This window comes from Triturus cristatus, chromosome 12 (assembly GCF_964204655.1).
Source record: "Triturus cristatus chromosome 12, aTriCri1.1, whole genome shotgun sequence".
Classification (NCBI taxonomy): Eukaryota; Metazoa; Chordata; class Amphibia; order Caudata; family Salamandridae; genus Triturus; species Triturus cristatus.
In genome coordinates, this window is record NC_140595.1 from 28,826,075 (window position 1) to 28,970,253 (window position 144,179).

The 144,179-nt window shown below is 47.4% G+C and overlaps 2 protein-coding genes and 1 long non-coding RNA gene across 8 annotated transcripts; 2 read left to right on the top strand and 1 right to left on the bottom strand.

Annotated features, from left to right (window-relative positions):
* The first annotated feature begins 1,818 nt into the window (after positions 1-1,818).
* On the top strand, positions 1,819-53,594 carry CERS1 (ceramide synthase 1). The gene is made up of 7 exons (XM_085640051.1): positions 1,819-2,820; positions 20,424-20,583; positions 28,717-28,897; positions 39,850-40,011; positions 41,443-41,590; positions 49,115-49,260; positions 52,707-53,594. The coding sequence occupies exons 1-7, from the start codon at positions 2,527-2,529 to the stop codon at positions 52,747-52,749; spliced, it is 1,134 nt and encodes a 377-aa protein (XP_085496177.1). The 5' UTR covers positions 1,819-2,526; the 3' UTR covers positions 52,750-53,594.
* A 1,884-nt stretch (positions 53,595-55,478) lies between these two features.
* LOC146772293 (uncharacterized) lies at positions 55,479-65,504 on the bottom strand. 6 transcript variants are annotated; one of them, XR_014972102.1, is made up of 7 exons: positions 65,368-65,504; positions 65,163-65,241; positions 64,651-64,791; positions 63,580-63,749; positions 57,398-57,587; positions 56,448-56,530; positions 55,479-55,582 (listed from the first exon to the last, which is right to left on the bottom strand). It is a non-coding gene; the product is annotated as an uncharacterized LOC146772293 (long non-coding RNA). The 6 variants fall into 6 exon arrangements; XR_014972100.1 differs by having other exon boundaries at positions 64,651-64,802; positions 65,368-65,503; XR_014972098.1 differs by lacking the exon at positions 64,651-64,791 and having other exon boundaries at positions 65,368-65,503.
* Positions 65,505-90,665: 25,161 nt separating this feature from the next.
* GDF1 (growth differentiation factor 1) lies at positions 90,666-95,722 on the top strand. The gene is made up of 2 exons (XM_085638031.1): positions 90,666-92,005; positions 94,772-95,722. Exons 1-2 carry the CDS (start codon positions 91,732-91,734, stop codon positions 95,587-95,589), a joined length of 1,092 nt encoding a protein of 363 aa, XP_085494157.1. The 5' UTR covers positions 90,666-91,731; the 3' UTR covers positions 95,590-95,722.
* Positions 95,723-144,179: the final 48,457 nt, after the last annotated feature.

Genomic DNA, 144,179 nt, shown 5'->3' on the forward strand with positions numbered 1-144,179 from the left:
ATGGAGTTTTTATTTCTTCACAGCTGTGTAGTGGACCTTATCTATGAATACCTGGTCACATAATACTTGTCGAAAGCATTTCCTGTTGACCTGCAAGTTTGTGGTATTTCCCGCAGACATGGATTTTTGGGTAATTCCTGTATGGTTGGGTATGTAGAGTATTTTGGGGGGTGTTGCCTTCGTTGGACTCCTATTCACCTTTGAGACGAGCAAAATGCCTTTGCATTAGGGTGCGCTGCCTGTCTTATTGCACCAGTGCTGCAGCTGCCTCTGTTCATGAGGCTGCAGTGCCTGCCTCTGTGCTTCAGGGCCCAGCAGGATAGAGTGCCTGGCTGTGTGCAGCATGCCTCGTGCTTCTTTGCATCCGGCTGCACCACATGCCTCGGTGCATCCGGCTGCACCACATGCCTCGGTGCATCCGGCTGTACCACATGCCTCGGTGCATCCGGCTGCACCACATGCCTCGGTGCATCAGGCTGCACTCGAGTGCAGTGTTTGTCTCTCTGCAACAGTGTGTAGCGCCTGATTCTGTGCAGCAGCATGCTCTTCCTGTCTGTCTGTGCAGCAGCATGCACTTCCTGCGTGTATCAGGCTGCAGTTGGGTGCACCTCGTGCCTCTTTGCATCAGGCTGCACCTCCTGTCTGTCTGTGCAGCAGCAGCATGCACTTCCTGGGTGGGTGTGCATCAGGCTGCAGTAGGGTGTACCTCCTGCCTCTGTGCAGCAGCATGCACCTCCTGTATGTCTGTGCAGCAGAGCATGCACTTCCTGCATGTATCAGACTGCAGCATTGTACACCTCCTGTCTGTGCAGCAGCATGCACCTCCTGCCGCTGTGCAGCAGCATGCACTTCCTGCGTGTGCGTGCACCTCAGTCTCCTGCCTCTGTGCAGTAGCATGCACCTCCTGCCTCTGTGCAGCAGCATGCACCTCCTGTATGTCCGTGCATCAGGGTGCACCTTAGTCTCCTGCCGCTGTGCAGCAGAGTGCGGCAGCATGCACCTCCTGCCTCTGTGTAGCAGCATGCACTTCCTGCGTGTGCATGCATCAGGGTGCACCTCAGTCTCCTGCCTCTGTGCAGCAGCATGCACCTCCTGCCTCTGTGCAGCACCATGCACTTCCTGCATGTGCGTGCATCAGTGTGCACCTTAGTCTCCTGTCGCTGTGCAGCAGAGTGCTGCACCATGCACCTCCTACCTCTGTGTAGCAGCATGCACTTCCTGCGTGTGCATACATCAGGATGCAGGCAGCGGGGTGCACCTTAATCTCCTGCCTCTGTGCAGCAGCATGTACCGCCTGTCTGTGCAGCATGCACTTCCTGCGTGTGTGTGCACCAGGCTGTAGGCAGCGGGGTGTACCTCCCCATGCACTTCCTGCGTGTGCATACATCAGGATGCAGGCAGCGGGGTGCACCTTAATCTCCTGCCTCTGTGCAGCAGCATGTACCGCCTGTCTGTGCAGCATGCACTTCCTGCGTGTGCATGTATCAGGCCGCAGCATTGTGCACCTCCTGTCTGTGCAGCAGCATGCACCCACTGTCTGTCTGCGCAGCATGCACTTCCTGCGTGTGTGTGCACCAGGCTGCAGGCAGCGGGGTGCACCTCCCGCCGCCCCCCCAACCGCCGCCTGCCCTCTCTCTGACAGCTCTTGTCCCTCACACGTGCTCCCATCCTGCCTGCCTGCCTCCCTCCCCCCTCCGCAATGAATGGCTCGTCCGCAGCGAGGGGGGGCTGCTTAGTCTCCGCCCCTCCCTCCTCGTGTGCTTCGACTGCACAGTCAGGGGTGGGGGTGTTATTTCCTCCTCTTGAAGGAAGGCAGCTGCTTCCTCTCTCTCCTCCCTCCTAAGATTGTCTTCCGTCAGCCTCCGGTTGCCCTTTCCCCTGCCCGGCAAGGCAGGCCCTGTGACGGCGGCAGATACCACTGGGACAGAATGGGGGTCGCCGCCGCCGCATGCCTTCTCTGCCCTCCCCCTCCTCCCAGACCCTGACACTGCGGCTGATCGGGGATCCCCTCAGCCCCGTCTGCTGTACTCACCCAGGATCCAGAGACTGTCCTCGGATTAGGAGCTCCCACACCCTTTTCTCTCTGTTCCCCCCCCCCCACCACCACCTTGAGGTTGACCCCCCTGTGGTGCCCCTGGATGTACCTCTCTTTCCCTTCTGGGGTCTGCAGCCACACGGTCCTGTAAGGGACTCCCCCACCCCACCTCTTCAGCCCTGCACATTCATACTCATACTGCCCAGAGATGTCTCTCTAGGGGTGAAGTCTCTCTCTGGGTCCTTAACAACCCCCTCCCTGACAGATCACCCCCATTAGTCTGCAAAGCCCCGTGGGGCTGGGAGCTCCATCATCAGCCCAAGGTCTACGGATGCTGAAATCTGCTGCGACGTCCCCTCCTGCCGCAAGAGCATCCCTGGAAGAAAGCAGCAGCGGCCTGAATCCCAAGACGCCGATTTGACAACCGCAGGAGTAAGACACCCCCCATCCCGACAAACCCAAAACACCTGGTCCACCTCACTGCGGGGTCCATGGAGGAGCAGGTGCGAAGGACAATGGCGCCAGGGTCTGGATTCTTGGACCTACAGGAGGTGCACGGGTCCAGTGTGGCGGTGGAGGCCATGCCGGGTTACCTGGAGGTCTTGGACAAGGGTGGGTCGACCTTTTTGCGGGCTGTTGAAAGGTGCAAGGGGTGTGGCTGGGAACTTGCTTGGAGGACCCTACAGAAGGAGGCCTGCTTCAACCCGATGGAGGTCCTGCTGCTCGTGTTCTGTGCCGTTGGTTTGACGATCCTGCGCGAGGTCGCCGCACGATGGCTCTTTCTGGTGAGTTAACGCACTACTATCATTGTAGGGGCAAAGCCAGTGGCATGGCAGAGGGAGACCTCACCACTGAGCCTTGGGCATCGGGAGTGTCATGTTACCTTCCGCGGACCAAGGAAGTGCGAGATGTGTGACTCGTGTTGTTGTAGTTGGGTCCATGGGATTTCCATGCCAATCCCTCCCATCCCAAAGGACCACTATGGCACCATCTTTGGCTCTCAATGGAAATGCTGGGGTCACCTGGTTAGGGACATGCTAATAAAACCTGTGTGCGGAGAGTTTTGGTAAACAACAGATAACTCTCTCTTTGACTACGCTAAGAGTCCCCTCACTTTTGCCATTCTATGCGTCCAGAAGATAGGATAGTCCGTCACCATGTGGACTTAGATGGTGACCTTCAGCAGACTTGGAGTGCAGCGTCTACTGGGATGGGGCCTCAATGAGCCATACGTTGTTCAGAGTGATGAGTGCAGCCTCATCATCTCAAAAATGGATCTGCTTGTTATACTCTGTTTAGCTTTCTTCTCTTCTGTAATGTTGTCCAGTATTCAGGTTCAATTCCTGTAAGTCACTAGGAATGTGCAGCCCTTCACTGGCCTTGATGGCTGAAGCGGGACAGAGATAAATACTTGTAATGCCCAGTTGGGGGCTTGCTGTCAGGAAGACCACAAAAATCCCAAAACACTAAAAGGAGACGGGGTTCAACATGCAGACGCCATAGTAGTTGTCAGTCTGCTAATTCTTAAAATACTCCAGCCCGCTTATCAATCTCTTGCGACCACCAGGCATCGTTTCACCAAAGCTCTAAGATAGGCAATGAGGATTTGTGATGATTTGTGGAGACAGGAGATTTGGCTAACAAAATGTTGGAAGGGGAAGACATTTCTTGAAGATTTTGTGAGTTTACAGTACATAACATATGAGTGGAGTTAGGATATTGAAAGAGAGACGGGCGAGTATCACACAAAACATGATGAACTGAAAATAAAAAAAATAATGAAGTCTAGGGAAAGAGACAGGCGGGTTAGAGTTCTTAAATTTACAGTGGCCCTTGAGATGTGAAAGTGGGAAAGCAAAGAGTTCCAGAGTTGTGTGTTGAAGGGGGGGATCTACATGTCGTTCCCATTTTTAGGCACATATTATATCTTCACTCTATATTTTTGTCAATACCTGTCCTAGAGAAAGCCAGAATGTACCTTTTCAAAACTGGAACATTGTCCATACTTCCTAACTTTACTGTCCACATTGGACAAGTATGCACAAAGAAAAATGTTCAGGTTTTTGTGTCGATCGAGAAGCTGTGCACACGTCAGTGCCTGTTTCTGCTGTTTGCAATAATTTCCCTTAAGTGATCGCTGTTCCCTTTATCACGGCCTTATCGATAGTGATCTAACCATTTATTCAGCAAACTCTTCTATAGCAAGTCTTTATTTACATTAAACTAGTGTGTACAGGTGGGGGCAGCATGGGTTGTTAACTGGTTTGTGCTAAACATGATCATCGTGAACTTATGGGAGAGCCGCCAACATGATGGGACATTAGGAATCTTTACAAGCCGCATCGGACTGGCCGAGGCATCATGCATTTATCGCTCATTGAGCCACCTCGCCCAAGGAGCCCACTGGCCATGACATATGGCAGGGGCTCGTTGATGGATCTGGCCCTATGCTCAGCCTCCTTACTCTGAGAGATCACGGGCCTCAAACTCTGGATCTGCCAGGCAGCTCTTAGAGGATGGCTTGGCCAGCCAGGCCTTGTGCTCAGCACCATCTCTCGGCAAGCAAAAAGGGAACGGCATTCCGCTGTTGTGAGCCAGCACGCGTACTTCGTAACCCACCCACCAACACCGTTGGCTCTGCCTTTTCTACATCGAGATGCCATCGCACATCGCAAGAATTAGATATTGAAACAAGGTTCCTTTTCGCAACCAGTCGTGATATAGGTCAATGGCTTTCATTATTACGGTTTATCCATGTTCTCCACCCAGTCCCCATGATCCAGAAGCAAAGTGTGAATGTTATCTGCAGGTTCTGCATGCCGGCCATGGCCTGCAGCCACAGCCAGACAACTTTTTTCAGAGTTGGAGCATTTTCAACCGTTTTATGAGCCCATCAGGCTGAATCTTTTCACGGTCCTTGAACGGGGGTCCTTGAACGGGGGTTCATGAATCTGCAAGATTGCGAACGAGTCAGGTTTATTGAAAATTTTAAATTATGATGTGCAAAAACAGTCCTGAGATCCCATTGCATTATCAAGAGGATTTACTTTACACCCTCCGCCCGCGTAATAATCTTTGACCGGTCTGCACCAGATTTAGAGCGAAAACTAGGTGAATGAGTTAAATCGCTCCCATTAACCAGACAGCATTTTCAGAACATCGAAAGACTCTAAAAAAAATCCTCTGTTGATGGAATGTGTTGGCCACGACACACTACATATTAACCACTAAAGCCTCCCAGTTATGGTTGCCTTCAACCATAAAACCCTGTACTCAGTTCATGGTGTCTGACCTCCCAAGTGAAATCACACTGATGCCATCGCCTAGCATAAGAACCGCCCATTGCACTCTCAGCAACTAGATATCCTGGCACACAAAACACACAGAAGGATGCTACGGATCCGCTCACAAGCGATAGACCCTGTTACAGACAGAAGATGCAATTGTGTCACCGCAGTCAACATTTAGATGACCCCACAGAGACTCTACAGAGAAGAAGGTTGCTGTAATATCTGTAGAACCAATCTCAATAGATAGTAAGTTAATTAGGAACAGGTTAAAAATCTGCAGTACTGTTAAGAGGTGCAGAGCAGAAATGATGTTGCTTGTTTGGTGATTAGGTGATAACCATAGATTACCATAAATATTTTTTTAAAGTGTTTTTGACTAATTTTCTGGCGTTTGTAATGGTATACTGCTATTTACTTGCCACAAGAACTGCTGGGCACAGCCCTCATCTGTGTCCAGTTTATACCAAGGGCAGGATGGGGATGAAAGCCAGGCCCTGTGCCTACTCCGATGGTCTATGTACCAGCTGGACAGAGCCCTCAGCTGTGTGCAGGTTATACCAAGAGCAGGCTGTGGATGAAAGCCAGGCCCTGTTCCTACACCATCGGTCTACGTAGCTCGTGCGCACAGCCTTCAGCCGTGCCACTCAGCAGGCTCCGAGCACATGCCCTGGGCTCACTCCCTCTTTGCTCCAGAGCCCCCTGACCACAGTCCGTCCTTTAGCCGTTCCCTGTGACCACTTTGGTTAGTACCAATGCTGTTCCACCGACTGTATCCAGCACTCCTTAAAAAATACTTTTGTTTGCATTTTCCCCGTTTTTCATGGCTTCTATGCGTGATTTGTTACCCCACTGCCCTCATCACCATGGCCCAGTAATTGCCACCGCTGCGCAAACACCTGGTTGTGCAGGTACACTGTTCCACAATGATACTTGTATGCAGTGTTGCTGACTGCAACGGCACTGACGTCTGCGATGCTGGCCATGCAGTAATTCTGTGTGCACAGTAATGGAAATGCAACTTCGGGGGTCACCCATGCAACTTTTCCTACCTTGACCCATCGTCTCAAAACGTTGAATGATCAAGCTTATGTGCAGGCATTCACTGGGAATTTCTGTGCAAGACAGCCAAAGCCACTAGCAATCAAAGCAGCTTTTCTTATGGACTAACCAGCCATTCTGGAAGTAGAGAGTCTGTGTCATCGCCTCTCTGATTTGTATTTAGGTAAGAAGACGCTGGCACATATACACCTATTCGAAGAGATTGATGCGCACACGCGAGCACACTTGTGTCATTGGCCGCGAAGGCTGCTCCGGTCCATGTGACCAGGTGATGAAGCTCTTCCTCAAAGATATAAGTTAATTTCTTGAGCTCTCTGAGCTTCACTTTTTTCTTTATTGGGGAGTTTTATGGATGGCATAGAAAGTTGATCGGCACTAGCTCCAGAGAGACTCCGGCAGAGTGCCCCCACCCTTGAGGGCTCACATCTAAAGTCCCAAGAAGTATAATTCATATTCAATGAATCTGTGGATATGTCATTTTTAGCATGGACAGCAGAAATTATATTTTCCTTCACACACAGCTGTACACACAAACCTATTAGGTTACGGTCTCTCACCACTGTGCAGTTGTTGTCCTGGCACAGCCAGTACTACTGCACTAGAGAGTGAACAAAATAAATCGCTAAGATAAGTTGTATTTAGATGTGTTTTAAGTCTTTCTGAAAGAGAAGTAAGTTGGGTTGAGTCTGAGAACCTCTGGTAGACAGTCCCATAGGCGCGGTGCCTGGCAGAAGGACTGGTTCGACATCTTGAATATTTATGTTTTTGGAATTTCAAAGAGCAAGCAAGCTTTGTCTTAGGTGGCCATTAGTTCTCCTGTGAAGTCTAGTTTGTTCCTCACATAGTTGGGAATCCCAGGATGAAGGGATATATAAATGATACACAGAAACTGTGTGTCCCTGACTGAGTGTGTGTTCACCGAGATTGGAATCTAGCCCTGAACTTGTAACCATTGATAATGTGTGCCTCGGTTATCGCATTTGATAAAACCGGAAACCAAGGTGTTCGAAATGTACTGGTGCTACAATTATCATTTGTTTTGAGTTTACTAACAAGAATTGGGCACAACATATGAATTTGGGGACTTAAAAGCACCAAAATCTGCATGCCCAGCTATTTCCCAGGCATTTTCCTTCTGGCAAATTTCAGCAGGTTTGACTTGCCAACATTTACCTGGGGAACGTTGTATGTGGGAGGGTGTTTGCTGCAGAATTTGGAATTCCGGTGTATGCAGAAACAGAAGCTACCTCACATACCAGAACTCTCTCATCCAGTGTCGTCTAAAGCCCCCGGGTACAGTGGATGATTTAAACTTCCTTCTGTTTGTGTGATTCGCTGAGATGTGTGGACCAAAGATAATTTTGGGTCAAATAATGAAGCCAACTCATTTGTTAAACAGAACACTGGTGTGGGCCAGGATCTGCCATTGCGCTTATGCACCAGGGCCCAGAGCACCACGTGCATCCCCTGCTGTGGTTCACGAAGTGTCAAGGTACTTTTGTACCTGGACCACTAGAGCATTGTGTGCATCCCCTCCTGTGGTTCAGGATGTGCTGTTGCACCAGGTCCCTAGAGCACCACGTGCATCCCCTGCTGTGGTTCACGAAGTGTCAAGGTACTTTTGTACCTGGACCACTAGAGCATTGTGTGCATCCCCTCCTGTGGTTCAGGATGTGCTGTTGCACCAGGTCCCTAGAGCACCACGTGCATCCCCTGCTGTGGTTCAGGAAGCACCACTGCACTCATCTATTGGAGCCAGACCCTTCTGTAATGCAGAAAGCACCCCTGCACAGCTTGCAACTCCCTCTCTCAAGATCACTGTGCCCAGCTCCTGCTGTGGTGCAGTGCACTTCACTGCACTGATGTACCAGCGCCTCCCTGGATCACTGTGACCAGCACTGGAATGATGCAGGCAGCATCACTGCACTAAAGTAATCGGAACCCACTTTACAGTGGTGCCAACCTCTGCCGTGGTGCAGGAGCACGTCACGGCTTACTCGACTGTGGTGCAGGAACCCCCAGTGCACCCAGGGTGCTTGCTGTGGTGCTGGAAATCTCTGGGCACGTGTGTGGCTGCCACCCCCTCCATCATTGTGCCCTGTCCCTTCTGTGGTGCATGAATCCTTTGCTGCACCTCAGGGCTCCACCTGGTCTGAGTGGTCCCTCCCTGCACAGGGAGGTAGCGCGCCCCCAGCAGTGGCGGGCTAGAGATTTCACAATAGGCCATTGCTAAAGCGAAGCGGCAGGGGCTGGACAGGGTCGGCCTCATGTTAAGACAACATATTCTTCATCAAACAGAGAGAGAAGACCTGTCAGAGTGGTCTTCAAAGATCTCCTCAAACTAGACCGTCTCTGGTCAAAGTCTCCATGCTCAAATTCCATACGCGGATTGCTTGGTGCGCAGAGTTGGAGCCACCGGCCCCGATTGGTGAATTATTTTGTACATAATGATGTACACGCCAGAGAAGGAGCCACTTGATGGCTGTTTGACTGGCGGCCATGCTGGTGGACCGTCTCACAGCTCTAAGTTGGCCCAATGGCGTTGGTCACCTTGGACCTCCAAAGCCCTGGGGTTGGAGGCTTCAACCACCCCAAGCCTCCCCATGTCCACGACCATGCACTGCGGCCTGCCTGGATCCGGGCTGCTAGTACTACCGGGTGACTTCTAGTAGTCGCATTCAGCTCCCTCTACAGCACAACTTCAAGTGCTGTACCCAGTAAGGAAGCCCGTGTCTATGAAGCTGGCTTCTCTGGGTCCAATGGTCCTCTTGTCGCAGCAAAACAACAGCGGCGGCAGCAGCGGTGGCAGCAGCGGCAGCAGCAGCAGGGGGGCTGGCAGTCAAAGTACCCAACACACTCCAGTGAGGCCTCGTCTGTGGTTCTGTGTTCTACTTTTGGGAACTGTTCTACAGTCCTGTATACACTTCTTAACGCTACATATAGTATCATGTCTTGTTCTGGAGGACACCTCTGCTTGGTATGGTCAGCTCAGCCCAGGAGGCCTCATCTCAAGGATTGTCTCTGTAAGTGCCGGCCTCGTCTGCAGATTGTCTCCTGGTCTGAAGGCCTCATCCAGAGTTTAATACCCACATTTGGAATCCTTATCTGGAATTTAGTGCTGTGATCTGGAGACCTCATTTGGAGTTTAGTGCTGTGATCTGGAGGTCTCATCTGGAGTTTAGTGCTGTGATCTGGAGGCCTCATCTGGAGTTTAGTGCTTTGATCTGGAGTTCTCATCTGGAGTTTAGTGCTTTGATCTGGAGTTCTCATCTGGAGTTTAGTGCTGTGATCTGGAGACCTCATTTGGAGTTTAGTGCTGTGATCTGGAGGTCTCATCTGGAGTTTAGTGCTGTGATCTGGAGTTCTCATCTGTGGTTTAGTGCTGTGATCTGGAGGCCTCATCTGGAGTTTAGTGCTTTGATCTGGAGTTCTCATCTGGAGTTTAGTGCTTTGATCTGGAGTTCTCATCTGTGGTTTAGTGCTGTGATTTGGTGGCCTCTTCTGGAGTTTAGTGTTGTGAACTAGAGGTCTCAACTAGAGTTTAGTGCTGTGATCTGGTCGCCTCATATGGAGTTTAGTGTTTTGATCTGGAAATCTCCTCCGGAATTAAGTGTTGTGATCTGTTGGCCTTTTCTGGAGTTTAGTGCTGTGATCTGGAGGCCTCAGCTGGAGTTTAGTGTCCGGATCTGGAGGCCTCATCTGGAGTTTAGTGTCCGGATCTGGGGGTCTCCTCCGGAGTTGTGTTGTGATCTGTTGGCTTTTTCTGGAGTTTAGTGTTGTGATCTGGAGGCCTCATCTGGAGTTTAGTGCTGGATCTGGAGGCCTCATCTGGAGTTTGGTGCTGTGATCTGGAGGCCTCATCTGGAGTTTAGTGCTGTGATCTGGAGGTCTCTTCCTGGGTGTAGTCTCCATATCCACAGGCCTCGTCTGCAGATTGTCTCTGGATCTAGAGGCCTCACCTGGAGTTTAGTGTCCGGATCTAGAGTCCTCACCTGGAGTTTAGTGTACGGATCTGGAGGTCTCTTCCTGGGTGTAGTCTCTGTATCCACAGGCCGCAACTGCAGCTTGTCTCTGGATCTAGAGGCCTCATCTGGAGTTTAGTGTCCGGATCTGGGGGTCTCCTCCGGAGTTGTGTTGTGATCTGTTGGCCTCATCTGGAGTTTAGTGCTGTGATCTGGAGGCCTCATCTGGGGTTGAGTTTCCGGATCTGGAGTTTAGTGCTGTGATCTGGAGGTCTCTTCCTGGGTGTAGTCTCTGTATCCACAGGCCTCGTCTGCAGCTTGTCTCTGGATCTAGAGGCCTCATCTGGAGTTTGGTGTCCGGATCTGGAGGTCTCCTATGGAGTGAAGTGTTGTGATCTGTTGGCTTTTTCTGGAGTTTAGTGCTGTGATCTGGAGGTCTCTTCCTGGGTGTAGTCTCCGTGTCCACAGGCCTCGTCTGCAGATTGTCTCTGGATCTGGAGGCCTCATCTGGAGTTTAGTGCCCGGATCTGGAGGTCTCTTCCTGGGTGTGGTCTCCGTATCCACAGGCCTCGCCTGCAGATTGTCTCTGGATCCAGAGGCCTCGTCTGCAGTTTAGTGCCCGGATCTGGAGGCCTCGTCTGGAGTTTAGTGCCCGGATCTGGAGGTCTCTTCCTGGGTGTGGTCTCCGTATCCACAGGCCTCGCCTGCAGATTGTCTCTGGATCCAGAGGCCTCGTCTGCAGTTTAGTGCCCGGATCTGGAGGCCTCTTCCTGGGTGTGGTCTCTGTATCCACAGGCCTCATCTGCAGATTGTGCCCGGATCTGGAGGCCTCCTCTGGAGTTTAGTGCCCGGATCTGGAGGCCTCGTCTGCAGATTGTCTGGAAGGCTCATCTGAAGTTTGAGGACATATTCTGGAGAGTCAGATGAAGTATCGTGACCCACTTCTAGAGGCCGCCATCTGGAGTACTCTTACAAAGACCTCACGCTAGAACCGTTTCTGTTTTAGAGGCACCTTTCCTCCGCACAGAGAAGAGGCACAGTCCCGGCTCCCTCAATATTTAACACCGTGCGCCAGCCTCGCTCTTTTCTGAAGTACAATTACTACGATTTTGTACCTGGCGATCGATCGATCAATCGATGAAGGAATGGATGGGTCGGTGCGTCTTGGGATGGATGGATGGATGGATGGATGGATGGATGGATGGATGGATGGAGGGATGGAGGGATGGAGGGATGGAGGGATGGAGGGATGGATGGATGGGAGATTGCAAGACAAACACACACAAAGACAGCTGGTCGCAGAAAGAACGTTGGTGTTTTGCAGGTGAAAAGGCTGGGAGATTGCAGGGGTTGGAGAAAGAAAAAGACAGATCGAGAGAGAGAAAATAAACCGGCAGATAGACAGAGTAAGATTGTCCGCAGATGCTGGGGTCGACAAGACACGGCTGGTTGGGAAAGAAGAGGTGGCATTGGCTGCAGAGTGGGGGCTGCAAAAGGGAAACAACTCGTGTAGGACACACACAGAAAGAAACCTTCATTAAAATGCAAACGAAATCTGAGTGTGATCTCTCCAGCCCTCGCTCCCGACACCCCTCCCGCCACGCGCCCCGCCCTTTCATTTCCCATTCTGGGCTACTCTTGTCAAACTACAGAACGGCACCAGCAAGCCAAGTGGCGGCCCCCACCTCCCCCCGTCCTCATTTCAGCGCCAGCCAAGCATCTTCCAAGCAGAGGTACAGTTGCCCTTAGCAACAACAGCATCGCCCTGCCATCGTCATGGCAACCCAGGCAGGCGGTCCAGGCCACGCCGTCCTCCGCGGAGGCGAACAATGCTCGGGTCGCCCTATGAATGAATTTCGTGCCCTTTGGCCTCTTGGACGGCACACAGCGATTATTCCTAAGTGGCCTGCGGGCTGTTAACACCCCCAAAAAGGCACATTACACACGAATTGTTTTCTGAATAAAGACCGCGGCCTCTCCTGAGTGTGGTGCGCTCTCTTTAAGCAATGACCAATCACAAATTGATGAAATAAACATAAAAGCACATTTTACATTGAATAATTCATTCAGCAGTCATTACTGTACGGACATCATTCTTTCCCGGCCCCAGGCTAATCTGCCCCGACATTCGTTGTCCGACAGTTCGCGCGCTTGGAAGCAGTGCACCCCAGTTTCCCAAACCATCGTGAGCAGGTCAGCGGACCCTGGTTAAGTCTAAACTTGAGGTAGTTTAAGCTTTGTAACCTGACTTTTTGTATTATAAATAAGTAAATAAAAGAGTACCATAGACATAAAAGGGCTTTGGGTCAGCCCTCTTCATCCATTGGTTTGTCCAACTGTCATTTACATATTGCTTCCACCAATCACAAAGCAGAATGCAGTGGATGAGCCCCCTTCAGCGGTTGGCTATATTGCACCGTGAGTGACAAGTTTTTGCCTGATCACACGTGCTTAAAAGAAATGTGTAGGAAAGTGCCTCTTTGTGACATGGTCCCACCCACTTTTTGCCACTGGTACTGATGTTTTTTGACTGAACTGTCGACTGCACGGAGTCCCTGCTAACCAGGCGCCAGTGCTCTGTCCCTAAAAACTGCAACATGTACACCAATTGGCATGGACTTTAGCAGCACTGTAGGTCCCTGGTAAATGGTACCACTGGTACCCTAGGGCATGGGCACCAAAGAGGGCCCCTAAGGGCTGCAGCATGTATTGTGCCACCCTAAGAGACTCACACCCAAATCCATCCAGACTGCCATTGCAGACTGCAAGAAATGGTGCCAACCATTTTGAAACAAGACATGGCTCACACCCCGTGTGCCATGCTCACAAACACTGCATGCAATATATGTTAGTCACCCCTACAGCAGGCCTTATAGCCCTAAGACAGGGTGTATTATATTACACATGAGGACAGATCTGCATGAGCAGATATGCCCCATATGCTGTCTAGTTCAATTAGTAGATGGCACAAGTGAACAGGGAAGCCGTCTGAAGTAAATGTACTGGGCACTGGTCATTACGAGTTCCCAAGCTACATGATGGCTTCACTGAAACCTATGGTGTTTGATACCAAACACCCTGACCTAATAAATAAGTACTGTTGCCAGTACTAGATTTATAGAGGGATTCACCCTGAGGGCAACTTCGAGGTGCCCCCTGAAAAATCTACCAGTATCTAGTGTTCTGGCTGACTGGTGTCATCCAGCCTGCCACCACAAACACGTTTCTGACATCCTGCAGGTGAGAGCTCACGCTCTCTGGGGTCAGAAACAATTCCTGCTCCAGAGGAAGGTGTTCACACCTCCTCCAGCAGGACGGCTAGTGATTTAGAATATCAAGGCCAGGGGCTTCAAAGTCCCTGCTGCCTTTGATGTGCGACCCTAGCTTCCCACAGATCTGGGAGATGCCAACCCCTGCCCTGAGTGTTCACCTTCAGGCTACTCATACCCCAAAGGTGGGCTACCCGAAGTGAACAGAAAAAGTGTTCCACCATCTTTTTTTTGGTGAAACTAGTAACTCTGGGTCAGGATTATGCCTACTCCTAACAGGAAGTGGGCATAAAGGGGGAGGTGGGCATAAAGGGGGAGGTTGGGCATAAAGGGGGAGGTTGGGCATAAAGGGGGAGGTTGGGCATAAAGGGGGAGGTAGCCCATTGGTTAATACCTTAAACTCCCCTTAATGCCGCCTAAATCCGGTATTTAGGTGGCCCCCTGATACCAGGAACTCTGATTCATCAACTGGGAACAGAACTAGGACCAAAACACCAAGGGCATTTGTCCCGGTACATAGTTCTGCTGACCACTGGGTCGATCGAAGAAGCAGAAGTCCAGGAGAAGGTTTTCAAGGCTCCCAGAGATCACCCATATCTTCTCAGTGAGTTTCGAGACACTAGACCCTGCAGGAGCCCTCCCAGAACCAGTACCCTGGTCCCAGAGCCCTTGCAGCAGCCAAGGCTTGTTTAGTGTCCAGTCCAGACACCAACACTTTGAAGACTGACCTACAGATGAGGGACATTAGTATCACTGACAGCGGCCCTGCTGTCCTGTTTTGTCTCCATCTCGACCCAAGAAGAGAGAGCCTCCAATGCAAGCAGCCCGCTGAACAACACACCTCTGCACCCGACCCCCACAGCCTGAGTCCCAGCCAGCCGACGGTGCTCCCTTGCTTCCGAGACCCTCAAGAGCCGAACCCCCCTTTGGGTTCTGCTGGACGTGTCCTTAAGTACCCGTTTGCAGCCTTTCTTTCTTACAAGTTTTCTTTATTGACTTCAACTGTAGCACTCAAGGCTACCGTCGCGACCAGCACCTCTGCACCCAGAAACACCAAACTGCTGGTGGTTCTATGGACCTTGGCTGCTAAGTACTTTAAAGTCCAAGAGATCAATCCTGATAAACGTTTGCAAGTGTACCTATGCAGTGAATGTTTCTCCCAATGGTTAACATTACCGCGTTCAACGCACATGCCTCATATCTGACTGCTCTGTATTCTACTGTATTTCGTAAAATGGCTAGATCATAAAGTAGTTATCTGATTTCAATAATATTGGTGTCTAAATTAATAGAAAAATCTATGCTATTTTTCTAAATTGGTCTCAAAGTTCTTCCTTGAGTGTGTGCCTTATTTATTTTAGTTTTCTATAGCGCAAACTAGACCCAAAGGTATCAGAGCGCTTTACATGTGCTCCAGTTACGTTAAAGATGGACACATTCATTTTTGTTAGGCACGGGGAGATTAGGTGATTTGCCCAGAATCACAGGGTGTTTGTTGAGTGTCCCTGCCAAGACTTGAACCCGGTTCCCAGCTTCGAGGTTGACCGCCCTAGCTAGGCGTTAGGCCACATGACTCTGTGTGCACAACAAATGCTCAACACTCCCCTCTGATAGGCCTAAACTGCTTGCCCACGCTGCCACACAGTAGAACACTTTCGGATTGTTAAAGCAAGACTCTCTAAGCCAATAAGGGTTGCCTGTACTTTCTGCAAAATGCACTTCATTTTGATACACAATACAGAAAGCCAGCTTCCTACAAAGAGCACTTCCATGGCAAGGCTGTTAGGCCAGTACCTTACTTCACCTACACGTTTTTCTTTTCATTCTTTACATCTTTTATTTTATTGTCATCCTTGTGTGTTTAAAGTATGTCTGCAGGTTACAGAAATTCAAAGCCAGTAGGACCTTTTCTTTGCACAAATTAGAGTCATAATTTTTACAGTAATGTGCATTCAAACAAAAAGTGTTTCTTTACCAGTTATAAGTACACTTTCCTCCCAGGAAGTACATTACAGTTCTATTAAAATTCTATAGGATGGCTAATTTATTTTAAAATGTAAAACCTATAGTCAACACCTCTGCCATTTTTAGATGACTGTGTTTTTATTAGTTTGTCTTCTTATTTTTTTTATATTTGGTATATGCAGCTGGCACAGCTTGTGGGGAAGTTGGATGAAACTCTTGAACCATAGCCATGCAGGCCCCCACGTGAGTTGGGTGACAGTAACAAGTTTACATTTGGCCTTGAACTGCGCTATCACACATGTGCAAACTCAGCGTGACACGCTTACTTAGCTCAGCTTGGACAGAAATAGCAGGGAATGTTTTTCCTTTTGCTGGGACTTCCCATCAGACTAGATGCTCATGTTACAAACTGGACCGAAACAGCAGCCTTCGCGAAATCCGTCCCGCACAGCTCCTTAAAGCAGCAGTGTTACCCAAGCATAGCCTAGAGCACTGACATAACAAGCCTCCCCCCCCACCCCTCAAAACAAGCATTGGCATAGCCAATAGGTCTCGCCTTTGGGACCTTATAAGTGCATAACTAAATACTTATAGGGTCCCAAAAGCAAGACCTATTGGCTATGCCAAGCGGCGAAAGTGATCGCGATCACGCTCAAACATCAAAGCGGCCATGCAGCCGCTAAAGTGAAAGTAATCTTGGTAAAGAGCAGCGCGCGCCCGCACACATGCACTGTAGCTCTAGGCTGGCCTGGTAGCACTTTTTGGAGCCCTCTCAATAAGTCTCGCCAGGGTAGCGCATGCGCTGGGTTAGGCGAGACCTAAAAAACACTGGCAACATTGTGTTGCTAAACTGAGCCAATTGTTTTAGGGCAGTACCAAAAATCGCCTCGCGAGGTGCCAGAGTGCAACAAACAAGTTTCAGAAATGCTTTGTTTCTGTGTGAAAGGGAGTGCCCCAACAGTAACATATCATTTTGACCAGGCACAAAGACCCTTGCCCATTTTCTTGCGCTGACAGGCACACAGCATTGCAAGCGTGAAGCACTAAGTACAGAACTTTCATTTTGTCACTGTCAGGGGAGGCTCAGAGTCGAGCACCCCTCAAGGTCAAAGAATATCTGCCTATGGAAGTAGTGTACCGATGCAGAGGAGCAGGCAAAGGCATACACCAGGGAAGAACAGACAGAAACAGAGTAAAGCACAGGAATAGGGTAGATAAGGCCAAGCAAGCTTAATGCGAAGAAACAGGGAACAGAGCCTATAATGGACAGACACACTGGGTCACCGCTAGGGTTTTACACTGGTAAGACTCGGAGCGTCCCACTGCAACAGGGAATGTCAATGTCTCTGTGCAGATTACTCTTACAGATAGACCCCCTGTAGAAACGAGGCAGCAGAAGCGATTCTGTATCCGGACCCTAGGGCACAAACAAAGATTGTACTGACATACACGGGACAAGCACTTATGGGTCCAGCAGGAGACAATGGCGATTCCTAAGAAAATGGAATTCACACTGACACAGTTAAAGGCCCTAGCACAAGAGAGGGCAGGAATGGCCTCCTGGAAATCAGGGGAGAACCACTGAACAGAGGAATACATTATACACAGGTGAGGACAAATTAGCATCCATACCAGACACAAGAGCCCTAGATAAGAACACAGGGTAAGCACTAAAAAGGGAACCTAAGAGCTGGTGGAAATAGTCAGGAGTAGGGCTTGCAAGGAAAACTGGAGAAGAACCGGGCTAGCCAAGCACAAGAAATCTAGGAACTCTAACAAGCAAGAGACTGGAACTTCAAGGGAACTAGAGACTGCAAGAGAAACACTGAGAAAGGGAACATAAACCAGGGGCAAAAAGTAGGACACTGGGGAGAAAATACAAGAGCTATGACAAACAAAGGAAATTAATTGCAGGAACCGAAGGAACAAACCAGGACAATTAGAAATGGACCAGTCCAGGGGCTGCATTTTACTATAGAAAGAAAGCAGACAAGAGAGTAAAGGAAAAGCAACGCAGGGCTGTTAGAAAGCTGAACAGGACACAGGCTCTGGCTGAAACAAGGCAGGAAAACAGGCAACAAGAGGTACACAGGGGTTCAAACGTCAATGCACAAACAAGGAGCTTTAGGCAATGGCAGCTTGTTAGCAGTTCCAGGCAGCAGTGGGCCCAGGGTTCTCACATGATTGGGCAGCACACGACTAGACAGAGGTGTGCGCAGTTCTCACCTCTCACATAATTGTGTGTCATTGAGCCCCAGATTCACATTTGTGTTACCTTTTCAAAGCAAACCCCAAAGAAAATGTTGTGTTGGTATTTACAAACCAACGCAAATTGTAACCAAAAGTAATATAAAGCTGTGAAATTCCTGGCCTCGCGTTACTTTTTACCAAGGGGGCTTTCCTTTGGTGGGCAAAGGCATTCCCATGCAACCACCTATGGGTTTTGATGCAAATTCCTATCTACAAAGAATTGTAGACGGCGATCTGCGCCCAAATCCTGCGCCTCGTTGAGACAGGCGTAAATGTTTTCATTTCTCCTCCTTGTACAGGAAGGAGTTCTCTTCCTGTGCAAAAACTGGGCTCACCACAATGCAGACACCCTCGCACTCTGGCGCATGGCAGCATTAAGTGCTCCAGCGCAGTTTGAGAGCAGAACAGCGCTACATCTATAGCTGTGGCTCTGTTCTGCTCTCTCCCCTTTACGCAACACAGCAACCTTACTTGCTGCGCTGCACTGCATCATTTTTTAGGTCTCGCCTGACCCAGCGCATGCGCTGGTCTGGCGAGACATTTTGTGAGGGCTCCAAAAAGTGCTACCAGGCCAGCCTAGAGCTACAGTGCATGTGTGCGGGCGCCTGCGTCACGTTTTACCGCGATTACTTTCACTTTCGCGGCCGCTTTGATGGCGATCACTTTCGCTGCCACACGGCCGCTTTGAGGTTCTCCGTGAGGCTTCAATAGATTGCAGCAGTTAAAACAAGCATTGGCATAGCCAATAGGTCTCGCTTTTGGGACCTTAAAAGTGTTTAGTTATGCAACTGTTGCATGGCTAAACACTTAAAAGGTCCGAAAGGCGAGACCTATTGGCTATGCCAATGCTTGTTATTAAATCTGGACCCTACTGCATTCCTGTGGGTTCCTCCTGACTAGCTCAAACCCAAGCAAGCACCATAACCTCTTCCCACCTAGAACGGTGGTAAAGTACATGAAGCTATCTCTTGTATACTTTGTTTTACTTCAAGCTTAAGAGCAGCTACATAATCGTAGTGACACGAGCCGTGCTTTCCGCATGTCTTTATGCATGACCCCAAAACTCTTCCACAAAGGGCACTCTCGTAACCCACAGACTCTCAACCAGCTTGCGTTGCCCCTCGTCTACGCAGTTCTGCACTATGATGTAAGTCAAGATAAGAGCACCACTATGTTCATGACCCGCTGCACCAGAACACTTCCCGTGTAGTCACCGATACAAGTCAACAGCTTACAAGCAGCATTTAGGACCAAACTCCTTAGCACTGATGACCCAAAGCTGCCTAGGGACCTCATGCCATGGTTGACACCTTCAGCGAGTCCTGGCTCTTTAATCGATAGCTCTTTTTCATGCCCATGCTCACAGTATTATTACCAAGACACAAAATACCAGAATGCAGTGAGCTGTCATCTAAACTAAACACTAGTTGGTTGTGTCACACTTGATATTGGCCCAGTGATGAAGACCTTTATTGCTAAACAGCAGCTCTGCCAGGCCAAGGTTTAAAAGAGGCTGAGAGGCTGGGTTGGGAAGATCCCCTAAGAGGCGCTTTGCTACTAGTTGTCGGCGTCTTCAAAGCTGCAGATAAATGAAAAATAAAATAACAAAAAGCGGTTTCCGGGTACACCTTTAGGGGCAAATCTACCCAACCCTCTGAAAAGTTTAGGGAGACTTTTTGGTGGATAGTCCAACATGAGGAGGGAAAAGGTGTGATTCGAGGTGGGATGGTAGATTAAAAATCAAATCCATCCATCCATCCATCCATCCCACAGGAGTGGAGGAGCTCAACCGTGTCAAGCCAGGTGGACCAAAAACAAGGCCTGTTTTGTAGTCACCTTGCTGGGTTGACGAGGAGCCTATCTGGGAGTCAAATCAGAGGTTACTGTCACCCAGGATACTCACCTGGGGATAGCTAGCCAATACAAGGCTAACTCCTTCGGCAAATGTTTCCGGAAGTGAGGCGGGAGCTTGAGGGGTTCTGTGAATAATCAGAGGACAGGTTTACCCAGAGGCCATTTTACAGTCCATCACCTCCGCAGAATACGCCACATATCTGCGGTAACCTCAGGATCCTCTTTTAAAGGAGTGCCATTCCTCCTCCTAGCCTGTTTTCCTGTCTTTATGTCCCATATTAAGGCTGCTGGGAGTGACATCAGCAATGCCTGGACCAGAGGGCGGCTTCTTCAAGGTCGCAGCCAGGATGCACACATCCGTCTTGCTGCGGTTAAGTAACAAAACAAGCTCTGCCTCGTGTTTGGAAAGGAATCTCATTGTAGTCAAGGCAGACCTCAGGCCAGGTTGAAGACTTAAAACACAATATTTGGTCTGAGTTGGTACCCTGGGGTCATTTATTGCTAGACGCGGTGTCTCCTCTTATTATGGGTATTATTGCATACCTTGCAGTGATTCACCCCGGAAACAAACGTTTGGGCCATCAGCTTGGTAGCGTCATGGTGGTCTGGGCAAGGTCTAGTATATTTTCCAGTAATTTATGTTGTCTGTCAGCTCTGACTGAGCACAATTAGAAATATTGTCTATGCAACTGAAGCGAGGCGCGCTGTGTTTTATGCTGTACTGTTCTGTGTCTTCCAGCCATTTGCACAGTGGTGCAACCTACAACCAAAAGATGCTGCTAAAGTTCCAGAGAGCGCCTGGAAACTCCTCTTCTACACAACGGCTTGGGGCTACTCTGTCCATCTCCTGTTCTTCAAAGAATACAACTTCTTCTGGGACCCACCTTCTACCTTTCATGGTATGACAGCATTAGATGGTGCTTAGTGTTGACACCCATCACTCTCACAGGCATGCAAAATTCAGATTTTTTTGCTTACATTTTGCACTTGAAAAACCATAGGACTGGGAACCACACTGCTGTGTAGCATGGCCAAGAAGATAAACAAAACAAAAGATGCAATGACCCTGGCCCACCATGTCATAGTGTAGGTGAGCACGCATGCTCAACATGCCTGTGTGAGCCTACAGTAGGATTAATTTTTTTAGTTACTTATTTGAGATGGATTGGTAAATAAAATCAAGCATTGGCAAAGCCAACAGGTCTTGCTTATGTTACAGCCATTGGCTTAGCCAATGTCTGTTAGCCATGTTATACAGCAGCATGGCTGCTGTTTAGTATGGCTAAAAATTAGTGGCATGGTGTAGAGTGGCATAAAGTGGCATACAATAGCGTGGAGTGACGTATAGTAGAGTCTTGCAAAGAGTGGAGTAGAGTATAATGAAGCAGCATAGAGTAGAGTGGTGTAGAGTAGAATGGAGTAGAGTGGCGGAGAGTAGAGTGATGTATACTAGAGTGGAGTAGAGTGGCTTAGAGTTGCATAGAGTAGGATAGAGTGGCGTACAGTGGTGTGAAGTGGCATAGTGTAGAGTGGCGTGGTGTGGTGTGGTACAGGGTGGAGTGGCGTAGAGTAGAGTGGTGTAGAGTTGAGTGGGATAGAGTAGAATGGAGTAGAGTGGTGTGGAGTGGTGTAGAGTTATGTCAACTACAGTAGAGAGGTGAGTGGCATAGAACGGTGTGGTGTGGCATAGTGTAGAGTGGTGTGGCATAGTGTAGAGTGGCGTGGTGTGGCATAGTGTAGAGTGGCATATAGTGCCATGTAGTGGCGTAGAGTGACAGAGTAGTACAGCTGTGGGTGTAAGTAACTAAAGGATCAATAGAGACGGCATATAGGGTGAGAGCAACATAAACAAGAAGCTGTATGCCTGTGTTAAAAGTACCGAAGAGCGTTGCATATCCATGAATAATACTGAAACGCTTATAAAATAAAAAGAAGAAGCAGGACGAGGAAGTACACATACTTGGTTCATGCTCCAGGGAGGAGCTAACATAAGAAAGGAAGAGAAGCCTATGCGGGCTAAGCAATGGAAAGATTGCAAATGAGAGTGAAAATAAACACAACCAATGGCATGCTGCAGGCGAGTTTTAAGCCCACCATATTGTAAACAATACATCTCGCAGCACAGCACATGTACTGTTTAGTTGAAATCTAAAAAGAAAAGTAGTGTAAAAGGGTTCTTTTAAAACGTAGCAAAAAAGAGCTTTTCTAAAGAGCAAGTTACTTACCTTTGGTAACGCATTATCTGGTAGAGACCGTTTCTAGATGCATATTCCTTACCTTTGAATTTCCCAGGCATCAGGCTGGATCTGCAAATTTCTTGCAGAGCAATACCCCTTGCGCGCATCTTCGGGTGGCTCCATTTGGCTGAGCGTGACATCGTTGGTAGCATCGGTTATGACGCTGCGGTACCTATATAGGCGCCACCCAGGCACGCGGATGTCAGTACTTTTTTTTCACTCCAGAAGCGCATAGCGACAAAGTAAATAACTAGCCCTACAGTATCATTCCGCAAAGCGGGGAGGCATGGGTGGGGCTGTAAAGAATCTGCAGCTAGATAGAGTCTCTACCAGATAATGCGTTACCGAAGGTAAGTAACTTGTTCATCTGATGGAGACGTCTAGCTGCAGATTGCTTACCTTTGAATTGGATACCAAAGCCATAAAACTCCGGCAGTGGGCTGCGGACCAATAATTTAAACTAGAAAGTCCTGCAGGACCGAGTGGGCAAAATGCCCATCTCTGCAGACCTGACCGTCCAGGCAGTAGTGTTTTGCAAACGTGTGCGAAGATGCCCACGCTGCTGCCTGACTGATGTCTAGGATTGGGCCAACCCGAGCCAAGGCCATAGTCACAGCCTTTCCCATGGTGAAATGGGCTCTTAATCTCTCAGAGGGCTGTTTCTTTGCCAAGGCATAACAAATCTTGATGCAGAGAACGACCCAGCGAGAGATGGTCCTTTTCCACACTGCCCTTCCCTTCTTTGCTCCCACGTATCCCACAAAGAGTTGATCGTCCACCTGGCGTGGAGATGCTCCTACTCCTTAGAGGAATGCGGGGGAGCCATGAAGGTGAGCTGCGTGATAGACTGACCCAGATGGAATGGGGTTACACCTTGGGTAAAAAGGAAGCCCGGGTGCAAAGCACCACTTTGTCTGGAAAATACATTAGATAGGGCTGCGAGCAAGATAACGCCTGCAACTCACTCACCCTCCGGGCTGATGTAATCGCCACTAAGAAGGCTGTTTTGATGGTCAGGACTAAATTAAGTACCCACTGTTGCATAAAAAAGGATGTGGGTGGGAACAAGTGAGCCAACCCTTTTAGAAATCTATGGACAATAGCAAACTTAAAGAGAGAGGGCTGGTGTGGCAGCCGCAAAAAAGCAGAAAGGTAACCCTTGAGATCTCCCAAGGCAGAGCCCTGCTGGGCAAGGGTCAGAATGAATAAAAGAACAGTGGAAAGAAAAGCAGAAAGAGGGTCGATAGGCCTTTCTATACAGTATAATACAAATATCTGTCAACGGCAGGCATATACCCTCTTAGTGAACAGCCGGCTGGCCACCAAAATAACGTTACAAACCTCGGGAGGAAGGTCAAAAGCTATCATCTGCCACCGCTCAATCTCCATGCATAGAGGTGCAGAGTTGACAGGTTTGGGTGGAGGACCCTCTTCTGCTGCTTCAACAGAAGAGCCTCCCGAAGGGGCAGCCTGATCGGAGGATCGATGCTCATTTTCCGGAGCTCTGGATACCAGACTCTCCTCGCCTAGTCCGGAGCCACAAGGATGACTTGGGCCCAGTCGCTCCGGATCTTCTTCAGAACCCTGGACAGGAGCTATATGTGCGGTAAAATGTACAGCAGGCCTGAGCTCCACTCGCGACAAAAAGCATCGCTGAGCGATAGCCTCCTTGGAAACTCCCGCAAGCAGTAATGCTCACACTGCACGTTCTCTTCGGAGGCGAACAAATTTAACCAAGTTTCTCTCCACTGATAAAAGAGACATTGCACCATCTCTGACTGGAGATGCCATTCCTGATCCGCTAGGCATTGACGGCTTAGTTTGTCCACCCTGGCGTTCTGAGAACCTGCCAGGTGTTGAACCACCAGTGTTATGCCCTGCTGTTGCAGCCATGTCCAGAGACCCAGGGCCTCTCGACAAAGGATCCACGACCCTAGCCAGCCCTGTTTGTTGTAGTACCACAAGGCGGTGGTGTTGTCTGTGAACACCTGCACTAGCTTCCCCTTGACAGAGGTAAGAAATGCTTTTAATGCCAATCAAATCGCTCAGAGCTCCAACAGATTTATGTGGAGCCCCGACTCCGCCGGATGCCAGTGTCCCCTGATCTCCACCTCTCCCAGATGGCCGCCCCACCTCAGAAGTGACGCATCTGTCACAATTGTGTGTTCTGGTTGGGGAAGGGAGAGGGGTCTGCCGTTGACCCAATCGCGGTTCATCAACCACCAGTGCAGATCTCTCACAGTTTCTTCCGAGATCTGGACCATGTCAGTGAGATTTCCTCAATGCTGTGCCCACTGGAACTTCAGGTCACACTGTGGAGCCTGCATACGCCACCGTGCATGGGTCACTAGCAGGATGCAGGAGGCCATGAGGCCCATCAGCATCAGAGTCATTCTCACCGAAACCCAGGATAAAGGCTGAAACATCGATATCATAGCCTGTATATCCTGTACTTGCCATTCCGGAGGATAGGCCCGAAACTGCACTGTGTCCAGAACAGCTCAGATGAAAGGGAGTGTCTGAGGAGTCAGGTGTGACTTTGGCATGTTTATAGAGAACCCCAGTGAATGCAGGAGGTCCGCCGTAGTCTAAAGGTGGGCAACGACTGGCTGGGGTGATGATGCTGTCACCAGACAGTCATCAAGGTAGGGGAAGACTGCAACCCCTAACCTGCACAGATGAGCTGCGACCACCGCCAGCACCTTAGTCAACACCAAGGGGCACTGGTAAGGCCGAACAGGAACACAGTAAACTGACAGTGCTCGTGGCCTCCCTCGAACCGCAGGTAACACCTGTGGCCCGGCAGGATGGGGATGTGAAAATACGCATCCCGCAGGTCCAACGCTACCATCCAGTCTTCTAGGTCTAGGGCAGACAAGACCTGAGCCAGAGTGAGCATCTTGGATTTCTCCTTCTTGAGAAAGAGTGACGGTCTGAAGATATAAAATCTGTCACAACCCTTTGTTCTTCAGAAAGTAGCAGGAATAACAATCACAGCCTACTTCTGAAACCAGGACCCTCTCTATAGCTCCTTTGGCCAAGACAGCTGTAACTTCCTCTTGGAGCAATTTTAAATGATCCTCCGTCAGCCGTTCCTGATTTGGCAGAATTGGAGGAGGAAAAGAAAGGAAAGGCAGAGAATAGTCCGCCTGAATTATCTGCAAGAACCACTCGTCCAATGTTATGGACCTCCAGCGAGTCCTACCCTGGGATCTCCGGTTCAGGAGGACGAGGCTGCTGGGCTCCAGTCTCGCTCCTTCACCGTCCTCGCAGCCAAGGCTTGGAACACCCTCCCTCTACACCTCCGACAGAGGGCTTCCTAAAGGATCTCAAGACCTGGCTCTTCAGTGAAACTCATTGAACCTCCTGGATCTGCGGACCCCACCCCCACCTCCTCTGCCCCCCCATGCAGGACCTTGAGACCCACTACGGGTGAGTGGGAAGATGCTGCGAGCCTGCAGTCCAGAGTGGCAGAGGGAACATGGCTGCTGTCAGAGGGGGTGTTGAGTATGCTCCTTTTTTAGGTCTCGCTGAGCCAGCGTATGCGCTGCTCTGCGAGACATTTAGTAGGTGGGTTTTCAAAGTGCTACCCCACGCTTTGGCTGGCCTAGCGCTTGCGTTCACGCAAACGTGCACACGCGCAGCCGCCATCTGTCTTTCAAGGGTCATTAAGCGTGTGGACGCTGCAGCTGCTTTCCCTTTTGCAGCCGCGCACCCACTCGCCCTGTCTGTGTCTAGACCGCCTCTCTCCATTTTACTTTTCGCGTGCTTGTTTTCTATTGCAGGGAAGGGTGGCGACGTGTGCCGCTTGGACTAAAACATGTGTAACACTGCCATCTGTCGGTCGGTGCGGTACATATCCTCAGAGTTCTCTTTGGTGTAGTAGGGGTGTCCGTTAAGCCCACTCTGGCACCTGTGCTGTTAGTGAACAGAGAGGCCAACAACTGAGTGAGCACGTGGCGTGGACTCCATTCTTACCTTCCTCAGCATAAGGCGCTGAGACAGGGGTGAGTTAAAGAACGCCAGAATGCAAACTTCAAGGTACACTACAGAAGCACAAATGTTCAGTCTAAAAATATCTAGCAATCAACTCGCGCAATTCAGTAAACCGAGTGTACATCTTACAGACACTGAAACCCCCAAATGTATTATAGCAGAATTTAGAAAACAAATCCATTGTGTCTACGTGTAGTGCTAAACTAAAATATCCACCATGAAAAAGTGAATGACGGGTGGTCCCCATTATCAGCAGGGATCACAGAGGGCGTCTGCCCATGGCCCAGTCACATTCACTCCCCACCAACACATCAACCTCCCAGAACGCAACGGGGACCTCACCCCTGCGCCCTGAGGCGTATGGACTGCCGATATTGATAGATACTATTTTGAACTTGCAGCTTTCACTTTCGCAGGCTGGTAATTGAATTATGGGTATAACACTTGCTAATTTTATAACGAAAAGTACAATTTTTAAATATGTTGTACTAACATGGCTCTAACATAAACGTTCAACTATTGAGGCCCATGTCTGCCCGCATTAGGTTTGGTTCAAATGGCGAGTGCTCCGTCTCATTTACGCTCGAGTGTGGAGTATGACAGGGTCGCATCCGGCGCATCCTGGCTCCTCTCCTATTTATCTTATATAGTAACACCTTGAATTCACATTTAGTGGACCATTGCCAGATGTTACCCATTTTTTTAAACATTTTTTATTGTTTTCCAAATCAGCAAGTCAACAAACATCTCACCCCCCCCCCCCACCCATCCAGGAAGCACCACACCCGTAGCAGCAACCCGACTCTCCAGGAGACGGATCAACCTGCCCACCCGGTCCCCTACCCCCCCCCCCCCCCCCTCCCCCACCCAGTGTCAGTGTGCCCCCGCCCCCTACCCCTCCGTCGATGCGCCCCCCCTCCCTCGACAATAAGATATAGGAGCCCAACCTCTCCCTGAGCAAGCAGAACCTTCCATCGTGCCTAGCCAAAGTGTGGGCGGCAAGGGCCCACCGCCTCACCCCTTCTACTCCCCGCTCCCCACTATTGCCAGATGTTACCCATGATTAACTCTAGACCTATTCCAGCCTAATGTCTTAAATTTTACGACTAGGCTTAATCTGGACACTATTTATTCCAAGTCCCAAATTATGAATTGTGTCCCCAAGAGCCTCAATATGCACAGATTTTACATCAAGGAAAATAAGCTTATGAAGCTGCGCCATTTTCCCTGGTCTTCAACTTCACTAATTCTTCACAGTCTTACCTCGCTTTAAGACGCCAAATATTTGCCCAATCCATGTTGGAACTTTATTCATTATGTAGGATGTAACCCTATCACTCCAGTTTTAGATATATACCAAGCACTGTACGTCCCAGTTGCTACATACGCAGCTTTAATATGAGGTTATGTTAACGCTTTGCCTCTACAGTGAAGAAATAATTACTTTCGTCATCAACTCCTATCTTTATCACCAAGCAGCCCGTATTTTCTATGTCACAATGAATTGGGACTTTTGTTTACAGCGGACTCCGTTAAGCTTGTTCCTTAGATGTTATGGTTCTCCATTTTGTCTAACCCATGTGCCACAGCCTGCGTTGTCAGGGACTGGTTAAACTGCACAAAGGGGGTGCAAATTCTGTGGCTGTTTTATATTAAACAGTCCCTGGGGGTTCTGAGCAGGCAGTGTCTTTATTTCAAACCTTGTTAAATTTGTAGATATTATGAACTTTGGATAAAGCACACATTTATCAATAGTAGACACATTGACAGGAAAGGCAAAGAACTAAACAAACCCAGGATAAGGCAATATGTTATCATACAGACCACGTTTGATACTCAAACATATTTATCACATATCTCTGGCCACTTGGAAAGGGCATTGTTATTTAGATCTAGTTCCTTCTAAATTTGCTTTCTTTTCTTCTGAGCAAATATGGTAGAGATAGCTTGGAACCAATGTCCTTGTGACAGTCAGCCCAAACAGACTTTCGTGCATTTTATCTCATTTTGTAAATATAATGAAAAAAACATCAAGAAATGTTTAATTCCTTACTTAAGTAGAACAATAAAACAAGCATTGGCATAGCTAATAGGTCTCGCCTTTGGGACCTTATAAGTATTTAATTATGCAGCACAATATCCTTGGTGCAACAACAACTGTTGCGTGGCTAAACACTTATAATGTCCCAAAGGCGAGACCTATTGGCTATGCCAATGCTTGTTTAAAAATGCATAAATCGTCATCAAAACAAAGAGTCTCATGACACAATTAATATGGCAGAGAAGGCCCTACAACGAATTTCTGAAAGTTATGTTTTTTACTTACGTTACCTGGAAACTAATAAGGAAGTTTTGCATCCATTAAACCTTACCCTTACACCTTTTCAAACTCTCTTCTTGGCCCCTAACTTTACCCCTGACCCTCTGCCTTTCATGTACCCTAACACCAACACTTTTTCTAATCATGCTTTTCCAGTTTTCGTAGTTACATAACCGTAACCCTACATCTCTTATGAAACCTAAATTTAACTCTTTCGAAAGCCATAAATCTAACTATAATCTTAACATTTTTCACCATCCCTAAACCTAACACAGCTCTAACCTTTGTAACAACCAAAATAACCTACAGGCATCAACAATAAAATTAGTTGCAATGACTTACATGAACTTTTCATTACCTTGGCTTTTTGCTATTGGGTTTTCTCTGTAGTGGATGCCTATTTGTGGCGGATCGAAAAAAAGGCCAGGAGTGGCCCACACGCCTCTTCCTCACCATCCTGATTTCTCCATTGGTTGCAGGTTGGGTGAGCGGCATGGAGGTGCCTTGGGACATCACCGTGGTCTACCTCCTGCAGGCCAGCTTCTACGCGCATTCCACTTATGCCACACTGTACATGGATGCCTGGCGGAAGGATTCAGTGGTAATGCTGGTCCACCATGTTGTGGCGGTGGTCCTCATCTGCGTTTCGTATGCCTTTCGGTGAGTATCTCTCTGGTCACGCGTGACACTCCCTTCCTTTCCAGTACCCTTTTTAATGGCTTGGCTACCAGTAATTCAAGAAAAATCCCAAAAAACAGAGTTGCTCCATGGAGTCATAATACACTGATTCCAGAATGGATTAATTGAGCAGTGGCTGTATTGAATTTCGGAATTTTTGGTGTAGATTGATGAAGATGATCCCAGGTTTTAGTCCCGGGGAGGCGTACACAGGCGTTCAGCCTGTTCACTTGTCTACAAAATGAGTGCCACTGAGTTGGTCATTGCAATAGCTGTTCTGCTATATAGTCAATACCATTCCTATTAGGGGGAAGGGCACGCTACAAAGGGGGGGGGGAAGGGCAAAGGGGGGGGGAGGGCAAAGGGGGGGAGGGCAAAGGGGGGGGAAGGGCAAAGGGGGGGAGAGCAAAGGGGGGGAGAGCAAAGGGGGGGAGGGCAAAGGGGGGGAAGGGCAAAGGGGATGGAATGGCAAAGGGGATGGAAGGGCAAAGGGGGGGGAAGGGCAAAGGGGGGGAAGGGCATAGGGGATGGAAAGGCAAAGGGGGGAAGGGCAAAGGATGTGGAAAGGCAAAGGGGGGGAAAGGCAAAGGGGGGAAAGGCAAAGGGGGGAAGGGCAAAGGATGTGGAAAGGCAAAGGGGGGGAAGGGCAAAGGGGGGGAAGGGCAAAGGGGGGGAAAGGCAAAGGGGGGGAAGGGCAAAGGGGGGGGAAGGGCAAAGGGGGGGGAAGGGCAAAGGGGGGGAAGGGCAAAGGGGGGGAAGGGCAAGGGGGGGAAGGGCAAGGGGGGAAGGGCAAGGGGGGAAGGGCAAGGGGGGAAGGGCAAGGGGGGGAAGGGCAAGGGGGGGGAAGGGCAAGGGGGGAAGGGCAAAGGGGGGGAAGGGCAAAGGGGATGGAAAGGCAAAGGGGGGGAAGGGCAAAGGAGGGGAAGGGCAAAGGGGGGAAGGGCAAAGGGGGGGGAAGGGCAAAGGGGGGGAAGGACAAAGAGGGGGAAGGGCAAAGGGGGGGAAGGGCAAAGGGGGGGGAAGGGCAAAGGGGGGGAAGGGCAAAGGGGGGGAAGGGCAAAGGGGGGGGAAGGCAAAGGGGGGGGAAGGGCAAAGGGGGCAAAGGGCAAAGGGGGCGAAGGGCAAAGGGGGGGAAGGGCAAAGGGGGGGGAAGGCAAAGGGGGGGGAAGGGCAAAGGGGGCAAAGGGCAAAGGGGGCAAAGGGCAAAGGGGGGGAAGGGCAAAGGGGGGAAGGGCAAAGGGGGGGAAGGGCAAAGGGGGGGGAAGGGCAAAGGGGGGAAGGGCAAAGGGGGGGAAGGGCAAAGGGTGGAAGGGCAAAGGGGGGGAGGGCAAAGGGGGGGAAGGGCAATGGGGGAAGGGCAAAGGGGGGAAGGGCAAAGGGGGGAAGGGCAAAGGGGGGAAGGGCAAAGGGGGGAAGGGCAAAGGGGGGAAGGGCAAAGGGGGGAAGGGCAAAGGGGGGGAAGGGCAAAGGGGGGAAGGGCAAAGGGGGGAAGGGCAAAGGGGGGAAGGGCAAAGGGGGGAAGGGCAAAGGGGGGAAGGGCAAAGGGGGGAAGGGCAAAGGGGGGGAAGGGCAAAGGGGGGGAAGGGCAAAGGGGGGGAAGGGCAAAGGGGGGGAAGGGCACGCTACAAGGGGGGGCACGCTACAAGGGGGGGCACGCTACAAGGGGGGGCACGCTACAAGGGGGGTGTAGGAAATGGGACCCCCGGCCGGCCAGGGCTTGCGCCACAGCCAGTCAGAGACCACCACTCCTATGAAAGGTCGACCCCTGCTCGCCCTCTAGGTAACGCGGCGCGGGCAGCCAGGCCTATCTCGGAGGACATGTGAAGCATTTGCGCACGCACCCAGCAACAACACCCCAGGCCCCCCACAAAGGAAACTCCACACAAGGTATTGTATAAAAATAGCCTCTGTATTATACACCACACATTAAATAAAGACACACACCTTACAAGGTGCCCACAGGCACGGGGAGAATTTACAAGGGATTATATATACAGGGGACAGGGCCACATGGACCACTGTCCGGAATCAGCACTTTGTAGAAATTAGCATTTAGAACATAGGAATAATATCACAGTAGCATAAAATAACATGTAGCCACAACCGGTAACTACTGGTATCGGAAAGCACCACCTACGCAACCCTAACCACCTTAGGAGAAATATTGCGCAGGGAATCAGGACCTCACTAGCACTACCTGTACTAGGAGAAAGCAAACAACCACCTAAGTATCACCATACCTGTAGGGGTAATAGAACGTTACACATGATGCATGAACACATTCAGAGGTGTAGAGCAAGGAACAATTGCGCCAGAACTCATATGCCACCACCTGTGGCAGTCCCCAGGCCAACTGGCCTTGTCCAGGCTAAGACGCCCTATGTCCAGCAAAGTCAGGGGCAAGACTGCGCAGGAGGCCCAGTCCAAAACTCAGAGGGGCACGACCTAAACGTGGCAGCTGCCCACTAAGTGCTGGGCAGCTGTGGAACGAACTCAGGCACCGGCGTGCCTCTGTAGCCCTCTCTGGGCTATAAAACAATTGAAATGCCCCCTAGGGCCTTCGTGGCCCTAACCGTTACTGGGGGGGGGGCAAAGGGGGAGCGACCCGCTGCCATCTGGGGCCGCTCCGTAAAGAAACAACTGGTGCCCCTTGTGGGTGGAGCCTCGCTGGGCTCTTTCAGAGATCGCCCCGTCGTTGGAGCCTTCTCGGGGCTCTTACTCAGCACCAAAGAACAATGTCCCCCAGAGCCTCACCGGCTCGAGAAATAATGCCTCCACCGTCGGAGCCTCCTGGGGCTTGTGAGCACTGCCCCCGCACCCCCAGCACCTGTGTGGAGTCCCCCAGCCCGTATGTACTCACCGGGCCGTTCTCCGGGGACTCCGTTCCTCTCCGGGCCGGACTTCTAAGTGGAGCCTCGCAAGCTCCCGGCGGCCGCCTCCCATTACAATGGCGGCACTTCCGCTTCCGTCCCGCGGCCCCGCCCACAACCAGGCGGGCCGCGGCCTTGGCGGCGGTTTCGAACTGAAGCTCGGGCCGCGGCGGTGATTTCTCCTTCAATGATCGCGGGGTAGGCACCCGCAATAGAACAACCATAAGCGGGGTGGGCACCCGCATTAGTGATAACACAACAATGAAGACGCAGGGTGGGCACCTGCATATAATTAGCGCAAAGACAGCGGGGTGGGCACCCGCGAGACCAGCATCCCGGGGGGAACTCCTACGTCGGGATTCCCTCGGCGGAGCTCGCAGCCCAGCGCTGCCAAGGCCCACATGCTCCTCCTTCCTGGGGGAAAAGATAGCGCTATCCAGGCGCTAGGTCAATAAAGTCCTGGGGGCATAAAGAAATGGAGCAGAAAGCTCCCAGCAAAGAGGTCTTCCAGGTATCCATGGCATCCAGGGGCTGGGCAGGGTCCAGGGAGGCAAGCCTTCCCCTGGGCCCCAGCAGCAGCACGCCCCTGGCAGATTCAAGTCAGAACAAGAACAAGTCCAGAGTGTCACAGCACCCTTTTTATACACACATTCTTGGTCTGAAGGGGCAGGCAGGGGGAGAACCAGCTGGAACTGGTTATGGGGGATTCTTTACACTGGCCAGGCTAGGAACATCAGCCGCACCCCAGGGAGTGGAGCCAGCAGTGTCTGGGGAAAACCCAGCCTCATTCATGACACTCAAACCAGACGGTCAATCCACACGCAGACCCAGGCTCACTCCTCCCCTCACATCAGTATGCTAAACACTCCATTCACCACCGGGCAGACCCTCCCAGATCCTGGGAGCCAGGCTCACCAGCCAGCCCCGGCCAATCATACGCCAGGCACATATTCCACAAATATGCCAACTTCCAAAAGGGGGACTTCTACACTAGACACACTCATACCTCATATACCGTTGCGCAGCGTTCAACCTCACGAGTTCATACATACCAGACTTGACCCTGCACACCCTACGCACCGGGAACTACCGAGGACTCATCCATCCCCCATGTATTCCTATGGCAGGGTAGGTCGCTCTCTCCTCACACTCACTCAGAGGGGGAATCACCATCCCCAGGTTACATATACCATAAAAACTTCAGGGGCGGACCTGCCAGATGGGCCACGTCCAACACATGCCCCTCCCAGCCCCAAGGCAGGGTAGACCAATCACTACCGTGATGGACTTCCCTGCTTGCCGGGCGATAAAACATGGACGTGGCCCGCGCTACCGAGCCACCCTCCAGTTCAACGCCCACCTGGACCGATATACACACACAGGCTAAAGATTAAGAAAAATAACAAAATGAAAAATTAATAAAGGCATAGGCCCAACCAGGCTACCCCACTGGCACGCCTTAGTTGTCCGTGACTAGGACCAGGCCCTGGGCTACCCAGGTACCACTGGTCCCTGCTAATCCGGAGTGGGGGGTGGTAACCCCGGGCCCACAATAGCCCTTCTCCACTCCCTTTCTCATGGTAGCCACGCCTACCACTGTTCCTTCCACCTAGGGTCCGCACCCTCAGGCTTGCCAGAGGTCACGGGCAAGAATGCCCCACCCTACCTCTACTTCTGAGGTTCCGCGTTCTCCCAGGAGGAACACCCTCAGAACACACCTTCCTATCAGTTTCGGGACTTCCTCCCTCCACTGGTCCTCCACCTGGGAACTAAGCGTTCAGCTCTCCCCAAGGCAAGCCGCGGCAGCGCCAGCAGGTCTTCCTTGTCCGGGATACAACTACCATAACTTTAACAAAACGAGCCGCGGCAGCGCCAGCAGGTCTCAAGGTTCAGCTCTCCCCAAGGCAAGCCGCGGCAGCGCCAGCAGGTCTTCCTTGTCCGGGATACAACTACCATAACTTTAACAAAACGAGCCGCGGCAGCGCCAGCAGGTCTCAAGGTTCAGCTCTCCCCAAGGCAAGCCGCGGCAGCGCCAGCAGGTCTTCCTTGTCCGGGATACAACTACCATAACTTTAACAAAACGAGCCGCGGCAGCGCCAGCAGGTCTCAAGGTTTAGCTCTCCCCAAGGCAAGCCGCGGCAGCGCCAGCAGGTCTTCCTTGTCCGGGATACAACTTAACAGAAATTCAGCCAGGGCGACACCTGGCGCCTAAACCACATTCAGGGACACCTGACGCATCAGACACATTCAGCGGTGCACGGAACACATGATGCCTCCAACACATTCAGCGGGGTAAGGAAGGACACGATTAACGTTGACTCAGCAAGTTCCCCATCCCGGAGAACTTATATTCCATTACTCAGCATACCTCAACATTCATGCACATACCGTCCCCTAGACTGGTAGGACAGTTTTTTCCACCGCCCCTGATTCCTCAACCTGACCCTCGGGGCACGGGTACCATTACTCTAGGGCAGGGACACGGACCATACATATTTGACCATAATTTCGCAACCACCACTGGATCCCACCCTTCTGGTGAATCCAGAGAACCATATTACACTAGGGAGATGATTTACCCTCCCAAGCGAGGGACACCTAACTCGAACACATCTTTCACAGAACGGACATTTACGTAACCTCTTAAAACAATAATCTCCTTTCTTTGCGACCATGTACAATACAGAGTTTTGCAGGGAGGCCAGTTATCGTTGGGGTACTGCGCAAACACAAGTCCGGATCCCACCGCTTGCCACCAATGTAGCAAATGGGACCCCCGGCCGGCCAGGGCTTGCGCCACAGCCAGTCAGAGACCACCACTCCTATGAAAGGTCGACCCCTGCTCGCCCTCTAGGTAACGCGGCGCGGGCAGCCAGGCCTATCTCGGAGGACATGTGAAGCATTTGCGCACGCACCCAGCAACAACACCCCAGGCCCCCCACAAAGGAAACTCCACACAAGGTATTGTATAAAAATAGCCTCTGTATTATACACCACACATTAAATAAAGACACACACCTTACAAGGTGCCCACAGGCACGGGGAGAATTTACAAGGGATTATATATACAGGGGACAGGGCCACATGGACCACTGTCCGGAATCAGCACTTTGTAGAAATTAGCATTTAGAACATAGGAATAATATCACAGTAGCATAAAATAACATGTAGCCACAACCGGTAACTACTGGTATCGGAAAGCACCACCTACGCAACCCTAACCACCTTAGGAGAAATATTGCGCAGGGAATCAGGACCTCACTAGCACTACCTGTACTAGGAGAAAGCAAACAACCACCTAAGTATCACCATACCTGTAGGGGTAATAGAACGTTACACATGATGCATGAACACATTCAGAGGTGTAGAGCAAGGAACAATTGCGCCAGAACTCATATGCCACCACCTGTGGCAGTCCCCAGGCCAACTGGCCTTGTCCAGGCTAAGACGCCCTATGTCCAGCAAAGTCAGGGGCAAGACTGCGCAGGAGGCCCAGTCCAAAACTCAGAGGGGCACGACCTAAACGTGGCAGCTGCCCACTAAGTGCTGGGCAGCTGTGGAACGAACTCAGGCACCGGCGTGCCTCTGTAGCCCTCTCTGGGCTATAAAACAATTGAAATGCCCCCTAGGGCCTTCGTGGCCCTAACCGTTACTGGGGGGGGGCAAAGGGGGAGCGACCCGCTGCCATCTGGGGCCGCTCCGTAAAGAAACAACTGGTGCCCCTTGTGGGTGGAGCCTCGCTGGGCTCTTTCAGAGATCGCCCCGTCGTTGGAGCCTTCTCGGGGCTCTTACTCAGCACCAAAGAACAATGTCCCCCAGAGCCTCACCGGCTCGAGAAATAATGCCTCCACCGTCGGAGCCTCCTGGGGCTTGTGAGCACTGCCCCCGCACCCCCAGCACCTGTGTGGAGTCCCCCAGCCCGTATGTACTCACCGGGCCGTTCTCCGGGGACTCCGTTCCTCTCCGGGCCGGACTTCTAAGTGGAGCCTCGCAAGCTCCCGGCGGCCGCCTCCCATTACAATGGCGGCACTTCCGCTTCCGTCCCGCGGCCCCGCCCACAACCAGGCGGGCCGCGGCCTTGGCGGCGGTTTCGAACTGAAGCTCGGGCCGCGGCGGTGATTTCTCCTTCAATGATCGCGGGGTAGGCACCCGCAATAGAACAACCATAAGCGGGGTGGGCACCCGCATTAGTGATAACACAACAATGAAGACGCAGGGTGGGCACCTGCATATAATTAGCGCAAAGACAGCGGGGTGGGCACCCGCGAGACCAGCATCCCGGGGGGAACCCCTACGTCGGGATTCCCTCGGCGGAGCTCGCAGCCCAGCGCTGCCAAGGCCCACGTGCTCCTCCTTCCTGGGGGAAAAGATAGCGCTATCCAGGCGCTAGGTCAATAAAGTCCTGGGGGCATAAAGAAATGGAGCAGAAAGCTCCCAGCAAAGAGGTCTTCCAGGTATCCATGGCATCCAGGGGCTGGGCAGGGTCCAGGGAGGCAAGCCTTCCCCTGGGCCCCAGCAGCAGCACGCCCCTGGCAGATTCAAGTCAGAACAAGAACAAGTCCAGAGTGTCACAGCACCCTTTTTATACACACATTCTTGGTCTGAAGGGGCAGGCAGGGGGAGAACCAGCTGGAACTGGTTATGGGGGATTCTTTACACTGGCCAGGCTAGGAACATCAGCCACACCCCAGGGGGTGGAGCCAGCAGTGTCTGGGGAAAACCCAGCCTCATTCATGACACTCAAACCAGACGGTCAATCCACACGCAGACCCAGGCTCACTCCTCCCCTCACATCAGTATGCTAAACACTCCATTCACCACCGGGCAGACCCTCCCAGATCCTGGGAGCCAGGCTCACCAGCCAGCCCCGGCCAATCATACGCCAGGCACATATTCCACAAATATGCCAACTTCCAAAAGGGGGACTTCTACACTAGACACACTCATACCTCATATACCGTTGCGCAGCGTTCAACCTCACGAGTTCATACATACCAGACTTGACCCTGCACACCCTACGCACCGGGAACTACCGAGGACTCATCCATCCCCCATGTATTCCTATGGCAGGGTAGGTCGCTCTCTCCTCACACTCACTCAGAGGGGGAATCACCATCCCCAGGTTACATATACCATAAAAACTTCAGGGGCGGACCTGCCAGATGGGCCACGTCCAACAGGGGGCATGCAACAAAGGGGGGGCACGCAACAAGGGGGGGCTCGCTACAAAGGGGGCGCATGCAACAAGGGGGGGCTCGCTACAAAGGGGGGCACGCAACAAGGGGGGGCTCGCTACAAAGGGGGGCACGCTACAAAGAGGGGGCACGCTACAAAGGGGGGGCACGCTACGAAGGGGGGCACGCTACGAAGGGGGGCACGCTACGAAGGGGGGCACGCTACGAAGGGGGGGCACGCTACGAAGGGGGGCACGCTACGAGGGGGGGGCACGCTACGAAGGGGGGGCACGCTACGAAGGGGGGGCACGCTACGAAGGGGGGGCACACTACGAGGGGGGGCACACTACGAGGGGGGGCACGCTACAAAGGGGGGGCACGCTACAAAGGGGGGCACGCTACAAAGGGGGGGCACGCTACAAAGGAGGGGGGCACGCTACAAAGGGGGGCACGCTACAAAGGGGGGGCACGCTACAAAGGGGGGCACGCTACAAAGGGGGGCACGCTACAAAGGGGGGCACGCTACAAAGGGGGGGCACGCTACAAAGGGGGGGCACGCTACAAAGGGGGGGGCACGCTACAAGGGGGGGCATGCTACAAAGGGGGGGCACGCTACAAAGGGGGGCACGCTACAAAGGGGGGGCACGCTACAAAGGGGGGGCACGCTACAAAGGGGGGGCACGCTACAAAGGGGGGGCACGCTACAAAGGGGGGGCACGCTACAAAGGGGGGGGCACGCTACAAGGGGGGGCACGCTACAAAGGGGGGGCACGCTACAAAGGGGGGGCACGCTACAAAGGGGGGGGGCACGCTACAAAGAGGGGGCACGCTACAAAGGGGGGGCACGGGGGGCACGCTACAAAGGGGGGGCACGCTACAAAGGGGGGGCACGCTACAAAGGGGGGGGCACGGGGGCACGCTACAAAGGGGGGGCACGCTACAAAGGGGGGGGCACGCTACAAAGGGGGGGGCACGCTACAAAGGGGGGGGCACGCTACAAAGGGGGGGCACGCTACAAAGGGGGGGCACGCTACAAAGGGGGGGGCACGCTACAAAGGGGGGGGCACGCTACAAAGGGGGGGGCACGCTACAAAGGGGGGGGCACGCTACAAAGGGGGGCACGCTACAAAGGGGGGGCACGCTACAAAGGGGGGGGCACGCTACAAAGGGGGGGGCACGCTACGAAGGGGGGGCATGCTACAAAGGGGGGGCACGCTACAAAGGGGGGGGCACGCTACAAGGGGGGGCACGCTACAAAGGGGGGGCACGCTACAAAGGGGGGGGGCACGCTACAAAGGGGGGGGGCACGCTACAAAGGGGGGGGCACGCTACAAAGGGGGGGCACGCTACAAAGGGGGGGCACGCTACAAAGGGGGGGGGCACGCTACAAAGGGGGGGGCACGCTACAAAGGGGGGGGGGCACGCTACAAAGGGGGGGGGCACGCTACAAAGGGGGGGGCAAAGGGGGGGGCACGCTACAAAGGGGGGGGGCACGCTACAAAGGGGGGGGCACGCTACAAAGGGGGGGGGCACGCTACAAAGGGGGGGGGCACGCTACAAAGGGGGGGGGCACGCTACAAAGGGGGGGGGCACGCTACAAAGGGGGGGGGCACGCTACAAAGGGGGGGCAACGCTACAAAGGGGGGGGCAACGCTACAAAGGGGGGGGGCACGCTACAAAGGGGGGGGCACGCTACAAAGGGGGGGGCACGCTACAAAGGGGGGGGCACGCTACAAAGGGGGGGGCACGCTACAAAGGGGGGGCACGCTACAAAGGGGGGGGCACGCTACAAAGGGGGGGGCACGCTACAAAGGGGGGGGCACGCTACAAAGGGGGGGGCACGCTACAAAGGGGGGGGCACGCTACAAAGGGGGGGCACGCTACAAAGGGGGGGGCACGCTACAAAGGGGGGGGCACGCTACAAAGGGGGGGGGCACGCTACAAAGGGGGGGGCACGCTACAAAGGGGGGGGCACGCTACAAAGGGGGGGCACGCTACAAAGGGGGGGGGCACGCTACAAGGGGGGGGGCACGCTACAAAGGGGAGGGGCACGCTACAAAGGGGGGGCACGCTACAAAGGGGGGGGGCACGCTACAAAGGGGGGGGGCACGCTACAAGGGGGGGCACGCTACAAAGGGGGGGGGCACGCTACAAAGGGGGGGGCACGCTACAAAGGGGGGGGCACGCTACAAAGGGGGGGCACGCTACAAAGGGGGGGGGCACGCTACAAAGGGGGGGGCACGCTACAAAGGGGGGGGGCACGCTACAAAGGGGGGGGGCACGCTACAAAGGGGGGGGCACGCTACAAAGGGGGGGGCACGCTACAAAGGGGGGGGCACGCTTCAAAGGGGGGGGGCACGCTACAAAGGGGGGGGCACGCTACAAAGGGGGGGGCACGCTACAAAGGGGGGGGCACGCTTCAAAGGGGGGGGGCACGCTACAAAGGGGGGGGCACGCTACAAAGGGGGGGGGGCACGCTACAAAGGGGGGGGGGCACGCTACAAAGGGGGGGGCACGCTACAAAGGGGGGGGGCACGCTACAAAGGGGGGGGCACGCTACAAAGGGGGGGGGGCACGCTACAAAGGGGGGGGGGGCACGCTACAAAGGGGGGGGGGCACGCTACAAAGGGGGGGGGCACGCTACAAGGGGGGGGGCACGCTACAAAGGGGGGGGGCACGCTACAAAGGGGGGGGGGCACGCTACAAAGGGGGGGGGCACGCTACAAAGGGGGGGGCACGCTACAAAGGGGGGGGGCACGCTACAAAGGGGGGGGGGCACGCTACAAAGGGGGGGGGGCACGCTACAAAGGGGGGGGGTCACGCCTGATCTGTTTTACATGCTCCTTTTCTGTGTTTGTGGTAATACCCCCATGCTTGAATTTCTGGCCAGGTACCACAACATAGGCATTCTGGTGCTCTTCCTGCATGACGTCTGTGACATCCAGCTGGAGTTCACCAAGCTCAACATCTACTTCAAAAATCGGGGCGGTACCTACCACTGTCTCAACGACATCCTTTCCAATGTGGCCTGCATCACTTTCAGCATCAGCTGGTAAGGCGGCCGGATGAACACCCATTTTAGCTTTCATTGGGGATGGAATTAGGATTGAAGGCAAAAGGAATGACCGGATGTGGATAAAGGGATCCCCCTTTGGCGGCATGAAAATGAGAACCTTAGATCAGGGCTGTCACAACGGTGGGGACAGAGAAGAGACTATGACGCAGGCCCTCGCTGGTCAGGGCTCTGCGCTCCTGCAGCAATATTTAGTTTAACATTTTTTTAGAGGAAGCATGCCCCTTTATTGATGAGACAGCTTTGCTGGTCATGTCTCTAAATATTACCAGATGCCCATCTGCTCTGTTTTCTCTTTTTCTGGAGAACATGGAGTTTTTATACTTAGCATTGGTGCTCATGGGACCTGGCAGAAAACAGAAGGAAGTCTCCAGTCGCCCCGCATCAAGTTTTTGACCCAGGACTCGCAAACATTTTTGAAAGACTTGCCTTCGAGTGGTTGGTCTTGGTCATTAAAGGCCAATGGCCTACTTTTCAATTATTACAAATACAGGTTCTGGACTCTGTAAAATGAGATTCCACTGCTGCCTCCTCTTGTATTTATTGAAGGACTTTGTATGCCTTCTGTAGAATGGGGTGCCTCCATGCTTCCTACTGTGTTTATTTGAAAACACCCCAAGCCCTTAGTAAAATTAGGATTATGAGGATAACCTCTTTCCGCTTCAACCTCAGGTCTGCATGCTGCCATGACAGGACTTTATTAAAATAAGGCCACACAGGGCAGTATTATCCATAGTAACATTTGTAAAGAAATGTACATATTTCGTGGTAAGTCAACAAACTGCTATTGGTAAGCTTTCCATGGCCAGGAAGAGGTGAGAAGTTCAATGTTTCCAAAATGATTTGGAGTTTTTAATGTACAATCTTAGTACATCTGATTAAAACACAAATGCCATATAATGTTGATAAACACTAAGCTTCCATCAATATGTTTCACTCAGTTACACAATGTACTGAGGTGTGTTGCGCAGACGACCTACGTCAATGTGTATGCATTCCAAACACACACTTTCAAACACTCAAAATTGGGAGCAAAAACATAATGATGAGTGTTCTCCAAGGTGGATGGAGTCCTTGCACAGGTGGACTTTGTGCAATTATTTGCCGTCAATGCGCAGTTAATAAAAATCCCATTCCTCTTTGACAATGTGCAAATCTCCATGGGATTTAAACACAAAACCAAAAACAGGTTGAGAACGTGTGGCTTTTCATTGGGAATCACCTACTTTTGAGTTAAGGTGATTGTAAAACAAATTATAATTTTCACTATAAAAAGTATCCTGGTCATTGATGAGCTGTGAGAGGGATCTGAGGTCCCAAAACCATGAAGTGAGGGAGCGGGTAAAGGTGGCCGGGGGGGGAGGGTTCACCGTCAATTATTCCAACCTCCATCTCTTCTCGTCACGACAGGTTCTGGTTCCGTCTGTACTGGTTCCCTCTGAAGGTCCTGTACGCCACCTGCTACTCCAGCCTCCAGGCGGTGCCCAACATCCCCTTCTACTTTTTCTTAAACATTCTTCTGTTTGTGATCACGCTCATGAACGTCTACTGGTTTCTGGTGAGTAGATGCCTGGATGGGCCAGGCCTCAAACTAGACTATTTATCTGGGGCTAATGAGTCAAATGGGATTGCAGTTTTTGTGAAACCTTGTGTCTTGTCTGACCCAACCTCATACAAACAGCTTCCAATAATTCAGTTTTTTTTTTTTTTTTTTTACAGTTGACCTTTCAGTCAAATAGTGTTTGCTGTCTACATTTGTCTGACGTAGAAAATAAATTATATTTGTATTGATTATGTATTAGGTAGATGTGTTATTTAAGTTATGTTAAGTTATGTTACAAACACAGCGTACAACACTGTGCCAACAAGCCATGTAGAGGGCTTTCGTCTTAGCATTTAGAAAGATATAATGCTATTAATTTATTGAGTTATATAGATGATTGTAGATCATGTATTATGTTGATAATTTGTTAATAAGGCAATATATTAAACAGCCAGTCAGTTATACAGAAAATATGTCGGAGAGGTTTAATGTTAAATAGAGGCTATGTCATGCAACAGTTTGTGTACAGACAACACGCCGTACAGCCAACTGTTGGGTAATATAGGATGATAACACTCTGGCTTTGCTCTGGATTTATGCCTGCCGTCGTGATCTAGAAATTGACCTAGCTATTATTTGTTTATCGCGCGGCTAATGGAGCTTATTACTACCTCGCTATTTATCCGTGGCCTAACGGAATTTAATCTCGACCTGGGGGTGAGACCACCTTGTTAGTAGGAACTGTGCTGAAGATGGGTTGGACTAGGAGTACCTACAATACGCAGAATACAGTATCATGCTCATCCCACCATATTGGAGCCGCAGTAATACCTAAGACACAGCCACAGACTTGCTCAGGTGGCTTGTTGTGACTTGTTACCTGGGGTCTGCACCCAGCTCAGCGCTTTAGAACAGAGTAAATTGCTTTTGATCTCTTCCGCCTTTACATTCTGCATTGACGCTGCTTTAAAACATGGTCCAATTCACAAAGTTATTAGCCGGTGTCAGGGAAGGTGCCTTGTTTTCTGGTGCAGAGACCTTTTTCGAATCCCGAAAAGTTGGGTTTGCTCTTGTAAATGTATTTACTTACACAAAGGTTTTTCTGTCAATAAATCTACTCGCAGGGTGTGGGCATAACAAGCCAACATGCTCGGTCGGCTCAGGCGCACACGTGTGTGCAATTACAAACTCATCCGCCCCTGTCACACTCTTTAAGAGGTTGTAAGTTTACTCCCGTCAAGGGGAAGAGTAAATCCCTTCCCTGTTCGAGAAGGGAACCCTTTCAAAATTGGTTAGGGTGGATGGAAAAGGGTTTCTCATTGGGGAAATGTATGAATTCATTCTGGAGAAAAAAATGAAAACAATTTTGCAAAAGCTTTCTCACTTGGTCTAATTTTTTTGTAGGCAAAAAATACACAAGTTTATTTATACATGCAAAAACAGAATTTAAAAAAACGTCTCTAAGAGTACGCCCTGGAAAACCACTGAAAATACGTGAATCTACACTCGCACGAAGCACACCTTTGGGTGTAGATTTTCAATTTTTTTTTGTTTAGTATTGGTCTCTGTCCTCAATTAATGTTGATGAGATCACTTGGTTTGTCATTTGATAATTTCACTGACAGTACTCGCTTCTTCTCAGTATCCCCACACCCTTGACTTGGATAGTTTCACTGTGTCTGGAATCCATCAAGACATGGGTGTCTACCAACGTGCTGAAGCGGGATCCCTCCAAGAGGAACGCCTACCTACCAATACTTAATCAATTAGCATTGTATGTTATGCTGTTTGCATTTGTATAGCGATAACCATTTCCATAGCATCATAGTCCACTCACAAACTATGCACAGCTTTCTGCGGAACCAAGAAGGCCATTGAAGTGGTTATTTCATTGAGTGCACAGTATCCCTGTGTGCTCGTCAGTGGCCAGGATCCTTCCATTTGTGCTGTGCACTGGCTATTGGTCAACTAAAGAACTCTCTAGGTCCAATATAGGACCCTTTGTTAATCTCAAAGACCTGTAGGGCACGCCAAAAAGGCAGATCGTTTGGCTCAGTGGCTACCTGCGCGTGGAACACTCTAGAATAAACACTTGCAGCACACAGTACGATTAAGGGCATCAATCGTCCTAGCCCCAAGAAACAAGCTTTGGAAAGTGATAGTAAATTCAGGAGGCCCTGAAAATGTGTCAGTACTAACAAGGAGGGTGCACTCTAGCAACTATGCACAAGTTTACTGGTGGGGTGAATGGAAGCTTACTGAATGCACTGAGATGCACAGAGGCATGCACCAGGGGTGTGGTGTGTTTGTGCTCCCACCTTGTTTACTCTTATTAAGGGGCAGTTGATGATTTACTCAATGGTATTAAGGATCCCCCCCCACGCTAGTTTGTCAAAAGATCCCTGCTGTTATTTGCAGACGATACCCTGTGATCTCAAAAATGGCCATAGTCATAGAATTTTATTAAGCGCACTTATTACCCGAGGGTCTCAAAGCGCTGGCAAAAAGAGGGGATGGAAAGACGTCAACAGGAGAAGAAGAATGATCAGAAGAGCAATGTTTTTAGCCCTTTCCGAAACTGATTATGATCAATAAACATACGCAGTGGAAGCGCGGTCCACAAAATAGGGGCCAGATGTGAAAAGGATCTACCGCCATTCTTGGCTGTACACGTTGTTCGAGCTGTATGAATCTCTTCAGGGCTCAATGTCATAGGGAGAAATCCCTGTTGAGGAGGTAATAGTTTCTTAGGTCTCACTTATGCAGCGCGCATGCGCGGCATAGGAGACCTTTAGCCGTCGTGCAGCTCTTTTTCAAAGGACATACTCGTGCTTGTGGCTGCATACGCCTTGCGGGAGTGCGCAGCGGCGCGCCACAAGCACGAGTATGTGCTTTGAAAAAGAGCAGACTGCTCTCTCCAGCGCGCGCGCACCACTCGCGGGTGCACCCCTCCGCCTCTCTCTAAACTTTCAGCACAATGCGCGCGCTTGTTCTTTATTTATCACACGCTTCGCCCTTTCTCTTCTGCTTCTTCCCATCACAATCTGCTTTTTATATTTTCTCCTTCTTTCCTCGCCCACTCTTTCCATTTTACTTCAGCTTTTTTCGCCCCTCTGACTCACACCCGATCTCCCGCCTTCTTTTCCGCCTTATTATATCCTTTACGTGCTCTCACCTCAAACAACTCTACCCTTCACTTTGACACTCCCGACATTTCACCCCTCATTCACACTCAATTTCCCGTCTTTTCCCTTTCCTCTCATTTCTTTTTTTCCTCACACTCAGTCTTATATTTACCCATCTCCAGCCCTACTCTTCTTGCTCACGTTGCCCCTACAAACTTTTCTTCACACGCACTCGGTTTTCCTGCCCATGTCTTACTCGCTGCCCCCAGAGTCTCTTCTCGTCGCTGGCAGCCTCGCCTTCTTTCTTCACCCTTTCTTTTCTTCTTCTCTGTCTTTTACAGACTCCTGCTTCTCTTTTCATGTTTCACCTCCCATCTCCATCACAAGCTCCCTCCAAACTGTCTGCCCGTTTTTATTTTCTCTATCCCCATTCTCTCTCTCTTCTTCGCGGTTTCCCCATACTCCTCCTCTCTGTTTCACATTTCTCTTCCAGCACCCCCTCCCTCTCAGGTGCGCACCTTCCATTCTTCCCACCTTTCATTCTCTCTCTCAATCTTTCCTTTCCACCCTTTGTCCCTCTTCCACCTTCTCACCGTCAGGCGCTCCCTACTTATTCAATCCAGATGCAACGCCTCTAACACCTCCCTAGACAGAGGTTGCAGCTCCATAGCCAGGAGTAGGTGGTTAGGGGCCGTGCGTCTAGTGCGGCCACGCACTAGATGCATGTCACCCCCCCCCCCCTTTAAAAAAAAAAATAAACAAAACTTTTTGGTGTTTTTTGGGTCACACTTATTACCCTCCTGTGGAATCCCTTTTCTGTCCTCTGCCCGGAGCAGAATTGAGTTACTGGGCCCAGAAGGGACCAATCCAAGCCTTTTACTATGGATGCCCTTGGGCTTTACCCTACAAAGAATCCCAAACCTGAGCACCAGGTACACCCTGTTAGTATATTACTCTAAGGGTACGAAGTTAAAGAATCCAAGGCTTATTCTGGAACGTGGTGTGGGGTAGGAATTCAGAACTCAATACATAGGGTGACCAGATCTTGAGGGCAGAAATAAAAGAAGGACTCATGCCTTTAGTCTCACTTTTATATCTTGCCCTTCCCATTTTTTGTCATAGCCTTGTAAATGTGCGCCTATACGTGTGTGTGTTTGTGGGTATGTGTATGGGTATGTGTATGTGTATATATATATATATATATATATATATATATATATATATATATATACACACACACAAACACATACATTTACAAGGCTACATATACATAACATTAGCTATGGCAGACAGCTGACTGTGTTGCTTGGTAGGCAGACACAGATAAATTACTTCATTATTTCAGACTTTGTAGGTGCATGGGAAAGGAGAGCATGCCTTTGACTTATTCTTTGCTCAAAGACCTGACCTTTGTCCCAAAACCAGGACATTTATTTAAAATTACGAAAAGTGTCGGGACACCGAGATCGGAACGGTCCGGGGAAATCTGGGACATCTGGTCACCCTATCAATACAGCATTTCATAACAATCAATGCCCAGCCAGTGCTTTATGGTATGGAAAAAAAGTACTTTACTTTCAATGCAGTACTATACATACAAAATCAGAGGGCAGAAATAAGGTACATAGTTATCAAGGCAGCAATGACTGTTTGAGAGTGTTAACTAATATTAGGGTGTTCCCAATGGTACTGTACAACAAGCATTGGCATAGCCAATAGGTCTCGCCTTTGGGACCTTATAAGTGTTTAGTTATCTAGCACAATACCTTGTTGCAACAACATCAACCGTTGCATGGCTAAACACTTACAAGGTCCCAAAGGCGAGACCTATTGGCTATGCCAATGCTTGTGATTATCATGGAGTCAGGCTGGCAAAATCTTCATCTTGCTCTCCTCAGATCACAAAGACCCAATTGATTCCCCAAGAGGGAGCTGGTACAGTTTGGAAACACACTCTCACATTCTGTTTCTCCAGCTCTACAAGTGTATTACGCTAAAGGTTTAAATGTTGCCCTTTATGGTGCTGAAATATGGGCTCGCCGCAATTTAGAATGCCTGGCAAAAACTAAAAACAAATGTATTAAATCTTTATTAAATATGCCCCAAAACGCACCCACAATTTCGCTATGTCTTGATTTGGATCACGAGAACCATGTGGTCAATCTGAAACTGCTCTTCGATTGGCTGCACATTTGGTCACTAGACGACTGGACACGTGACTCAGAATCTTTTATAGAGCTTAGAGATATCGCCAATGCTTCTAGAATACCCGGGTTCATTTCGTAAGACCCTGCTTTTATTCCCTAGGCATGATGGAATTGTGGAGTTCCTCAGAGATTATCTCCAGGTGAAGTCTGAAAATCTTGGATAAAATACGTTTTTTTCAGGAAAAGGTGTCTTTCTGAGGCTCCTAGAGGTGGTCTGATTTAATATTTTTTTTAGATTTTAAGACATCCTTGACATTTGAACCTTTTTCGGATGATATTAGTCTTTTGCAAGCCAGGATTGTATATGTAAAATTTAGACTGGGGATTTTACTCCTGGTAAACAGCGGCAACAGGTGGATGATTGCGGAGGGTCTGGTCTAATCTAGGTCCAGTTGGTAATAGTGGCTCAAACCGATGTGCACTTGTTTTTTGGCAAAGCTTATCAGCTTCTTAGAAAAAGGTGGATTGCTCCAATCTGCCGAAACCTGGGTATTCGGCAACATCATGCTATATACTAAGAATCTGTAAATCCGATGCTAAAGGATTTGTAGCCTTTGGGATATTTCGGTTTTTACACTCCGCCTGGTGTACAGCGCAAAGCATAAGAAAAATGTGAGCATTTTTTTTCTCTGATGGCTATTTTGCTTATTTTATGTTGATGCTTTATATTTTATAATTCTATTAATATATGTTTACATTGTATTTCTAATGCATACATTATATTTTTGCAAGTTTTATTTTTTTTAACCTGAAATTAACATAGGATTGTTAATGTGCTGCTCAAATTAAAAAAAGAACAGAAAAGACATACTAGTTACATAGACAAGTTCTATGAGCAGTGTTTTATGGGTTATATGAGCAATAGGTTACACAGCCGATGGGTTATGTGAGTGAAATGCTACATAGTAGGTTAGATGAGTGATGTTTACACGCATAAGCATTGCAAGAGCTATATCTTACATAGACAATGGAATGGAAGTGATCTGTTACATACACAATGGGTCTATGAGTGATGTTTTACATACACATAGGGTTCTGTGAGAGGTATTGCACAGTGGGGTACATGAGTCGTGTTACACGGGCAGTGAGCCACAGATTTTCTCACACATGGCAGAAACACTGGGTTTGCATCACAAATGTGCCACATACTGGTGAATTTTTTTTTATTGGGATTTACTTTCGAGCACAAAACTTGTTTTGCCTTGGAAAGTAGCCCTAAAGTAATGCAAAGTGTTGATCTGAGCTACTTTGCATCAAGGGGGCATACCACGGGTGGTACATGGGCAATCCAATAAAACCACCCATGAATTTTCACACAAATCTATATCTACCTACAATGGTAGAACCAGATTAGTGTCAAAATAATAACGTTGGACAAAAGATTTATTTTCTCCAAATGTTTTCCAACTGCAAGTGTGTTTGACTGTATACGGTGCATAATTTGTAAAAGTAAGAATGCAGGTGCCCGAGGCTCTGCTCAGAAGCCTGCAGACAGTGAAAATAAACGCTGGCGTGCCGAATACAAAGGCCTCTTTAATCCACCGCCGTACAATCCATGGCCTCTTATCTAACTCTTGCTCGCCCTGCTTTCTCCTTTTGTGACTTTTTTTTTCTGTCTCTCTTGCTCACTCCTTCCATTTTGTGTGTTGTTTCCTCTCTGTAAACGACTGATGCAGATAAATAATTGCTGGTCCCCAAAAGTAAGCGCCGGTGGCAACCAGTGGCCCAAATTAACCGTTGACTGTACAGCACACAAACAAACTTTAGGAAAGTATTCCACTATGTTTAGGAATATCATTTTGAACTGGAAGGGTGCCCTTCCAGTACAAAACGTACTTGCACACCCTTCACTATGGTGCAAGTACATGTGCGTGGCGCAATGGGTACAAAAGTGCACCTGTGCAGGGGTATATCTTAGTAGATATGGCACTGTTTTGCTCTCTCCCTTTGACGCATCACACTGCAACTTTGCTTGCATCACTGCATAGCGTTTTTTTCTTTGTAAATTGACCCAGCAGATTCTGCCATTTTGCTCCTAAAAGCACATTTACAATTTTTAGTATGTCTGATCGTTTTCTTCAAACTCCGATATTTTAAGCTCATTTCCGCTTGATAGAAAACTGTCCTCCAAACATACATTTTCCCTGTCTTTACTCGAATGAATGAGATACTTTTCCATGAACCTGAGGTCTTCGATTTCTCCGCAGTATATCGTCCTGTTTGTTGGGAAGGTGCTTACGGGTCAGATGCAGGAGGTGAACGACGTCCGAGAATATGATAGTGACGAAAGTGAGGAAACTCGACCAGTGCCCAAGACCGTGGACTTTGGTCACAACAGCTTCTACACAGAACAGTATGTACCAGTGCTTAATTTATTAAAAAATGAAATATATATAGTGAGTGTGTGTATAGACAGTTTACAATGCTGGTTACACATCACATTCCATTACAATCCAAGTTACAACTTGCTGTAGGGGGCAGAAGGTGTTGGATTTTAAATGAAACACCTTCCCTACTGTTGCGCAGACTGGAGTTGGAATAGTAAATTATACAAAATCCAGCGCCCCCCCACAGCAAGTCGTTGTAGTGACTTGCGTTGTAATAGTATGCAATGTAACAACGCAGTCGTAAATGCATGCGTTGTAACGTGGCCTGTGTATGTAGTGGCCACAAAGGCTTGATTAGAAGTCTGCCGGAGTCACCGAACATCAAGGCTACCTAGCCTTGTTCCCAGCTCACTTCATCTGACCCTTGTAACTTTTTTTTGTCATCCCCATTTTCTCCCAACTTTCGTATCCTTTTCTGTGTTTCTCTCTTGCTCTGGGTCTGTGCTTGATGAAAAAAATGAAGGACTTAACGAAAAACCGAGTGCCGGTGCCCACCACCTGTATAAATTAACTCAAGGTAGCCGAGGTTCCTAACAGTTGTCTCCCCACAGACCTCCCACGCCCTCTTGTACAACGCTTATTGCGACATCACGCCCCTTGAACACATTAAAGACAAGTGAGGGGGAACCATGCACATTAGCAGCTCATGCCATTCTATAAAGTAGAAGACACACAATTGATGGACGGAATGCAGAACAAATCAAAACATTCACCCCCATTTTGTGACACCTCTGTTGCTTATGTAGAAAGGCATGTGATAAAATACTTTAGCCTACAACTTTCATGGAGCTCGGAAATGGACCATCAGGCAAAAAATTGGTGGATGTCCCACCCTGAAAATGAAAAAAGATAAATTAATGTTTCTAACGGTTGTGTCTTTTAGTGTGCTATCACGTGTAAAGGAGTCTAAGCCCTGGCTCCTTAAACTAGACACTGAGTACTTAAAGAGGGTCGGAATTATCCAAACCTGCATGATGCACAACAGTGGACCATGGGTCTTCATACAAAAGTTCATGTACAAGTTTTTGAGTAAAAGTAAACAACAGTATTCTTGTAAACAGAAAGTTAGCTTGTATTTTACAACATAGTTAGACATATAATTCAAAACAGAAAGGATAACAATTCGTTTCTTGGTGTTGCATTATAAAATGTTGAAATCCAAATGATAGTTTGAGAAGGTAATGAAAACAACAAGTCCCAATTTTTAAACAAGATCCCAATGTATTTCGGGTTTTAACAACCCTTCTTCAGGGGAAGGTGTCATCAAGGAAGGTTCTTAATGGAAATCCTCCACAGGAAACTACATCAAAAAGGTAATGAGTCAGTATTTACTGAAATTGTATATATATATGGTTTTAGGATTTGCACTCAATACGTGAGGTGAAACTGTGATGTAGCCCTTAGGGTGTTGAGTACTATGACAAGCTTATCCAGGTGTAAAGCGTGACCGTCCCAACAATTGACTGAAAGAAGGAAAAAAAATTACGCGTTTTGAACGCAGTAATTTTTTTTCCTTCTTTCAGCTTCACTACTTTCATGTTTGTTTTTCGATCGTGCACACCTGGCACTTACGAGTTTGGCACAATTGTTGGAACGGTCACGCTTTACACCTGGATAAGCTTGTCATAACCTTCCTTGATGACACCTATCCCGTGAAGAAGGGTTGTTAAAACCCGAAATGCATTGGGATCTCGTTTAAAAATTGGGACTTCTTGTTTTTTCATTACCTTCTCAAACTATGATTTGGATTTCAACATTTTATAATGCAACACCAAGAAACGAATGACTAACTATGTTGTAAAATACAAGCTAACTTTTTGTTTACAAGAATACTGTTTACTTTTACTCAAAAACTTGTACATGAACTTTTGTAGGATGTCCCATCCTCCCACTTTACGTGCCTTATTAGATTGGCGAGACATGTTCCTTATAGCGGTCATATCTCCAGCTCAGCTGTTCGGAAAAACCTGTGGCAGACTTGATACCAGCTAATATATGGTCAGGGACTACCCTCTTTAGGGTGGTCCCTCTTATCCCATTTCCTACAATCTCTCCTCTCATGGGTCACCTAGTCAAACCGGTCAGTTCTGGACAGGAAAAACTCGTAGAACCGCATTGTGCTGGGGGAACTTCCAGCTCATGTGGATGTTTGGTATGTTTTTCTAAAGATGTACCCCTACTTTGGGGGTCTCTCATTAGCTGAAAGCCCAAGAGATGGGGAGTTCCTCTGAATTTTGAGTCATGCTTTTTTCTTCTAAAATACTCCCATCAGGAGTGGCTTCGGGAAACAAATGTTGGGTGGCCAGTGTGGAAGAAGTGGTACATGGTATGGCTTGACTGGTTCATGGCCTGTAGTTGTAGAGTTCCGATGTTGGTTTGCACACTAGTGATGTTCCCCGTTACTGCACAGTGCATGTGGGTGCTTTGCATTTTTCTTTGCCTCTGGAGTAGGATTTAGTGTTACCCTACTGCCTTTAAAAGCAGGGAATGAGTTTTATTACATAGTTAAGCTGTGGCCATCCAAGGAGGACGCAAAATAGACCAAAGAATACTGTGTTGTGTCGATTAACCCGAACACAAGCCACGTGTGAAACCTCAATAATAGCTGCAAGAAATACACACAAATCAAGGGCATGCCTTCACTCTCGGGGCAAGTTAGAGTGGCCGAATTAAGACCTCAAATGCACAGACTGGGTGGAAGGCTGACTGACCTACAACACATGGGACCACCCCTCGCTTCAGGCACCTCACCACCAACCTGTCCTCTTACACTGCTAGGGTGTCATTACAAATTAAAAACCTGGAACATTCGAAATGGTTATTCCAGCTGTGGAGGAGTTCCATCTTCTCATTTGAGGGTTTGTCAAAATCTCGTAAAATCCCTACCTTGGAAATGTATTTTATTGGGAAACCGCTTTCACTAGGAAAGCTGAACCCACATCAGTTCGTGGTTCTGAATAGAGATTCTGGATCCCAGGTCAGTAAGAGTGCAATACACATCAAACGGGAACCCCAGCAGGGTATTTCCTATTATCATACCAGTTGGAATCATCCCATGGGCTATATATGTTTCAGAGTTAATAGGTTGCACAGTGCGTTAGTTACCAGTCATTAAACACTTTGCACGTCAATGCTCTATACAGGCCGCTTCTTAGCCCATACCTAGGGCATAGGAGTAAAGTAGGCACAAGGAGACCCTAGAGCACGGAGGTCCCAACCCTCCAGGAGGTCTCCTCACTCCAAGACCCCTGCATAACAGAATGGTGCCCCGATTCTCAGGAACGCCTCGCCACATTTTTCAGTGACCCTGGAGGCGGTTACTCATGCCTCAAAATCATTGTCAGTCGAGATTACCCTGCTTAAATATTTCATACGTGGAAGATTTTCTAACATTTTTCCTTCACTTTTTCAGGAGCGCATTCAAGAATGGGATTGTTAAGGACAAGCAGTTATAAGGCCGAGTGGAACTGAAGAGTTTGGGATGGGCTTGCAGCCGACTCCTTCCCTTCTGACAAGGCCCACATGAAGTCAAGGAAAAATAAAGGTGGAGGACAGGACAGGAGGAAGGACACCCGAAATCAAATAGTCCTCCCTTACCTCATGGCCCACTGGGTGACCACTCCCTTTTTCGATAGCGAGATGCTTAGAGGTCGACTTAATGTTTCTCAGTCCGCTTCTGTATATCCAGTCATGGTCATTCGTCTGCCAAAAGCCTCATGAGTCGTGCAATGCTTGATTCCTGTTGCATTAATGCTGCCGCGCCAGGCCATCACTTCGGAGCAGGGGACTCCTTCACCATTCTACATTATTTCTGCATGAACCATCAAAAGTCTGAGGAAATTGGAGGTGGTCGAATAGCGAGATGCGAGGAACCAGAGAAGGTCAGATGGAGAACCATGAAGCCCACATGGTGAGAGGGTGGAGACTCTATAGCACTCGAGAGACAGACGGAGATGCATATGGTCTACAAGGTCAGAGGGAGCAGACAGGACTCTCGAGGGAGTCTGCAAAGGACTGAGGCCACGGGAAGGCTCATGAGGACTTGAGACCAGACCCCACAGAACGCTGACAAAGACCCAAGAAGCTCCACGTTTACAGGGAAATACTGGAGGTCTGTAGAAACGAAGGGAGTAAGACAAACAAGGAAAGACTGGCAGAAAGCCAGTCCCACGTGGAACACAAGGTCATTTTATGGTTTTTGTGGCAGAGAAGGGTTATTTTCATAAAAATAATCTTAAATTTGTCTCTCCATCAGCCCTTCTATCGAAACCTACAGTAAGAATTAAAAAAGGTGACCATCTGGTGTTGGTAATGTTATGATTCTATAAATGAGATTTGTTGGAGGGGAGTTTAAGGGGTGGGGCTAGGGGAATCACGGGAGTTTAAGGGGTGGGGCTAGGGGAATCACAGCAGTTTCCAACAATGGAAAGAGTCTGGAAATGTTCTCCCCACAAACCATTCTAGGTCCTGGGCTTCAATACTGGAAAGCTTTGTAACTTACACAGCAGTTCTGGGATTGAAGGATATTCCAGTTTGTGCCAAATAATGATACGTTTGTGGTATTTCTTGCACTTGCTGTGTTCACTCACTGCAATAGTGGGTGGCACATAACAGGCCTCTGTAGAACAATGCCCATAAACATTTCAAAGAATCTTCCAATGAGTTAACCCCTCTAGAACTGCTGCCCACAACATCTCTCCTCTACACCACATGCTTAGTCTACTAGAGGAACCTGATGAAGCCAACTTGATGCACAGTGCCAGTAACAAACCTCAAGCAGCGTACCATCCACTACGCGTCACTGAACAGTACTGCCTTAAGGAAGATGAAGACAATTGTTTTAACGTCTCTTCCCTCCCCGTAGTAACACTGAAGCCATCCAAGTCTTCAAGGCCTTAAGACGACAAAGGAGGATTGGATAAAGTCCTTAGTAGATCTACAGCAGTAAAGCTCCATGCCAGAGGACCGCATGCCTGGCACAAGCACCCTGTGAGGTGCGATACACGCCACCCTTTTCAAGCACCTTTGTAAAGTGACTTATTCTGCGGGATACCAAGAGGCCCAACAGCACTAATTTACCCACTAAATAGTCTTAAGCCAAATGTGCGCCAATGAAGCATCGTTGCTTCATAGCTGCTTCTTCCCTTGCCTGAAGGCAGAGGATACAGCTCTCATTTTGCCAACACAGCGCCCCCCCCCACTGGATCTGCCCGACAGCTCGCTCCATAGGAGGTTGATCCTGATTTGTCGTCATTTCAGGACCCATGTTGCCTAGTGACCCAGTTTACCCTTATGTGTCCAGACCACCAAATGCCAGACTACGCAAGTCTACGCAAGTGGGATTCCAGCATTGCCAGAAAACACTAGGGCGACGTGTAGCCGGTACTTAAGTGTCACCTACGTTTATAGGAAGGACACGAGTCCTAGGCTGGTCTACAGATCAGGCATTCAGTACATGACCTGGAAATCTACACTCCCAGGATGAGCAAGAGGCATGGTCATCAGTCTCTCCTTCCAAGGATCTGCAAGAACTGAGACGGGAATGAAGTCATGGGTTTTAAAGATGGTGCTCTATAGGCCCCTATCAGCGACACCGCTGACATGAGCTTGTGGGGTGTTGTGGCAGCAACATCGCCTGGAGGGTCTGGTCTGTTTGAACAGGGCCAGACCTCGAAGGTGCCTTGTGAAATGCTGCCTGCCCAGGTGTTGAAGGAACTCAGAGGACAGAATAATGCGCTCAATGCAGTAGGAGACAAAACCCCTCATTCCACCCCTGGTCACCAGGTGTGGCATACAAACCCTACACAAAACCCACTTCCTAGCAGCCTTGGAGTAAGGTTCCCAGGTGCTGCTGGGGATGCAGTCTTGCTATGGCAGGCGCTGCTAGTGATCAAGGAACACCAGGGCAATGTACACGCAATGGAATGGCAAAGAGCACCAACTCCCTCCCCTTCCCCCACCCCACTAAAACCCCCTTCTCATAGCAGCATGCACTGAAAGAGACTTAACGCAGGAGCAATTTTTCTAAAATTAGGTCCCTACCAATCACAAGAAAATGCTAGATTTCCACTTTGGAAAGGTGGACCTAAATACTATTTGCAAACATTCAACCCACAGGAGAGCCCCTCCGAGGAAACCTTGATCACCCTTTCCCCATTCTCATAAATTAGCACAGACACAATAATTCAGTTCAACACTTTATTTTGCAATAATGTGAAGCTGTGAAATGAGACACGGTCTGGCCACCAAAGATTTCCTCCAAGAGGCGTCCTGTGGGAAGAGAGTCACCTACAAGAAAACAAGAAGAACATGAGTGAGGACAGCCACGGCCACCAGAGATGAAGCATCCAAAACAAACTATGACTAACAGACTCTTGACAAATTGACTCCCTCTGCAGTAAAGCAAGCCAGATCACTTGTCTCGCGAGCTCGTTTTACATGTATACATACACCCCCTTGTTAAATTTCACTCCTTGAACCTGGAGTTGCTGGGCCACCCTTTGCAAGCAGACTACAGCAATAGAGAGCTGCATCTTTTTTATGAAGTCTACAACCATACATGCAGACACCATTCAAGATCCACGGGAGTCTCCCGCTCTGGAACACATTTCCATGTATGTGATCATAAGTTACCTTTTCATCCTCTGAAGAGTTGGTGTAGGAAGCAGTCTGTGCACCCTTTGATCTTCACATAAAAAGCTTCCTAATTTACCTGCAGCCTCAATTAGAACTTGGTGCATAGCAAATGAGACTTGTGCCAACAGTTAAATACCCCCATCCCTCCTGGGTAACTTCACACAAGGCGAGCCTTCCCTCACCACTTTGGACAGTGGCATAGTCTGGACCATTAAAGACTTACCTTCCAAACCACACCCTACTGCAAGACAGCAGGCTCTGCCAGTCAGACCAGGCGCAGCTCATCTGTTATGTTTCAGGTGTATTCTCATGGTACAGTAAACTACTTTATACATTTTGTATTCTCAAAGTCCCCTCCACCTACAGTCATCACAGCAATAGCACCTTACCAGTGGCAATCCACCACCAGCTCGGACAAGGCAGTGATCCAAACTACCATAGCAAATTTAATCAATCACATGCATAACATTTTTGTATAGTTCGTGTTACATACACACATTATGAAGCCACGACTTACCTTTCATAATGCAAGCAAAGTCAGATGCAATAACAGGCTTCGCAGAGTGGACAACTGAGCAACACCAGGTCAGCTACAGAAGGCTGCGGAAAACAGCAACACATTAGGATCTGAAACCACCATGTGCTCGGTTCAGAGTGCAATGGTAATTGTAGTCTATTTTCTGCCAAGTCAAGAGGGTGATCAATATAAGACTCTGGGGTGCTCTCAGGTGGCAGAACTCTAGGTGAGATATCAGAGCAAACACCTCAGTGGACAGCACTACAGCCAGTTCACCCCTGGGGAATCCTAAGGAAGACTGGTGGTACAACATGTGGACAGATGGGTCACAGCTGTAGCACCAAAATAAAGTTAAATATTTACTTTATTAGTAAAGGCGTTATAAATTAAGGTAAGAAAGCAGAATCTGATAACGGTGGAATATAAATGACAAGAGAAGACAGGATAAAGGCTTGTCAGTTACCATGCAAACAAACACCACAATTTAAAAGATTTCTGGGTGGGTGTTACTAGCACTCAGCACCCAGAGCGTGGTATCCAAAATCTGATGCAAACAGACCTCAGCAGCGCCATCCCCTTGTGTACACTAGCTGGAGAGAAGAAGCACCAGGCACCATTAGTAGCAATGAACATGTGCTAGATCCATCCATCATATTAAGATGGGACTAAGATTACCAGATACTACTGGCCCGAGGAGGCGCTCGCAAAGGCACATTTGTAAGCCCTATCCAGTCCTTACTGCAGCCCCCAATATTCTTTAATGAAAAAGGTATTTTCTGGCAATGCATTCTCAAAACTATTAATCAACTGGGAATGAATATGGGAACATTCTCCCCATTGTCAATGTATATTATATTTCAGATATTGTGCACTCTTTTCAACACAATATTGCTTAGTGAATTCAGTTTATTTCTGTTAATTGAGGTACATCGTATAAACCCATGACTTACCTTTAATACTGCAGCTTGAATTTGATAGGTTCCGAATGAAGGATACTAATATGTATAGGAAAGGATACTAATATGTATAGGAATGTAAATATAACAGTTCCAAGTAGACATGTGGGCAGCTTCACCACCATCTGTGCTTCAGGAATTTGTCCTGGATTGATACATGGCTGCTTCTAAAGCGGCGGGAAATCTGTAATAGATAACAAGGACAAATTAGCCAAATAGCTCAAGTGGAGAATCAATTATCTTCAGGCGGTACAGGGACTGAAATATTTGGACATACTGTACCAGCAATAACATTTGCAAGTCTGAAAGGTAGCGGCTCTTGTCTGCCACAAGGGGTTCTCCTCCAGAGATTGGAGTACATTTCACTGCGAGATGCCGAATAGAGGCGTTCTGTACGGCCCTTGGGTGCCAAAATTCAGGCTATCTCGAGAGAGGCGACAGACCAGCGCCAATTTCCGCCACCTCTCTATAGAAGTCAGCACTGCAGCCGGTTCCCCACATGGACACCCCCCCAAAATTCCATTGGTGCCCACATGGGGAGCCGGCTGCAGTGCTGAGGTCAGGCTTAAATAAAAGCCACTTTTTTTTAAATTTAGTCATCACATAATAGAAATAGAAGTAAGAAAAAAGAAGGTAGAGAAAGTAGGAATACAAAGGACCGAGAAAAAAAACGGGATACTTGCTGTACAATATGAAAATTCTGTTGGTACCCAGTGGGCATCACGGATACCCATCTCAGTGGTACTCAACCACCAAATAGTTTGCATCTAATGACTTATGCAGACTAGGCCTCCACTAAAAATCCCTCATGGGAGACTCAAATAGGATTTGCATAGCAAAGCCAACCACCCACAGGGTATCCAGGTGCCAGGCTTCATGCTACTTCGGTGGCTTCAGTTGAATAGCCAGGCCTTGACTCTTCTGAGCTCCTGATGAGGGTGAAAGCCAGAAATGTTGGGGGGGGGGGGGGGTGTTCTAGAACTTTGTGGCGAGGTGGGACAAGAGTGTCCTCCACTTTTGCTTTGGCAGATGAGGGGTGTGAGCAGACGAGGCAGATTGCAGGAGTCTAGAGGGTTGTTGAAAGCTCATGCATTGGTTGATGTATTTTGGTCCTTTGTTGTGCAGGAATTTGTAGGTGCAAGTCAGAATCTTGATGTAACATGAATGGGGAGCCGTGGAGTTTCTTCAGATGAAGAGTGATTGGAGTCCATCTGTGTAGGTAAAGGGAGTCTGGCCAATGAGTACTGAATGGTCTTCGGATGTGGGGTAATTCCTGTGTAAAGTGAGTTTCCATAGTCAAAGCAGCTGGTGACGTGGGCTTGAGTCACCGCCTGGTGGAGTGTAGGAGTAATTTGAAGATTTCAGAGCATGCGCAGCGTAAGGAAGCAGGCGGAGGACACAGATTTAGATTCTCCATGGTGCGTTTGCCATCCAAGATGATGCTGAGGTTTGAGGCATGGTCCCTTGGCGTGGAGAAATTCCAAATTCTGCAGGCCACCAGGACTCTTTCTACATGCAGGCGTTCCCACAAATAGTACTTCAGTCTTCACTGTGGAGCTTGAGGCAGGTTAAGCATCCAGTTGGAAGTTAGCAGCTTAAATGCTGGACCACGCACCCTTAATTGGCACACGCAAGTATTGCAGTCACCATGTCGCAACAAGACTACAAGCATTTAAAAAAAAAAAAAAAAAAAAAACTGCAAATATAAGCAGTTCACATGAGCTGTCCAAGTTCAATTTATGGTCATTTGCAGGGTACCCAGGCAAATGCCATTTTGAGCTAATGTGGACATAGCCACTACATGATCAGAGGTAATATCCATGGCTTGGTTAGCATCGCCATATGAGATTTTAGCCTCATCTTCAGGATAAAATGACAACCCAAATAAGAGCTCTCCCTTCAAATGTTACAACCCCAGGCTTGTCAACTGGCTTCTGACTGGCAGGGCAGTATGTCACAGGGATGGTTGTAGTAGGAGAGCCCCAACGTTCAAACATGTCTCCACAAGCAGCTGCTTCCCAACACCGGGCCAGACTTGAATGTACTAGGAAGACTTTTTTTTTTTTTTTTTAACATTGCCCTCAAACATCCAAGTCAGCCTTTCAGTGCTTCCATCTCACTTATAGAAGCCTTGAAAAGGGGGTGTATATAAAGTCTACTCATTATCACTCCTAAGATAGCAGGTCCCTGCCATCTAGCATACAAAACCCTACTGGAAAGGCACAGCACTGCTGCATGGATATTCCAGTTACAGGTTCGATTAGGAACAAGCTGGAACATAATTCCTGAACCTTCCCCAAAATACCCCCCACCCAATTTTACAAGTGTGTCATCCGGGCACCACAAGCTTAGGTCAGGTGAAGTAAGTGAAATGCTCTAGATCAGCAGTATCACAGGTTGTTGAATGCCCTTCAATAGTTCTCCCAGGGGAAGAGGCTACCAGGGAGCTGCAGTGTACAGTCTGGAATAAAGATTTAAGGATGCTGGGTATGGACATCAAAGCCCTACAAGAGATATGCAGGATGCTAAAGTCCGGCAACTCCTTGCACTCCAATTGGATTGACAAACCTCCAACACAACTACCATCTTAAGCCACATTTGTATCCAGGCACTCACTAGGCAAGACTGGTACAAGGTTTGCTTTTGTACTATCACAACCTGCATTCCTAATTAACCCCACTCAGAGCAAAAAGTACATGGATGTAGCTTTAGGGGTGGGAGGTTGAGGTGTTTCACCCCCTAATAAAAAGTATGTTTTGGTAGATAGTTGGGTACAGGTACTTTGTCACATATGGTGAAGCGTCTTGCTATCACCAGGAATTTTTATAAAACACAGAAAACGTGAACTGTCCTTTTCTCGTTTTCTAAAAGTCTACAACAATGTTGGTAAGCTTACAAAGCATTGTTTCCCCCTCACTTAACCCTACCCATCTGCATGCCTCTCCCTTACCACTACCCCTCTGACGCACCCAGTCCTATTGGAATGTATTTTAACTTTATACATCAGCATGATTGTTGAAAAAGATGAAGTCCCCACTTAATCATATTGACCAAGCTACAACCCTGAGAATGTGTGGATTAGAACCGGTACATCGTGCGCCGGTCCAGAATTCTCATTCATAATCTCAGCTTCCTTTTTATAGGAAAGCTGAAACATTATGGGCTTAGTTTTACAAGTGGAGAAAATATAATGCTGCCATTCCTGGAGATCAGTGGTCATGGGATAGGCCCGAGCACCTGTCCTTTGCAGTGTGCAAAGTGTCTTTTCCCTGGTTAGGTCAGCTTCAGCCAGTCATGAAGGTCAACGCTGCACCCAAGGGCAAGGCTGAAGAAACATTAACAAGGTGGTGATGGCTGAACATGCAGCCTTCGGGACCATCAATGGCACTAGTGAAGCTTAAGAATTCTAAGTTTAAAATCGAAATTGATGAATATAGGGTGCCAAAGATAAAGGGCCAACTCCCCAAAAAATGTTAACTCCTTACCACTAGGTTTATGTACGTGAACTTCAGATCCAAGTGACGAAGACCACCATTTCCTTCTGGTGGCAAGTAGATGAAAGGATCCTGTGTAAAGTCTGGCCATTAACCCACAAGACTAGTAAAGGACTACACTGGTAATCACCATTTTCACTTTTTTGCAATTATCAGATCCAGTTACAACTATTGAAGCAAACTGTATACACATGAAGGTAGCAGGTTGGGGAGTGCGGTAGGTTGGGGTAGTTTAGTCAGGTCAAGACTACTGGGGAGAGGAGTCAAGACTACTGGGGAGAGGAGTTGGCCTAACGGCTAGGGCACTCGACCTCGGACCTGGGTTCGAGTCTCGGTAATGACGCTGAACATCCTGCGATTCTGGGCAGATCACTTAATCCCCCCGTGGCTAACAAAAAATGAATGGGTGTCCTCATGTAACGCAACTGGTGCTATGTAAAGCGCTCTGATACCAGATTGGATTCGGGTCAAGTTCACGCTATATAAAAAACTCTGCCAAAAAAAAGTCCTTAATGGACAAAACCAACCATCAGCTAACCAGTATATCAAAGTCAAGATGAGAACCTGTTCAAACCAAGCCAAGTTACATATCTAAGAGGTGGATTTTTGAGGAAAATGGTCAGTCAGTATAAAACTCAACTTTAAAGTAGAAGCCCAAGTATTATACAACATTCAGGTTCTGCTAAAATAACTTGGCCACAACGTGATGTGCAGCATGCGAAAGATGTGCAGCATGCGAAAGATGGCCAGACTCAAAGCACGGTTTGCTAGCTAAAACCAAGAGGCCAACTTCAGGTGCATTAATGCAGGTGTAACCCTACGATCACACAAATCTTTAACTGTGCAGTTTGGGAAGAAGCCGGCCTTGCTGGAGGACATTGGGCCTAGATCTGCACGATAAGCCAACAAGAGATTTAAGCCAAGCCACCAGTGCCCGAGGCTAGAGCAGTGTTCCAGATGACACTAGGCAGTATTACCCTACTCGTCCAAATACCAGCCAGCTGTCACTCCATCAATATACAAGAGTAGAAGATGAAAGGGAAGTGAATAGGCAATAAAAAAAAAAAAAAACCTTTAAAGCCTACCGAATGTCTCAACCTCCCCTTTAAAAGTACTAGCTTTAAACGAAGCAGCCTCACCTGCTGCAAAGAGATTTCCAATAGTTAGGCCCATTTATGGAGTCACGTGCCATATTATAAAGACAATAGGGAACAAGGCACAGGAAAGAAAAAAAAAAAAAAAAAGTCCACCTTGCTCCAAAAGAAGCCTTTCCATTGGTTTTCTGCCATTAGAAATCTGCTAGACGAGGCTAGTGAGCTGGAACGATTATACAAGCGTGTTGTAGATTTATTCACAAAGAAAAAGCACAGGCTCAACTTCAGCCTTAAAACCAGCTGAAAGTCCGATACAGGATTATAGTAAGTCGCCAAAAACTAGACGAGAAGTGCAAACATGTGGCAACTGATACAGGACCTAGTCAAGAACCAACAAAAAACAAAAAAAAAAAAGTACTGCCCACAAAGTGCATTATGGGCAGTAGCATTCCTTCCCTAAAACACCTTACAGATTCAAGTCAATACCTGCATCTGCTCACCCCGTGGCACCGTCCATCACCAAGATGAATAAAGCAAGCCATAAAATGTAGATTTATAGCCGCACAGAAGCCTAGAATGAAGATAAAGTAGATGCCGTACTATGACTGGGGTTGAGTGCTTGCAATGTAAAACACGCCGTCCATCATCCCCTTTAGTTTTCGTTGTACTATGCACTGCAGCACATCCTAGGGGTACAGTGGGCAGTGTTGAGTTGGGGGAGCGAGCTTGCTCACACGAGTGGAAGTTGGGTTGGCATCAGATCCTCGAATTAAGGCAGGAGCATGGCGAAAGATAAATTGAAAAGTTCATTGTATGTGGAAACGCTCACCATTAAGCCATGAGGTAGAATGAAATCCCATCCCCCCACCACCCCCCCCAATCACTTCGTTCAAGACTCTGATTTTCGAGTCTCAAGGATCATAGAGCTGAAAGTGGTCTGTTTTTTTTGGCCTAAACAGTTTTATAGTTTGCGGTATACACGGAATTTTATAATGGCAGTGAGATTAGCTCTTAAGCACCCTTTAATGTACAGAGTTGGCCAGGTTCATGGGGGGGGGGTGAGTAAGAACACTTCTGTGGAAATTTGTAGCTTATCGTACCTCGCACTACTGCGAGTAAAGTGCACTAGTAAGGAGACAGTTTTTTCAGTCAAGATTTTTTGCACTTTTCAGGCCATTGACACCCCTCACCTCCCTGGGTGCACAGTTGCTGTAGTAGATTCACTCTGCATGAGTCCTACCTATCAGTGTTCAGGGAGTCTGGTTACAAAGAGCCACATTGTAGTCTCACAGAAGACGCCTTCTTACGCTTCGAGCATATGGATCAGTACCAGTGTGGCCGGATTACTCGGGGCTACACTGTTTTAATGCGGTCACCTTGTTCTCGCCTGCAAAAGCTCTGCAGGGACATCCTCAAGTAGAGCAACTCAACAAGGCCGGCGAAACACCGAGACCCCCAGGCCTGGCGACAGTCTCCAGGTGAATCATTTCATTTGGAGAAATGAAAGTCGAGAGACCAATTTTGTGGTTAATCCACAAAAACCACAGGAAAACCAGCAGAATCCAATCACTAAGGGAAAGAGGCTCACCGATTAATGACTAACTGCAGAGGAGAGGTCACACGTGGAGCAATTTCCGCTAGAGAACAAGCCAAGTCCTCCATGACCAGGACTTCCAAAGGACCGGCAGCCACAGAAACTGAGAGGCTTGGGAACTGCCAATGGAAAGTTTCAGCTTGCGACACCACCGCTGCAACAACCTAAAATAGAGAAGAACAAAAAGTTAAAGAATCTTCCAAGCAGACAACTCAATTTGGGGGAAAAAAAGTGCACAAAGAAATTTCACTTCTGAAAAAGGTCTGAAAACATGCAACTGTTCGACTAGATATGATGAGGTTTTGAAAAGTTACAGGAGACTAAGAACCAGCTACAAGCCTGTAAAGAAACAAAAATAGACAATACAATGCAGTTAGTACAACTTTAAAGGAAAAATATGTCATTTCTACACAGCAGCCCCCCCTCATAATCCGAGAGAAACGTGTCCCCTACACAAACCATCTACCAACAAGTCCCTTGTTCTGGAATAATGTTGGAACAGAACCCCAAAACGAGAAATATTTGTCTTACCAACAGGCCCTAAAACGTAACTGAAGGGCGGGTGCCTAGCCAGGAGAGACAGCGAGCACCAACAGCTGCCGTAAACTGTTCTGGGGCACCTTCCAAATTCATGAGCGTTCCTCACCCTTGAAGCGCCCCTCCCACAACCAGAAATAGAGTCCTCTAACTAAACTCTGTGCTCTAAGCAACCCCCATCATTTGATAAATAACCTTGTAGAAAACACCTTCATTTGAGCTTTATCCGAATAAATTAATATCGGTGCCTTACGGAGCCAGACTCTTGGGTTTCACGAATCACCGGGGGGGAGGGGGGGGGGGGGGGGAGATAAAATGCTCTTCCACCTTTAACACAGGTTCAAACAAGTACTGCAAACTCAAAACTTTCTTTTTTTAATTGTCGTTATTTGCATTTATATCAAGAGACTAAACAAATCAATCTTTCAGTTTCAATCATCTGCATTTCAGACTACCCCCGATATTCACTCTTCTCCATGAAAGACTAAGCACAGCTGCACTGTAACAATAAATTCGAATTTAACGTACTAAAGTGTATAGAACTCCAGCTTTCCCGGACCGGTGCTTCCTTTCCAGGGAATGTGTGCCATTCCAGTTTCTTAAATTGAACTACACCTCCCAGAATACAGTCTTGCATCAAGAAGAAAGATCCCTTGACGAGTCACCCAACTGTAATTACACTAAATTAAAAATATAGGAGGGAGCAGAGAAGCATTTAGCGATGGAGTAAACAGACACTTAAATGAAGCACCACAACACAACTTGAAAATAAACATTTAATCTCAAAACGGCCAGGGCTGAAACGCATAAAAACTAAACATCAGATTAAAGATTATGTTTAGAACAAAATAACGTTAACTTGAAAAACTAAATCGAGATGAAAATAACAAAGTAACCAATTCTAGAATTTAAAAAATGAAGATAATTTCTCAAAGGCAAACATTGCGTAGTCAAAAAACATCTTCAAGACATTGAAAACTACACAAGCGACTGTAAGATAAATAAAGAAAATTGACTATGAACGTATAAAACAAACATACCACCAACGAATCTCCAAACACCGCTCTGTTTTCAGCCTTCATCCGCGTCCTCCTTCGAAAGGAAACGAACATCAAATCTCTAAACGACAAAACAAGAATATTACCAACAAAAAAACCACCCGCCGAGAACGTTCGGCAATAACAGAACCACACCGTTTAAAGCCAAACAGAAAAGCATAACTCCCTCCACACAAACCCAATTTACCAAAACAAACAGAGAGCAGCGGAGTTTAATTCCATAGTTCAGGTGAGACACGTGACCGTCTCGTGGCCAATCCGAGGCTTCCCTGAGATCTTGGCGGGAGCGAGAAGGAGGCAGGCGAGAGCTCGATGGAATGGAGCCGGGTGAACCATCCACGTGTCATTGATTGGCTCCTGAGTGAGAGCGGGGTCTGTGATTGGCCACGTGGTATTCGGGTGATGGCGCCAGCGGAGTCTCATCTCCCGGTGACTTCTGGGTACCTGAGGGTGGGTAGGAAACAGCACCGAAAGTGGAATTCTCGCTACCTGGAGTAGGAGGGCCTTGAATACCTCGGATGGTTCATTTAAAAAAATGGTCGTGTCTCGTGCACAGTTAATTGACTGGGACTGTAGGGGAAGTAGCCCTGGGGTGGGGCGGGGTGACAATAAAGGACAGTGGAGGAATGGGTTATGGTTGTCACCTGCCTTTATTTCATCAGCCTATTCTCACTCGTCGTGCCTTGGACATTTTTCTTTGATGATCTGACGCTTTCTGGGAGCTGTAGTCTTGGTTCAACCACATTACGCAGCACTGATCAAGGGTGAACCAGGGTCGGATTGGTAATGCGGGCACTCCGGAAATGGCAGAAGTGCCGGTAGCCACGTTCCAGCTGTGGGCTGCTTTTTTGGCCAGCCTGGGGGCTGTCTATGCTGTTAGGATGCTGCCAGCGGCCCAGTGGGTGCCTGAGTGGCCTTTCTAGAGGCAGATGGGTGGAGGTGTCACTCCCTTTCTCTCGCTAAGCCGGACCATTAATGTATGCTGTTTGAGAGAGGGCAGGGGGCCTGAGCAGAAGTGGTCTCACTTGCATTCATGTGTGACTCAGCAGTGTGAACTAATCTGTGCATTTTTTTTTATCTAAGTGAAGTTAATAAAACATGCCCCCACCCCCTTTCTTTTCATAAAACTTTGCTATAGCAGTGTTTTGTTGAAAGGCAATACGCAAATGTGGGCCACTTTTTAGGTCTCGCTGAGTCAGCGCGCATGCGCTACTCGGAGAGACTTTAGTAGGTGAGTTTTCAAAGTGCTGCTGGCTGGCGACAAGCTTGCGTTCACGCGAGCGTGCATGTGCGAACCGCCAGCCTTCAGCGCCATCTGTCTTTCCTCTTCCTTCGGGCTTACAAGCGTTCGGGATTCTCCCAGTGGGTGCATCTCCGTCAAATCCCCAAATCTACAACATTGATTATTCTTAGAATGGCACGGGTTCACCAGACCCTTCCTCACAATCTTAATATTTACACTAAAACAACTCTGCGTCACTTTTTGATTAAACATGCCAATGCTTTTGGAAAAGCGCGGACTATCAGGAGGCGCGCCATTAGGACACGGCCCCCCCGGGTACCTGGCCACGTCCTCTCGTGGTCCTCACTGAAGATTGTAGCGTCTCTACCGCAGGAATTACTTCCGGGGCAACGCAACGCCGTGACGTCACTTCAGGCTGGGGCGTGCGACGAGGGGGATGGAGAGGGCAGGGGCCTATTTAGGGCAACTTGCCCAGGTCCTCGCCCTCTCTTCCTTACGGCGCTGGCCCCTGTATGCAGGGCAATCCATGAATCGGAGTGGGGGAATCGCGCCGGCAGAAGAGACTAGGGGTCAGCCAGAGGACCCAGGAGCAACACAGGCTGGAGGGCGCGACGCCCTATATCGGAGGTGCGCAGTGAAGGCTCCATGCGGTGGCTGGCTGACCCGGGTTTGGTCGTCGTGGTTACCCGACAAATTATATGGTATTGTTTTGCGCGAGGGGGCGGAGTGACCGGCGGTTTTGCGGGTCGGGAATCTTAAGCTGGCATGGGTACGAATGCGAGAATTGTTCTCTGTCCCGGCGGTAAGGGTTTTGGATAACCGCTACTAGATCAATATTGGCGCTACCCCGCTTGGACAAGGGCGGAAAGTAGTGGGGGTCTGCGTGACAGCGTTGGGGGCACCAGGGCTGCACTCGGCAAAGTGTCTCCAGTGGGAGAGAAGCCTAGCGGGGTAGGTTCCCGGGGGGCGGCATCTCCGGCGGGAGTGGCCTGCGTATCTCACAGGGCAGGACTCGGGCAGTTCCCTTATTCGGCATTTATTTCAGTCACATTTCGGACACTTCCTGGGAGAGTTCCTGGGTCTTCCGTTTGGGGCCTTCTACCTGAGGCTGGCAACGCAGGTTTTTTACTCAATTTTTTGTGCCCACTGCGAGGGGGGGCACCGGCGTTCCACTGCGCGCGGTGATATGGCGGTTAGAGGCGGACGCCAGGGAATGGTGATAAGGTCATTTGTTGCCAGGGTCAGTTGTTGCCTGGTGGCTGGGATTGGGAGCTGAGAGGCACACAGGCCCTGTGATCCCGATATGCTAGTTAAAGGCCAATTCGGTCTTCCGGGATAATGAGGAGCCTGGGTTCGGGCCTCGGGGCGATCGGTCAGCATTGTCGTGTCAAAAAGGTAGTACTGGCCCGGGGGTCCCTTTATATTGGTAGTGGGGACATTGGTTGCTGAGCACATCGTACCTTTGGAAGGACTTTGGGGCATGACCTGATTGTCGCGGGCAGAGTCTTGCATGGGATTGTGTGAATTTTCCGTTCTCGGCGTTGGGTGAGCGCGTCGATTGAAGACACGTGCATACTGTCATGGGCGCATGCATTTGGTCATGCACATGCGGGTGCTATCCTGGTGGTCGCTGTTATGATTGAATGGGTTGAATCTGCGTCGATGTCTTGCCGCGGTTTTGCGATTGCCGTGGGGGCATTGTTGGCCTGCTTGATTATCCTCACGCTGGTTGGTTCTTTGGGCGGCCAGCCCGGGGGTCGCTGTTACGATTACATGGGATGAATTTGGCTTCGTGTCTTGTCGCAGGTTTGTTCATTTCTGTGGGGGCATGGTTGGCCTGCTTGGGATCCTCACGCTGGTTGTTTCCTCGGGCGGCCAGTGAAGGTTTGCATCCTGTTCGGTGTCCCGAGAGAGGCCTGTTTTGCACCCAGGGGCATTGTGGGGTGGGAGCCTCAGGGGAGCACCGGAGTTAACAGTCTCAGGAAAGGGCATCCGAGAATTATGGAGGCCGTTCCGTACCATTGGGTGCGTCAGTAGGCGCCTTTAAACTTCAAGGCACGTGGCTCCTGGGTTTGTAGGGGAAGAGAGGAGGTTGGGCTCAGCTTTGGAGATTCAGGGCTGGTCGGGTTAGGTCTACGCTTGGGAACCTTATCCGCCTCTTGACTTGCCTAGAGCCCTGAAAGCCCAGAGTAGTTGCCTTCTCCCTCTGAACTACCAGATAACCTTACGGTGCATTGTTGGAATAATTATGGGCCGTGTTGCTTACTATGCCGCCATTCACACTCTGCTGGTAGCTGATAATGGTGATAACAGTCATGAGCATTTGGTTTGGTTATAACCTGAGCCTACTAGGTAGGGATTTGTAGCGGTGGGTTGATGCTCAGGGGGGCGAACATGCCAGTCTATTATCTGGGGTGTACTTGGGTAGAATTAGTGCTTATTGCGTGCTGGACTATTTCCCGCAACTGGGGGATAGAGGTAGTTGGTCACTCTAATCAAAATTGGGGCCACGACATGCGCAGCAAGCCAGTGATTTCACCTGGCAAGATTGAGGTGGTATGTCTACCAAAGCGGTGTGGATACTGGGTCGCAGGCCTGTGCGTTGGGTCCGTATTGCTCCTTGGGGAGCAGCAGCACAAGTTGAAGCCGGGGGCGGGGAGAATGTCTCCCTCGGGTGAGTGACATGGGCGATCCTCGGAACCCACACATTTACATCGGGTGGAGGACGCCATGCGGGACTGCTGTTCCCTGATTTGGTTTATCCTGCATTACAGAGGTAATGATACAATGGGACTCGGGCTCCGAGGGAGCTCGGTCTGTGTTTGCCCATATGGGTATAGGACGTTTCCAAGATAGCGTGGTCTCATAGCGCCAAGATAAAATTGGGGGCCAGGACTAATGTCAGATGCACGGTTATGTTTCGGCCAATAGTGCCTGGTAGGCCGGTATGGCCTAGCGTTGACCTGGACAGGGGCCTGCTTGGCGATACACACAAAAAATTGGGGCATGGGAATCGTATGATTCACGGCAGAAGTGGGCACTGGTCTACCCGGTGACCCAGACTGATGAATCCGTGCATTAGAATATGGCACAACTCCGAGCCTGAAGAGAAGCCGGAACTTGATAGTTCAGGGGTTGCAGCGTGGTGGGGAGGGCGAAGGGCGGTTGGCCCTGGTCGCCCTTGTGGCGGTAAGGAGGCCACATAAATTGCCTTACATTGTTAAGGGGAGTCCTCCTGCATACTCCCTAGGCCAGCACTGAGGGGGAGAGACGGTAAGCTCACCCCAGAAGAGAATGGAGACACCGGCTGGGGGCAAGGGCGCCAGTTTACAAACTAGGGCATGGGGCATCCGCCCCTGGTTATTCCCTACGAGCCCCGATGGGCAGCCTGGTGGTGGAGGGGTGGGCCCCTCAGGTGGCGGACAAGGACCAGATGGCAGTGGCTCACCTCTCAAGGACGCAGGTGGGTTGCGCCTTGCGTGGTTCTCAGTCGATTGGGGGACGCAAGGCAGAAAGCCCCTTAGTGCTGGAGCAATAGACAACATCCTTTGGGTATATAAATTGAGTTCTGTCAAACTTGCTGATGGATTATGATTTTAGGAGCAACTTAAATGTAATTATTGTTTAGCGATTGAATTTGATAAATCCCTATTGTGAGGAATTGTATTAATTATATATTGTCATGTTTGTGTGATGGTTTGTAATAAACATGGCCTCTTTTACCCACAACTCAGGTCGTCAAGTATTGATTTGTGGGTTTGGACAGGGGCGGGGCCGGGAACCAACCTGGGGGTTCCGGGGCTTTATATCTAGAGGGGATGTTTTATTAATTTCCAGGCCGAGGTGTTCAACTTTGGTTCCTACGGCTGATCCAAACCCAATCAGCAGGATAACTTCCGGCTACACAATTTACTCTAAGTTGATTCTTTATATTTACGTTTATCTTGCGGGTACGTCCTGAAAATCCTTCATGAAGAGTGTGCCGTGGACCAACCAACTTTGTGCATCGTCGGGAGCTGAAGAGGCAGGGGCAAGTTTTATGTTAATTCTTTTGTCCCCCGCGCTGCCTCACCACTTTTTCCTGATAGCAGCAGAGTGTCTGTTTTTTTTTTGTGTACTTCACACAATCGATGCAGTAGCAACCTTACCCAATTCTCGATTGCACCAACTTGCCAAAGACGTCAATAAAATTCATGAATTCGATTTACACTAAGCTAGCTTGTAGATATGAAGTGATCACTTTTCACTACCTGGGCTTGTAAAGTCAGCGATCACCAACTCAGATTCCAGAATGTGCCTTTGTTTTAAGAAGTCTGGCAAGTTTAAGATCCGCGATGACGTCACTCACTGGATGGAATCCTTCATGAATAGATGGTGCAGTAGAACTACAGAAAGACTGGTTTAACAAGCAATAGGCATTCCTCAAAGTGGCCCCATCTCGTTTTTGTGACATCACAAAGCACCCTGAAGGCCTCCGAGGGTCTGATCGCTTTCCACGCTCCGCACATTATATGCTCTGCCCCGGTCGATTCGACTTAATGGTTTAAAATTCCATGCAATGGTATTTCCTTTTAGCAGAATCCAGACAACGGCATTCCTCAAATTCCACTCCAGCACTTTGTTGTCTTCAGCATTACTTTAAAAAAAAAAATCTTACTTTTGTGATATTAATTTCCACTGCTTGCCATCAGGTAAAATGTCTCCTCATTTCATCCTAGAAATGCTCTTTTGTTTGAAAACATCTCATTACATTCTGTTCCAGCAGAATACACCGCAAGGCTTTCCTCGACATTCAGGTCAGAGATTTTGGCATTCCACTCTTTGAGATTCAATGCCAAGACGGGTAATTGCCTGGCACGATATTGCACTAGTCTCCACCTGCTTTTACTCCATTACAGAAGATAACATTCCATGACCTGGCGCTCCCTTACAAGGCATTCCACTAGATTTGTTAACACTCTCTTTGAACGTATTTACTTGCAAGGGATTCCCTTCAGGCAGATTCCACTCTATGCCACATAATTAACAGAAGATTTAATAAAACTGTACTTCTGTTCTATAACTCCCATTCAGGTATATTCAACGCATGGGATGCCACACCGGCTGTTTTATTTCACTCTCCGCCTCCAAACGCGAAATGGGACAATTCGGCAATGCTGCAGCTGGAAGTACTAACAGACACATTTCGTATTCAGTGACCCAGCACCAAAGTTTGAATCAGGGAAAACCGAGGGTACAAAGCAGTGAAACAATGTAATAAAACAATGTAATAAGCATTAGCAACGCAAAACTCGCTTATGGGCAAACTATTGGCTTTGTCAGTCAGGTAGAAATGGACTACGGGAAGGGAAGAGGACAGTCATCGGGAGGGAAAAAAAGAGGCTATGAAGTGGCCAACGCTGGGCAAGTCATAGCACTTTTTAGCTTTAGCTGAGTCAGCGCGCATGCGCTGCTCTGAGAGACTTTAGTAGGTGAGTTTTCAAAGTGCTGCTGGCTGGCGACAAACTTGCGTTCACACGAGCGTACACGCGCAAACCTCCAGCCTTCAGCACCATCTGTCTTTCCTCTTGCTTGCTCCCTGCCTCCGCCCCTCCCCCCGCCTTCGCGCTTACAAGCGTTCGGGATTCTCCCGTGGTGCATCTCCGTCAGGCAATATCACGCTCACCTTAAATGTATCTTCCATCGCTGCCTCAACATGCTTTCTCTTTCCACAAACTCGATGTTTGTGTTCCTTTATTTTGAGATGCTTTTAGTATTACTGTTTTGTGATTTAAGGAACATTAAGGAAATGTTACCGTGAAACTGGACAACGTTCACAGTGTTTATTTCTGATCGCAGCGGCTGCTTCATGTCCGTTGCACCATTCAGGGAGTCCTTTCGTTGGCGCCTTTATGAGGACATGATGAGGAAGCTGGAAACTTTTGGCACATTCTCTTTAAGAGCACAGTATGTTGGCGACTGCTTAGTCGACGAGACCTATGTTGCGCTTTAGATCTCAAAGCGCTATGCTGGGTGCAGCAGTTATAACTCATGAAATATGGGGTGCAACTCACAAGGAGGGGGCAGGTTTGAGTTCACATTGTTTGCAATCGAACTCCCTAAGATGATGGGCTGTGTGTATCCATTATCAGCACTCAGTCTTCGCTAAGTGATCTTGTTTTGTTTTTGTCGTTGTGTCCGTTTGACTTACAACGTGCTTTCTCTTTCTTCAAACTCGATGTTTGTGTTCCTTTATTTTGAGATGCTTTTAGTATTAGTCACACACACAACCACAACCACACACACAACCACACACACACACACAACCACACACACTCACAACACATACACACACAACCACACACACACACACACACACACACAACTACACACACAACCACACATACAACCACAACCAACCACACCCACAACCAACCACACCCACAACCAACCACACCCACAACCACACACACAACCACACACAACCACACACACAAAGGGTGGAGACAACTGCAGCAGGACCTTCGACTCGATCAGGACAGCAGAACCACCGCAGAAGGAACCCCTCGGCACGACCTGGGCAGCAAGAAGTTGTCACTGGAGACATCGTGAGCCTATGAACAATAGTGTCATCAATGATCTAATCCAAACTGTAAACTGTGACAAATAACATCCCTATATATTGCAGTACCACAAAAACAGCAATAAGCATTGGCATAGCCAATAGGTCTCGCCTTTGGGACCTTATAAGTGTTTTGCAATGCAACAGTTGTTGTTGCACCAAGGATATTGTGCTGCATAACTAAATACTTATAAGGTCCCAAAAGCGGGACCTATTGGCTATGCCAATGCTTGTTGCGTTTTGCATGTTTGTTTCACTGCTTTCTTGTGCCTCGGTTCTACCGAGGCACAAGATGGCTGCCAACACTTCCTGGTTTGAAGTGTTGACAGCCAATTAGCATAAAGCTCGTGCTCGGGAGGATCCGCGGCCCTAGATATATATATGTTTTTACTTTTGAATTTCTCAGCAACCACTGAACGGATTTACACCATTTAACAAAAAGGTACCTTTCTGAACCAAGGGCTAGCTCTTTGCCAAATTTGGTGTAATTCCATTCAGCAGTTCGGGCTGAAGCTGCGGCTAAAGTTTCCTATGGGAAATTTCATGGGGAAAACACGTTTTGGGACCCGCCTTTGTTCTCGGCCCCAGCTTGACGAATCACTGTGAAACTTTCAGTATAGGAGCGGACCGGAGTGCCCCACGTGTTTTGAAAATTTCACGAAGATTCGTCAACCGACGCCAAAGTTATTGGGAATAGAATGTTGCGGATTTCCTATGGAAAATAGGTCCTAACTACAACTACCTACTGGCGACCGCCAGTAGGTAATATAGATATATATGTGTAAAAATGAAAATGCCAATAACTCAAAATTTAGCAAATGCGAGACCTATTGCATTGGAAATGCTTGTTTTTGGTGTGCCTGGGCCGATTTTTTTATCCCAATCCAACCCTGGTTAACCACGCTTTGTAAAAGGAAAGCTAGGTGTGCATTAGTGGGTGGCAGACTGGAATGTCAGGCAGGGACGTCTCAGCCACCCCCTCCCCCCCCACCACCCTTTAGCAGCTACAGCTGTGGTGGGGTTTTTGATGGGCCTCTTCTGCCTGCAACCCAGCACACAAAGGTTCATAATTAATGCGAAAGGATGGATGGATTTAGAATCATGGACGAATGGGTGAGTGAGAGGGTGTATGGACACGCATGCTGAATGAGTGAAAGGTTGAACGGAAGGATGAGTGAAAGGGTAAACGTATGGATGAGTGAAAGGATGGATGGATGAGTGACTGAAAGGAGTAAAGGATAAATGGAGTGATTGAAAGGCTGGGTGGATGGACGGGTTGAAAGGGTGGTTGAGTGAAAGGATGGATGAGTAAAAGGATATATTTAATGATGGATGAGTGAAAATAGATGGATGAGTGAAAGGGAGAGTAGACGGATGACTGGATTAAAAAAGGTGGACAGATGGATGAGTAAAAGGGTGGATGGACAAATGAATGAGTGAAACGATGGATGAGTGAAATGGTGGATGGATGGGTGAGTGAAAGGGTGGATGAATGATGAGAAAGTATGGCTGAATGGGTGAATGGATAGGAAGAAATGCTGGATAAATTGACGGAGTGAAAGGGTGGATGATTGAATGGATGTGTCTAAGGATGGATGTGTGAAAGGGAGAAAGGATAGATGAGTGAAAGGATGAGTGAAAGAGTGTATGAATGGATGGAGTAGTGAAAGGATAAATGGACCGATGGATGGAGTGAAAGGGGGATGGAGTGAATGGATGAGTGAGCGAAAGGATGGATGAGTGAATGGGAAGATAGATGGTTGGGTGGATGAAAGGTGGACAATGGATGAGTGAAAGGATGCTGTAAGTATGGATGCGTGAAAGGGAGGATGGGTGAGTGAAAGGATGGAGGATGAGTGAAAGGGTAAATGGATCAATGAGTGGGTGGAGTAAATGGGTGGAGGGATAGAGTGAAATGATGGATGAGTGAAAGGATGTTTGTAAGGATGGACGAGTGAAAGAATAGATGGATGAGTGAAAGGGAAGGCAGATGGCTGGATGAAACAGTGGATGTATCATTGAAAGGGTGAATGGATGATTGCATGGATGGATAAGAGAAAGGGTGGATGGATGAGTGGAGAAATGGGTTGAAGGGTGGATGGATGATTAAAAGGATGGATGGCTGAATGAAAGGGAGGATGGATGATTGAAAGGATGTTTATAATGACTGGATGAAATGGTGGATGGATCAGTGAAATGGTGGATGGATCAGTGAAAGGGTGAATGGATGGACGGAGGAGTGCATGGATGGATAAGAGAAAGGGTGGATGGATGAGTGGATAGATGGGTTGAAGGGTGGATGAATGAGTGAAAGGATGGATAATGAATGGATAGATAAAGGGAGTGATGGATAAGTGAAGGAATGGATAACGAGTGAAAGGATGGATATGCTTGATCAATAGAAAATGGAATGGATGGATAGATAAGGATGGGAGAGCGGATGGACGGAATGGTGACAAATTGAATGTTGGTTAAAAGATGGAATAGATAACAAAATATACAGGTTAAATGGTGGATATCACTGGGTGGATTGAAGGATGACTAGATAGATTCTTGGATGGTAGACACAAGCAACCTCTTCTAGGGAGGGTCCTGATTACTTGCTTTGCTAGGCTGGTGCCATAAGAGCTTTGGTTCAAAGTGGGGGGGGGGGGTATTTTAATTTTCTGGCTACTCCCTTGATGTCAGGTTTAGAAATATCTGTTATCAGATCTCTGGTTTCTTTTGTAACAGGTGCTTCAATCCCCAGACAAGATGTGTTCACTTTACAAAACAAGTTTTAAGGTTGACACAATACACCCACTAACAACAATGAGCTCACAGTGATCCAGTCCCATTACAAAGCAGGGACACCAGTCGGTACGGGGCAGCACTTTTCTGGTCCTAGAGCGCCCCAAATTCCAGTACTGTGATTCCTTCGCTGATCTGCGCGTGCATTGCAACATTCTCCTACAGTACCTCGCGCCCTTTCAATATTCACTCCTGGTCTCACACACAACTCTACTAAACTTCCCGAGTTCCGATGTAGTATCCCTGACCCATCAGCTGTTCCTGTACTGGGACCTACATACCTGCCAATCCAGTGCTGCAACCACACCCTCCTTCATCACCACTGCTTCTGCTCCCACCAGTGCACCATAGTTCTGACCTGCAGTACCGGATACCATTCTGGAATTGGCACCATCAAAACACAGACTCGTACATTGGAGGTCATGAACTACTATAAATGCGTGCATAAAAACAAAATAAGGGAACGAACCCCCCCACAAAATAATTGAACTCAATACAACACTTTATTTTCTTGAAATATATAGTGCCAAGAATCACTGGAAGAATCATCCCTCTGCCTGGCTCCAAGGCTTGCGGAATCCATGGTGGGCTCTGTGTGTGACCGCGGACCCAATATTTGTTTTAGGATGCAAAATGAACATTTTTGACTATTGACATTGAGTTTCACATAGCCACACCACCATCTCCTTCAAACGATTCCTTCATCCAGAAATCTTTGTCGGTTCTGTCCCTGTGCCTTTTGGTCCAGAAGTGCCTCTGCCACGCGCTCCTTGAAATATAGCTCACCAGAGGATGGAGGGCAGTTCTTTCACCACAGTGGATATGGCTTTTTGTTCTTTTTGGTGTAGTCTTTCCTCTTCGTGTGTTCGTTCCTCACAGGAAGCATGGGTGCATTACTTATGTCCTTCCACTGCTCATTTTTTCAGGCTCTACGCTTTTCTCTATGTTTTAACACTTTACTAGAGTGTGTCTTTTTCAGAATTCTCCCTAGTGTACTTCTACCTCCTCTGTGTTCCTCCAGCCTAAAGACCCTACGCTGTCTGTTGTGGTGTCCCCCCCAAATGCAATACCTCCGTTGTTCCTGTTGCCCCTCCTGCCATTGATCTAGTTGTCACCTGCCTCACAGCCTTGTCTCCCCCTACCACTATCCTTGCTCCCAGCGCCAGCTTCGTAATACTCCTTTTTAGGTCAAAGCCTACCAGACAGCTGTGCCTGGTTTGCTAAAAACAGCTTGGGGACATTCAGAAAGCTTCCTGGGAAATGAATCCACCCGTTGATTACAATTGGCTCTGTGGTTTTGTAGGAAATTAGGATCTGCTCCTTATAGTTACCCCAACTTTTTGCTAAATTTGATACTGTTTTTGACTAGTCTGACTTCTATCTGCCTTCTCCCTAAACTGTTATGTCATGTACTTAGGTACACTCCAGATTGAATAGTGGGGTACCCTTGTCAGTCCCTAGTATATGGTACCCAATTACCCAGGGCATAGGTACTCCAGAGCCATCCCATGGGCTGAAGCATGTATTATGTCACCCATGAGAGGCCATGCAAAAGAAAACTACAGGTCTGCCATTGCAGCCTGTGTAAGTTGGTGCATGCACCACTTACTTAAGATATAGGTTTACTATATATAAGGGCCACTACACTAAAAACGTATAAGTCACCCCTATAGCAGGCCTTAACAATCCTGAAGGCAAGGTGCTTGGTTCTAAGTGAGAGGGTGTCACTGCATGAGCAGGACACCCCTGCTGACTACGGAGTGCATTCTCCCGGTTTGTTAGTGCAGCAGCCATTGATGACATATAGAATGGCATTATGCGACCGCGTGATGACCAACTCTAAAGCGGCTGAAAGTAACCATATCATGTTTGGTGTAAGCATTGTGGAATCATACCCCCCACACCGGTAACTGGATTGGGGGGTATGATTCCACCCCCCCAGACGCGAGCATTGTTGGGTCGCTGGTGTTCTTGGTACCAGCCTTCTAGTCCTGGGCAGCACAAAATGGTTGCTACCGACCAGAGACACATTTCTGCCCTCCTGCTGCTGAGCCAAGCTTGAGCAGAGGAAAGTGGAACAACAGGCATCCTGTAACAGGAGGTTTGACCACCTCCCAGACAGGATTTAGTGTATTAGGGCTGGGTGGGTGCGCTTGCCAGCGACCGAAAGTCTGCATGAGGGGCACATTTGGTGTCCTTGTGCATAGTCCGGTACAAACCAGCCCTGGGAGTCACTGGCTCCTGCTTTGGCACAAAACTGGACAAAGGACATGAGAGTAACCTCCCCACTGTCTGGACCCTACCCTGGGAGGGTCCCTTGAATCTGTCCAACCCTCTCCAGTGGCTAAAAAAGGGCTTACCTGGCTGTAGGACCCTAGATTTAACGTGGACAAGGTTCTGAACAAGAAACCACTGAACTTCGACCGTCTGGATACTCTGGACTTAGTTTGGGCCCGACTTCATCTCCCTCTCAGTCTGAAGCATTGTCGGTGCCCGTGCACCATACAGGCTCCGTGCGGGACCTGTGGAGCATCAAGGACAACCGAAGATATCTCCCTTGGAGTGAAGGAGTCACTCCTCTGCAACCGCAGGCACCACATCTCGACTGACTGGTCTGCTGCTCCTGAGCTCTGATGGACTCCGAAGGCTCCATCAACACAGGAGGTGAGTTTCTACGTCCCTTGAGGTCTGAGCTGCCCTCTCACCAAGTTTGAGGACAGAATCCCTCGTGGGGGCTGCAATACCCATACCCCTGTGCACCGCGTTCAATTGCAAGCTCATATGCGTGTTGGCGTTTCCCAGGCAAGTGCATTGGGCTCCGAGTAGCCCCAACCTCTGGCACCATTTCCTACTAAAAACTCCGGCCTCCTCACACCGAGTGCTCCGTGGGGTCCTGTTTGGTGTAATCGCTCAAGGTCCTCTCATGACTCCTGTGCCTCCGGCCTTTGAGTCCACTTGAGGGTCAACTTTGCATTTCTTGGGCTCCCCTGGTTGCTCCAGGCTTGCCCTGACTCGCCTCTGTTTGAAGAATCTCCTGGACCATGCTGGTCCAAACTGTAACCTTCTCTGACCTTCTGCGTGGGTTGCCGTTGCCAAGGCTTATTGGTGCTCCCGCCGAACACAGACCCCTCAGCACTTGACATCCTTCGTGGGACAGCTTGCACCTGGCTCCTGGTTGTCCTGTATGTTTCCTGGTCCCGTGTGGCTGCAAAGTCAACAACTCCCTCAACACACCTGAAACACCCGAAATCGGTGGGTCAGCGGACACTTTTTTTCCTTCCAGCTGTGACACTATCTTGAAGGCCTCCATTGAGATCAGCGGTTTCCAACGCCACTTCAGCCCTATGCCCCCGGGTCCCTTGGGACAGGTAACTCTGGTACTACGGCATCCACGGGTGGGGTGGCTCCCCAACCACCTAACTCCCATGGGTTTTCTTCGAAGTCCACTGGGAAGGGTCCTTAAACTTTAAAACTTCAACTGCGACTTCCCCATAGAATTGTACGAAGCACATGGTCGTGTTCCCACACTGCACCTGTCCTCCGTGGAGTCTCTACTTACTCACCTTGGGTGGTTCCTTGGGGTCCCAGCGATTCTACGTTCTCTAGACAGTGTCTTGACTTGATTCGTCGTTCTTATACCACTATTTTAGTATATGGTTTGGTCTCCCCCTGGAGCCCACTGTGTATTAGGACTATTTACTATTGTGTCTGTGCTAGAGTATTGTGTGCTTTGTGACTATCTTCATGGAGAAGATACTTTGTCGTACTAGAGAGTGTTATATCAATAAATACATCTTTTTATAACTTCTGTGTGGTTCTCCTTTCATTAACTAATACTATAAGGTTGTATTTTGGTAAAACAAGCTGCTTAACATTCCTTCAAGACTAAGTCTGAAGGCTGCTCGCCACATCTACCACTTGGATAGCTTTCTAAGGTTACCTTTGACCTCTTAAATCACCATAAGGGTTGTTTGGACTGGTGCAAGGTGCCCACTTTAACTAGTGGACAGCATATACCAGGCCAACTTCTCATAGGTTTGTAACTCAAATTTTCTTGCTTTCTATTTCCTGACTTTATTTGTCTTAGACTGCCCAGGTTTAGTTTGTTTCTCCCAAGGAGCAAAGCCTTTTGACACTACCTCTCCATGTATTTTTCCATGAGTGCTTCTTTCTGTAATCAGGCCTGTAAATCTTGTTCTTATCTTCTCACATTTGCTGGGCATTCAAAGACAGAGATCAAATGTCAGGCTCTGTCTTCTGAGGGAACTTGGTGTTTAATTTTCTTTCTCTGACTTCAAAGTGAGAGGATTTATGTGACAATCTTGCTGGATACGAAGGTGGCGGGGGAGGAAAGGGTTTTTCTCTAGCACACAACAACATTTAAATGAACTGTGCAAGTATTTCAGTATATATCAGAATTAGCAAAGCACGAATAAAGCACATTTTTGTTAATTCTGAAGTGCGTTGGAAACAAATACTTGAATATGATCAAAACAAATCAATATATTAGGGGAGGCCATTTCCACACATTATCATTTGTGCACTGTATAGTTTTATTAGTAAAAATGTATGCCTGCGCAAATGTAATGGTAATTTCAATTGAAAATGTGTTGTCTGTAATGGCAGTGTCCTACCACACCCTGCCTACTCCACTGCCCTCTACTCTGCACCACTCCACACCACTGCACGCTACTCTGCACCACTCCACTTTACACCACTGCACTATGCACTACTTCCCTTTACGCCTCTCTAACCTACACCACTCTTCTCTATGCCAGTGCCAGTACCGGATACTATGCTGGAATAGGCACAATTAAGACAGAGATCCACACATCGGAGGCCATCATGTACCATAAATGCATGCCTGAAAAAACAAATAGGAAACTAAACCTCCCTGAAATTATTTTACTCGATACAACACTTTAGTTTCTCGAAATATATAGTGCTGAGAATCACTGGAAGAATCATCCCCCTACCTGTCTCCAAGGCTTGTTGAATTAGGAATCCAATTTGAAAAATCTGACCCACTAAAGTGCTTACTTGATATAGTGTTTAGAGAACTCCAGACCGGGGCTTCCCTTCCAGGTCGTAGAGTGGCGTGGAGTGGCATAGAGTGACCTAGAGTGTTGTAGACTGGAGGGGTGTAGAGTGAACTAGAGGGGTAGAGTGGAATGTCGTAGAATGGAGTGGAGTAAAGTGTCAGAGTGGAGTGATGTAAAGTGGAGTGTCCTAGAGTGAATTGGCGTAAAATGTGCAGAGTGGAGTGACACAGAGTAAAGTGGAGTTGCATGGAGGAGAGTCTCATAGGGTGGCATGGAGTGGAGTAGCATAGAGGGTGTGGTACCATACTGCCATTACAGACAATACATTTTTCATTGAAATGAGCATTACATTTGCACAGACATACAATTTTACTGATAAACCAGCTACGCATCACAGGAGGGACAAACTCAAGCAGGACAGAATAAATTATTAAAGCCAGCAATTAGAAAGCAAGAAAGTGTGAGATACAAAACACGAAGGCAATGACAAGGAATGGGTGGCATGCATTCCCAGGGAAGCATTCCAAATGTCTCCCAACAAGTCTTCGCAAACCAGACAGCTGTGCTGTCTAGGCTTCGACCATGCAACAGTTGCATAACTAAATACTTATAAGGTCCCAAAAGCGAGATCTATTGGCTATGCCAAGTGGCCGTGGGGTCGCGAAAGTGATCGCGATCGGGATCAGACATCAAAGAGCCGTGCGGCCACGAAAGTGAAAGTAATCGCGGAAAAGCGCAGCGCACGCGCCCGCGCACATGCACTGTGGCTCTAGGCTGGCCTGGTAGCACTTTTTGGAGCCCTCTCAATAAGTCTCGCCAGAGCAGCGCATGCGCTGGGTCAGGCGAGACCTAAAACATGCAGTTCTCTACAAGTGAGCAGTGAAAGGATGCGAGTGAACCAATAAAAGGATCATAAAGAGGCTACGCTTAGCGAGGGACAAACACAAGGATTGGAAGGCAAGCCATCGAATAGGAAGCAAGCAACTCATACTTATCATAAAGGCAACCAATGGTAAGCAGTGGGTGGGCTGTAAATTATTGCTAAGCCCACAATAGGTCTTTCTCAACCAGAATTCTTGCACTGTCTGGTCGGTGAGACCTTAGGAAGGATAAAACAGCCACCGTGGCGCTACTCGGCTGGTCCAAATCCTGGCGTAAAGCAAAATTAAAAGCCAATCACCATGGAATCTGATTATGACAAGGAGGCTCTCCATGACAGAAGCACCGCCCACTGGAGACAGGGTGCAATTAGTGGCAGAAAGGGACAGAGGGGACAGGGAAAAATGGCAGATGGGAGATGCAGGAAATGTCTGAGGTGGGGCAAAACACACAGGGGCAGGTTCATCGAACTGTTACAACAGACTCTCCCAACATGGTCCCGTTTGACAACAGGAAGGTTCAAGAAATGTTCTGACCTGATATTTCTTTCTTGGCCCCCTTCTGTCCCTCTGGAGTCGATTCAGCTCTAGATGCCTTGGTGTCTTTCAAAAATACCTGAGCCGCCTCCGTCTGATGAAAAATACAGCAGAGCGCTCAAGTTTCCAAGGTCCACGCTTGAGAAGTCACCCAGTGCAGGTGTTTTTTTTGCATTCCGGGTCTTGTAGTCCTCATTTTATAATGAAATGAGCAGGACTACAAGTTGCAGAGTGCCACGGAAAACCCTGGACTGAACGGCCTACTTAAACAAGCATTTACAATGCAATGGTCTCGGCATTGTTAAAGTTAGAGCTATTGGCATTGCTCCTGACATTATTTTTGTTTATGTTTTTGTTTTTAAAACATTAAAAGAAACTGCATTGTTATTTACAATGTCAATAGCTTAATCTCTCTCAAATGCGAGACCTATTGCATTTGCACCCACACACAGAGCCACACACACAAAGCCATCCACACACACAGAGCCACCTACACAGAGCCACCTACACAGAGCTATTCACATAGAGCAACCCACACACAAATAGAGCCACCCACACAAAGCCACCTACACACACAGACAGAGCCACCCACGCATAGAGCCACCTACAAAAAAGCCACCCACACAGAGGCACACACACAGAGGCACACACACACACACAGAGCCACTCGCACTTACACAGAGCCACACACACTTACACAGAGCCACACAGACATGCTGCTGACTTTAAACATTGCATTCTATTTATGTTCTTACTGTCTCTTCTGTAATTCTCTGCTGAGGAGCACTGTCATTCTGTGTACTCAGGTGAGGTAAAATTGTAGTCCTTCTGCTATTTTTTAAAAGGAAAAGTGCTTGCAGGTTCCTGAGGTGTGGGGGAAGAAAAGATGCACTATGTAGAGTGATTAAATAAAGCATGTTTGGATGTGAGGGCGATCTGGCTGGGGTTGATTGGGAGGGGGGAAAGAGGTGATGGAGGATAGAGGGAGTGAACATGAATCCACGAGCACTCTGTAGAATTCTAAAAGCAAGAAGATTAACAGTGACTTTCCACTGTAAATTAATAAATAACAAGATAAGCAGGATGGCTTTGAAGAAAAACTGGTTTTGAAGTGCTTGCACCCTGCTGCTACATACTGTTCAATGTGGAGCTGCTATAAAAGAGCGACCAAGGCTTTTTAAGGATGCATCCCACAACTCAAGGCGGGTGAGGACAGAAACACTGCTGCTTATCACTGATAAGTAATTGTAGACGATCACAGATGCACCACAAATTACATTGTTAGAATGTGTCAGAACACCACCATCCTTCGTTCTGAAAAACAGAGAGCTGCTTACCATACGCCATAGCTATAAGAAACAACTCACTCCAAAACTACAATAAATGTGTAAGAGAACAAAATACTCAACATCTAACAGCACAACCCACTCACACATATATACTGCACAGTATCCAAATGGACTGGCTATCAGTTTGTGGATGGACAACATTCAGCGTCCCTTGTTTTCTTATGATGCAATACACACTTCAGAAATATATATATTTTTAAAGAGATAGCTTTTACAATAAAGTCCACAGAAACTGGAATAACCAAATAGAAGGGTTAAATAAAAAAGCTTCCTGAAACAAGGCCCACTTCCTACTGATCTGGCCAGGAGAACATGAGTTACTGATTTTAAAGGGCACAAGTCCCAACTTTGATGACAAATAACGTATGCACTTAACAATGACAAGGGCAAAAGAACAAAGTAGGGTCAAAAAAGTAAAAGGACCTTCCTGCTGTAATACTGCATGTGGGTCCTTGTCATCGGGACACAACTCGGTTCAGCGCCAACCTTTATATTTCCAAATAATAAAAACGTGTGCTACCCCAACTGTCCCAACAGAAGCGAAACAATACTAGTTTGCAACCCACATAATATAGAGATGTGTTACAGGTCAGCTCAAGAAAGAAAATACGATGTAATATGGGCACCCATGCTCTTTGGGAATGCGTCAGAATTCAAGAGAAAGTTTACCAGCTACATACATAGCAAAAATGCAATGGTCCCAGGCCTCTGACATCACTCGTCGCACTCTGCATTCCTGTCCTCACTCCGGCTCTTTGTAACTTTCTCAGCTTGAAGTCGCATCACTCCTTTCCAGGGCGAGAGCACAGCCTGGGCTTCTGCGGGGTGATAGAGGGACTTTAAGCACGAGAAGCCGCGCAGCCTTTCAGGCACACCTCCCCACCCCCTCCAGAGTAGTACGGTCTGGGAAGGGGGTGTCTCCCGTCGCAACTGCCTTCAGCTATCCTCCAGCCAGCTGATTCTGGCAGTCCGTCTGGATGTTCCCAGGGCATGAGAAAAGGGAGCGCCCTCTGGCAGTCTGGGCATGAGCTGACCTGGAAGTGAGGAAGGGATGCTGACTGCTGAGGTTGCCTGTGCCGGGGCGTGGCGTGCGTATGGGACGGAAGGTGCTGAATGTTGCAGCCCCATGTGTGTCGCTTTTGGGAAATGAGGGAGGTGACTGATGTTGGAGTTATGTGGAGAGGGTGCTGCGAGGAAGAGATGCTGGTTGCGCCAGACACCGTGGTGATGTGGGATTGCGTGTTGTAGAAATAGCCCTATGTTGAGATGCAGTTCTGAGGGAATGAGAAACTTGGCGCTTAATGTAACAGTATTCTGTGGAGCTGCAATCATGTGGCGGTGAGAAATTGGCGCAGATTTGGGCAGTACACAGTGTGGTCGCAGTTGCATGTGGGGAATTGGTGCTGATTGTAGAAGTTCATTGCACCCTCGAGTGCGTAGGTGGGGGGGCTTCTGATTGTGGTAGTCACCTGTGAGAGTGAGACACACTGACTGAGTCAGCCCCCTAGGGAGGGCGGGAGTGAGTGTGCGAAGGAGCTGAATGTTCCAGCCTCCTGGGGGAGGGGGCGGCTGGAGTATCGATTGCGACGAGGCAACAGCGGGTCTGAAGCCTCTAGGGACAGCCGGGGTGCACAGGAGTACCCCCAATACCGGACATACAAGAGCCTATACTGCACAAGTCGGAATCTGCACTTTTCACACGGGACGCCTGAATGTGTTACCTGTATACGAAGACACACCGCCGACAGTATTTCAAAGTGCACCAGGCGCACGAGAGCACTTCACCTCGCACAGCGCTCGCTGCCTTCACTGCCCCCACACATTCGTCTTCCTCTTCCAGGCTGCCAAGGAGGAAGCTGCGAGCTGCACGAACCTGATGCTTCTCGTCTAACCACATCCGCGGCTCCGCCGACAGGCGCTGTCTCTACATTTTTCACATTCCCTCCATTTTGAAAGAGGACCTTAGAAGGGACGGTTTTGGGGGGTTTTCTCGCTCGGAAACATGGTGTACAGCCCGTGGCAGATCCTATCGCCAGTGCAGTGGGCCAAGTGGACGTGGTCTGCTGTCCGTGGAGGCGCAGGGCAGGAAGACGATGACCAACAGGCGGAGGACAAATCATTGAGGTCAGTACAGCGAGATCTGCCGGAGGTCACAAGGTTCGAGTCAACACAGCTGAGCAGAGAGGAAAACTTGGAGGGTTCGGTTCTTATAGCAGACATGCCAACCCTCCCAATTCAGGCAGGAATCGCCCTTTCTCCGAGGCAAAGCAGAAATGCCTCGGAGAAACGCAGCGGCATTTTCGGATTCGGGGGCGTGTTTTTCTTTTCTCTCCTCCAGCCATTGGCTGGAGGAGATAATTAGACTTCTTGAAAAAAACACGCCCCCGAATCCGAAAAAGACGGGGCCTGTTCGGAGTGACTGACCTCTTCTCCAATGGCTGGCCAGCATTCAAGAGGCCAGCCAATGGAGAACAGGGGAGAAGAGGGGCGGATTCAAGCCCCTCTTCTCCAAGTCATTAAATCTCGGATCGAGACTGCGCAAGCGCAGCCTTCGAGCCGAGACCTAACAAGCATTTACAATGCAATGGTCTCGGCATTGGTAAAGTTAGAGCTATTGGCATTGCTCATGACATTATTTTTGTTGATGTTTTTGTTATTAAAACATTTAAAGAAACGGCATTGTTATTTACAATGTCAATAGCTTAATCACTCTCAAATGCGAGACCTATTGCATTTGCACCCACACACAGAGCCACCTACACACACACGAAACCCAATTACGATGACATAATCCCATACATAAATTATGAACGTTTGACGTAATCTTCATGCTGGTAGCTGGTTTTGAATTTAGAAACAGTAACTGTATGCAATGCAACCCCCAGATTATATTTATAGCATCCAACAAGCTCACACACCAATTTGTTGTCAATCAGAGAGACTGGCAGGTTAATGTTAGTTCTCCACTAATGTGGACGCGTACTTAGGTTCATGCACCTGCTGCACAAACGTTTATTTGCGTGAAACGTCACGGTTACTTTTACTATAGGTTTGTTTCTTTGACAGTGTGAATTGTAAACCACTTAAACACCTCGAAGTTGAGGTGCTGTACAATGAACAGCGAACTAAATGAATAACTCACACCTTACAGTCAGGTTATTTTGGGAACCTGGCTTCAAACTTTGAAGGTTGGTGTGTGTGGGGGGGGGAGGCGGGTGGGGAGTACGTCTGTGTGCCGAGTGTTGAGTTGAGTATTGCTGATATGTGTATTTATTCAAATGTCAGCATTTGTATCCAGCTGGACATAATTCAATCTGCAGACATTAGGAAAGTCACAGAAAAGAGCAATGCTTGTGATTGGAAAATATCAAAAGTAATCCCTTTCTCTCGGGACGAGCGACAGCAGCAAATACAGCGCAAGGTGAGGAAAGCAAATCTTTAAAATGCCTGCAGCTGATACTGTCCCTTACATATCCAGAGTGGGTATGTTGTATTTGTGTGGGCGTGCACAGCTGTACTTGTGAAGGACGTGATTCCAAACGTCAAACGACGCCTGAGGTTTAAAATACATTCGATATCGCGAAAACATTGAAACAAACACAAGGGGTGAATAATATTGTTTTAGCTCCTACTTCTACTGCTGGCGCCTCTCTTGCTGAATGGGCAGTGGTGGTGCAGTTCGGACCGATCAAGAATCCGAACCGAAGACACAGGAGCGTTCATCTGTGTCGTAAGCGCAATGCGAGAAGACAGATCTGATATCTGAATGCTCGAAAAAGGGTAAAAACGTGTTTCTATCACTAACCTCTTCTTAAATCCTTTGTCATGTAATTAAATAAATTACCTGCACCTCCACAGCGAACATTCAGAGCAAAGCACACCAAACAATGATTCCTCTAAGTAATCTCCAAAACAGCATAGTGCCACTCTGTCGCTGTCTTCTCATGGCGAGAAAACAAACTTTGTCATCCCATTTTTGAAACACTGGGGAGACATTTACCATTCATGATTTCACTGTACAAAGATCATCCAATACGCAGCCGCCCACCTAAAACCTGCAATAGAAATGGTTTTAGGCCCGCCCCTTGCACATTGTGGCAGCGTCTGCAGAAACGCTATAGCTAGTGAGCCACTTTTGCATCCTGGGGATTGTAATTCGCACTCGAAGTATAACGTGTTGTTGCTTGTGAACCACAAGTCACACAATTTTCTGGGAAGGCAGTTTAGAGACTAGTTGGGAGGAACAGAAACCGAACTGGTCACGTGACCTAGTCAACCGCCTCCATAGTTCCTTCAGATCTCCAGTCTGTCGTCACTGCTTTTTCATTTGCAGTGGAGATTGTTGTCTGGTACCGGGATCTGAGGGAAGACTCCCGGAGAAGCCTTATGTCTGTGCATAAGTAAAAAAAGTTGCACGGCCATGCTGTATGTGCAAAATAAAGCATCTGCAAAAGAGGGCCCACGCGGAAGTCACACAATTTTCTGGGAAGGCAGTTTAGAGACTAGTTGGGAGGAATAGAAACCGAACTGGTCACGTGACCTAGTCAACCGCCTCCATAGTTCCTTCAGATCTCCAGTCTGTCGTCACTGCTTTTTCATTTGCTGTGGAGATTGTTGTCTGGTACCGGGATCTGAGGGAAGACTCCCGGAGAAGCCTTATGTCTGTGCATAAATAAAAAAAGTTGCACGGCATGCTGTATGTGCAAAATAAAGCATCTGCAAAAGAGGGCCCACGCGGAAGTCACACAATTTTCTGGGAAGGCAGTTTAGAGACTAGTTGGGAGGAATAGAAACCGAACTGGTCACGTGACCTAGTCAACCGCCTCCATAGTTCCTTCAGATCTCCAGTCTGTCGTCACTGCTTTTTCATTTGCTGTGGAGATTGTTGTCTGGTACCGGGATCTGAGGGAAGACTCCCGGAGAAGCCTTACGTCTGTGCATAAATAAAAAAAGTTGCACGGCCATGCTGTATGTGCAAACTAAAGCATCTGCAAAAGAGGGTCCACGCGTTCCGGTAGGGTGAAATTTTAAAGTGAAAGCTGTGCCCTGCATAAATAACAAAAGCATCTGCCCATGCTTTGTGATGAAGCGTGACGGGGCAGCTCTGTATGTGCAAATAAAGCATCCACGATAGCAAACGGGGGCCCATGCATTCCGTCGGGGCTGAAATGTAAAGTGAAAGTACCCATGCTGTGTAATGAAGCGCTGCTAAATAAAGCGTAACAAACCAAAGCAAATGGAACCAGGATGGGTTGCAGAGGCGGTAGAGCGTGTCCTGCCTGCAACAGCAACCACACACGTGTATTTTCCCCACCAGATTTCTGAAACTCACCGTAGACTCACACTTAACGTTGAGCCTCTCTCAACAGATGAGCCCGACCGCATCCAAGACGGCTACCAAGCACACCACCGCCTTCCTCCTTGGTCAGCCAGAAATGCCTCGGAGAAAGGCAGCGGCGTTTCCGGATTCGGGGGCGTGTTTTTCTGTTATCTCCTCTTGCCATTGGCTGGAGGAGATAATTAGACTTCTTGAAAAAAACAAGCCCCCGAATCCGAAAAGGACGGGGCCTAATCGGAATGACGGACCTCTTCTCCAATGGCTGGCCAGCATTCAAGAGGCCAGCCAATGGAGAACAGGGGAGAAGAGGGGCGGGTTCAAGCCCCTCTTCTCCAAGTCATTAAATCTCGGATCGAGACTGCGCAAGCGCAGCCTTCGAGCCGAGACCTAAAAAGTATGGGAACTGTTGCTCTGCGCAGTGAGGCTGGATGAGTGAACGTGGGGGCGTGGATTAAAAGCGTGGTTACTTTTCGGTCTTTCACCTTCAGGTAACTACATATATAATAACACACACCTAGGTTACATGAAATTAAATGCAAGTTACGTCAATCGGTGCCCTATCAAACAATATGAAACTTCTATTAGTTAATACAGTATTGAATTCTGTTTGGGGCAGCGGGGAATAGTGACTTGTGTATGTTTAGTGCTCCAAGGTCGCAGTCTGGTCTGTGGCAGCAAGCACTGTGAACGTGAAGTTCATTATTTTAAACTTGCATTACTCACAATATAGACTAGGCTGCTACAAAATGCACAAAAGGGTTTAAGATAGAAATGTGCTTTCAACATATAGATCTTAGTAATACCCAGACTGTACATAGTGCAGCGTTTTTCTAGAACCTCACAGCTCAGCTGATCGCACCTTTACAATACCCTTGAAAAAGAATACATGAGCGCCATCAGGAAGCTTGAAGTGAATCCATCAATTAAAGCCAATACCAGTTTAGGGCGCCCTTTCCATTTCCAGATGGACCAGTTGTGCACATTTACATGTCCTTCAGGCAGCGGGCTCCGGCCTCTCCCCCGGTTTCACAGCACAGGAGACGCCCTGAAGGATTTCAAGCGTCAGAATTACCTGTTGGGGGCGGTCATCTTTTCACACAAAGTGGGGGAACTCAACTGTTTATCTAAAATTAAAAAGGTATGGACATTTCGTGCCCCTCAAACCCTCCCCCCACTTCGACCACTGAATGAAAAGTGCACCCAGTCCCGAGCATCTAAATTGCTGCTGGAAAACAGGCCAGGGTCACAGGTGGCGCCAGGGGTGACATTTTGGTGCACTACTGCGTTTACCAGATGACTCCGAGTCAGTGGGAGCGCCGTGTTCCAGGCCTGGACTTTCTTTTTTCAAATCACTGTTTTGAAGATTTACCAGAAATACAATTCCCAGAATGCAATTTTTGTTAAAGGGCAGTCCGGTTCATGGGTCATTCCGAGGCATGTACAATAAATTGCACTTCAGCAAATAACTAAAGGGGAAAATAAATACTGAAGAATGCATTTATTTTATTCCGCAATCACGAAGGGCCAGAAAATATAAAACATGCGACCCCCCTCTCCCCCGGGCCACTGTTGGCTGAACCGCTGCTGCCTCCCTGCTGGGCCAATACACAAAGTTCGCTGACACGCGACACAGCGCATCACTGGTGGGAATTGAGAGAGCGTCCCTGAGAGGTGTGTCATTTCCTGTCGAGCTGGAAGCCATTTGCCAGGCCACTGCTGTTTATTAACGCCTCCCTAAGCCTTCATTAGGGTTTAGGGCCTTGCTGCAAACAGAAAGGCTTTAATCTGGAGAGGTGTCAGCAGGCGCACCAGAGGGTACCAGAAGCGCATAAAGGAGGGACGGGCCTCCCCTCCGGTGTTTGAAGAGTCTGAGCAGATCTGAGCTCTGCCGAGGGTGGCCTTCTCCTCAAGTGCATGCAGTCTACGTTTCCTATGATTGTTTCTGTGGTCTCCAAAGCCAGCCCCTCGCCCCCTTTTAAGCCACCGTTCAAGGCTGGCTATTTCCATTTGGCCTCAGACTGAGGGCGTTTTTCTCGCTCGTCTGTCTCCAAACACTCCTGGAGCCAGCCCTCCCCCCCTCTTAAACCGGACATTGAAGCTGCCCACAGATCAGTTGCTTTAGCCTGGCCCGTCGGAGTGGGATAGTGTGGAGCTGTCTCTCTTAGTGTGGGGCTGTCTCTCTTAGTGTGGGGCTGTCTCTCTTAGTGCGGGGCTGTTTCTCTTAGTGTGGGGCTGTTTCTCTTAGTGTGGGGCTGTTTCTCTTAGTGTGGGGCTGTTTCTCTTAGTGTGGGGCTGTCTCTCTTAGTGTGGGGCTGTTTCTCTTAGTGTGGGGCTGTTTCTCTTAGTGTGGGGCTGTTTCTCTTAGTGTGGGGCTGTTTCTCTTAGTGTGGGGCTGTTTCTCTTAGTGTGGGGCTGTCTCTCTTAGTGTGGGGCTGTCTCTCTTAGTGTGGGGCTGTCTCTCTTAGTGTGGGGCTGTTTCTCTTAGTGTGGGGCTGTTTCTCTTAGTGTGGGGCGGTTTCTCTTTGCTTGCTTGCAGGTTTGGGTCTGCAGTTCAATTTTTAGGCCAAATCTCAGCTTTGGGGTACCTCGAGTAATAGCTCATCTCCTTCTCTGGTGATCTTTTAAAGCTAACCCTCTCTTAAATTGGGGTCTGACTCGGTATTGTAGGCCAGGCGTGAGCTTTTGAGTGCACAGAGTAGGGGTATGTCCTTCTGACTGAGGCCCAGGTCTCCTGAACCAGGCTTAGCTGCTTAGTCCTGCTCTGGTCCAGAGGATGTTCCTTGTTCTGTCCTGGCTGGTCGCCCTCTGGCTCCTGGTGGCCCCTTCTGGTGGTGTTCCCAACCTCAAACTTCAGGAGAGCCTCTTCTTGAGGTCTTTAGGTTTGTCATCGCGCCCCAACCCAGTGTCCCCAGCGCCGGTGCCATCCGTCCTCTGGAAGATCTTCAAGAACAAGGCCAACCTCCCCCCGGAGAAGCGTCGAGCTGCGCTTTGCCGCGTGGAGGAACTGGATGTGGACGGCAACATCATCCGCGTCTTCCCAGACCAAGGTACTGCACATGCGCTCTGCGTCCCATGCCTGGTGCCGCGAACAGGAGGGCCCTGCCCAAAGTGGGGAACATTCTTTGTTGACAATTGAGTAAATTAATTGGCAACAAAGAACTATAATGTCTATATACATATTTGGGGTGTATAGAAATGCATGATATCTTTCGAAGAACAGCCTGGTGCCCCTCACTAGACATTTTAATGGACCTTGTGTTTAGTCCTGGGCTTTCATGCGACAACCTAGTGCATTCTGGTTCTCGTAGTTTTAGTTGATTTGATTGAACCAATATATAAAAATCTATAGTAACACACATGATGTCAACTGTTTGTATAAAGAAATACTTGGCGTGAAAAGATTGTTTGTGAAGGCGTGGAGGGAAGCAGCTGCCCCAACTGGCTCATGTCATGCGGGTAACTTACGTACTACCCCATTTAAAAAAAATATTTTTAAGCCAACAGCAATGAGAACAATCACGTTTGGCCCTACAAATATGCTTTGTACTGCTGGCAGAAAAATACGGATTGGCTGGAAATCGCCCTGAAGATGTTGGCCCAGTTGATGTTGACTGTTGTGCCCCGAAGAAAAAATAATCTATATTACCAAAAACGGGAAGAAATGGGTACACAGACTGAAACTGGCAGACATAATAATTATTCAGCTGAAAATCTTCCCCCAGCTCTACTAATATTTCTTAAGGCTCGTTTCCAAAACTTAGGTGACGTGTCGTGATTCTGACCCAGCCATGGTAATTTAAAAATAAATAGTATTACATTTGTATTTTTTCAAATGTAATCTTAAATTTATATTCTTACCGGAAATAGTCTAAAAACAAAGCCACTTTATTAAATTAAAATACGATTTGATAAATTACCCGTGAGTCCCAGCAGTGCTGTTGTGTAGAGAGTACTTAAAGGGGGTGTGTCCCTACATTAGGCAGACCGGTCAAAGTATAAATACCTTGTCTCTGCCTCAGTGAAGCCCAGTGTCTATTTGTCATAAAGTTCTTGTCTGTCTTTTTATATTTCTGTATGTTTAGTGACTTGTATCTGAGAAAATAATGGTGATTTTCATTGGATAACTTCGCTGATGTTCTGACCTTGAATAAAGCAAGTTTATAAACATAAATTCTAAGCAGGCCCGGACCCCACACGCTTTCAGTTATATTTTTTTATTTTCTTTTTATATTGGCAATATGATGAACCATCGCAAGTTGGGATGTTAAGGTGACATCTAAACATGTAACTGCAGGTCCCGGTATTGCAACTTGCGGCTGGCTACAAAACCCAAGACTGGCTCATGGTGTTTCATATGACAGTGTTGCTTCGTATCTATGCCAAACTCAGCATAGAAATGAGTGAGGTCCAAAATGGCACCACAGGGTTCCTGAAACTCACTTTCAAAATGTAGGCAGCCTATGCGATTTCAAGTCACAGATGTAACTAGTTGATCCATTATTCCCTCTCACTGATTCAAGAACAGGTTCCCTTGCAGCCCAACTTGTGATTTGCTTTTTGAAAACTAGTTAAAGCATTTTTATTTTTCCATGTATTTTACTTGGTGTAGTGCCCCACTGTGTCACCACGGACTCTGTTTTCTGTACCCGTCTTTTATTTGATAGACGGATGCATTATGGGTACTGTGGTCTTGTTTTGCATCCATTGAACGAATTACACCAGCACACTTGATGGCAATTATTTGGAGTTACAAGACTAGGGCTGAAAACTGCGTCCTTCATGACATGGAGTGAGATCACTCGCGTTTAAATGCTTCTTTATGTAATTGAAATCGAATTTTAACGTAATATTTTGTCTCCCCTATATCTGTGTGCCTCACCTCTACTTTCTCCCTCTCTCACACTGGTGTTAGGTTTGCTTCTCCAACCATGTCATGTCCGCAGGACAGCACTTTACCTGTCCTCAATGTTCCTTCAACTCACAAATGCCTTCTGGGAGTTTTTGTCTTTTCCAGTTAATTGAATAAATGCACCAAGTGGCAGTATTTTGTTAAATGAAAGCAGAAGACTGGGGAAAGTAGTGTCCTGCTAACAAGAAGTGTTATTGCTGTCCTCACAATCGCACATTTTCTCTTTTTCTTTACAATGACAGAAGAAGTTATATATTTTAATTTATTGTTTAAAGATAAAGTAATGTTTATTTCCAGGGCCTATTTAACGGCGACAGCTGACACAAAACGTTCTCTACAGACTGTGATTTAATGTTTTTGGTGTAAGTTATGTTGTCCCATGTCCATTACCCGCATTGCAATCAATCCTGCTTTCAACTACTTGTGGTTTTACTATTTTTGGGTTAAAAAACAGAGGACTGCAAGTACCAGAACGCAATGGGCACAAGCATTTGTCAAGACCAGCACGTGGCTTGCCTGCAGTAGCTAAAGTAGGCACCAGGTGGTGCCATTGTTCCATCAATCTTAAGCTGTAAAAAAAAAAAGAACTCTCGCAGCTTCTCTTGGGACATAGGTGCATATAAACTTCCACGATAAGCTGTGGCAGGTTAGGCCGGTGGGGCTGGGACTGAGACAGACATGCCATTGACCGTCGTTATGGTAGAAATTCTGGAGTGCTACAGTGCCCCCTAGGGGTATCACAGTGCTAGGCGGGAACTAATGGGCTAAAAGCATTTCTTCAATGGGTCAGTACGATAGCATGGCAGCGGCCTATTGCAAATTAGCCCCATTTCTCTACAGGCCGGGTGCTCTTAGCACCAAGACTGACACTTTTGTTGACTCTTTCTTCCCATCTCTCTTTCAGGGCGCTTTGTTCCCAATGAGGAGTTGAAGAAGCCCCTTTGCCTGGACAAGCGTCTATACTTCAATTTCACCGCTATGGAGGAGGAGGAAGAGTTGACGCTGGCCCGCCTGGAGGTCAAATTCAGCCACAACTCCTATAGCGGGCAGGTGTTTGACCTGCGGCTCTACCGGACTCTGCGGATGAGCCTGAAGGGCATGTCGGCCCACAAGGAGACCCGACGGCTCCTGGTCGAGCAGTCCTTTCGGCTGCTCCGCAAGTCTCTCTCATTTGACCTAACGGCAGTGGCTCAGGACTGGAGGAACCCCGCCAAAAACTTGGGCCTGATCTTGGAAATTTCTACACTCGACGATGAAGACCTAAACCAGGCCTCGGCGTGGAGCCACTGCCCTGGGATCCATTCTTTCCTCTACACCTCCATGCTGGCTGTCTCCCTCCACCCTGCTCAGTGCAAGGTGTCCAGGAGGACCAAGAGGAGCACTTCCCACCCGCTTGTTACGCCAAGCAACATCTGCAAGCGCCGGCGCCTCTACATCGACTTCCGCGATGTTGGCTGGCAAAACTGGATCATTGCCCCGCAGGGTTACATGGCAAACTATTGCCACGGCGAGTGTCCATACCCACTGACGGAGATTCTGAATGGCACCAACCACGCAATCCTGCAGACCCTAGTTCACTCCATGGAGCCGGAGGACACCCCACAGCCCTGCTGTGTCCCCGTCCGCCTCTCCCCCATTTCCATGCTTTACTACGACAACCACGACAATGTGGTGCTGAGACACTACGAAGACATGGTGGTGGATGAGTGCGGATGCAGGTGATCGCTGCACGTTTGCTGCATTTAATTTCTTTTAACGTTAACTCTTTTCTGAGATGCATTTAATATTTTTGATAATTTGAGCATTGTACATGAAATAATTTTGATAGCAATAAAGGCTTTTTTTTGGGGGGCAACTGTGATCAGTTGGATTTCTTTGTAATTTGCATTTTGGGGTTCCAAAAACAAAGTGGCTGCAAGAAAGGACATGTGATCAGTTACTTTTTAACAGAGGACAAGCACATAACTAGGGCATGTACAGTTAGTACACGAGGCTGAGATAAGAGAGGGGTCTTCATGGACCAAAGACGTACACTAGTGTCCCGGGATGGGCCCATCGAACATTCGTGTGTGTAGTACACGCCTGATGCCATTTGCACAGCTACTAGAGTTGTCCTTCTCAACCAGAAGACTGACTGAATGATCATGTTGATCACCGGAACTAGTAGATGCCAAAGGATGTGCACACCTAGGTACCTATAACACGAAATATTTGTGGGTTTAGCCCCATGTTGGTGAATTGACACAGCCCAATATTAGTCGGCCATTAGTTTGGCCTGACTTCTAAGAGCTAAAACACCAGTCTCGTCATCAAAGGTTTTAGCATGTAAATAGCAGGAAACCTCATGTAAAAATATGATACTATTTCAAACTGTTTTTTTTATTTTTTATAAATGCTTTTGTTTTACATTCGTTTGTCCCCCCTGCATTAGCACATATTAAAATATAGCGTTTTTAACATGGACCCCCATGCCCTGACATTATGCTTTGAGTGAGCCAAGATATGTCAGCTTTTCATGTACACTATACATAAGCCATTGTTGTGCTAAGTGGAGCAAACTTGTGGTCTAGTAAATGATATACACAAGTGCATTTTTTATTTAGAGCACATCCCGAACTGAATTTCTTCAAGGCGCTCTTCAATCTAACAATCAGTCAAAATGATGCTCCGTGCATTAAAGTGCTTTGCGTAGGATCCCAGGATTTGGTCAAGTGGGGAGATTGCAAACCCACTTTTCTTACTTGCACGTTGTGTAATACAGTGTAAGTGAGTAGGTGTGCACTCGCTAAGGTGCACCCACGTTATTACCGGACCGTCAACTTACGGTTTAACTCGTACTCATTAAGTTTCTCTAAGAAAAAAACAATTGCGTGAGATTCAGTACATTTCAGGTATGTTTACACAGTAATCTCATACAACAGCGTGACAGAGTGAGCAATATTGATCCACACTTTGTTACGCTGTGTTTTTACTCACAGAAACTCAATGAGTACAAGTTAAACCGTAAGTTGACGGTCGGGTATGAACGTGGGTGCACCTTAGCGAGTGCACACCTACTCACTTACACTGGTCCTGAAGAAAGCCTTGCGATTTTGAGCATAAAGGCTGAAACATGTAGACCCTGTCACTTATATATCACGGATGTCTAAGGTCAATCTAACCTTATAGAACATCCACCTTCGTTTTTAGTCTTGTCCTATGACCCCACCATTAAATTCCTTGGGTGCTTAGAGATAATTTTAAAATCCCCACTCACTATTCACGTTGCACAAACAAACCAGCTTGCTGTCATCGGGCGTTGTAGCACACCCGAGAGGTACTCTGCCCTTTGGGTGGGATCCCTATGATGAAGCATGTCACCAACTAGGTTGGTGAGTGAGGGTTCTTTTAAAAAAGGAATTTCCTTTCCTTGTTTCAGTTATGTCACAGCAGTAATCCTTTCTGAATCTGCTCCTTTTGTGGTGTTGATAATTTTTGGTGACAGTCATACAAGTGGGGTTAGTTGGCTAGTAGCAGCATATTTCTTTAGAAGGGCCTTTGCTACAAGTGTGGATTTGCAAAAGGTGCTGTACCAGTGGTATTAAGGTGGCTAGTGAGGCTGAGCATGGGGTGTGAGAACGCAGGTATCGAAGTCTGGGGTGATCTATATACCCAAATGTGTGTCTTGGGATTGAACCTATGTAGCGCGAGAGCAGGGAACCAAAACAAAATGCGAGTCAGAATCTTGTGTTCAATGACATCCAGGGTTGAGGCATAAATCCAGGACACTAGGACTCTTGTTTGTGATGTTGCGTTGAATCGTCTTTTCATTAACTGACATCATCTCCTGTACCCTTCCTTCAATAGGTTTGAAGATCCACCCACCATACTGAACACCTTGGTTGCACTGTCTCTTTATAGAGATGGAGGGTGGAGTAAGCAGATTAGAAGCTCTTCTAGTCCAGGGTAGGTGACCTGAACGTCCTCAGAAGTCGGTTGTCTTGTATGGTGTGCCAGTGAGTGTTACCCAACAAGAAGGTCTCTCGGAAACCCTGGCCTTTCAAGAAATGTCTCTATTGAGAGAGAGAGAGCGAGCGAGAGAGAGATATGCGACACAACCTCTCACGCTAAAGTGGTTTCAAAGCCTCATATGGTGGTGTCTGGTAGAACCTTCAACACTGGAGGAGGAACTAAGTGGACTGGGTTGTGTCCTTCCACTGGCATACGTTTTGTGATCTTGGGCAAATCCCTCTTCTTTCTCTGTTTTCAAGAATGATGGAAATGATTCTGAGGAAGAAGCTTGTGCAGCAATCCAGCCCTACGGAAGCAAAAGGTGTAGCATTCTCAAATGCTTTGTCTGTGGCCTGGTGGCAGCATTGTGCCTGTTCTGTTTTGTCTTTTTTTTTTAACACCATCCATCCTTTGATACATAGATACTTGGACTTTTAATTTCTAAGACTGACTCTACTTCAACACTTCCGGCAGTGGACATCCTCTAGCTATCAACATATCGCTACGAGCCTCTGCTTGGTAGTGTCAGTCATTGTATTTCTCGCTGCCATTTTCCAAAGGGCGGTGGTTCTGTCATGGAGTATCCCAAGCAAGAGGAATGTGCACTAGGAGACCAAGCACTCGGTGGCACTGGCTTCACTAGACCTTTGGTGGCTTTCAGTATAGTTTTACTCAATGTTTTATTTATTAGAGTGCCTCCACCACGGTGGCATCCAAGGACCATGTCTTACCTGGATTTCCTTGTATAACCAAGGCTGACCCAGGGCAGTTCACTACCCCCTTTAAAAAAAAAATAATAATTCTAGGTTGCACAAACTCGCACATTGCGTCCCGCAAGGCACATCCTTGAACCTCACTCTTTTCATTGCATATGTTTGTCCTCTCGCACAACTTATACTCTCTTTCAGGCTGTCACTGACGAGACATGGTGCTGACCCCTTTTGCGCTCTTAATGACCACTCTCTCAATTCGGGCTCTATTTTTCAAAACTGCCTCATCGAGGAGGTATTTGGAGTTCGCAGTAACTTCCTGACAACTAATACTGACACAACTGAAATTCCTATGATTTGGAAACAGACACCACAGTTGTTCACAGACTTCTGACCGTGGAATGAAGGTGTTCTCCATCATACCCCATTATCTGAAGCTCTGAATCTAGGGTTTTGGTTCAGTAATCATCCTTCCTTAGCCAAAAAAGTGAGTAACATTTCTTTAATCAATCCATCAGGGAATTGTAAGCGCGCTACTCGCCCGGAGGGGGGGGGGGGGGGGGGGTACGCAGATCCATTCAGCCGAAGAGCCAGGTTTTGAGGGTCTTCCTGAAAGTGTTCAGGGAGGGGGAGTGTCTGATGTCTGCTGGTAGCTCATTCCAGGTCTTGACTGCAATGTGGGAGAATGATCTACCACCGGCTCAGGCTCGGAGGATGCGCAGGGTTTCGGCCAGTGCGAAGTTGGCAGATCGGAGGGTTCTTTTGGGTATGTGGAAGTTTATTCTGTCGTTGACGTATTTGGGTCTGTTGTTGTGTAAGCATTTGTTGGCGTGAGTGAGGATTTTGAAGGTGACTCTTTTTTACGGGAAGCCAGTGGAGTCTCTGCAGGTGTTGGCTGATGTGTTCGTGCCGAGGACGAGTCTGGCCGCGATGTTCTGCATTGTCTGGCGTTTGCGGAGTAGGTACTTGTTGATGCTGGTGTAGAGCGTTTCTATAGTCCAGTCTGCTGGTGATGAGTGCGTGAGTGACTGTCTTCCATGACTCAGAGGGGATCCATTTGAAGGTCTTGCGAAGGATGCAGAGGGTGTTCAAGCAGCAGGAGGTTTCCTCCTCTTTCTATCGCTCACTTCCCTTATAATAAAATGTATTGGTTTCCTTGCTGCCACTTCCAGTCAAATAATGATTGTAGGAAACTAGGATCTGCTTTCACGGTCACCCCCACTTTCTGCTGCTGTCATTAGGTTTTACTGACTAGTCTGATTGGGATCCTGCTAATCAGGACACAGTCTCTGTGCTGCTTCCCTAAATTGGACATGGTGAGTACTTTGGTACACTCCAGATTGGCTACTGGTGTACCCTTGTAAGTCTCTAATATATGGTACTAGGGTACCCAGGGCATAGTTAGACCAGGGGTCTCCCATGGGCTGAAGCATGCATTATGCCACCCCTGAGAAACCACCTAAATTGTGACTACATGCCTGCCATTGCAGCCTGTGTACGCTGATGCTAGCACCACTTATGACAGATATGTTTCCTTATATACGAGGTCACTACACTTAAAACCTATAAGTCCCCCTTAAGGCAGGCCTTTCAATCCTGAAGGCCGGGTGCTCGGTTCTAAGTGTGAGGGTGCCCGTGCATGAGCAGGACACCCCTACAACCCTCTAAGTCCAGGTTGTAAGTGCATCAGCCATTACGATACAGAGTGGCAGTGCGTCATTACGTGATGGCTATCTCTAAACTGGCTGGAACTAACCCGGTCACGTTTGGTATCAAACATGTTGGAACATACCCCCACACTATAAACTGTGTGGGAGGTATGATTCCAAGCACCTTAAAGCTCCTACGAGAGGCCCTCAGTTCTCCTGGTACCAGTCTTCTAGACCCGGACAGCAAACTATTGCTGCTGCCAACCAGAGACACGATTCCGCCCTCCTGCTGCTAAGCCAAGCTTGAGCAGGGGGAAGGCAGAACAATTGGAATCCTGTCACTGGGAGGTGTGACCACCTCCCAGACAGGACTTAATGTATTGGGACAGGGTGGGGTCACTTGCTAGCGCCACTAGACTGCTTTGAAGGGCACATTTGGTGACCTCCTTGCTTACTCTAGTTGTAACCAGTTCAGTGAGCTGTTGGCTCCTGCTCTGGCGCAAAACTGGACAAAGGTCCTGGGAGTATCCTTTCCACTCTCCAGCCTCTCCTGTGGGAGGGACCCCTGACTCGTCCAACCCTTTCCTTATGGTACTTAAGGGCTTACCTGTGAGTGGGTCCCTAGATTCATCATGGGAAAAGCTTTGGATCCGAAACCACTTTTACTTCAACCGCCTGGGCACTCTGGACTTCACTTTGGGAACCGAAACTGCAACTGGGACGACTCCTGTTGCTCCTGGTCTCCTCCTCCTCCTACAAGTCTTCTGCAATGTCTGTGCCTGGGCTCCATACAGGTTCTTCACAAGGCCCGCGAATGTCTAGAACACCTGAAGGAATCTCCCTTGGATTGATGGAGTCACTCCCCTGCATCTGCAGGCACCGCAACAAAACTGACCGGTCTGCTGCTCCTGAGCTCCTACAGACTCCGAAAGGTTCAGCAACACAGGTGGGGTTCTGCAACTCCCTCGAGGCCTGCACTGTCTTCATAGCAAATTTGAAGCCAGTATGCCACGTCAGAACCACTGGAGCAGTACCCCCTATGCACCGTGTTGACTTGCTGTTGCCAAGGCTTGTTGACGCTCTCCAGAGATCTTCAGGCTCCAAGAAGCTCCAGCCTCAAGCATCACCTGCAGCCAAGATCTTGACCTGCACTGCGTCCTTTGCACCGCTGGCCTTCATCCTTTGGTGATCTGCTCAAAGTCCTCTTGCGACTCTTGTGCCTTCGGCCTGTGGGTCCTCTTGAGGGTCTTCTTTGGCTCCAGTGGGCTCCCCTGCTTGCTCGGGCCTGCTCCGACTTACCTGCTCGTGGAGAGTCACTTGGACCTTGCTGGTCCCAACACTGCACCTTTTTCAACGACTACGTTGTTTGCCACTGCTAAGGCTTGTTTGTGCCCCTGCCAGACACTGACCCCTTGGCACTTGACATTCAACATGGAACAGCTCATGAACGGCTCCTGGTCTTCTTCAGCATCGCCTGGTCTGTACTGCTGCAACTTCAAGGGCACCGTCAACTCTCCTGCATCCCGACATCAATGGACATTCGTCTTCTGTGCTTCTGGTCACTCCACAGTGGCATAGACTCTGTCCCCTCTGCTTGCAGGTACCTCTAATCTTGAATCCACATTTGGGTTCCACCGGACACTTTCACATTCTTCGCCAGCAGCATCTTTTCTGTAGTCCTCGATTGTGGTTTACAGCTGTTTCCAACGTCACTTCACCCATATGCACCCGGCTTCCCTGGTGTGGGTATCCTGGTTACGGGGGTGTCCACGGGTGTGGTGACCCTCCAACCTTCCTTCTTCCACTGGTTTTCTTCAGTGTTCCGCTGAGAAGGGTCCTTATTCTTTTAAAACTGCAACCGTGACTTACCCATTGACTTACATTAAGCACTTGGTCGTGTTCCTTCTCTGTACACGACCCCGTGGGGTTCCTAGATGCTTTACCTTGAGTGGTTCCTTGGGTCCCTGACTCCTCTACGTCTTCTGGGTCCAGTCTCGACTTAAGTTGTGGTTCGCATTCCACTATTTTAGTATATGGTTTGGTCTACCCTTGGAGACCACTGTGTATTTGTGCTGCTTACGTATTCTAGTGACAAAGTATTGTGAGTATTTTCTTTCTATCTCCGGGTAGCAGATATTGCAATGCGTTGGTGAGTGTTAATAATAAATGCATACTTTTTAAAACTACACTGTGGTTCTTTTTCACTTAACCTATACCATAAAATGAAGTACTGGTAAAACAAGCTGCTTTACGCTCCTTCTGGACTAAGCCTGAAGGCTGCTCTCCACAGCTACCACTTGGAGAGCTTTCTAAGGTTGTCTAAGACAACTAAAATCAAGATAAGGGTTGTCTGGATTAGTGCAGGGTGCTACAGTTGCCTAAGTGAGCACTATATACTAAGCCAGTCTCCTACAATGATAAAGGCCACAGTTTTGCCCAGGCTTGACCACTGTAAATCCTCATACCTGGGACTTCCTGCCTGCCTTCTCTGTTGACTGCAACAAATTCTAAATGCTGCAGTGTGCCTCCTATTCAAACGATCATATCATTTGTTTGTATCCTCGTCCATGGTAGGCGTTCATTGGCTTGCCATCTCAAAACAATCTGTTTAGGCCTCTTTGCCTGGGCCATCGGTCCTACCACAATCGAGAACCCGTTCATCTTTGCTCTAAACTTGTTCATTACTCTTATGTGCATCCTCTGCATGCTCTCCATTCCCATAACCTGCGCATGACAGAGGGCCTTTCTGGCCTACAATGCCTCCCATGCTGCACAAATGGCAAAGCCACTTGGCTTTCTGCAAAGCTATTAAAACCAAGCTCTTCTAGACGTCTAGTAACCTCTTCAGGTGCGTTGGTCCAATTAAATTGAACCAGGACTACGTTACCCAGAATTAATTAGGAGGTTAAACAAAGCTTCGGGAGTGAGACATGGAGCCAGTTGGTCAATGTATACTTTAAAGTCCTTTTTAGTAAGCCTTCTTGCTCACTAATTATTGTCAAGATGATGCCACCCTGCTATGTTTCCCAGGTCCGAGCATTATGTGCATCGAAGCCTCAGCGTGACCATAATTCTTAACTTAACAAATGTCCCACCTTTCTGCTGTATTCCCATCAAACGCATCCAAATATCATTCACCTCTTTCCTCCCAAGAAAACCCATTTAATCCTGATCCACCAAAAGTATAACTTGAGTTACGTTTTCAATAGTGAACTCCAGCGATACGTGTCGTGAGAACACAAAGCCAGATTACAATGTCTCGCCCTGCCACACTCCGGTGCCTCATCCCAGCACTTGCTACTTCAAACCGATGCGGCGCTGGCTCTTCGGCCACAGCTTAAACGATTCGGGGGGAGGGGGCGTGGGGGTGTTCTGGAAGCAATGCAGTGCAATATTAGGCATGCGTGCATTCCAGGAATAAACGCAGAAACCCAGCCTCTGGGGGCAATTAACAGGATAACAGGATAAAGAGAGGGCAGAATCCAGGTCAGTCCCTAAAGAAGATAAATAAACAAGCATTGGCATAGCCAAATAGGTCTCGCCTGTGGGACCTTATAAGTGTTTAGCCATGCAACAGTTGATGTTGTTGCACCAAGGATATTGTGCTGCATAACAAAATATTTATAAGGTCCCAAAGGTGAGACCTATTGGCTATGCCAATGCTTGTTTGAATAAAGTCGTTGATAGTACCTGGAGGTGGCATACTCCGGAATTATTAATGGAGGAACAGGACGTCCCTCACTAGTTATTGGTAGAGAGACCGAAAGTTAAAAGAATAGGCCCTTTCACTAGTCTAATTACAGACCTTAGGTTATGTATGATTTACAAAACCAAACTCCACCATGAAGATAGAATGGATAAAGAAACGGGAGACAATTGAAGGGTCATTTCAGACTGCCTCACTGATATTCTACACATTTCCAAGTACTACGAAAACTTAGTAAATATAGAAGCAGAGATGCCAACATTTGGCGACAGTTAAGAGGGAGAATTAAAAGACAAACTGGGGGAATGTATTTTCTACAATGATCTACATTTAACTTTGTGATTCTTTAAGCAGGAGAAATCTACAAAAGTATTTTTAGGTTGAGCCTAACAGGCAGGGTAAACTGTCTGGTTGCAAAAGAAACTGTGGGCTTACCAAGAACATACAGGTGTTGGGTCCTTCCCCTTGCTTAACACTAGTTGGCTTTTCTGTCACTCTTAGTTGGCTGCTCCTTATTCGATAGCTTTTTTGTCAGTGCTGTGTTTGTCCCTCCCATGCAGCATTTTCTCTTTACCAATCTCTTTGATTTGAGTGCATGTGTTTTCAGCTGTCTCTCGCCAGTATACTTCTTTCCCTCAACCCAAGTTTGTGTTGCTCTCTCTTGCCGGTGAGTTTCTGCCTGCCTGTGTTCCACATTGCTCTCTTTCGCCTGGGTTTTCTCCCTCTTGTTCCTTCTCCCTCTGCCCACTATATTGCCTCTACCTCACTCCCAGTTTTTTAATGCTACGCTTCAAAACAGCACTTTTGTGCTGCCTTTTTTTATTATTAATTAATGCACCTCGAATCAGTTAATACCAAAAAGGTGCTCCACAAAACATTTGCGCCTTCTATTTTTCAAGCCATGCTGCACAATAGCCGCGATGCTGTAGAGCATAGCTAAAAAAACATTAGCAGAGAAAATAGATCTTATAGGCGAGACCTATCGGCTGTGCCAATGCTTGTTTGTTCTGGTGTTAACCTAGATAAAGTTCTTACCTGTAGGGGCTTTCAAAAAGCCCTGTTCATCCACCAATCTGTTTAAATGACATTCGCATTTTGCTTCTGCCTTCCAACGAACTTGGTTAATTGGTGCCCACTTGAGCCATTGAATGGTTCCTTACCCGATGAGTGGTGGCATCTATGTAATAGCAACTTTTCACACATGAGGTCACGGCTGTGCAGCGTTGTGGCCCTCTCAAAAGGGAATTAGGCCGAGCCGTTTTCTGATTATTCCTGCAGTGGGATTATCGATTAGCAGCTGACACAGAAGCAACAAAATGTTGCACATCTCAGGCGTTTTAGGAAAAATAAATTCCAAGTGTCAGTCGACCTCCACTCACTACTGTCGGTCACTCTAAATGTATTTACACTACCAAAGCTCTTGTTTGAGAGGAAGAGGTTTGCTATTCTCAGTGCTGTTTGAACAATGTAGGGACTAAGGTGGTGACATCATGTACTTGTGAATTGTCCTTAGATGCCCACAGCCGGGGAAGCATGCGTGGCGTCTTTAAACAATTTTGCCTTGCGACAGCCAATCAGCTGTTAGCACCCTCTAGATTTTCAAAGCACAAGTGTGAAGTAAAGATCGCACTATTCAATGAGAACTGACTCTCCGGGAAGGATGGTGGGTGCATGTGAATCTATGAATTATACCAATACTGGATAACTGTAGTTACAGGTATTGGGGTATCTTTCATAGATTCACATTCCTGAATCAGAATGGCAAGCAGTACCCTAAAACTGTACTGTCGTTAGCAGACGGTGGGAGAAATGAAACTTTAAACTCCCAATGTTATAGAGCTATACCGGAAACATTTCTAATAATCATTTAAAATCTCGCATGAAATGCATGAGTCAAATCTTTGATACAGTAAAGTAAAGAAAGAGCTCCTCTTATGTGAAACAAAAGAGGCTGACCTTAATTGAAGAGATGTCGCAGTACCGCTTGTCCAGCTGCTGCATCTTCTCGTTGCGTAGATTGCAGATAGTAATGCTTTGTAAACGTGTGGACATTCTTCCATGTCGCAGCACGGAATATTTTGTCTAATGTCAATCCAACAAACCAAGCTGCAGATGCAGAAATTGTTCTTGTGGAGTGTGCTTTAGCTCTTGCTGTCGGGGTGCTTGTTAGCCTTTTCATGACAAAACTGAATCGCGTATGAGACCCATCTGGCGATTGTAGCCTTTGTTACAGCTGTTCCTTGTTTTCCTTGTCCGTAAGCGACCAGGAGCTGATCTTTTTTTTCTTATCTCTTTCGTCTTGGGTTGGTAGAATTTCAAGCATCCCTTGATATCCACTGTATGCAATGTCAGTTCTCCTGGGATAGATGAATTTGGAAAGAAAGATTGTAATATCGGAGGCTCATTGAGGTGAAATTGTGTTGGTGTGAAATTGTGTTGGTACCTTTGGTATAAATGCCGGGTTTGTCCGTAAAGCTACATAGTTGTCAGTGAAATTTAGAAAAGGTTCCTTGATTGTAAAGGCTTGTATTTTACTCACCCTCCTTGCAGAAGTAATAGATAGTAAGAGGGATATCTTTCATGTGAGAAACTTAAGCTCTGCTTTGTGAATTGGTTCAAACGGTTGTCTCATTAACTGCGCCAGGACTACATTGAGGCGCGCGCACAGGGGAAATGCACTGAAAAGGCCTCTCATGAACTGCTTTACAAAACTAGATGCACAGAGAGAAAGAGCTTGAGGAAATTTGCTACAACTGGAAATTGCAGCCAGATGAACCTTTACTGACAAAGTGAGACCTGATTTAGCTAGTGAGAGGAGGTTCGGCAAGATCTGTTGAGCAGGGGCTTGCAGCGGGTGAACATTATTTCTTTGGCACCAGAAACAGAATCTTCTCCATTTCAAACTATATGTTTTGATAGTGCTTTCAGCACGGGATTTAGCAATGATTTCTCTACACTCTTGCGTTATATTTACATCCCTAAGCTCCAGGAATTCAGGAGCCATGCATGCAAATGAAGAGTGTGGATCTGGATGTTTACTTGGCCCTTTTTCCTCGATAACATCGAGGATGGCTGAAGGCCATTGGGCTTCGACTCTGACAGCAGAAGCAGTTCTGGGAACCAGTTTTGCATCGGCCAACAAAAAGCTATCAGACCACAGCCTTAGATTTCATCTTGTTTAGTACCCTGGGAATTAACGGGATGGGGGGAAAGCGTAGACATATATCCCTGACCATCAGATTAAAAGGGCATTGCCCCTTGACCCTGGTAGAGGGAATCTGCTGGCATAGTACTGACATTTGGTGTTCTCCTTTGTTGCGAAGAGGTCCAAAGTGAGTTTCCCCCATTCTCAAAATACCTTGTCCAGCTGGGATTGTTCTAGCTCCCACTCATGGCAACTGGACTGAGACCTGCTCAACGTGTCTGCAAGGGTATTGTGTAGACTCCTGACATGCTCGGTCTTCAACGAGATCCCATCATGTGTTGTCTATTTCCATAATTCTTGTGCCTCTTGAGAGAGCGTAATTTATCTTGTTCCTCCTTGCTTGTTGACATAGTACATGCTGATGGTATTGTCCGTATGCACCAACACCGAGGAGCCTGCTATTCTCAGCAGGAAAGCTTAGAGAGCTAGGAATATGGCTTTTCGCTCTAAGCTGTTGATGCACTGTTTTCTCTGCGCCGAAGACCATTTGCCTTGAATTTGCAAATCCTGTAGATGACCTCCCCAGCCCTCCATGGAGGCGTCCATTGTTAAAATGAAATCTGGGGTGCTCCGTAGGAAAGTAAGGCCTTGAATGAGATTTGCCGCCTGAAACCACCACTGCAATGCTTTCACCATCCGTTTTGTGATTCGAACTACATCTTCGAAGGATCCAAAAGCCTTTTGCCACTGTTTCTATAGCTCCTCCTGAATAGGCCTCATTTTCAGTCTAGCTAGAGGTACCAGATTTATCGCATCAGAACACATCCCCAGGAGCGATTTGTACATTCACACAGAAACTGACCCTTTTTTTGATACTGTCCTTGCAAGCCTTTGCAGGTGTATCTGCATCTGCCTCTCCTGAGACAAGACAGCTTTGCACTGAATGGTGTCTAAGGATGCTCCCAGCAAAGATATTACTTGAGTTGGAAGCAGAACCATGTTTGCTCTGTTTAGGGTAAGTCCCAACGCTTCGAACAAACTGAGGCAAGTTTTCGTTGCTCGATAGGCCTCCTGCACAGTTGCTGCTTTGTGCAGCCAATCATTGATGTCCGGAAATACTTGAAACCCCTCAGACCGCAGGGTCACCGCTACTGGTGCAAGGAAGTTGGTGAAGATCCGTGGTGCTGATTTGAGTCCAAATGGGAGCACTTTGAATTGATAGTGGGTACCAGCCACTGTGAATCTGAGGAACTTTTGGTGCTTTGGGTGGATTGGGATATGGAAATAAGCGTCTTCCATGTCGAGGGAAGTCATGAAATCACCTTTGTTTAAGCAACCCAGGATGTCGAAGAGCATTACCATCCTGAACGTCTGCTTCTTGAGAAACTTGTTGAGATTTCTTAGGGCCAGAAATGGTCTCCATTCTCTGATTTCTTTTTTTTATTAGGAAAAAAAGGGAATGAAAACCTGTCCCTTTCTGAGCGAGTGGTGCCTCCTCTATTGCTTCCTTGAGAAGCATGGTCAAGTAAGTGAAGACAAGGGGGAGGGGGACCCCTGGGTGGGGTGGTTGCTAAAGAAACTCTAGAGTGTGACCATTGGTGACCAGGAACAAAACCTAGCGATCTGATGTTATCTCGTGCCACCGTTGCATGTAACTCAAAATGTTTGCACCCACGGGTAGGGATGGAAGATGGACTGGTACCCTGACATGCTCATCGCTTTCTGCATGAGTCACGGCTTTGTTGCGGTGCTCGCTTGTGGCCACCCTGGCGAGAGGAACCAGCCATCGAAGATTGACGATACGATGAAGGGTTATAAGATTGTCGATATTGGGATTGGTATGGTTGATATTGCTGAGCTCTCTGGTATCCTCCTATATAAGTGGTTAATCCTCGCCCTTTAGCACCTCTGGAAGGTACTCTTCGGTACTGCAGAGCTCCCAAAGACTTTGCGGTGTCCGTATCATTCTTGATTGCTAATAGAGCCTCATCAATGTGTTTTCCGAAGAGTGAGTCACAGTCCAAAGCCATATCAAAATCTTTGCTTGTACCTTAGGTCTAAAAGATGTTGCTTTTAGCCATCCCTGACGTCGAAGTACAGCCGCTACTGCTAATTGCCTAAAACCCATATTTGCCATGTCAAGTGCACAGTCCATTGTCTCTGAGGCTGCACGCTCACCCTCCAGCAGAATTTTGCTTGCATCCTGCCTGCTTTCCTCCGGGATGAGGTCTACTAGTCCTGCCATATCGGACCACATTTGGCAGTCATAGTGGCGGATGATGGCTGAGCATTTGCTGCTCTGATTATCACAGCTGCCATTGAAGAGAACCTTTTTCTAAGGATGTCATTCTACTCCCTTTCTTATCGGGGGGGGGGGGGGGAGTAATCTGGGTAGCTGGATTCTTAGACTGCCTTTGTGCAGCCTGAGAGATGACTGAATCTAGCTTCGGATGTCCAATAAGGCAAGATAGAGAGTCATCCGGAGCCCTATATTTCTTTTCCACACGAGGCAGCACCGGTGGTATGGACGCTGGCGTTTTCATAATTCTGAAGGCCTCCTGCCAAATATGATCGATGATAGGTGTGGAGCGCACTACTTTTCTTGTGTCCTCTTTGAAATCGTAACGGAAACATTCCGTCTGCTTTACTGTCATAGGTAAATGGAACCTGCTGGCTGCCCTTTGCATCAAGTTGTGAAACCCTCCGATATCCTCTGGAGGAGAGTCTGAAGGAAGTTGCGGAGGAGTAGATGGTGTCGGAATCACGTAATCCTCCCAAGGGTCAGGAGCAGATGCTGGATCTGGCAGTTCACCTTCCTGTACGTCTTCATCTGAGGAGGAAGTGTTTTGTGCTCCTGGGTCGATTGTCCCTGAGCCTGATATAATCCCATGTGTGCTTGGTAACTGAGGACCTGGTGTATCTGTAGATACTTCCGCCTGAGGAACTTGGTTTACAGATTGATTTTGCTGAGGAGGGAAACTTTGCCTATAATCTGCCACCATGGCTTGAAGGTCCTCGATTTAAAAAAGGCGGTAGATTGGCCACAACCCTGGGGCGCGTTTTTGATGGAAGTCAAACTGATAGCTATGACGTGGAGCCATAAAGCTCTGCTGGTAATAATGCGCCTCGTCTTGATATTTGTCATCCTCCTCGTCATGCTCCTGGAACTTCACATGGAGCTCAGATGGACTGTGAGCTACCCATAGAGGCCGTCATCATCACCATCATCATCCTCTTCCTCAACACACCCTTCCAACAGATGTGATGGAAGCAAAGGCGACACCTTGCTATAATCCTGCATAGATGGGTGTAAAAATGTCTTTGTTACTCTGGTGACTTGAGTAATCCTCGTCGACGGTGCAGAAATCATAGGTATTGCTACCGACGGTGTCATCGTCGACAGTGTCTTTGTCGTTGACGGTGTCTTCGTCGTCGACCCTTTCTTCGTCCACGGAGGGTCGTCGACAGTCTCACTTGTTGATAGAGCTCTCGTCGTCGAGATGGAGTCTCTGATAGAGAGAAAAGGAGACTGGATTGTTGTCGTTGTAACTGTTGCTGTCGACGATGGCGTCAACAATGTCACACAAATTGTCATCAACGAGAGCAAGATTGTCGTCGACTATGACTTTTTCACGGATTTTATACTTACAGGACAGGAAGATGAAGGGCTAGGGCTAGCTCTATCCTTCCTGACGGGTGTAGAGGCCCAGATAACACCGGTTCAGAAGAATGTTTGGCAGCCTTCTCCTTACTTGAAGCCCTTTCTTGGGAAGGTTTAAAATGTTTTCTCCCCTCACCTGAGGATCTGTCCTGAGATCTAGCCCTCTTGTAGGATGTTGAAGCTCTGTCGTCTTCTTCATCAGAAGAACGAGAATGCTGTTTTGTGGTTTGGAGCCACAACAACAATCTTCCCTCTCAGTCCTTGAGGGTCTTGTTACGAGAAGGTGCAACAGACCTTACGGTCTTTAACCTCATGCCTGGGATCCTCCACATGTACCCTTTTCCTCCCACAGGTCTTACAAGGGTGGAAAAGGCATTTCTTGTCTGACATGATGTCTAGAATTTGTTGAGAAGAAAGAACTGAGAAGCCCTCAGGGAGACTTCCTTCCACACGACATGCGGTGAAAATCTGAGGAGAACTGGTCTCTGCTGGGAGTATTCTAGAGGGTGCTATCAGCTGTATACTAACATTTTGATTCTTTTTTTTTTTTTTTTTTTTTTTTTTTTAAGAACATGGATAGGCTACTGATTAGATGGCCTTGGGCCATTATAGCCTATTAAGGTTTTAAGGCACTGCTTGAATATTTTACCGTGGGGATCCCATCTCGACGACGGGGAATGATTCAGGCATGTGAATCTCTGAAAGATACCCCAATACTGGATAACGTTTTGATGGCGCTAAAAAAGAGAACTGAAGTCAGCACGCCAACAAGCTCTTCTTATTGCTCCAATGACATCATGTGGAGTCGCATGCGGAGCTGTTTCATTGTGACGTCCTTGTCGACGTAGGAGAGATATGGAGAACAGATTCAGTGGAATGCTGCGCATGGGGTAATTCAAAAGGTGAGGAATCTACAGGCAGATGTATCCATCAGAAGGGTCCGTGGGATATGAGGGGCATTGTCACTGTTTTAAAATGTCTACTGAACAGCAGATGTTTTATAACTTTATGAAGTCTTCAACAGATGGGGACAGTTTGATCTCTGGTGTGATCATGTTCTGTCTCTTGGGAGCAGACCATGAAGACATTTACTGAAATGTTTTGTGTTTTCTAAATGTATATTTATTTATTTTACTTCCTTCTGCGCTTTCGGACTCTTGAGTTTTTTGTACCAAGTATGCAGTGAGTGGGTTGCTGTGTAAGCTCCTCTAGGTAATACACAATTGTTCTCAAACTGTACTGTCTTTCACTTTGCAGCATGGTTCTTTTCTAAGCTCAGGGAAATGAAGAAGAGCTGTTGGAGGCTAAAGAAAATCTGGCAGAGTAATTACTCTACCGACGAAAGAGCGAGGTATAAGCAAATTATTCACGAATACAAACCTATGATTAAAAGGAGGAAAAACTAACTACTTCACAGAAAAAAACACACCAGCAAAAAACTCTTCCAGAGCGCTCTTTAAGACAGTGCAGGCGCTCTCCTGCCCATCCATGGCCAACACCTTCATTCCCAGCCAGACGATATGTAATCACTTAGCAGATTTTTAAAAAACGTTTAAAAAGAAGGTGGAGGCAGTTTATAGGGAATTTTATGCCAGCTATATCACTAACCAACCCATTTTAAGGAATGATTTTTTTAGACCCTAACCACCAGGATTTTCACAATTTTCTGTCCCTTAGTACGAACCGAGTGTCAGATTTATAGTAGGGCTAACGAAGTCAGGAGCCCCATCTGACCCATACCGGCCAAAGTCCCCCAGGAGACAGCAGGCACAGTGGTAACTCCTCTTGCTACCTTACTGAACAGCATTACAAATCAGGGTATATCCCCATTGATTGGAAAAAGGCCTCTACCCTCCCTTTGCGCAAGAAATCTTCACTAAAGAACTATGGTCCCATTGTGTGCCGTCCCATGTCAGCTAAAATGTTAAGAGAAGCCCCTGAATATTGACCTCTCCAGATATTTAGGTCAAAATCAGATTCTGGAAGCAGCACAGTTTGGCTTTGGATAAGCCCATAGCACAGAAATGGCACTGGTAGTGGCCACAGAAGAGTTATGTCTTATTATGGACAATGGAGGCAAGGACCTATCTGCAGTCTTTAACACCGTGAGTCGTTCTGTCTTGAAGCAACGTCTAGTGGAGATGGGGGTCTGTGGTTCTGCCCAGATCTTCTATGTTCTTTTCTCACAAGCGAAGAGCAATTGATTACATCTGTAGAGTCTATCTCGGATACGCTCTCCTTGCCATGTGGGGTCCTGCAAGGGTCTTCACTGAGCCTACGTACGTTATTTAATATTCATGTGGCCCCACTAGCAAAGCTAATAAGATCCTTTTGGTTTTTCAACTATTTCCTATGCTGACGACACTCAAATTGTAGTGTCAATCACAGGTAGTATGGCGGAAGCGGCACTTTGTTTAAACAATTGCATGCTAGCCATGGTTATTTGGATGAACCGTCAGATTGTTTACTGCTTTTTCTTGAGGCACAGGTGGCCTGATCGTATTAATCTATTGTTTTAGAAGAAGCTATCAATTGGGAATACTTTTTATGAGGCATAACATGTACCAATCTGTATGTCTCGACTATTCATTATACAAAACTACCTAATGCCTCAGACAAAATGAATGATACTTGTATTAGCCATGTAGCCGTATGTAAGAATTCTATAACTTTGTCCCCTTCTTGAACAACGCTTTGTTTCTATCCTTTACACTCTAATTTCATGGGCATATTTTGTAGTTTTGAAAATAGTATTTATTTTCTTTGAACATACGAACAACGGTATGCATGGGTTGTGTCTGCTTGTCAAAGAAATGTAAGAAATAAAGAATCTTTCTATGTACACAAGGACTCTGTGAAAGAAGTATTATTGAACATTGAAGCATCCCATATAATTTGTATTGCCTCATCTTTCTGTCTAAACTGTATTTAATTCATGACCATGTGGCAGCTGGCCATTTGAGGTGGGCAATGCGTGTGCTGTAATACAGGAGTGACGAGACCGGGCGGTCCAGTGTTTTTGAGCCTGGCTGCCATTCTCTGCTTGAACATTGGTTAAAGGGTTGACAAGCACACTCAATGCACTGTTACTTTCTCTGTGAACCTGAGTTTTGACGACAACAGAGAGGAACTAGCCAAAGACCTCTTTAAACCTAACAAGCGAAATCAGACCAGCTGTTTCCAGCGTAGGAAACAAAGAGAGGGGTCTGAAGTCTAAATTTCAATGGTTGGAACTGCTCAAAAAGAGTGAGTTATCAAAGTGGGGGGAGGGGGTAACCCTGAAGTGCTACCTAGATAACAAAAAAAAGTCCCTAGAGGTTTAAGGATTCTTACCTTTCCCAATTTCGATGACCTTGACCCTGATTTATTATCGGATTGGGAGGATCATTTACATAATTGGTCATTTACGCTGATGAGAATACTGGTCCCGCTGCGGAAAAAAATTGCTCAAATTGTAGAACTGAAATTAAGGCCTTAGAGAAGGAGATTAGCTCATTGGACCTGAAAGAGGCTACTGCCAAAAACTATGCCATCCTAAAAGAACAAATTATAGCCCACCTAGCATTAGCAAAGGATAGAAAACTGAACAAAATAATGAGGGATGATAAGGATTATGACAATGGGAGTTTTTTTCACATTCACTAGACGCTTTGATGACATACAGGTCCCAAAGGGCAATATACAATCAGTATCTAATGCAGGTAGTTTATCCAGTATTCGTGCAAGTTCAGAGGCATCATCTGTGGACGAGCAACACTTAGGGAGCGGCAGTGACACAGGAGTGCAGGGGGCTTGTTCTTCAACTTTTTTTAGAGGAGGTACTAAGGTTCTGGATTGGAAACAGAAAACCAAGGGAAAACATGAAACCAGGAGAGGGGGGAGGAGGAAAAATCGAAAACAAAGACATGGTCCTGACCAGGAATCAGAGAAAGCAAATGTAAAAACAATGACAGAATTAACAAATGTTGCAATGAATTTTACATCTGACTCAGTTAAAATTGATGACCTTGTGGTAAATTTGTCTAACCATATTCTGACGGTACATGGGAAAACCGTGTTGAATAAAGTACTTGGCTCCTGTCCAGTATCCCGCGGTGTATTTTCAGATTTGCATATTGATTTATACAAATTTGTGCGGAATGTGAAACAAAAAATTAACTTGGCTGTCAATGATTACAGTCAAAAGGGGGAAAGACAAACTAATACACTCGCAGATCTTACAGTCTCACATATTAGGGATGTGTCCACTCTCTTGTCCCTTGATTCAGAAAGTGAATCATCAGTAGACCATATACTGGAAAGCCTGAACATAACACAGGATTACACATGTGACAGTGGCCTGCTCACACGCAGCAAGTTCACACCAAAGGGCTCTCACCTCAACAGCATTGAGGTCTTCCATAGTCTGCACCGTCTAGAGGACGAACCCTTGCAATCGCACAGAAGATATGTTAAAAACAATTTATTATCAGACGAGAGAAAAGCACCAGGTAACCTACAGGCCAATGACTCACTGTTAATAAGGGAGGCAGACATGAGTGGTATTGTGGGCTTCATGAACAGATCTGACTATGAGGGTGAAGTGTACAGACAACTGAGTAACACCACACATTACACTAGATTACACTGTAATCCATGCACACAGGCCTCAACTGCTATTAATGCGAAACTAACACATTGGAAGGAAATTGGCCTCCTCTCGGATGCTGAGCTTAACTTTCTCTGGGTTAACAATCCTAGATTCCCTTGCATATATCTGCTGCCCAAGATGCACAAGCGTGAACGATTCCCACCAGGTCACCCCATTATCTCTGGGATCGGCTCAATGACAGAGTAGCTTTCCCAATTTGTGGATTCGTGTCTTCAGCCCTTGGTTGGAAATCTCCAATCGTACATCAGGAGCACCATGGATATCCTGGATGAATTTGAAAACTTAGAATGGGAGGATTCGATGTGGCTGGCTACACTCGATGTTGAATATCTTTATACCTGCATCAAATTAAATCTAGAGAGGATGGCTGTGGAATTCTTCTTATCCACTAGAAGGGCCAACTTACTGGACCACAATGAGATGTTACTGGACATGGTTGATCTGATTCTTGAATACAACTGCTTCCTCTTTGACAAGACCTGGCTTAAACATCAAGGGACTGCGATGGGTTTGGAATTTGCAGTGTTGTACGCCAACTTCTTCATGGGATGGGTGGAGCATACATATGCTTGGTCCATGGCGGCTGCCGAATGGACTAAACATATACAATTCTGGGGTTGTTACATTAACGATATTATTATCATCTGGACAGGTACTGAGGTACTATTGAATGAATACTTTGGCTTCCTTAACACCAATGTCCTGAATGCCACATTCACACTGAATATGTGCCACACAAAAATACAATTCCTTTATCTGGAACTCTACATCACCAACCACAGGGTACAGAGCACAGTATACAGAAAAGGGACTGCGGTAAATAGCATACTGCATTATGAGAGTGCGCATCCCCCTTCCACGAACAAAGCTATCCCTTTTGGAGAGCTACTATGTATCCATTGGAACTGCAGCGATGAGGCTAATTTTGAGTTTCAAGCCAAAATGGCAACCAACAGACTAGCAAGAAGGGGTTATGATCAACAGGTTCTACAACTAGCTGAACAACGAGCCGAAAATGTGACTCGCACGGATACTTTGGTTACAAACAAAAAAAGAGGAAAGGAAAGGGGGAATCCACGACTGTCCTTAATAATTACTCATTCTGCACTAAATCACAATGTTTTAAAAGTTCTAAACAAACATTCCACTCTATTGAAGGGGATACTGGATGTTGGCAACTTGACCTCTGCCAATAAGAGGAGTAAAACCATCAAAGATACACTAGGCCCCAGTCACACATTCCTGAGAACCCTCACACACTAAATTGGCTTAAGAAACCATTGGGCTTCCATATCTGTGGGGACTGCAACATTTGCAACGAAGGTTATAACAGAAAACAGTGCTTTAGCTACAATACCGGGAAACAACACACCATTCGACATTTCATTAACTGTCTTACCAGCCATGTGGTTTATGTATTGATCTGTGTGTGAAATAAAATCTATGTTGCTAGTGCAACACGTCAACGCAAGACACGTGTCCAGGAGCATTGCAGGGCATGCCTCAACTGGGATACTGCGTATCCCCTAGTGTCCCATGAATGAGAAGGGGGCATTGACACGTCCAAATTTCAGTTTCATAGTATAGACGTAGCATTGCCTAACAAAAGAGGGGGTGATAGGGAGAATTCCCTGAGACAACTGGAGGCTAGGTGGATTTGCAATCTACGGTCTGTAAAAAAGGGTCTAAATGTGGACAATGAAATGCACCACTTTCTGTAGGGTATGTGTCTCAATTCTGTAGTCACTTAGTACGATGTACCTTCATAATTACAAATGTCTGTGGCTGGACAATTCAGATTCACTGGCCCTTTGGGTGTCTCAGTATATTTTTAAACGTTACTATGTCATGCCTCTCCAGCCAGATCTGACTAATAAACGCTCACTGTGTATACTGATCTCTTTTTTGTAATTCGCTGTGTAACTTTAACTAACAAATAGTGAATAATTATTAATTGATCATACTAGTGTGGTTCTCCAGTCAATGTACGACGGATGGGCCCTGTATTCAAAAAGCCCAACACTCATCTATGTATACCGCCTGTAAATATACTGTACGGTATTGAACATTGTTTACTGCTTTTTCTTAAGGCACAGGAATTGGGTGGCCTGATCGTAATAATCTATTGTTTTAGAAGAAGATATTAATTGTGAATAGTTTTTATGAGGAATAACATGTAACAATCTGTGTCTTGGCTATTCATTATACAAAACTACCTAATGCCTCAAACAAAATGTATTAGCTTCTTGAACAACGCTTTCTCTTTCTGTCCTTTACATTCTAATTTCATGGGCATATTTTGTAGTTTTGAAAATAGTGTTTCTTTTCTTTGAACATACGAACAACGGAATGCATGGGCTGTGCCTACTTGTCAAAGAAATTTTAAACATAAAGAATCTTTCTACGTACAGAAGAACTCTGTGAAATAACTATTATTGAACATTGAAGCATCTTGTATAGTTTGTATTGCCTCTTATCTTTCTGTATAAACTGTATTTAATTCATGACCATGTGGCAGCTGGTCATTTTAGGTAGGCAATATGTGTGCTGTAATACATAAGTGACTAGACCGGGTGGTGCAGTGTTTTTGAACCTTGCCGCCATTCTCTGGCTGAGCCGTCGCTGCCTTAAATTAAATTCAGAAAAAACAGAGGTGCTCTATTTTGGGAAGGACACCTCGTTTAGGAACCTTTCCTGGTGGTCACAGACCCTGACCCCCACCTAATACCAGTACCCAAAGTGAGAAGTGTGGGGGGGGGGGGGGAAATTCACAGGCTCCAAATGCCAGGTATGGGCCATTCTTACACTACAGCTTAGAGGACTTGGAGCCCAAGCTGACACACCCGCAAGGTTTACTCTGAAAAAGAGTATGGCATGTTTCTAACCCTCAGATGAGACAGGAGCCATATTCTAGTCTTTTCTTTTTTTTTTTTACAGAGTCCTGTTCTGTGGGGAGACAGTATTTAAAGTACTGATGCAGCCAACGGCAGATAGCCACAATTTATAACACTACTGCATTGATTTCTGAATATGTACTTTTGGGTTCTTTTGGGTAGTTTGACCTGGAAAAAATGTGGTATTAATGACTGTTGCAATATGAGCTAAAGTATGAGAGCCATAGCCCAAAGGACTTCCAGGTTTAATACTTTGGATTTTGTGGCAAGAGTTTGGGCAAAGAGGTGTGTTGGTGGGGGTGGGAGGGGAGCTAGTGAGTTATTTGCTTTAGGAGCTGTTGAGGGCTCTGGATGAGGGCTTCAGTTTTCACCCATTATGTTTGAGACAGTTGATGTCCATCTGATTTCAATGACTCCTAGTCCATATGATATGACGGTAAATGGTAGGGGCTTCCAGATACCTCTAGGTAGACTTACATCATCTGGAGTTTGGTGAGGCCCATGGCAGGTTTGATGAAGTAGTTTATAATGGGGATGGTGGGCGCCCCCACAGTTGACTGGGCTGGTTGGCGAAGAGGTGTCTCCAAGCCTCACTCACTGTTTGCAGCCGATTAGAAGTGTGCTAAACCATCTGCGTAGGAGGATTTCGTGATCTGCGGTGTCAAATGTGATCGACAAGTCCAGGGATGATACGCATACTTTGGCATTCTGATCTACTACTTTTAGGATGTTGTTTAAGATGGTCATGGAGCTATCGCAGAACCATGTTTTGGACAGAACCCCATTAGGTGGCAGTCCAAACGTCTGTTGTATTCTCTGTGGCCGTTTAGTTGATCTGTTACCCCCTGAGAAGGGTATTAAGTATGTGAACCATACCTCTAACATGCCTGCAGCATCCCTCATTTCTCGCCAAACTATCCAACTTAGCTATCAGTACAAAAGCCCAAATGCGAGGGGACAAAGGCTGAGTTAAAACCACATCTGGGTTTAGAAGGCCAACCGTATGGAGCCCAACGAGTCACCGGTCCCTTTGGCTGAGTGTGCTGTGTTTTGTGCTGGTCGGTACCACCCTGGTCTGATTCCAAGACTTCCCAATGCATTGTCTGTTGCATCGGAAAAAGCCAATGAGTACATGGCAGTCATGTTGCTCACACAAAAGCTCCAGGCCTTTCTCCAAATTTTGTTTAATTTCTAGTAACAAAGCTGACTGCCCATGGCTCGACTCAAGGAAGGCCCTATGGTGATTATCTCTTGCCCAGGGGTAACCCGGGGAAGCTGGGCCTGCTTCAGTCTTCCCCCTGGACTTTAAGGTAGTTGGGTGCAGCCCAGTGACTGCTCTGTCCTGTGATTGGCTGGGGTCGCCCAGTGTATGATGTTTTTGCTTTGTTTGTTACACGAGGGGTCCTTCCTTTCTACCCATTCCTGCATGACTGGGTGTTGTCTTTCTCACCTCCCTCCCACATTTCTTTAAATGGGATGTTATGGAAATTATAATGAGTTGTTTGGATATTTTTAGGGACTGTTTTTGGGCAGTAGGTGTTTTCCATCTTTATATAAATGTCATATATTGTCACTGATGTCAGCAGGGTGTCATTGAGGGCATTTAGGGGTTTGTAGAGTTGTTGTTTTATTCAGGTAGTACAGCAGGATTGGCCTTGGTTCCTCGTTGGGACGACTGGTTATCAGCTGGTAGTTAAGGAGCTACCAATGCACAGGAGGGCAGACTGTTACAAAGGGATTGATTGTGCATTATGGTGGGTAGGTGGACATCCCTTTTTAGGTTTCGCTTGTGCTGTGCTTGCAAATTCTCTTGTAAACGAAAATAAATCTTAAAACGTGTTTAGAACCTGCCCTTCACTTACCATTGGTTTACTTCCATGTCACCTCTGTTTCCTTCCTTCTGATTGGTCAGCACTACCTGTTTCGTTCTGCTTCCTCCAAGCATTCCAGTGCCGGTCTCTGCCATGGAGCACGGACCTAGAATGGCTTCCAGTCTGCGGCCAGTGTCCTTCCAGTCAATTTTGTCCATGTAGTAGCGCTCTTTTCCCACTACTTTAAACCATGTTGCACAGCAGCCCATGCTGCTGTGCAGCCCATGCTGCTGTGTCATGGCTTAAAGTTAAGAAAACAAATACTATGATGCAGTCAATGCTGGCCACATCATAGCGCTTTTATTCATTCACTTAAAGTCATGTTGCACAGGAACTCGCGCTGCTTAACATGTAACATGGAGAAGTGTGGCTCACTGGTTAGAGCGGCAGACCCTGATGCTGAGGTCTGGTCTGGAATCAGGGTTCAATTCCCGCCTCGGCGGCTCTTGGACTTAAATTCCCCGGACCTGTTAATTCTCGCCTCGGTGCCTATTCTAATCATGGGTCCCACTCTGCAACTCTGGGCAATAGCTTGCTTAATCTCCAAAATGGCCCCCACAGTGCAAAGGATGCCTGGCTTTCACCTTGGGGTGCCCAGGAGTGGACATCTCATAGGAAAAACCAGGAAGGGTTACACAGCGGTATGAGTACAAGCGCCGGGATGCCTCCGGGTAGCTGCGTGCTATACAAATACTTCACATTTACATGTCTAAAAAACATTGACAAAGCCAATAGATCTTGCATAGACAAAACCTTTTGTTAAGTAAGAGAACAACCATAAAATATAACTTTGATTTCTCCCTAAATATCTTAGTTGTTAGTTAATTATTTAGTTCCTCTACAGAGCACTAGAGGGCGCAAGTCGACTACCTAATACATCTTAAAACTCTTTACTGAGATGTAGTTTTGCCTTTTTTTTTTTTCTCTCAGATTTATATAGCGCGAACTCGACCCGAAGGTATTGGAACGCTTTACACGAGCACCGTATTTACAGTACACATTCAGGCACGGGGAGATGAAGTGATTTGCCCAGAATCAGAGGATGTGGACGCGACCCCGAGGCTCGAACACTGGTTTCCAGCAACAAAGTCGGCAGCGCAGCCGACGGACCAAATCCTCTTGCTATGTTCGGGTTCTTTCTTTCCGAAAGTCCTAGTATTTGTTGCGAAGTTACCGCTTTATTTTTCTTATATCTTAGGTAGATGTGCACAAACAAAATGCAGTAAGGAGTGAGAAGATTTGTGAATCTGGAAAGTTGTAACAAACGGGTGAAAGGGCTGAATTCTGAGGACAAATAAAGGCCTTGCCCTCCCCTCAAATTAAAGTAGTTGGAAGGTGAAAGGCTAAGTTCGTCTGTTGGAACTAATCTGCAGAGGATACCTGCTTAACTCACTATGTCATCTCACTAAAACAGAGATGCAGCTCGGGTGCAAGGACCCAGGCAAAATGACATCTTGCTGTTTGGGAGCTCAATTTCCCCAATGCCTTATTCTGCAACATGGTGCCCTCTTGTGGTATCCTGTGGTAGTGCAGCGAGGCAGCTGACAACAATACCCTTAATATAACCCCCTTGGCTGAAATTGGTACGGGCAGAGAAAAATTAGGGCGACAACAGGAAAAGATGGGTAGGAGTTAAAGGCAGGTAGAGACAGGGTGCGAGGGCAGCGAGTTGCAAGAGATTACAAAATATCTAGTTGAGCCAGAGAGAGAAGAAGAGGACAGAGAGGGTTATATGCAGGGCCACTGGAAATATGATGCAGGGGAGGACCAAAATGTACAGCAGGATTTACTAAATTATGCAGCAAGAAAAGGCAAATTAACTGGCATAATATAGTTTGTGCTAGTATTAACTTATTACTTTGTAAATTTTACACATGTTAAAACTATCTGGGCAAAGCTTTCATCTCATTGGTACCAGCTGGATACCCAAATACACCGATAAGGGACAGGAAGATGAGCAGTCAATCTTAGAAGGGCTGCTAGCAGGAGCTATGCCCATGAGACTTGTTTATCATGAATTTGGAATTTCATGTAAGCCCCAATTAATGGGTTACCTCCTGATGCCTAACTTCTGTTCTTCTTCCGATGCTATTTTTCACTCACAAAAAACTTGGTTCTACCAGCAAATTATTTACGGAAACGGTGTAACTCAATGTCTGCTGGAGCTGGCTTCACTAGCAAGGTTCACATGTGACTTTAGAAACTGCATGGACAATTCAATGAGCTGGTATCTGGCATGCCTTTCTATGAACTAATTTGACAGTGCAGTTGTTGCCAGACAGTAATGTGAGCGTCGCCAGAGAGTGGCTTTGGCTACGCCCACATGTTGGGAAACAGAAGTACATGTTTTGATTGGGCAGAAGTTGTGTGCTTCTACAAAAAAAGGTGCTGGCCATTTTCACAGTTGTGATCATTTGGTTCATTAATCCAGCTGCCTGAGCTTGAACTTTCAGGGGTGCACGCATGACACTGCAATGCTGTTAATGTGTCTAGCATAAATCATGATGTTTTTGTCTGGCTGCAGCACAGATGGGAGGAGGGCAGTCATTGACCTACATGGATGTTTAGGTCTGGCTTGACAGTGCAACTGTCCTCTAACCTTTTTAAACCTACATCCATATTATTCTACTGTTTTTTGCTTCCACACGAATACATATGTATTTCCGTGCTATCTACTTGTAATGCTTCACATTACCATACAATATTCCTTTAAAACCAGATCTGTTGGCATGTCCAATGCTTCTTAGGCAAGGGATACATCCTGTTCAGTTTCTACACGGATACCTGTGTATGTCCAATATACGAAATATCTGTAATTCTCATGACAATTGGGAGTATCAAGTGAGGGAATAAAATACAAAATGTGGCCCACTCCTAGGGCCTGCAGCAACTTTCTCGACTACCTACAGGAGCTAAATAGGTACCTGTGTGAGCTTGGTATGGTGCCTGCAGCAGCTCCGTGTCTGCAAGAGCATAGTCTTTACCTGCAGTAGCTCATTGTCTTGCAGGCAGCAACTCAGTGGGTATACCTGCAGGAACAAGGGTACCCGGGGGAGCCTGATATAGAGCCCACAGGAACTCCGTGTTTGCAGGAGTACGTTCGGAACCTGCAGCAGATTGGTTCACTGTAGAAGCTCAGTGGAAAAATGCAGAAGTCTGGTTTAGTTTATACAAGATCTCAATGTGGTGCCTGAAGAAGCTCAGTGGATGTCTAGAGAAGGTCAGTGGGTGGCTTGAGGAGCTTAGTGTTTGCAGTAAATCCGTGAAATGCCTGGAGCAGTTCAGGGGAATGACTTTAGTAACTCAGTGGGTTTCTGCAGGAGCTCAGAGGTGGCAGGAGCACAATGGAATACTTGCTGGGGCTGAGTGGCTTGCCTGATTGCCAGTAGGAGCTCAGTGTGTGCCAGTAGGCGTTCAAAGTCTGCAGGAACTCAGTGGGATGCCCGCAGGAGCTCAGTTGAATGGGATGAGTCTTGCATGGCTCCACTGACGTCGTGACCGTAGTCAACGTCATCGTGGAGCCGTACGATGCCGTTCCCTGGCACGCAGAGGTACTGCTGACAAATTTCCAGATCCAGACTGGCGCCTGGGGAGAGTTCAGAAGTTAAAGAATCTGTGGCTAGAGGTCTCTATCACATAAATAGAATTACAATCAAGCACATGGCGGGCGCCTCATGCCCTGTGTCATGCCTCGCATCAGTCTCTAAGACAGACAGTGGCTCAGTTTACCATTGCAGACAAAACCTGGTGCTTTTTAGGTCTCGCCTAGCGTTGCAGCACGCATGCGCTGCTCACTCGGCGAGACAATTTGGTAATGAGGAGATTTCAGAAGGGGACTTGAAGCCTGCCCCTCTTTTTCATTGGCTGGCATCACTGTTTATGGTAAATGGTGGCCTGCCATTGGAAATGAGTTTTTTTTGTTGCCCCCCTTTCCCCTTTCCGTCCGGCCCATCCAGATTGGATCGTCTGCTTTGCGGCTGTCGCAAAGCAATTTCTTATCTTTAGGGGAATAGGGGGCTATCTGTTTTCACTCAGCCACGAGTTTATTTTTGCATCGAGCTTTCACTTAAAGTGAAAGAGAAAGCGCAATGCAAATATAAACAAGCGGCTGCCTTCCCGCAATGGCGAGCACTTGTTCTCTCTGTCTGCATCTCCTTCTATTGCCCGTTGTTATTGATTTTTTACTCTCGGTTCCCTTTTTTTTTTTTTAATCCTGCTGCACTCTTTGCCAATCTTTCTCTTTCTCAGACTTTGTACTTTTTTGTGTGTCTCTTTCTTACTTTGGGACCACATACTGATGAGGAAAAGTACGTCCTGGTCAGCACGGGAAAAATGAATCACCTATTGATATCCTGAAATCGCCAGTGTTGGGCACGGAACCGCCGTGTAGGTCCCGTGAGTCCTTGTGAAAAATATACTGCGCGCTTCTTACCACAGAGAATCACAGTTACAAGTAATTCCAAAGCGTATTATTATGAGCCAAACGGAAAAATAAGGCTTGCATGAAAGTGTCGAGCGCCTTGAGGCCAGTTTGTAACATGTGAAGGCTATGTGGGTGTACCCTCCAACTCCTTGAAGACAACACGTGCTCACATGACCAAACTCCGACATGATCCTGAACCCAAGTGCTTTAACAGAGACAAGCCATATGAGTTTCATTTTCGGAACAATTAATATTAAAATATTAATATTAAAATAAGGGCAAAGGACTCCTTTCAGGCCCTCCGGGACCGATGGTAAGCGGACCTGGGGTTACTAGACTATGAGGATTGGCAGACGGCACTAATGTCCCCTCAGGAGACGGCCATACACCACCGCTTATGCCTTATACAACTGAAAATACTCCATAGCTCCTACATCTCGGGAGTACTCCTGGCCAAGACAGGCAGCCGAGCTGACGCTTTATGCCTCCGGGGATGCGGCCTTGATAGAACTTTCTACCATATCCTGTGGGAATGTCCCCTCATACACCCTTTATGGGATAAGACTACAAAGAAAATGATCGACACATTAGGTAAACACATCCAGTTAACACCGCGAATGGGGATTTTAAACATATGGGACCCTACTGACTTGTCAGAGGTGGAACAACAATGGGTAGCACTAGGATATTTATTGGTAAAAGGATCATTGCGATACATTGGGGATCCAATCGATTGCCGCTAATAATAGGGTGGGTAGCTGAGATGGACAGATGTATGATCGCGGAGAAGGAGGTTTACAAACACAGGGGCTGCCCTAAGAAGTGGGATAAAAAATGGGGAGGTTGGAATGCCTACAGAGGGGAAATTTGTACCTCTCCTACCGCAGATATGGCCATGAGACGAGCTGACTGTGGTGACCCCTTGCATCCTTAATAACTGTAGTAACAACAGACAAAATGATGTACTGTATAACATTTGATTTACAATGTGATAATGTAACGTTGATTCTGTGCTTTATGTTTAAAATTTTTTTTATTTAAAATAAGGGCAACAAACTAACAAATACATTTACTATTTTAATTTCAATTTTTCAATTCAAAAAGATTGTTTATTTAGACCAAACAAGAACAAACATACCAACATAGCTATCTTCGATTTAAAAACTAGCTTGAGTTAAAAACTTTATACATTTACTATAGTGTGTGCACTATTGACAGCACAAACTCTGGCATGTTTTGTTGTACGTGAGTATAAAACAGACAACTGTTTGGGAAAATAAGTACTTAAAATATTTCAACAGCAACATATGTTTTCATATATTTCAATATGTTCCCACCCGGATTGCTCTTTTCAAATATTTCAGCTCCAAAATTGTCTCGAAGTGGTTGGCAGTGTGACTGGGACTTCACTGACTGTCTGAGCAGAATAATCGGCTGCACATATGTGGGCCAACAACAATTACACACATGCGTTAAAGACGTGACAGGTGGACGTCAACTACGAAATTCTGTCTGTTTGCCGAATTCCTGAGTCACCCCTTCACCCCTTTAATTACCCCTAACTCCTAGTCACTGGTGCTTTCACACCTACATTGCGTGGTGTGCTGCACCAGAGGGCGTATGACAATTTATTTTTTTGCCCCCCAAAAAAACATGTGAATTTATCAAACAAGTGACAACGAAAAAATCAGGCAAATATTTGTTTAGGTTCCGTTTTTTGCATATCACGCCGTGTACACAGACGCTCGTCTCAGGGTCTGGTACCGCCGTGGACGCCATGCATTCACCTTCGGGTGCGCGCTTAACCCGGCTGTCACGGGTTCGAACCCCGGCGGGCCCAGCGATCCTCGGCTCACTCCAGCCAGTACAGTTGACACCTCGGCTCACTCAGTGTCAACCAGTACAGGTGGGTGGAACACACCGGGGGTGGGCGGGGTCTGTCACCACCGCTGGCACCAGCTGCAATGGGATGGTTTGACATAACTATATCCAAACAACTAACCCCCGCCTTTCCAGGCACACGGCCTGCCTGGGCCATTTTTTTGCGTGGAGGTTGCAAACGTCTCTGTTTGAAGCGTTCAAAGTAAAATTAAAAGTAATTCCATCAAAATAAAACTGCTGGGATGGATGGAAATTCAAATCTGGCAGTTAAAACATTCTGTAACCATTTTGGCAATTTTTATTTCCCACGATTGCTGAGTAAAATCGAACACTCGAGTCACCGACAAAAAAAACGTGTTTCAAGTGATTTCCAAGCGAGCCCTGGATTCAGTCTGGCTTGAAACCCACCGCATTGGTAGATAGTGGGTGTTGATACTGAGCGAAAAATTTGAACTTTTTGGAGAATTACTTTGTTGCTGAAGAAAGCGCACTGAAACCCTCTGGGTGGCGCTATAGAGGTATATCAGGGCATAGAGTGGATCGATCAGACATGGGGCTTAATGCAGGGCCCATCCGCACAGTTGGTCCTCTCCCTACAAGATCAGCCCGAGATCAATGAGACATGGAGTGGGGGTGCATCACATTCTGCAGGGGCTGGCATCGTTTTGGTTACGTCACTGGACCAGGTGCTTCCTTTTGGGTTCCCGAGTCCCCCTCGTTCACATCTACAAACTCAGGAAGCGTGTTATCAACATGGAAGGGATGGCAGGGCATGGACAGTGTCAGCCACATAGAGGCTGACCTGTTTGGGACGGAGTCAGTCACATCTAAGAGTCGCCTTTGATGGGCCAGTGTGAGTCAGTCATGTGTCTGCCACTTTCCTAGTAGGCCACTGGAAGCGAGGAAAACTGCTGGCACGCGATTCAACACTGAGTGAGGCAGGGATTGGATAAGGTTCTTTTTTGTTCAGCTTGCAACCGAAAAACTGGCGGGGCTGCGGCACAGTCAACCGCTATGAGGCTGGTAAAGTCAGTCACAAGACAGGACAGTAGACTGACTGGTGCAGGGTCGCTCGCTAAATCCCTAAAAGTGAGGGAAAGTCAGCCAAGTGCCTGTCTCAACTGTAACAGCGTGACTGAGTTCGGGTTGTGTAATCCTTCCTCCTATCAACCTTCAGAATGATGGTCGGATGGGGAGGGAATCTGTCAGGCTTCAGCCAGGTTTGAACGGGGCTATTCAGACCCAAAGCTTCAGTGTGCCTGCGACTGTGTGCCTGCGTGTGTGATCACCTGCTTCGGTGCACCCGTGAACCTGTGTGCCTCTATGTATTAGTGTGTCTGTCTCACGAGGTGCGTGTGTTTCTCAGCGTGTGCATACATGTGTGCCCATTTGTAGTGCGGTTTCTATGTATGGCTGTATGCGGGGGTCAACAGGGGTAAAAGACATTGTCATTTACAACACCATTAATTGATTAATGCTTCACGAAGTGGAAAAAAAAAACAATCACATTTTCAATGCCAATAGCTCGAAACAATGTAATTGCGAGACCTATTGCATTGTAAATGCTTGTTTTAACAAACGATCTTGGTGGAGCTGAGACGCCCCAGGTGACGCGCATCTTCCCCAACATGTGAGCCTGGTCTCCTTCCCTCTCTCTCCACGCAACAAGCTCAAGCTACCCGGCCACCGAGGAGATGGGAAGGCGGCTGCCACATAACGCGGCGGGCACCATTCCCTTGTACTTGAAAAGCTGCATCCTCAGTTCGCACTCTGCAAAACCCTCTTAGAACCAATGGGAGCAAGAGACGCCACGCGCCCTGTCCCGAGCAAACCCGCGTTTCCAAGTCACACATGGAGTCTGCCAAGTAAGACATCTTCCCGCCAAGAGCGCGTGTTCTCTCATGTCTTCCATTACAAAAAGCAAATGACACCGCGTCATCCCACACTGTCGATTCTGTACTTTCAGCCAATATCCGGCATTAGCACGCAAGTGAGCGCAGTTGTTCACCGCGTACTGCCCCAGAAGCGTGGGTTCCGCTCAGACGCACCTGTTACTTGAAGTTATCGCGCTCCACTCGGAGTAGGAATGGGATGTGTTAGCTGCTGACATTTCCAGTGTCGCTCAGACCACTGTTACTTGGAAAAAGGACATATGCCCAGTTCTCAAAAACCTAGTAGATGTGCAAGCAGAATGTGTCGCCCTTGCTCGGGTGTAGATTGCTGTATTTTGGGAGTTCATATTCTGCCCGCAGGAGTGGACAGTGGCAGGTTTCAAGACCTGCTCATTGCAGAGCCTCGGCGGATTTACAGTTGCATCATTGATCTGTCATTCCTGCATGCGCAGCACATGGATGACCCATCGCATGTTTCCACATGGACAGACAGCCTCCTCTGCACACCTACCGGTTCGGAGGGGTCCTGTTCCGTTTTGCACCTCAGCAAGGGATTTACTCCGGCCCTTAACATGGGCAAATCTCTGTTCTTTTCCAGGGTTGTAATGGGGGGGGGGGGGGGGGGAGTTCGTGAATACCAGTAAACCAGACATTACCTGGCTGTGCCCAAACGTTGAGCATCTCCCGCCCACCACCCCTGGAGCTGGGGGGTGGGGTGAATACTGCACATAAGTTAAATAATGTATGGGGCTTGGTCCCCTTTAGTGAATACCCTGCACTTATAAATTGCGCCATTTGCACGGGTATGACCTGCTTCCACAACTGCCTCTGTTAATGGGGCCACGTGCAGCCATTTCCATTGTAACAACATGCATTTTAAACAAGCACAAGCCAATATAACTATGCATTATCAGGGTGCTCGAGCCCTCAGACAGTAAAATATACATTTTCAGAATGATCAGTAAATATGGATGTCGTAAACCCTGGATATTAACAGCTGACGACTCGACGAGCCCAGGCCTGCCATGAAGGCACCAAGAAGCCTGCAGCGACCAGACCTTTAAAACACGGATTTTGTGAATAGAAATATCCCAAAAAAAATCGTGTCACAAAGCAGACCACCCCTTCTGTGTGCTGGCAACAGCAGAAACATTACCCAGGGAACTCCAAGACACACGGGCTCAGGCGCAAGTCAATGAGCATCAAATAGAGCAATCAGTAAGGTTTTGAGGTTTTTCTCACGAATGTATATATAGGGTAAATTTAAATTCGATGAATTTCCATGGGGATTATTACTATTCTGAATATCCAGCTGGACGCTGCTATTTATTGGGGGAGCTGACGGCCCCGGCCCTAGAGGCAGGAGGCATCCTGTGCTCTCAGAGATTGCACCGCCGGTGTCTGGCCGCATCGGTGTAGGGACCGCTACCAAGAAAGACCAAGAAAGTGTACACCAGATGAGTTGGATTGCAGCTCTATGGACAAGAAATGCTGCCCCACTCGGGAGATCTCACACACTAAGACAGCATAGCAAAAAACTGATGCTGCCCTAGTCTCGGCCATGGGTAGCCACGCGGCCACATTCCATTCTTTTCTAAGCCCATCCGTGCCATTAGGCTCCACAAGGCAGAGCCCTCTCTGGGATTGCTGGTCTTCCTGTGGAACATGGACAGTGTGCCTACTGGAGCAGTCCCGAGACTGAATGCCATATGGTTGGTCCCTGTCTGTAGTGGAGCAGTGGCCAAAAAATGACGAACTGGAAGGCGACCAGAGTAATTACCAGTAGCTGAAATTAATATAAGCATTCCACTCCTCTCTTTTTTGATTTTTTTACTCTTGGAAATGCACTACTTTTAGGAGAGTCTGTGATAAAAGGTATGAGAAGTGATGTGTGGTTTAACGCTGACCCACAGCAGGGAGGTTTTTGGTTGGGAAGGCCTTGGTGAAGGCGCTAGTTCACACCAGACTTCTCCAGTCTCGGCCGGCATGGCTCGTGGGGTGCGGGGCACGTGGGGGTGGGGTACATTTAATAATAAAAATTAATAAATAAACGTACCCTTTCACCATCTGGGTCCTGCATATTCTCTGCTCCTGCTCTCCTGCCTCCAGCAGGAACAGGAAGTCAGGCTCCCACACATAAGCCAGTCAGCGTTGTGATTGGTTGGGACGCCGCCCAGCCAGGGGCTTATGGGGAGGCCATGTTCTCCATGCAGGCAGGGGGGCGACCAAACAGTCTTTGCACACTCAGGAGTGGGCAGGCACATCACTCCTCCTCAGTTAGCAGAGCAGCCCCGCCCGCAACCAAACATAAAATGATAATAACTGTATGTTATGCGAGAAAGCAGTGGGGTGACGCTCCTCCGCCCTAGTGGAAAAGCGGCCCCTGGTTCACTTCTCTGACCTCGATCGAAAGCTGATCAAATAATCCTCAGGCCTATGTTCGTCTTTGAGGAGTTGCCACTGGTGCAATCCCTGTAAATCGCAGCGGTCTGGGCAGAGCAGTAACGCAAACGGATGTGACTCCCTGCAGAAGGTAGTGAGGACACTCCTAAGAAACTCCTGTCTTATAACTGTCAACAGGCATCAACCGGGAGGACTGAAGGACGTGGGTCCCCCTGTGAAGAAGGTCTGTGTTACATCCCTGGTCCTGGGCGGAGGATATGGACAGCTTCAGCTTAGCTTGTGAGGAAAGAGCCTTCGGAGACCGGGCCTTGCTGGTTACCTCTCCCTTTCATGGATCTACCCATGCATCTTTGAAATAACTTATCCTTACGTAAATAATTTCATTTTTCCCACTTGCACCATCCAATGTCGGTTGATGACGGCATTTGCTCAGTCTTGTCTACATATTGTGCGGGGCCTCTAGCCGAGGGCTCCTTTCAATGGCTTTCTTTGCGGTTACGTTCCCGGCAGTGCTCGGCTACATGGCTCGTGGGTGCATGGAAATAGGAGAGCTTCTCATCTGAGCCATTGTCGAACACTGGCCTGTAAAAGAGCCTTCTTCAAGTCCATTGTAACCCTTCAGAGAGAGGTCTATGTCCAAATTCTAGGCTACCTGGTGCTAGGTGTATGGGGAATCAGCTGACCTCTGCCCCTGGATCCGGTCACCTCTGTCGGAGTACCTGATACCTGATTGAACTTCAGAACGGCTACAACAGGAGGAAGGACATCTAAAGTGTCTACTTCTCAATTTTGGAACATGCTACGCCTCTTCCTCAAAATATGACACACCTCTAGAAGTTTTGCAATGGTTATAAAAATGGCTGTTCACGCCTTAACCCCCATTAAATTCTTGCTTCACACACAAAACTGTAATATCACAGTGCCAAAAAAACTTTGGTAAACACTGTGCTCTGTCAATAAATGTAACATAAAATAACATATATATCTGTGACATCCTGGTGCTTAGGGCCAAAAGGCCCATTTATTATGGTCTGGCTTGACCACGCAGCTGTTTCCAGACAATTAAACGAGCATTAATAGAGAGGGGCTTTGGCTCCGCCCACATGTTGGGACCCAGGAGTACATGTTTTGATTGGTTAGAAGTGTGTGCTTCTACAAAAACAAAATTGCCCTTTACATAGCTGTGATCATTTTGTTTATTTATACAGCTGCCTGAGCTTGACCTTTCAGGTGCACACACAACATCGTAATGCTGTAAAAGTGCTTTGGATAACTAGACATTTGTTGGTGTTTTTTTCTGGCAGCAGCATAGATGCGAGTAGGGCCGTCTTTAACCTACCTGGATGTTTAGCTCTGGCTTGACAGTGCAACCGTCGCCTGACCTTTTAACCTCCACCAATATTATTCTACAGTTTTATTCATTCACATAAATACATATCAATTGCCATGCTATTTACTTGTAATCCTTCACATTACCATACAACATGCCTTTCAAGCCCAACCTATTGGAATTACCACTGCTTGTTGAATGTCTGTGCCCTTAAGAAATGTTTATAATATCCGATCACAAAGCCGCTGGGGATTGGCCTTTGACAAACAGGCATCTGAGTTTTGGGTTCTATGATATTAGCTTCTCCAGAAAGGCAACTTTTGGTTAATTTATTATGTGTCTTAAGTGAATGGGGGTTGTTTGTTTGAAGACTTGCCGGCGAGGGCTGCAGGTTTTCACAGCCTTATGATATTGTACTTCCAGAAGAAAGGTCCATCAAAAAAGAAACCTGGGTTCCTTTGTCTACATCTCGCTTGTGCGTTCAAACTCGTGCTGATTGCAAGTGTATCTGATTTTGGATTTCTTTCGGTTTGAGAAGTCTTGACTCATTAGGCTGTCAAGTGTTTACTTATTTTTGCGACAGTCCTTGCAGTGGTATGGGGAGATGCGGTGGTGTCGCGCTCTCCAAGGAGACATATGATGTAAACTTTGTAGGAGACTGTGGGTGCAGCATCCCCTTGAGGACTGCCGATGAGACATGAGGTTGGTTCCACCTGCTGGCTGAACTTCTCTTCAGCACCCCCCCAAAAAAGTGTTGCTCTCTACTGAAGAAGGACAATTATCCTGAAACACGTGTCTAGAGATACACAGCACTGCCTGCATCAACAAGGGTGAAAAACTAAAGCCTGACACCGAACAAAGTGTTACCATGCACTGCATTTATCATGATGCATCGGGGCAAACTGAGTGCTGGAGTGTGAGGCAGTGTGCGCCCACCCCCCTCCTGTCTGAACTTCTCTTGTTGAGTATTGTTATTCAGATACAACCAACCAATATAAAAAGAAGGAACCGTGGGGTTTAGGAATGAATACAGGTAGTCAATTAGAGTCTAGTTGTCTACTATGTGCATGACACTAACAGCTCAACCAATTTGGACCACAAAGATGTCCTCTCATACATTTTCTAGAGCATTGGCCAATCCGTCAGTGTGACTGGTTTTCATGTGTTGACGAATCCTGGATGAAGTTGAGTTGATGACAGTGCAGTCATGTTGATCGCGTTGGCCATGGAGAGGTTAGCCATAGCTCAGCGTTTTTCACTTAAGGCTGGGTTTTCACTTGGATCCTGAGAACCCCCTTATGTGGATGTGAGACTGACTGAATCCATTACTGTCTGGTGGAAGGGAGTGCACTTGGAAAGGCGTGCGATCTACTGTGACCAACAATGTTTACGATGGTATTGGACTAACCCGGGAAGAACTAGTGAGCACGATTGATTCTCTCACATTTTGGCCAAATTCTTGAGGTAAAAGTGAATGGTACACATTGACCTAGAGGAAGCTTTGACTAAGGCGAGCTAAGAAATGAATTTAGTATCTTAAGACAGCAAGATGGTGTCCAGCGCAGAGCATAACAGCCTGTTCTAAGCAAGGAACACATGCCCCCGAAATGTAGTCTGTCCTCAAAAAAGAATTTTTGTTTACTCTGAAAACCGTAATCTTTTGTCCAGGCTAAGGCTCGGGCACTCCTCAAAAACGGGCAGATTCCAGAAATATATTGAATGTCTTTATTGCTCTTGATGCCTTTTGATGAACTTGTGCTTTCACCGGTGAGCCTGACATGTTGTTGACACTGTCCCAACCCTGCCAGCCTTTTAGAAGCAAGGGTTATTCTATTCTCAAACTCTGTGATTTCACCATGTAGGCCTCTCCTTCCACACCTTATATAGCACCACGGACCCAAGACCAGACCTGCACGTATTTGTCATTGCGCCAAGAATCTTGTTTTTATAAACTTGCTTTTACCGGCACAGCGGACCTGTCCCTCATTTGTTCTCATTATCCTGAATAAAAGTAAAATAAGCGCGAAAAGAGTGGAAAAACTATAAAACTCTGTTGCGTGACTCGGTTTTGCTCTCTCAGGCATTTGGCAGCAAAGGCGCGAAAGGCCTTTTCTCTCACGCCTGTTAGAGAACTTTTATCGAAACCATATTTCGTAGCAGAAAGGCCAGTTTTCAAAGTTGAAGCATTTTCCTGCACATGATAAGTTATTGTGATTGGCCACATAGTACTGGGTCGGTCCACTTCTGATATAAATGTGGGCAGAATTAAAGAATAGGCAACTGTTAAATGGGTTCGTCAATGAGGGGGTAGAATCTGCTGTAGGTGATGCAGGCAACTCCTCTGTCTTTTCTATAAGAAAGTTTGCTACTTTAGCTGATGGATAATGAGGGCATGATAGACGTTGGTATCTGAGGAGTGGAAGTGAAGTCTTTCTTCTTGCAATTGAGCCAACTGATTAGTAGCAATGAAGTCTTTCTTCCTGCATCAGTTTTATCTGAGGAGTGGAAGTGAAGTCTTTCTTCTTGCAATTGAGCCATCTGATTAGTAGTAATGAAGTCTTTCTTCCTGCATCGTTTTATCTGCGGAGTGGAAGTGAAGTCTTTCTTCTTGCAATTGAGCCAACTGATGAGTAGCAATGAAGTCTTTCTTCCTGCATAAGTTTTATCTGAGGTGTGGAAGTGAAGTCTTTCTTCTTGCAATGGAGCCATCTGATGAGTAGCACTGAAGTCTTTCTTCCTGCATCAGTTTTATCTGAGGAGTGGAAGTGAAGCCTTTCTTCTTATAAAGGAGCCATCTGTTGACTGGAAGTTAAGCCTTTCTTCATGCATTAGTACTTTCTGAGGAGTGGAAGTGAAGTCTTTCTTACTGCATTGGTACCCTCTGATGAGTGGAACTGAATTTTATCTTCTGTGCTAATGCCATTTGATGATTGTCACTGAAGAATTTCTTCCTGTCTTCACGCTGTCTGATAAGAGCAAGTAAATTCTTTCTTTTAGTATCAGTGCTAGGCCATCTGATGAGTGGAAGTGATATCTTTCTTGTTATGCTATTAGAGCCAAATGGCAGAAGAAAATCAAGGTTTTTTTCCGTTCATTCTTTTATCAGTGACGTCTAGTGAGAGGACATGAGAAAATGAAGAATTTTTTCCATCACAGTCTGAAGAGACTAGAAAATACATAGCTATTCCACATTGGCACACTCTTCGGAAAGGGAATGTATCATCTGTTTTAAGTCTTCCTTCCTGCTTTGGTGTCACCTGATAAGAGAAATATGGTGCTCATCTCTGGAATATTTCTTTCTTTATTAGTGCTACTTTAGAGCTGAGATAAATGTAAGTAGATATTTAAACTTCGATATTATGATAGAATATCCGCTGTGTTTCTAACTCTGGGAATATCTGTTACAAGTCTTAGTTATCAGGTGCGTCCCTGATTTTGGTTCAATTAGCCATGGCCTGTGCAGGTAAGAGCGGTGGGCTGGGTGAGGGGGGATTTCAATAGACCAATATTAATTTTCCCTCATCTGGTGACTAAATCCCCCCCCCCACCCCCACCCCACCCTGCCCCACGGCTCTTACCTGCTCAGGCCACTGCTGGGTTCAATGGAAGTGAAGACTACAACTACCAGAATCCATTAGGTTGTGAAATCTAACCCAGAAACCTGCTTCCGGACGTGCACCACCTGGTCCCTGGACTCCCCAACTGGTGGTTTTGGCGTACGTACCATATGGCTATTATGCCGGGACAAATGATGTGAACTTTCCATACCTAAAGTGGTTGCGCGTTGAACATACTGAACAGCCAATTCACTGGTTTAGTATTAAACCATTATTTTTCGCACGTTTTATCATGTTTTTTCACGTTCTACACCTATTTATTGCAGTAGCTGATCTATTGACCCTGAAGAAGGCCGTGACACTAGTTTAGGTCCTTTGGCCAAAACATGTTGGTCTTGCACTAACACAGAGGCCTCTAATGATGGCACCTGCGTTACCAGCTATTTTCTGTTTTTAATCCTGACACCGTGTAGCTGAATAAATTTGCAGCATAGCTAACCCCGTAGCCGGTTTTAACCACTCACATTATAGCACTGCACCTTTTCTAACACACCAGGCTCACATAGGGTTTTAGTACACCCGCCTCCTTCCAATAAAAACATCCCTGAGCTCCTCCCTCCCAGCGAGGGCGTTGTAGCCCGAGTGGAGACTAGGTCTCTCACGCGAGAAGGCACCTCTATGATGAAGCATGACACCTCTGGTGTGTGGAGGGAACCGTCCTTCAAAGGGAATCCCCCTTTGTGTGTTAGAGTACACCCAGTCATTTGTCTGTCCTCCCATTCACTTCGGACCTGTGGCCTTTTTTGTGATATGATACTGATGACACAGGGGGAGGCATCCCTAGACGAACAAAAACGCCCGGCAATGGGACAAAGGCCCCCATATGGAGACTGTGATATGGGGGTGGTACTGCCACCTATGCAGTGAATGTTACTGTACTGATGAGAAACACATTCCCTTCTTGTGGGTCATCTAGCCAGTCTGACATCCACCCCCTTACAATGTCCCCAATATAGTTGGGCTAAGTGCCGGCACCCGCGGTGAGGATCAGCAGATATTCACAATATCTGAAAAAGAAAAGGTTACAAAGATCCTTTAAACACGCCAGAGGAAACCATCCACCTAAATGTCTGAAAAGTATTTTCTGGCAGCAGTGGCACCTGCTCGATGGATTGATACCCTTTACGTTTTACTGGAAAATATTTCCACCCCACGTTTGTGCGTGCTTGGCCAGGACAGGAAAGGGCATTCATGAAATTCGCAAACCCTTCTTTCCAGCTAATAATTTGTGTGACATTTTATATGTTTCACGAGGACACCGGTCTTCACATTAATGTATAAATTGCGCATTTTATGAGACCACGTGGACTGAATGGTTTGTCATTTAAATTTTAGCTCCAGGGTGAATGCCGGCTCCAATGGCCGAGTTTACTAAAAATATTTTGGCAGCTTATAAGATTAAATTAGTGGCTGTCCAGTGCAGAGAAAACCCTATTTATTTTTACCTGTCCTGCATCTCTAACAATCACCAAAAATATGGATTCTAGAGTGTTTGTTTTTTTGGATGATGTTATCTAGGGTTTTGAGATCTATTGTGTGATTTTCACAGGATGGCTCCATTAAGACCTTCTTTAAAAGTGGCCCTTAATTTAAAAAAAGTTTTTCTCTGATTTTAACATTGTCTTGATATAGCCTTAATATTGTCATATTCTATTTAAGTCAATTTCAAGATTGTCTTAAGAAAAGGAAATACTTTGCTGATCAAGCCTGCATTTCCAAGTTTGAAACGGCCACAGGACAGTCTCAGCTGAGAGGCCGCGCGATCCGCCAGCACAGCATCAACACTCCCGCCAGGGCAGATATGCTGCGAATTACATTTCGATAGTCATAGAGGTAAAGGGTCTGGGATGGTGTGAATTACTCGTGCCCATATAGGCCACGGTATGGGAGTTGAGCCTTGAGTGTGGTATGAGGGATGCTGGGAACGATACCCCTGAGTGGGATGATGTAGGGTGTGAATGATGAGAGTGGGGGCGAGGCTGGCACGAGTACTACAGATGTGCACTGTGAGGTTGAATCCTGAGCAGTAAGTGTAGGGCGAGTGCAATGCTAGCGCTCAGACGCGTCTTGAGTGTGAATCTCTGCATTGGTGAGTACGGCTTGCTCTGCCCGCACCTGTCTCAATGCTGAATAACTCTAGTGGTAAGTGTGGTAGGGTGCTTGCCCTCTCATTGCCCTCATGCGTTTTGATTTTGAGTACTGAGTGAGAAGCAGCTCAAGTACTGCTATGATGGCTCAGACAGTAGAGCGCACACTGCTGAAGTCTGTGTGCAACCCCCGCTCTGCAAGCCTGGGCCCCAGCAGTGCTCACTCAGTATGCCGTTGTTGGTGGGTCGATAATTGATAATAGTTGCACTTTTGCACCACCATATATATTATAACTTGTAAAGTATATAACCATTTTTGTTATCATCATTTTTAGTCCTATTAATCTCATTGTCAAAAATATTATTTTTATCATAATTTTATTATTTATTCCCATTATTAACATTGGCGTAACTGACAATACCAATATTAGTGATTAATTAGGTTTTTCATTGTATTTCACGTTGTTCAATTTTAGACTTTAAAAATAGATACTGAAAACAATTCAACTCCTTATAGCCAGGATATGAATATTACAAATTTACTGATAATTACAATAAAATACAATACAATTCAAAAATACGCAAACAAAAACATTGCATAGTTAATCCCTGTGTGCCATAGTTATGAATGTTACTACTGCAACGATTTTTATAATCATTCATTCTACTATAGAATAATTACCAGTGTTATAATTATCATTACTGTTTTTGTAATTATTATTATAACGGTTAATGTCACTGGCAATATTAATATTGGAATTATGACTGCCTTCGGTGTCATTAATATTATGACCGTGTCCCTTGCCTGCTCGAAGCACCGGCCTCCGTGAACTCTAGAAGCCGAGGCCGGGGCAGTCCCTCCGGGCCAAAGACAACACGCGTGCGAGGCCTTGTCCCAGGCGCGCTATCGACAGGAAACACCTTGCACCGGCCGGAAGTGTGACACGGCCATTGGCCCCGGCAGAGATGATGACACTGCGCTCCCAGCCAATGGGTGGCCAGATATTTCGGGAGCGCGTATATAAGCCGACAGAAGACGCAAGGCCTCTTAGTCAGGAGCTGTGAGCTCAGGGCATCTTTAGTGCTGCATGAGTACATGGCTATTTTTGGGCCTCCTCGAAGACAGCGCGCCTATTCTTCAGCCTTGTGCTCGGCCTGTTCACCACATTTATATCCTGGCGTGTTCCGGGAGGTGGGGGGTGGGGGTGATCTCACGGTGTGAGGACTGCGTACCCGCACCAGGGAGAGCTTGCATGACCCTGTTCCCACAGTGAGTGTCGCCTTCCTCAGGCCCGTCATTCACTGTGGAAAACGTGACATGTCACTGAAATGAGGCCAGTGTTGGCTGCAAGCTCATACCCAGGCTTTTGGGCAGCAAAAAGCAGCCAGTGTCTCAAAAGGCAATGCAGTTGCTGGCAGCAGTGGTAAATGGAAAATGTATCTGGGCCCCAGGTGCTGCAACAGGTGAATAAATATGAAACATAGCTGGAAGCACCTGCCTGGCGCTCAACCTGCTGCGTTTCTTTATGTTTCCACTGTCTTACAGTGCACTGAAGTAGTCAAAAGACAACCTGTTTTACGCCCTGTGAGTTTCAAAATAAAGTAAGATGCAACACTGTTTACAGATTTCCCAGATCTGTGGATGGCGGAATATAAAATCCGGAGTTGAACACTGGAGGAAGGACTGACATCATGCCACACTCAGTGAGTGATAGGTGAAAATAAATTGCCCTAATTGGAACTGGTGGGAATACATGCAAAATGATGAATTGGGTAATGGGGCAGGGCATAGTCTCAGACTTTGGAAATGAGACTCCTTATATATAGTGCCAAAGTGCACCCTGTCTAGAATGTGATAAAATTCCAAGTGACATAATATTTTAAGCAAAGTACCACAATTCTTCCTAGGATCCCCCAACATTCGTCCATGAAAGTATGACACTACCTCACAAAAGTTGTGGAGTTATTTCTGGAAAGGGCCATTATTTAAAGTGGAACACATCAAAAACCTCTGAGAACTAGTTGCCAACACTCTGTCACGAAATTCTCACTCGAAAGTGCCACTATATTTCCTAGGAAATGCCAACGTCCTCAGGAAAGACCAAGTATTTCCTGGAAAAGTACTGGTATTCCCTTAGGAGAGTTTTGACATTCTTTTCAGAAAGTGCCAACATTCACCCTGGAAAGTGGTTTTATTTTTCCTGGAAAGTGCTTATGTGCACACAGGAATTTGCCAACATTTCCTCTGGAAACTGGCAAGAAAAGACATTAAAATATATATATAATAAACTATAAGCTTAATTCTACCCGTAATGTTTTCATTCAGCCTCTCAATTCTTGCTCTGTTTGTCTGTGTACTTCTTGAAAAAAATCTGGTGCACTGAAGCTGGCTTTGATGCAGTGAGTGCTATGGAAGTCAGGGTGGCTTATTTTGTTGGTGGTAGATCAGTGGAGATTACTCGTGTGATAAATGTCACTAGAGTGGGTTGAGACATGGCTGCAAAACATCGGTTTTTATGATCATAATAGTAAATAGCAGTTTTTATGTTCATATAAGAGATATTAGTGCGGGTCATCTCCTGGTGACTTCTTTTTTTTTCCAAAACAGATTTTATTCTTTTTCCAAGGTACAAGATGGGCAATGGCCAAAGCAAACATTGCGAAAACAGATTTATGTAGAAACTACCATATTTTTTATAACATCTCCTGGTGACTTCTGACCCCAAAACTACCATCCCTTGTTTATATAACCTGAGTGTTAAGTCGCACTGAATTCCAGTGTAGAAGAAATGGTGCTCAACTTTAGAATGAGGATGAGCTGAACACGGGCAATAAAATCACCTTTCATCCTTCCGACTTATTAAAATTGTTAGTCATCTGAGAGGTACTTATTTTATTACAAGCTTCCCAAAGCGCCTAGAAACGAAGAATGAACCATTATGCACCATGGCACACAACAACTAATAACACCAGAAAAATGAGGAAGGAGCCTCTGAAAGGGCCAAAGGGGAGGGTGATTAACGAATATATCAGGAGGGCTTGAATATATGAAACACAACAAGATGATGGACTAAGGGCTGAAACTTTTCAATCACTCACCCCCAGTCTCAAATCTGGGTTTAATCTATCATTGTTCTTTTACTCACTATGCCACCCCAGTTTAGACCCAAAAATAAACAAATCAATCTTGACCCTGTTCCTCATGGGAAAAGTCCAGCCTGAGCAACCATGCCAGGCCCTCCCCAGACTGGAAACAAGCATCCTGGGACCTGTTTCATAGTATCAACCAGACTAGCCTGAATCCAGTGGCACCCTTACAGAGAACCCCCTCACAACTCCAGAGGCCTAAATAATGACAACCTGATGAGAGTGAACATCACACAGTCTCCTCCCCCTCCTACACCAGTGCATCTTAAATGCAAACTCAACTGCAGGTCAGCCACCAAACACGCCTCTGCCATATTCAACGTCATCCAACACAATGAGATAAACATCATCATCCTCTCTGAAACTTGGCTCAATCCCGCTTCCACTCCCTTCCTAGACCTCCAGGCGCCTCCTACTCACAACATAATCCGTCTAGACAGAGCTTTGAAGCCGGGTGGTGGCCTAGCCTGTATACATCGGAGCACACTATCGGTCTCCCACTCGAAGTCCTTTACGCCATCGTCATGCGAATATCTTTGTCTCAATATCTTTAGTCACAACCTTCCGGTGTGCAAACTACACACATTTTATCACCCCCCTGGGGACAACCTCCCCTTCATCGAGCAGTTAATGGAAATCATCTCTGGCAATGTTGACTCTACCATGGCCCAAATCTTCCTCGGTGATTTCAACCTTCACTGGTCCAACCTCAATGACCAAGCTGTAACATGCCTCAAATCCTTTCTAATTGATCACCATCTGATTCAACATTGTGACCAGCGAACCCATAATAAAGGAGACATTCTGGACCTCATCACCACCAAAGATCACACCATCACATTGGACACCATTACCCTGTGTGATTGGACCGATCATCACTGCATCTTCTTTTTTATCAACATGGAAGTCGCCCAGAGAAAGTCTCAACCAACGAAATCAAAGATTTGGAAAAGGGACCTCAGAAATATCAACACAGCAGATCTAGCAACCCACTGTATATCTGCCCTCTCTCCACAAGTGGACATGACTGAGGTACACGCACTCACTAACTTCTACAACTCTGCTATCGCTAGCATCATGGATTCCATTGCTCCATTACAACAAAAAAATAACCCAACTAAAATTTACAAACCGCGGTTCAACGACAACTTAAACACGGAGTAATCGAACATTCCTGGAAATCAAATCCATCTTCGGACCAACTAATAATCCTTAGAACGGTAAGGAGTTCCTATAACAAACAAATCAAGATCGCGAAGGCCGACTACTTCACGTCCCAACTCAATCAAGCCGCTAATCGCCCCAAGAAACTTTTTGAGCTGGTGAAACAACAAACCGATCGGTCTCTGGAGTCAGCCCACCTTCATGCGATGAACTGGCTGCCTTCTTTGCTGAGAAATCCAGACTCATCAATATAGATCTTGACTCCAGGAAGACACTATTGCTATCCGGAAGGTCTGCACCTACCCCGGCCCTGAGAAAATCAAACCGACTAGCCGGAACACCAAGAACAATGCCTCCCGGAGCACCTTCACTTCCCTCAGTGAAAGAGACACTAACAAGATTCTTCAGAGCATCAACCCATCTAATCATTTTAGTGACCCATTACCACTGTCCATCTTCAAAGAACTGAAGGAGGTCATCACCCCCATCTGGACAAAGATTGTCAATGCGTCTCTATCACAAGGTACGATCCCGGATTCCCTAAAAGCTGCTCAATTAACACCTATCCTAAAAAAAAACTACAGCAGACAGTACGGACCATAACAACTTCTGCCCTATCTCTAACATCCCCACCCTGGCCAAACTCCTAGAAAAATGTGTCCAATCTCAACTCTGTGCCCACATTGAGAATTTCCACCTCCTGGACCAACACCAATCTGGCTTCCGGAGTGGGCACAGCACCGAATCGGCTCTCACTCACGTTATGGATGACATTTTTAAAATGCTCGACCAAAATGAATCCTGCCTCCTTATCCTCCTTGACCTTTCCTCAGCGTTTGACACTGTTAATCACGACAACCTCCTATCCATTTTGAAGCACAGGATGGGCCTTTCTGTTGCGGTGCTGCAATGGTTCTCGTCCTTCCTCAACCACAGATCCCAAAGAATTAGGGCGAACCACTCTCTCTCCCAGCCATCATCAGTATCCATGGGGGTCCCCCAAGGTTCTGCCCTATCCCCCATACTCTTCAATCTGTTCTTGGAACCCTTAGCGAATGCACTAAATTCCGCGGACATTCTCTTCCATATGTATGCGGATGATACGCAACTCTATCTGAAAATCTCCTCCCCGAATAACCTCATATCACTCAACTCTACCCTAATAAATACTCAAAACTGGTTAACTGAGAACCAGCTTTTGCTGTACACCTCCAAAACAGAATTCCTTCTCATTTCCCCCCGACTCACATCCCCAAAATAGACCTTTGAATGAACCACCTCACTGCCTTCAACTGCTCCCCCCTCATTGTTGACTCAGCCAAATCTCTCGGACTCACCCTAGACAAGCTCCTGAACATGAAAAATCATATCAGCAATGTGTGCAAGGGAGCTAATCACCTAACAAGGATACTCAGGAATCTAAAACCTTTCCTCCCACAAGCGGACTCCAAGCAAGTGGTCCAAGCGCTTGTTTTGCCGAGGCTAGACTATGGCAGTGCTACGCTCTGTGGCCTCACCAAATATACCTTGGCTCCACTAAGGGCTTCTCTGAATGCGGCGGCCAGATTGGTCATGGGTACCAAAAGAAACAAGCACATCTCCCCAGTCTTAAAATCCCTAAATTGGTTGCCCTATGAAGCAAGAATTCAGCTAAAGATTGCCTGTCTGTCTCACAAAGCCCTCCATTTCAAAACCCCCAGTTATCTAGCGCAAAAGCTAGAATTATCTGGAGGGGGTAGACCTTCTAGGAGTGCTAACTCTCTCCTCCTGATACCACAGATCTTTCGCAAAAAGAGAACGTGTCAACGAGCTTTCTCCGGCTCTGCGCCGAAGATCTGGAACTCTCTCCCAACGGAAATATGCAGAATCTCCTCCAAGGTTGCCTTCAAATTGGAAGTAAAAAGGTTCCTCATGAACAAGTACCTACCTTAAAAGTGTCTTGGATCGTCTGCTCTAATGCTCTGGACTTACACCCTAAATCCTGCCTTTGGTATTATTCTGCTTTACTAGTCACTTGCTTTCCTCCCAGTCGTCTATGGTCCAATTATTATATTTCCCTTTGTTGTCCCTTTTGTTCATAACCTTTTGTTT

What these genes read in the sequence shown, in the direction of transcription:
- CERS1 (XM_085640051.1), top strand. Translation starts at nt 2,527, where the DNA reads ATGGAGGAGCAGGTGCGAAGGACAATGGCGCCAGGGTCTGGATTCTTG. An exon ending in CCGCACGATGGCTCTTTCTG is followed by an intron (nt 2,821 to 20,423) that starts GTGAGTTAACGC and finishes TGTGTCTTCCAG; the next exon opens with CCATTTGCACAGTGGTGCAA. An exon ending in TGAACGTCTACTGGTTTCTG is followed by an intron (nt 41,591 to 49,114) that starts GTGAGTAGATGC and finishes ATTTCTCCGCAG; the next exon opens with TATATCGTCCTGTTTGTTGG.
- GDF1 (XM_085638031.1), top strand. Translation starts at nt 91,732, where the DNA reads ATGTTCCTTGTTCTGTCCTGGCTGGTCGCCCTCTGGCTCCTGGTGGCC. An exon ending in CCGCGTCTTCCCAGACCAAG is followed by an intron (nt 92,006 to 94,771) that starts GTACTGCACATG and finishes TCTCTCTTTCAG; the next exon opens with GGCGCTTTGTTCCCAATGAG.